Source organism: Cucurbita moschata, unplaced genomic scaffold, assembly GCF_002738365.1.
Source record: "Cucurbita moschata cultivar Rifu unplaced genomic scaffold, Cmos_1.0 Cmo_Scf00044, whole genome shotgun sequence".
Classification (NCBI taxonomy): Eukaryota; Viridiplantae; Streptophyta; class Magnoliopsida; order Cucurbitales; family Cucurbitaceae; genus Cucurbita; species Cucurbita moschata.
The window spans coordinates 2,594,315-2,729,059 of NW_019268560.1; the positions used below are offsets into that span (position 1 = coordinate 2,594,315).

The 134,745-nt window shown below is 37.4% G+C and overlaps 24 protein-coding genes, 1 long non-coding RNA gene and 1 other non-coding gene across 44 annotated transcripts; 12 read left to right on the top strand and 14 right to left on the bottom strand.

The window, feature by feature from the left end:
* The first annotated feature begins 1,135 nt into the window (after positions 1-1,135).
* LOC111434285 lies at positions 1,136-2,345 on the top strand. Its single transcript, XM_023071700.1, has 2 exons — positions 1,136-1,717; positions 1,836-2,345. Exons 1-2 carry the CDS (start codon positions 1,247-1,249, stop codon positions 2,004-2,006), a joined length of 642 nt encoding a protein of 213 aa, XP_022927468.1. The 5' UTR covers positions 1,136-1,246; the 3' UTR covers positions 2,007-2,345.
* A 1,650-nt stretch (positions 2,346-3,995) lies between these two features.
* LOC111434280 (GDSL esterase/lipase At1g29670-like) lies at positions 3,996-6,402 on the top strand. The gene is made up of 5 exons (XM_023071693.1): positions 3,996-4,304; positions 4,908-5,032; positions 5,299-5,544; positions 5,656-5,911; positions 6,000-6,402. Exons 1-5 carry the CDS (start codon positions 4,073-4,075, stop codon positions 6,221-6,223), a joined length of 1,083 nt encoding a protein of 360 aa, XP_022927461.1. The 5' UTR covers positions 3,996-4,072; the 3' UTR covers positions 6,224-6,402.
* LOC111434276 (probable LRR receptor-like serine/threonine-protein kinase RFK1) lies at positions 5,567-28,019 on the bottom strand. 5 transcript variants are annotated; one of them, XM_023071686.1, is made up of 25 exons: positions 27,749-28,019; positions 26,137-26,311; positions 25,193-25,264; positions 25,038-25,106; positions 24,892-24,963; positions 24,713-24,784; positions 23,984-24,055; positions 23,826-23,897; positions 23,642-23,713; positions 23,482-23,553; positions 23,312-23,383; positions 22,662-22,730; positions 22,456-22,521; positions 20,940-21,002; positions 20,809-20,856; positions 20,624-20,667; positions 19,796-20,184; positions 19,521-19,719; positions 19,243-19,404; positions 18,295-18,413; positions 18,006-18,216; positions 17,673-17,910; positions 17,428-17,578; positions 17,088-17,356; positions 5,567-5,653 (listed from the first exon to the last, which is right to left on the bottom strand). In XM_023071686.1, exons 1-25 carry the CDS (start codon positions 27,843-27,845, stop codon positions 5,593-5,595), a joined length of 3,006 nt encoding a protein of 1,001 aa, XP_022927454.1. In that variant the 5' UTR covers positions 27,846-28,019; the 3' UTR covers positions 5,567-5,592. The 5 variants fall into 5 exon arrangements, with proteins under 5 accessions (XP_022927454.1, XP_022927453.1, XP_022927452.1 ...); XM_023071685.1 differs by lacking the exon at positions 5,567-5,653 and having other exon boundaries at positions 16,583-17,356; positions 19,249-19,404; positions 27,749-28,018; XM_023071684.1 differs by lacking the exon at positions 5,567-5,653 and having other exon boundaries at positions 16,583-17,356; positions 27,749-28,018.
* LOC111434283 (floral homeotic protein AGAMOUS-like) lies at positions 6,787-10,313 on the bottom strand. 2 transcript variants are annotated; one of them, XM_023071696.1, is made up of 9 exons: positions 10,218-10,313; positions 9,877-10,148; positions 8,927-9,008; positions 8,770-8,831; positions 8,579-8,678; positions 7,946-7,987; positions 7,806-7,847; positions 7,106-7,166; positions 6,787-7,069 (listed from the first exon to the last, which is right to left on the bottom strand). In XM_023071696.1, exons 2-9 carry the CDS (start codon positions 10,134-10,136, stop codon positions 6,963-6,965), a joined length of 756 nt encoding a protein of 251 aa, XP_022927464.1. In that variant the 5' UTR covers positions 10,137-10,148; positions 10,218-10,313; the 3' UTR covers positions 6,787-6,962. The 2 variants fall into 2 exon arrangements, with proteins under 2 accessions (XP_022927464.1, XP_022927465.1); XM_023071697.1 differs by having other exon boundaries at positions 6,787-7,063; positions 10,218-10,312.
* Positions 11,458-15,900, bottom strand: LOC111434277. Of its 2 annotated transcripts, XM_023071689.1 has the most exons (7): positions 13,939-15,896; positions 13,807-13,862; positions 13,445-13,717; positions 13,117-13,353; positions 12,467-12,586; positions 12,232-12,360; positions 11,458-11,609 (listed from the first exon to the last, which is right to left on the bottom strand). In XM_023071689.1, the coding sequence occupies exons 1-7, from the start codon at positions 15,584-15,586 to the stop codon at positions 11,589-11,591; spliced, it is 2,484 nt and encodes an 827-aa protein (XP_022927457.1). In that variant the 5' UTR covers positions 15,587-15,896; the 3' UTR covers positions 11,458-11,588. The 2 variants fall into 2 exon arrangements, 1 of the variants encoding a protein (XP_022927457.1); XR_002708922.1 differs by lacking the exons at positions 11,458-11,609; positions 12,232-12,360 and having other exon boundaries at positions 12,476-12,586; positions 13,117-13,273; positions 13,939-15,900.
* A 6,232-nt stretch (positions 28,020-34,251) lies between the features above and the next one.
* On the top strand, positions 34,252-37,539 carry LOC111434279. 2 transcript variants are annotated; one of them, XM_023071692.1, is made up of 5 exons: positions 34,252-34,563; positions 34,761-35,603; positions 36,393-36,593; positions 36,715-36,910; positions 37,066-37,539. In XM_023071692.1, the coding sequence occupies exons 1-5, from the start codon at positions 34,462-34,464 to the stop codon at positions 37,248-37,250; spliced, it is 1,527 nt and encodes a 508-aa protein (XP_022927460.1). In that variant the 5' UTR covers positions 34,252-34,461; the 3' UTR covers positions 37,251-37,539. The 2 variants fall into 2 exon arrangements, with proteins under 2 accessions (XP_022927460.1, XP_022927459.1); XM_023071691.1 differs by having other exon boundaries at positions 34,253-34,563; positions 34,707-35,603.
* An 85-nt stretch (positions 37,540-37,624) lies between these two features.
* On the bottom strand, positions 37,625-40,699 carry LOC111434281 (BES1/BZR1 homolog protein 4-like). 2 transcript variants are annotated; one of them, XM_023071694.1, is made up of 3 exons: positions 40,316-40,694; positions 37,942-38,750; positions 37,625-37,868 (listed from the first exon to the last, which is right to left on the bottom strand). In XM_023071694.1, the coding sequence occupies exons 1-3, from the start codon at positions 40,529-40,531 to the stop codon at positions 37,865-37,867; spliced, it is 1,029 nt and encodes a 342-aa protein (XP_022927462.1). In that variant the 5' UTR covers positions 40,532-40,694; the 3' UTR covers positions 37,625-37,864. The 2 variants fall into 2 exon arrangements, with proteins under 2 accessions (XP_022927462.1, XP_022927463.1); XM_023071695.1 differs by lacking the exon at positions 37,625-37,868 and having other exon boundaries at positions 37,938-38,750; positions 40,316-40,699.
* A 3,632-nt stretch (positions 40,700-44,331) lies between these two features.
* On the top strand, positions 44,332-46,498 carry LOC111434310 (heat stress transcription factor A-4c-like). Of its 2 annotated transcripts, none has more exons than XM_023071736.1 (3): positions 44,332-44,502; positions 44,685-45,307; positions 45,395-46,498. In XM_023071736.1, exons 2-3 carry the CDS (start codon positions 45,089-45,091, stop codon positions 46,409-46,411), a joined length of 1,236 nt encoding a protein of 411 aa, XP_022927504.1. In that variant the 5' UTR covers positions 44,332-44,502; positions 44,685-45,088; the 3' UTR covers positions 46,412-46,498. The 2 variants fall into 2 exon arrangements, with proteins under 2 accessions (XP_022927504.1, XP_022927503.1); XM_023071735.1 differs by having other exon boundaries at positions 44,332-44,469.
* Positions 46,499-49,317: 2,819 nt separating this feature from the next.
* On the bottom strand, positions 49,318-52,097 carry LOC111434297 (U-box domain-containing protein 17-like). Its single transcript, XM_023071711.1, has one exon. It carries the CDS (start codon positions 51,668-51,670, stop codon positions 49,535-49,537), a length of 2,136 nt encoding a protein of 711 aa, XP_022927479.1. The 5' UTR covers positions 51,671-52,097; the 3' UTR covers positions 49,318-49,534.
* A 1,742-nt stretch (positions 52,098-53,839) lies between these two features.
* Positions 53,840-56,054, bottom strand: LOC111434263. Of its 4 annotated transcripts, none has more exons than XR_002708915.1 (3): positions 55,085-55,435; positions 54,911-54,994; positions 53,840-54,186 (listed from the first exon to the last, which is right to left on the bottom strand). It is a non-coding gene; the product is annotated as an uncharacterized LOC111434263 (long non-coding RNA). The 4 variants fall into 4 exon arrangements; XR_002708913.1 differs by lacking the exon at positions 53,840-54,186 and adding an exon at positions 54,202-54,424; XR_002708914.1 differs by lacking the exon at positions 53,840-54,186 and adding an exon at positions 55,982-56,054 and having other exon boundaries at positions 54,829-54,994; positions 55,085-55,124.
* Positions 56,055-60,019: 3,965 nt separating this feature from the next.
* On the top strand, positions 60,020-60,091 carry TRNAG-UCC. The gene has a single exon. It is a non-coding gene; the product is annotated as a tRNA-Gly (tRNA).
* A 517-nt stretch (positions 60,092-60,608) lies between these two features.
* Positions 60,609-64,252, top strand: LOC111434098 (ras-related protein RABA1c-like). 2 transcript variants are annotated; one of them, XM_023071397.1, is made up of 3 exons: positions 60,609-60,762; positions 60,796-61,042; positions 63,622-64,252. In XM_023071397.1, the coding sequence occupies exons 2-3, from the start codon at positions 60,822-60,824 to the stop codon at positions 64,058-64,060; spliced, it is 660 nt and encodes a 219-aa protein (XP_022927165.1). In that variant the 5' UTR covers positions 60,609-60,762; positions 60,796-60,821; the 3' UTR covers positions 64,061-64,252. The 2 variants fall into 2 exon arrangements, with proteins under 2 accessions (XP_022927165.1, XP_022927164.1); XM_023071396.1 differs by having other exon boundaries at positions 60,609-61,042.
* Positions 64,253-64,891: 639 nt separating this feature from the next.
* On the bottom strand, positions 64,892-66,037 carry LOC111434096 (probable WRKY transcription factor 65). 3 transcript variants are annotated; one of them, XM_023071395.1, is made up of 3 exons: positions 65,786-66,037; positions 65,611-65,715; positions 64,892-65,498 (listed from the first exon to the last, which is right to left on the bottom strand). In XM_023071395.1, exons 1-3 carry the CDS (start codon positions 65,929-65,931, stop codon positions 64,973-64,975), a joined length of 777 nt encoding a protein of 258 aa, XP_022927163.1. In that variant the 5' UTR covers positions 65,932-66,037; the 3' UTR covers positions 64,892-64,972. The 3 variants fall into 3 exon arrangements, with proteins under 3 accessions (XP_022927163.1, XP_022927162.1, XP_022927161.1); XM_023071394.1 differs by having other exon boundaries at positions 64,892-65,486; positions 65,572-65,715; XM_023071393.1 differs by having other exon boundaries at positions 65,572-65,715.
* A 6,119-nt stretch (positions 66,038-72,156) lies between these two features.
* Positions 72,157-72,861, top strand: LOC111434058. The gene has a single exon (XM_023071351.1). The coding sequence runs from the start codon at positions 72,157-72,159 to the stop codon at positions 72,859-72,861; it is 705 nt and encodes a 234-aa protein (XP_022927119.1).
* Positions 72,862-74,932: 2,071 nt separating this feature from the next.
* LOC111434099 lies at positions 74,933-75,575 on the top strand. The gene has a single exon (XM_023071398.1). It carries the CDS (start codon positions 74,942-74,944, stop codon positions 75,437-75,439), a length of 498 nt encoding a protein of 165 aa, XP_022927166.1. The 5' UTR covers positions 74,933-74,941; the 3' UTR covers positions 75,440-75,575.
* Positions 75,576-75,871: 296 nt separating this feature from the next.
* Positions 75,872-88,161, top strand: LOC111434060 (cellulose synthase A catalytic subunit 8 [UDP-forming]-like). Its single transcript, XM_023071352.1, has 24 exons — positions 75,872-76,067; positions 76,192-76,288; positions 76,470-76,531; positions 76,752-76,808; positions 76,995-77,054; positions 77,634-77,690; positions 77,828-77,870; positions 78,796-78,873; positions 79,486-79,804; positions 79,870-80,029; positions 80,130-80,201; positions 81,870-82,086; positions 82,414-82,490; positions 82,614-82,665; positions 82,750-82,891; positions 83,157-83,432; positions 84,097-84,442; positions 84,954-85,091; positions 85,298-85,423; positions 85,499-85,711; positions 85,833-86,094; positions 86,187-86,386; positions 86,766-87,119; positions 87,345-88,161. Exons 1-24 carry the CDS (start codon positions 75,966-75,968, stop codon positions 87,930-87,932), a joined length of 4,098 nt encoding a protein of 1,365 aa, XP_022927120.1. The 5' UTR covers positions 75,872-75,965; the 3' UTR covers positions 87,933-88,161.
* Positions 88,162-88,958: 797 nt separating this feature from the next.
* On the top strand, positions 88,959-90,646 carry LOC111434305 (receptor-like protein 51). Its single transcript, XM_023071729.1, has one exon. The coding sequence runs from the start codon at positions 88,986-88,988 to the stop codon at positions 90,339-90,341; it is 1,356 nt and encodes a 451-aa protein (XP_022927497.1). The 5' UTR covers positions 88,959-88,985; the 3' UTR covers positions 90,342-90,646.
* A 22-nt stretch (positions 90,647-90,668) lies between these two features.
* On the bottom strand, positions 90,669-93,480 carry LOC111434304 (pentatricopeptide repeat-containing protein DOT4, chloroplastic). Its single transcript, XM_023071728.1, has one exon. It carries the CDS (start codon positions 93,330-93,332, stop codon positions 90,693-90,695), a length of 2,640 nt encoding a protein of 879 aa, XP_022927496.1. The 5' UTR covers positions 93,333-93,480; the 3' UTR covers positions 90,669-90,692.
* Positions 93,481-94,625: 1,145 nt separating this feature from the next.
* Positions 94,626-99,266, top strand: LOC111434264 (O-fucosyltransferase 8). 2 transcript variants are annotated; one of them, XM_023071670.1, is made up of 10 exons: positions 94,626-95,002; positions 96,002-96,091; positions 96,176-96,275; positions 96,434-96,504; positions 96,675-96,763; positions 97,124-97,244; positions 97,327-97,470; positions 97,894-98,228; positions 98,320-98,560; positions 98,754-99,266. In XM_023071670.1, exons 2-10 carry the CDS (start codon positions 96,047-96,049, stop codon positions 99,060-99,062), a joined length of 1,455 nt encoding a protein of 484 aa, XP_022927438.1. In that variant the 5' UTR covers positions 94,626-95,002; positions 96,002-96,046; the 3' UTR covers positions 99,063-99,266. The 2 variants fall into 2 exon arrangements, with proteins under 2 accessions (XP_022927438.1, XP_022927437.1); XM_023071669.1 differs by lacking the exon at positions 94,626-95,002 and adding an exon at positions 95,036-95,751.
* On the bottom strand, positions 99,262-102,658 carry LOC111434265 (nucleobase-ascorbate transporter 2-like). Its single transcript, XM_023071671.1, has 13 exons — positions 102,256-102,658; positions 102,052-102,149; positions 101,691-101,867; positions 101,371-101,471; positions 101,212-101,287; positions 101,071-101,130; positions 100,799-100,983; positions 100,596-100,692; positions 100,355-100,500; positions 100,173-100,264; positions 100,009-100,086; positions 99,772-99,932; positions 99,262-99,698 (listed from the first exon to the last, which is right to left on the bottom strand). Exons 1-13 carry the CDS (start codon positions 102,344-102,346, stop codon positions 99,486-99,488), a joined length of 1,575 nt encoding a protein of 524 aa, XP_022927439.1. The 5' UTR covers positions 102,347-102,658; the 3' UTR covers positions 99,262-99,485.
* A 3,224-nt stretch (positions 102,659-105,882) lies between these two features.
* On the bottom strand, positions 105,883-112,663 carry LOC111434175 (SAP30-binding protein-like). Of its 2 annotated transcripts, none has more exons than XM_023071529.1 (8): positions 112,013-112,663; positions 111,615-111,675; positions 110,321-110,544; positions 109,543-109,744; positions 108,912-109,046; positions 108,731-108,831; positions 108,543-108,652; positions 105,883-106,288 (listed from the first exon to the last, which is right to left on the bottom strand). In XM_023071529.1, the coding sequence occupies exons 1-8, from the start codon at positions 112,445-112,447 to the stop codon at positions 106,213-106,215; spliced, it is 1,344 nt and encodes a 447-aa protein (XP_022927297.1). In that variant the 5' UTR covers positions 112,448-112,663; the 3' UTR covers positions 105,883-106,212. The 2 variants fall into 2 exon arrangements, with proteins under 2 accessions (XP_022927297.1, XP_022927298.1); XM_023071530.1 differs by lacking the exon at positions 105,883-106,288 and adding an exon at positions 107,650-108,107.
* Positions 112,664-115,463: 2,800 nt separating this feature from the next.
* Positions 115,464-118,149, bottom strand: LOC111434173 (calmodulin-binding receptor kinase CaMRLK-like). The gene is made up of 2 exons (XM_023071527.1): positions 116,640-118,149; positions 115,464-116,442 (listed from the first exon to the last, which is right to left on the bottom strand). Exons 1-2 carry the CDS (start codon positions 118,042-118,044, stop codon positions 115,823-115,825), a joined length of 2,025 nt encoding a protein of 674 aa, XP_022927295.1. The 5' UTR covers positions 118,045-118,149; the 3' UTR covers positions 115,464-115,822.
* A 2,290-nt stretch (positions 118,150-120,439) lies between these two features.
* LOC111434174 (CBL-interacting protein kinase 5-like) lies at positions 120,440-122,468 on the bottom strand. The gene is made up of 2 exons (XM_023071528.1): positions 121,665-122,468; positions 120,440-121,568 (listed from the first exon to the last, which is right to left on the bottom strand). Exons 1-2 carry the CDS (start codon positions 122,221-122,223, stop codon positions 120,757-120,759), a joined length of 1,371 nt encoding a protein of 456 aa, XP_022927296.1. The 5' UTR covers positions 122,224-122,468; the 3' UTR covers positions 120,440-120,756.
* A 2,303-nt stretch (positions 122,469-124,771) lies between these two features.
* On the top strand, positions 124,772-125,596 carry LOC111434061 (protein DOG1-like 1). The gene has a single exon (XM_023071353.1). The coding sequence runs from the start codon at positions 124,772-124,774 to the stop codon at positions 125,594-125,596; it is 825 nt and encodes a 274-aa protein (XP_022927121.1).
* A 506-nt stretch (positions 125,597-126,102) lies between these two features.
* Positions 126,103-126,934, bottom strand: LOC111434250 (protein DOG1-like 4). The gene has a single exon (XM_023071652.1). The coding sequence runs from the start codon at positions 126,891-126,893 to the stop codon at positions 126,144-126,146; it is 750 nt and encodes a 249-aa protein (XP_022927420.1). The 5' UTR covers positions 126,894-126,934; the 3' UTR covers positions 126,103-126,143.
* A 1,354-nt stretch (positions 126,935-128,288) lies between these two features.
* Positions 128,289-131,679, bottom strand: LOC111434336. Of its 2 annotated transcripts, XM_023071769.1 has the most exons (4): positions 131,372-131,679; positions 129,787-130,851; positions 128,819-129,709; positions 128,294-128,728 (listed from the first exon to the last, which is right to left on the bottom strand). In XM_023071769.1, exons 2-4 carry the CDS (start codon positions 130,795-130,797, stop codon positions 128,678-128,680), a joined length of 1,953 nt encoding a protein of 650 aa, XP_022927537.1. In that variant the 5' UTR covers positions 130,798-130,851; positions 131,372-131,679; the 3' UTR covers positions 128,294-128,677. The 2 variants fall into 2 exon arrangements, with proteins under 2 accessions (XP_022927538.1, XP_022927537.1); XM_023071770.1 differs by lacking the exon at positions 131,372-131,679 and having other exon boundaries at positions 128,289-128,728; positions 129,787-131,358.
* Positions 131,680-134,745: the final 3,066 nt, after the last annotated feature.

Here is a 134,745-nt window from a genome sequence, read left to right on the forward strand (position 1 = left end):
GAGTGATGGATGATGGATGAGTGTGTTTTCTCTGTAGCTTTTTCATTTTTGCAACTTTAGTTACATCAACTGCTGCTCGAACCTCGATAAATCAGACTGCGTTGGACAATATCAACTCGCTGCAACAAGTCCCTGAATACTGGAGAAGTTGGTAAAGATATCAGGGCAGAAGATGTAAGAAAGCAGAGGGAAGGTAATGGAAGTTAGTGAATAATGAACGTAGTATCATTCTTCACAGTTCATATGTAAATCACCTTTGTTTGTAGGACATAACAACATCCTACTCATATCAGTTGCATCAACAACAACAACACCAAAACAAAGTGAAGCTTAGAACATAAAGTAAAAAAAATATATATTCAATTTTTGTTCATTTCTATCCCTTTACCTTCAAAAGGTTCGTTTTAGTCCCTTCAATTTTATTTTTATTTCTTCTTTTTTTCGATCGAAATTTTAACATGAGACTCGAGGGATGAAAATTGTCACATTTTGAAAGTACAAAGATTAAAATGAATATTTCAAGATTTTTCGCTAGCAGATATTGTCCTTTTGGTGCTTCCCCTTAAGGCTTTAAAACGCATCTGCTGTTTCCACGCTATATCAGAGTGTTTTATTTTCCTCCCCAACCAATATGGGATATCAGAACGGAACTTAAAATGAATATTTTAAAAATAACGCAGTAATATAAACAAAAATAAAAATAAAATATAATGACCACACGTTGGTATTTAAACTTTAAAGATAAGGTAAATATATTAGTATTTGAATGAGATTCGAATGAATTTGATATACATCTCAAGAAAAGAAGAATTCTCTATAATATTCCTGTCTCTTAATCCTTTACGTATTTTTTTTTTCTCGAAAGGGTTACTACACATCTCGGTCAAAGAGAATCTTCTATAAACTTCTTATCTCTCAATCGAAGATGTTCCCGAGATTCGATCTTTTTTTGTAATTTCTTAATTTGAAGTTTAAAACTAATAATTCAAACCCGAGCTAACTTGATTTAGAATATAGGAATTAAGGTCTACCCGAAAACTAAAAGAAACTATTTTTAAAAAAATTAAGAGAATCAATACTCTCTAAAGCTAAACAACCAAATTAAAAAAAAAAAAAAAAGTAAAAACAAAGTAAAGAATCTTGAAAAATAACACATTGAAAGGATTAAATTGAAACGGCATCGTAAGAGCGTAATTTTATCAATAAATTGTGTCAAACGTTTCTTGTCACCGTCGAAGGAAAGAAAATGGCAACAACGGCGGCGTCTCTTCCGGTCGTTTTGTTCTTCCTCCTCCTCCTCACTTCTCCGCCGCCGTCCCTTTCCTTCTCCTTCTCCCAATTCAAAACCCTATTTTCACTCGCACATTCCCTCATGTCTCGTGTCGCCAATCTACGCGCCTCTCGCGGAGACTTCGCCGGCTCGCAACGGGCCAGGCACATTGCCCATCAGCTAGAGCAAGGTCTCGGACTAAACTTCTGGGGCTCCATGTGGTCGCTCGCCTGGGACTACGCGAAGAACTACGCATGGAGAGACATCTCCTATTCAGATCTCTACGACGCCGTTCCCGACATGAACGAGTTGCTTAGGGCTTTCGCCGAGTTGACTGGGTTGGAATCAGACATGGCAAGAGCGAGTTGGGTTACGCGGAATTACCAATCGGTCCTGAGGGTAGCCAATTCGTTGTTGAAGAGGCTTCTTAAAGTGTTTAGAAAATCGGTACGTTGTTGGGTCGCTTTCGGTTGCTTGCAAGGTGTTCGATAAAATGTCTGAATGAAAAGTAGGGTGTAAAATGATGCAATTAATCTGTATTTGTTGTTTTTTTGGGGATTGACAGGGGGCTTGGAGGGATGTGGTGGAGACGGTTCAAGTGGAGGTGGTGAACGGTGGATTGCTGAAGGACTGTTTGGAGCTGGGAAGTGGCGATTTGAAAGGCATGGTTCAGATTCTCAAGGATTTGGCTTTGAATTTCTATTCCTCCACTTCTCAACGCCGTAATGAACTGTAAGAATTATTTACAGTAATTTAGTTTTTGACTTTCTGATCTCTTAATTAATTAAGATGGGAAGCCATTTAATTAGTGTTAATGGAGTTCAGAAGAAAGATTACATACTTTTAATCCAAAAACAAAAGGGGGTAGGGGTTGGGGTTGGGGTTGGGGTTGGGGTTGAAATAATAAATGAGGAGAGCCTGGTGGATGGATGCATAGTGTATAAATGAGATGTCTTAAATGGTCAATAGGTTGGTGTGTTTGCATGTTACTCCCATTGGGACTTACCTCTCAACGCATTCAATTTCATTACCTACCTTACCTTCATTTATTATAAGTGCCTTAAAGTTTATGTTTTCATATCACTTTCTTTTTTAAGCTCTGTTTGACTTGGATCGTATATATTGTTTTGGGAGGAAACTATTACTACCTTGTTTCAAAAATATTCTTCAACTTACAAATATTAGTAGTATTAACACCATTTATATTTATGAAAAAAAATGTTTACAAAATTTTCGTGGTATTTTTGAAGTTTTAATTTCTTTTTTAAGGGTATTAATAAAAAGTTAATGTTTTCACTTATTATTATTATTTTTTTTTAATTTTATAAGTTTTAAGATAATTTTGATATATTTTTTTAAAATTTAAATATTTTTAGAGAACCCAAAATTAAAGAGTATTTTTATTAATTTAGCCGTCTTTCCAGAGGCGGGAAAGTGTACGGATTGGAGCTTTTTTGTTTGCCCTAAACTCTAATTGACGTAGTGAAACCCTAAAAATCCAACCTTTTAAACCCAAAATTAACCCAAACACCTTTAATTTAAGCTGTCCAACAAACCCAATAAATAAAATCCGCCATATTTAATTGAAATGAGTATTATAAGATACAAATCAAAATCAAAATAAAATCTGAGGTATTAAAAGGAAAATAATGAATTAATCTTACCTAAAACTCCATACTATTATATCATAATCCAAACCCAAAGTTGGTTCATTATATTAATCAAGGTAGCTGTCTAAAATTTATATTTCTCCGCTGCTGAGTAATGCACATTTATTCATATTTATGAGCGTTGGAAATTGCATAGTGAATATGGTCACAAACAAATGGAACTTAATGGACTTATTATTACTATACATCTTATGCAAACAAAACCTACATCAAAATTTAACACCAAACTTTAATACAAACCAAGCTCATTCTCCAAAGGATTTAGATGAATAATTCATGTCGGCAATCACGTAACTTTATTGTTGTAACAGCACAAGTTTACTCGTTATGTATCGCCGTCAATCTCATAGTTTAAAAATCCCTCAATCCACCCGATTCTTTAACTAATATAAAATCCCTCAATCCACCCTCTCGGGACCTAATGTCCTGGTTGGTACACTACCTAGTGAGTAATTCTGATTGTAAAACCCCACAAGAGGAGAACGAAACATTTTAAAATTGTGTGGCTAACAACATTGTTAGACGAACACGACTCTCCACAATGGTATAATATTGTCCACTTTGAACATAAGCTCTCATGGCTTTGTTTTGGGTTTCCCCAAAATGTCTCATACCAATGGAGAATGTATTCTTAGATTATAAACCCACGACCATTCCCTAAATTAACCAACGTGGGACACTTTCATCCAACAAACATTAGATAACGGACTAAAGCAGACTAAATCTACTGGTGTATATAAAAATTTCATAAATCGACACAAAATTAAGAAATTTATTAGGGAGTAATTAAAAAGTGATAATTAAAAAGAAAAAACACATAATTTGGTAAATAATTGAAGCTTTTGTTAAATAAATAAATAAATAAAAAGAAAGAAAGAAAGAGACATTTTGTTTATGCACACGAAGCCGCATAGTTGAGTGTGTTATGTCTCAGTCCCAACACATTATATCCGCGTGAAATAAATGCTTCCAACCTTCCTCCTTCAACTGCCATTAATTTCTTTTTGTTTTTAAATTATAAATTAATTTCCCTCTCCATTATATAAACCCAAACTCACATACATTTTCCCCTTGCCCATTATACACACACATATATTTAAACCTTTTCTCTTTTCTACATATAATCAGTTGAATGGCGGAGCATTACAGCGCGGCGGTGTGGGCGGTGGTTGTGACCCTGCTGTGTAGTGCCGCGGCGGCGCAGCAAGTTCCCTGCTACTTCATTTTTGGTGATTCATTGGTGGACAACGGGAACAACAACCAGCTTCAATCTTTGGCTAGAGCTGATTATTTGCCTTATGGGATTGATTTTGGTGGACCCACTGGAAGGTTCTCCAATGGCAAAACCACTGTCGATGTTATCGGTAATCTTTTCATCTCTAATTTTCGATCTTTCATAAACATTTCAAAATTAATAAAGTTGAAGTTTGCATTGAATAGGCTGTAATTGAGTTATGTTGGAGTGTGTGCCTGTCTCACTTTAAATTGCATGCACATGCAAATTAATTTCAAAATATTTATGACCTTTTTATTCACTCACGCGGTAGATTTTTCTGAGAATTAATAAATTAAGGTTTTTTTTTTTAACGTATAAAAATTAGCTTTAAACTCTAATTATACCCTCTAAATTTAGATAAATGTGGTAATTTTTATCTTAAACTTTTTTTTTAAAAGATTGATGATAAAAAAATTTATTAAAAAATTATTTTCGTGTGTTTAATAAATTGTAAAATATTTCTAAAAAACATGTGTTAGATTTGTCTTCTTATTATTTAATTCACATGTTTCGACAAAATTATTTAATAGTCAATTCTAGGCTTAGATCGGACTTAAATATGAGTAAAGTTAGTAAAAAAGATAATTTAATAATTAAAAAAAGAGAGTACAAATTTAGGGATAAAAATTAAAATTTTTAAAAATAGATTAAATTAGAGGTTTTGTTAATATTTTGAATTAAATGAATGCAGCCGAGCTATTAGGATTTGACGATTATATCCCTCCCTACGCCACCGCAAGAGGTCGAGACATCCTCAGAGGCATTAATTATGCATCCGCCGCCGCCGGAATCAGAGAGGAAACTGGTCGCCAATTGGTATATAAATTTCATTCCATCTTTTTCATATCACAATTGCTAATCCCTTTTCAAAATTGTGTCCCCTGTGTCCGTATTTTTCATAATCTATTTTATTAATAAATCGGTAGAATAGATAATTCATGATGTGCCTAGAATTAGATTTGAACTAGTGACACAAGGATTTTCAGTCATTTTCTCTACTCAAACTATACCGACCATTGCATAATTTTGAACTGTTGAAAAACATCGAAACATTTAATGGTAACGCGTTATATGTTTAATAGGGAGGACGCATAAGCTTTAGTGGGCAAGTGGAGAATTACCAAAACACAGTGTCTCAAGTGGTGGATCTGCTTGGAGATGAGGACTCAGCTGCAGCTTATCTCAGTAAATGCATATACTCAATAGGGTTGGGAAGTAATGACTATCTCAACAACTATTTCATGCCTCAATTTTACTCAACAGGCAACCAGTTTACACCTCAACAATACTCTGAAAACCTTCTCCAACAGTATTCCGATCAGCTTAGGGTACACCGGCTGAAACCCGGCTTGAAAAATTTAAACTTTACGTGAATTTCAGCTCGAATATCGACTGACTGACCGTTTGTTTACGTGCCGTTGTTGGTTCTGTTTTTGTAGCTTTTGTACAACTATGGAGCTAGGAAGTTTGTGCTGTTTGGACTTGGTCAGATTGGTTGCAGTCCAAATGAGTTGGCTCAGAACAGCCCAGATGGAAGGACTTGTGTTCAAAAGATCAACTCAGCCAATCAAATATTCAATGCTGGTCTTAGATCTTTGGTTGATCAATTTAACAACAATCAAGCTGATGCTAAGTTTATCTACATTGATTCTTTTGGCATTTTTCAAGATGTCATTGACAATCCACCTGCCTTCGGTAAGATTTCGTGTTATTAAATTGATCGACCGTAATTTAACATGATATCAGAATAGAACGTGACTTAGTCGATGAATGTTTATATCAGGTTTTAGGGTTGTGAACACTGGGTGCTGTGGAGTTGGAAGGAACAATGGGCAAATCACATGTCTACCCTTTCAAACTCCATGCTCAAACAGGGATGAGTATCTATTTTGGGATGCATTTCATCCAACAGAAGCTGGGAATGCTGTGATCGGGCGGAGAGCTTACAGCGCTCAACGTCCAACCGATGCATACCCGATCGATATTCGTCGACTTGCACAACTCTAAGATGGATTTGAAGATATATGTTATGGGTTTTATAATTATGTTGTATGGTTCATAAATTATATACATACTTGTTTTCATTAGTTACTATTTTTGTTTGGTGTCTGTATTATTGTAGCTGTAATTGTTGTCTACAAATGCTACTAAATTGTTGTTTTCATTAGTCAGCTATGTCTATTTTTACCAATATTGGCATGTTTCATATTGTTATTAGCCTTACAATTTTAAAACGTATCTATTATTAGCGAGAGGTTTCGTGAGAGGTTTCTAGACTCTCTTAAGGATGTTTTGTTCTCCTCTCCAACTAATATGAGATCTCACAATTCAATCTCATTGGCGGCCCAATATCCTCATTGACACATGACTCTGTGTTTGGCTTTGATACCATCTGTAATAGTCCAAACTCGCCACTAAAAGATATTGTCCGCTTTGACTAGCTACGTATTGCCGTCTACTTCACGATTTTAAAACGAGTTTTCTAAGGAGAGATTCCACACCCTTATAAAGAATTTTAAAACCATGAGGCTGACGGTGATACGTAACAAGCCGGTAAAGTGGACTGTTATATAAACACTTTTCGTACGTACCTCAAAAAGAAATGTGTCGCTATCGTGTAGGTGTCCTAAATCTATATGTATTGGTGGTTCTTAGATTAGGAGGTATGAAAGTAGAAAGGATGATTGTTTGTTGTCATAGAAAAAGACAGAAAAGTAGAAGAGTTTGTAGATGGGGGAGGATGAGGTTAGATGAGTTGCAGGGAGATATGGTGATTTTGATGGGGAAAGTAGTATTGCTCATTACCCTCTAAATTTGGACCCACACATCCTTCTCCTTCTCCTTCTCCTTCTCCTTCTCCTTCTCCTTCTCCTTCTCCTTCTCCTTCTCCTCTTGCACCTATGCTGTTATTTCCACTTCTGTTTTGTTCTCTTCTCTCCATCTCCGCTATCTGCAAATTCATACCATTTACGTATTCGTTTTAAACTATGTTCATGTCGACTCCAAAACATCTATCTATTTCATAATTTCTGCCTTTCCTAACTCTAATTTTAAAATATTATTCTTGCTTACAAATATTAAAATTTAGAAACGGTATATCATAAGGTATATAAGAGATCACTTTATATTAAATACGATACATTATGGATTTGAATGAATGGTATAAAAATAATATACTTAATTTTTAAATACTCTTTTAAATTTTAAAATATCAATTCATAGACAAAATTATTGATAAAATTTTCAAAAATATCCACAAACATTCTAAAATAGCATTAATATCCTAAAAATTAAAATTCTTATCTTTGATATATGTACCCTGTATCGTTTCCATCTTTGATTCATGAATATTTTTTGAATTTTGAAAAATTAAAGACGTATTATCCTCGTCATGTAATTATTGAACTGAAATTATTTTATAAAAAATATCCCAAAAATATTTATTAAACTAGACTAGAAAGGCATGATGTATTAATAGAAGTGCAGAAATAAAAATCTTAATATAAATCGGTGTAGAACCAAAAAATAAAAAATAAAAAATAAAAAAAAAATTGAAAAATTGAACACAGATTTTTAGAACAGACCGTACCTTTGCTCGTATCAGCTGGTTGGTGTTGTGCAGTTCAATTTCCTGTATTTATTTGCAAATGGTTGAATATTTAAAATACTTTGTAAGTTAAAATAAAAGAAATGTAAAATGAATAAAAGTAAAGCAAGAAAAGTGCATACCCTTTTGTGCATGTACTCAATCTCCGCAAACAGAACCTCATTCTGTGCACAAAAAATGAGAAAAATGACACGACTCTCCACAATGGTATAATGTTGTCTAGTTATAGTATGATATTGTCATAAGTTCTCTCTCATTCCCATAAAGAGATTATTTTTTTTTATTATAAACTCGTGATCATTCTCTAAATTAAGGGATATGGGACTTTCATCATCCAACACCTCCACTTCGAGAAAGTATTTTTTATTATAAACTCATGATCATTTTCTAAATTAGTTGATGTGAAACTTTCATCATTCAACACCTCCCCTCGAACAAAGTACGCCTCCCCTTAATCGAGGCTCGACTCCTTTTTTTTTTTTTTTTTGGAATCCGTCCTTTATTCGACATTTGAGAATTTACCAATCTATTGGCACGGCTATGTTTAGGGCATGACTTTGATATCATGTTAGACGAACACGACTCTCCACAATGGCATGATATTGTCCACTTTAAGTATAAGCTCTCGTGACTTTATTTGGACTTCTCTCTTATTCCAATAGAAATAGTATTCTTTGATTATAAACCCCTCGTCATCATTGAAATCCAAATTAGATTAGGGTTTTTAATTAATTGGGTGGAATTTAGAGAGTTACCTTTCTGGATCGAATTCGGCTAATTCCCTTCTCCAGTTTCACCTGCAGGCTTTTGAGATCTTTCACCGACAACGAACTGATGGATTCCCCCAACAAATGCCTTCAATTCCAACGCTCAGAAACACAAATATGACTCATTCAATCAATCAAAATCAAAATCAAAATCAAAATCAAAATCAAAATCAAATTACCTGTTTAGGTTTTGCATATTCCCGATTTGCGCTCGCAATTTCGCGGATTCTTGCTCGTAGAACTGAAACAGAGCCACCGTTACGATTAAACAATCGGAGGAGGAAGAAGAAGAAGAAGAAGAAGAAGAAGAAGAAGAACCCTAAATGGATACGATACCTGTGTATTGGCTTCCGAAACGGACCCGGCGCTTAAGGGATCCGAGCATGCCTTTTTGTACCTCGAAATCGTAGCCCTAACACTGCAACAGTTATTTCAAATTTCTTCATTGCTTCAATAACATTCTTCTTAGGGTTTCAATATCATCAATCTAATCATCTAGACTCGACTATAATGACGGTGTAGCGTCGAGGTTAACAATGTTGTTCCCATTCGTTTTTCTTAACCTCGTCCCTACTCTGTCCTGTTAGTAAAATTATTGTTTTACTCGAACGTAAGATATTCATCAGGTCACAGTTAGTAGGTACTATTAGTTTTAGTCCGTTACTTATATTCATGAGCCTCTACCAGGGAGAGGTTTTCATGCCCTAATAAAGTATGTTTCTGCGCCTTTCGGGCTTTCAATTTGATTGCATCGAAAAGTCCAATGAATTGGGATTTTCTATTGAGCTAGGTCATTTCAGGGCAAGCGGGTCATTTCTGATGAAGAGAATGATTCGGAGTTCTTGTAGAGTAAAACTGTGCAGTACCAAACACGAGATAGATCTTCCAACGAACAAGACTTTTTTTCGAATAAGCCAATTCATTTAGGATCCTACAGATCCTCTCTTTTTCCTATTCAAAGATCGGTCTTTTGTCTCTATGTTTTGGCATCGAAAATTCTTTGCAAACGAAGAGATGTCAAAGGGGCTGCGTACTTCCCAAACAGATCTTCCTATAGGTATATATAAACGCCTGTTTATCAAGAATATGCAAGAAAAGCACTTCAGATTGTTGATTCATCATCAAAGATGGCTTAGAACCAATAGTTTATTATCTAGTGGATTTTTCCGTTAGTTCCATGTAGAATCTCATAAATTTTAAAGCCATAGACTAATAGCTATACGTAAATAGCCAGCGGTGGACTTGAGCGGTTACAATTAAGGAAAAGGGAGAAGGAGTTAGTGGACCTGTTGTTGGCATACTCATAGAGGCGACCACGGGTGGAGAAGACAATAAGAGCGACCTCAGCATCACAGAGAACAGAAAGCTCATAAGCCTTCTTAAGCAAACCATTTCTGCGTTTACAGAAAGTGACTTGGCGATTTGTTGTGTTTTCAATTCTCTTGATTTCAATCTTCCCTCGACCACTTCTTCGTGGTTGCGACTGTTCTTCACCTGCTTGCTTCTGCTTCTGCTTCTGCTTCTGCATCTCATCTGGGTAACCCATGGGGCCGCTTGCCTGTAAATCACATCAACACCAAAACAAATTTCTTACCCAAAAATAAAGCTCAAAACTTGGATTAATTACCTGAACACAACTCCAAGAGAGAGAGAGAGAAAGAAGCAGTTCTTGGGGTTTGCTCGTCTCAAACTCAATGAGTGGGGTATTTATATTCCATTATTCACTTTTATAATTTCATCCAATTAAGAGTTCTACAAAAATCCACAATCTATTTCATCTTTATTTGGGTATTACATTTTACAAATCTCATTTTCATTATAGTTTTTTTTTAAGAAAAAAATGAGTAATTCAACCGTTAAAACATGTATTCTCTTTCTTATAGGTCGAGATTTAAATCGACCCGGTTCCAAAGGGTAATTGAGATCATTTTGTTTTTTTTTTGAAGTACTCCATCGCTGGGGTTTTATGTTCTTGATCGAGTTTACCAAATAATAAATTCATCTCGACATTGAAGAATAAATTTTAGTTTGATTAAGGACTCTATTTCATCGATTTTGTTTGGACCCTCCTAGGTAAAAAAAGGCATCATATCTCGTTCATTAAAAACTCTTCCTATATTTTTTTTAACATGATAATCACGAACTCTACACGATTTAAAGTATTAAATTCCAATCTAATATATTCAAACTTGATTGATATATTAATTTATTAACAAGATTAAGTAAATTTTTTTATAAAAAAATTTCATAATTATATGAGCTGTGAGTCACTGGAGTAGAATAAAATAAAATAGGCGTAGTATAATTTACTATTTATCTTTTTAAACTTTAATACTTTAATAAAGGTAAATGAGACGAAGAAGAATAATTGGGATTTAAATCGAAGTGGTCCAAAAATAATTTTCACAAAAACAGATGAAACTAAATGGAATAATATGAATGAACACAAAAATTGAGGAACAAGATGCTATGCTTATAAAGGAAATTGAAAAATAAATAAATAAATAAATAAATAAATAAAACCTTACTTTATTCTTCTTCTACTTTGGTTTTTGTTTTTATTTATTTATTTTTATTGACTTTGGACCTTATATAACAAAACAGAATAATTTTGCGACCAAATTCAAAATTTCCCAACTTGGGAAAATCATACCTTTTTCATCTTTTCATTAAATTTCATTTTTCAATTTTAAGATTATTCTATTTTCCATTCAATTATATAAAAATCATACCTATATTCATTGTATTCTATCTAGGATTATGTAGCTCCATATTAATTTCCATAGTTTATATTAAAAAATATAAGTTCAGCAATGGTTATTTAAATTTTGTAATATTTATTTTTTTTTTTATTTAAAAAAAAAGCATTATAAAATAAATTTAACCAAATTGTTATTAAAAATAATTACAACATGAAGCTAATGGAAGCTCCCTTTGAAGTGCTATTCTAATCTTTTCTGCCATGGAAATTTGCTCAGCAGATCCATTGAAATAGGTATCATTTTCCATAGTAATACACCTAAGACACCAGAAAAATTCGCACAATGCTTCAGTAAGATTACACAAACACCTTAAATCAAAACAAAAAGACGTTTTTTTTTTCTTCCTCAAAGAACATAGTGTTGGTATAACGGTTCAAGCCCTCTTGTGAGATCCCATGTGGGTTGGAGAAGAGATCGAAACATTCTTTAAGGGCGTGGAAACTTCACCTTAATAGATGCATTTTTAAAATTTTAAGGGGAAACCCGAAAGGGAAAGCCCAAAGGGAACAATATCTACTAACAGTGGATTTTAACTGTTACAAATGGTATGGCTAAGCCCCAAAGTGGTACACACGAGGCAGTGTGCCAACAAGGACGTTGGGCTCCAAAGGGGAGTGGATTGGGGGGTCCCACATTGATTGGAGAAGGCAGTGAGTGCCCGCGAGGACACTGGGCCTCGAATGAGGGTGGATTGTGAGATTGCACATCGGTTGGGGAGGAGAATGCATTTTATTTCTAAAGAGGTGGAAACCTGTCCCTAGCAAGTGTTTTAAAAACCTTGAGAAGAAACTTGAAAGAGAAAATCCAAAGAGGACAATATCTGTTAGTGAGGACTCTGTTGTCCGATTTGTAAAACGTATAGATAGCTAATGCACATACCTTAATGCACCTATCTGCATATCCAACATAAAGTTTGTCTTGCCAACACAATAATGCTGTTACTGTAGAATTTGAAGGGATGGATCCAAGATGTCTACAATCAATCTCGAGCTCGTCGTCGAATAACTCCTACGAATCGTTGTCTTGATATGTTAGAGAAAGAAAAAAAACGGGATTGTATTTCGAACTTGGATCGATTCAAGGGTATTTTCCAGATCAACTTCTGGATATGTACCTGTACATTTATGGCCTTGTCCCGACCCCCGGTGACGAGTTGTTTCCCCAGCATGCTGATGGCGAATATGGCGCCATCGTGTAGTTTCATGGTTTTCATAAATACATCGTTCCTCCAAAGCTGAAGCAAACAAAATCATAGGTTTAGTCCTCTATCATCAAAAGAGCAAAGTAATGAAAGAGGTCATGTGTTCGAACTCTTGTAAGGGATTTTCAACCTAATGAATATTGATGTATGAGATCCCATATCGGTTGGAGAGGAGAACAAAATACTCTTTATAAGGGTGTGGCAACCTCTTCCTAGCAGATGCGTTTTAAAACCTTGAGAGGAAATTCGGAAGGGAAAGCCCAAAGGGGGCAACTCTACAAAGGGTATTAGAGCCACACACCGGGCGGTGTGCCAGCAAGGACACTAGGCCCCCAAGGGAGTGGATTGTGAGATCTCACATCGGTTAGAGAGGAGAACGAAGCATTATTTATAAGGATATAGAAACCTCTCTCTAGCAGACGCGTTTTAAAATCGTGAGGCTAACAGCGATATGTAACGGACCAAAGAAAACAATATTTATTAACGGTGGGCTTGGACGGTTACATGCATGAGCTGAGAGGGAAATTTTATATAGCAGAAGCAAAGTTGGAAGAAACTGAAACCTTTATAGATCCATTTTCATGAGTTGCAACAAGTATGTCCGTGTTAGCAGCAAGACACAGAACAGAACCCAAACTTCCAGTTGATTCTTCCCCGAGCACGGCCAACTGACTACGATCGGAAAGACTCCATAACCGAACAGTTCCATCCCAACTGCCACTGTAAAGAATGCCATTACTAGCCAGAAGAGCAGAAACTACTGACCTATGACCATGCATGGAGCCAGATAAGGTGCCATCCTAAGAGGCAAGACTTCCAAAGTTCAGTAAAAAGTATTCAATCCAGACAACTTATATAATCACTCATCACTGTACTTAAGAACGTAGTTACCTTCAATGACCATGCTTTAATAGATCTATCGCCTCCACCGGTATGAAGGCACCCATTTTCGGAGTAGGCCAACGCATGAATACCATCGTAGCGCCAATCCTTCTCCTCGTACCATTTCTTCAATGGATCGTGCTTGAGAGGAAGAGCAATGCTCCAGACATATATACCACCACCAATATCAGCACTTACACACAACGGCTGTTCTTCATCGATATATGCCAAATCCGTTATACGATGCTCGTGCCCGATAAATGTATGTACATGAGAGAAGTCCTAACAATATCCAGAAACAGGGGCACAAATAATGATCTCATATTCGAAAATAAGAAGAATAGATCGGATTCATTCAGTAAAACACCTACTTGTAAAGACCATGCTTGGACCGTCTTATCATATGACGAGCTAAACAGATAACCCCCTACAAAACAAGAGAAAGGAAGCATTTTAAAAAGGAATGAACGCCAGGGCACAACATAATGAAATTTTGTACATACCACCAACTACTAAACCAGTAATGCTATCACGATGGCCGAGCATGTCGCTGGACTTCACCATTCCAGCTGATAGCCCATCAACAAAAGCTTTAGTTGTTCTTTCCGCCCCAATTCGATCCATATCGTCGCTCTGAGTTTCAGTCAATTCGTGGGGAAGTTGAATGAGATCCCCCAGAACCAAGCAATGATCAGCACCATATTCATCAACTACAAGTTTCAAACTGCCCAAAGCATCCAACTCAGAACCAACAATCAGTTCCCTAAAGCATCTCAACAGTTCAACAACACATGGACGGTTTTCGGGATTAAAACTTAAAGAACGGCAGAGTGTCTGATTCAATGATGAATACTCCGAACCGAACTTCGTGTTCAAACAAGAATTAACTTTCTCCACCCAACTCCCATAAAAGACAGAGCAATCAGAATGAATTTCTTCAAAACTCACCACAATGCATTCCTTTCCGAGAAGAAGACTCAGCAAAACAAACGCCAAACACCAAATATCGCACTTGTTCCCGACCGAGCATAGAGTCGTGCCACATTCCGGCACAACGTCTTCTTTATGCAGTAATTTGAGTAATACCTCCGGGCTGACAAAAACCTCCTTCTTCATCAGATTACTAATAATAATTCCCAGTTCCTTGGTATCGAGTTTTGATCCGGTAGAAACAGCTTCCACCGCTGTTCGAACAGTTCTTCCCGTCGTCAAAACCCCATTTAAATCAACACAAACACTACCAAATTCACCAACACCAAAACATGAAAGACTAAGAAAGCCAATACTTAACCTCAGAGAATGCATAGCGATGATTGCTTCACATAACTCGGTGGCAATCAAGGCAAAACTGCATAAGTCATCTTTGTTCAAGCCAACCTTGTTTCTGATATCAAGTTTCTTAATCCAATTGTTAATCCTATCCACTAAGTTATCATTGCGTCTCTCACATACTAAGTACAGAAATCCATCCTCCAAATTACCCCATAACCCATATGTTCTACACATTCTTCCACCATTCATGATACCAGCTCCCAAAATCAAACCCAGTTCATTTCTCTCCCCATCCTTCAACTCACTCAAGCATTTCAGAACCATTGATGTATAACTAAGCTTAAACACATAATCACTATTAGAACAAGGCAACGAAACGACTCGAACAAGACTTACAGTTCGGTCTTCTCCAACCCTAATCGGGAAAGAAGAATCTGAATCTGAACTGGGAGCAATTCTTCCCAGCAACAGTTGCTCAACTCCGTCGTCGGCATCTCTCCGCTCGATCGAAACGGCGGCGTGCGGCAGGACCCAGTGCTTCCAAGCTTTGTAGAATTCATCAGACCAGAGCCGAGGAAACATCTCGTGGTTTTGATTGATGGGTTTTTTGGAAATTTGCTGATCGGCGTTGTGTTGGGGGCAGAGTCTGAGGAGGTCGATGTTTTTGGGGAGAGCCGAAGCGCCATGAGAGGGGAATTTCACGAGAACGTTGCAGGCGGGACATCGAATGGTTTCGGGGTATCGCTGAGGGAGATTGTCGAGGCAGGTTCCGCAGGCTGAGTGGCCACAAGAGAGAACACGAGGAACTGTGGACTCGCCGTCGTACGTTTGCAGGCAAACAGGGCACTCGGGGAACTCCATTTCTGTACCTTCGATCATTCCTCGGCCAAGTGTACGCGTGGAATTTTAAGGGAAATTTAATCGTTTTGCCCAATTCCCAAAATGGCCCTTCAAGTGAAATCGTGCAAATTCAAAGAAAAAGGATGACTTTTTCTTCGTACATGTTTCATCGAGAAAGAACAGAGAGATTCACAAATGGCAAAAGAAACAGAAAGCTTCCGAATCCAAGTTTCTTGGAACATCTTCCGAACCCAGAAACTTAAGAGGGAAAGAGAGTGGTTGAGAATTTGCAGTAGAATTGAATGAGTAGAAGGGATTTCTAGAATGAAACATCAAAACAAACAAGTTGAGGAATTTCCAAGAAATTGTTGAGGATTATTGGGATTGGGAGTGTCCACATTGGTTAATTTAGTGGAAGATCATGGGTTTATAAGTGAGGAATACTATCTCCATTGGTATGAGGCTTTTTGGGGAAGCCCAAAGCAAAGCCATGAGACTTTATGCTCAAAGTGGACAATATCATACCATTGTGGAGAGTCGTGATTCCTAACATGGTATCAGAGCCATGCCCTAAACCTAACCATGCCAATAGAGCCTCGAAGATGTGGTCAAAAGTGACCTCCAGAGAAAGGAGTCGAGCCTCAATTAAGGGGAGGCTTATAGTGTGCTTTGTTCGAGGGGAGGATTGTTGAGGATTATTGGGATTGGGGGTATGAGGCCTTTTGGGGAAGCTCAAAGCAAAGCCATGAGAGCTTATGCTCAAAGTGGACAATATCATACCATTGTGGAGAGTCCTGATTCCTAACAGAAACTAGAGGAGTCGATGCAATGAAGCCATCTGAATTTTCCAGAATTGTGAACAAAATAGAACATAATGAAGCCATGATTAGTGAACATAATCAACACTTGAGCAATCCAAGAACATTGGAGGTACCAGATGTTTTGCGCCGCCTTTTTCCAGCAATTTGATAACTTCATGATTTCTGTAGAATATAGCGTCTGCTATTGTTCAAAACTTAACATTATTCTGCCATTAGTAAAAATAAAAGAACTTAATTACAAATTTTAATCCATAAACATAATTCGCTTAGTGTTCAAGGTTTCTAACTATTAACAAAATCTTCATCGTCACATGCTTCTTTCTTTTCTTCACCACCATTGTCCTTCAAATTATTACTAAAGAATCAGTTTCGATAGATTAAACATATCATAATAACTGTACAAAATCAAGGACGAGAAAGAATTAAGAATCGTCCTTTTTCACTACTCGTCTGAAAATTGCCGGGGAATCAATCGTTTCATCTCAACTCTCAGGCACTGCCATGAACAATAATATGCTTGCCCAGAAACTCACAATGCATCGAAACATATGTGCTTACTGATAGATTGGAAGACTATGAACAATGTGGCTCAGGTTGATGATGATGATCTTGGCTCTGGGTTGATATCATAGAACTCATTTCCAGAAGTAGAGGAAGACCCAAATGTTCTCATTGTGGAATTTTGTGTGGAATTTTGGGTCTGGCTTCCACTCAAGCTTTGGTTCTGCTGCTGTTTACGCATATCCCTCATTGCCTTGAACCTCAGATCTTCATTATAACTACTGGGTTCTGGGATTAGCTCTGGAATTCCCATTCTTCCTTCCAGCATGTTCACCACTTCCGACATTGCTGGCCTTACTGACGGCGAAGCATTCGTGCAGAGAAGGGCTATTTTCACCATGTTTTCCGCTTGTTTTCCGTCGATTTCTGACCTCAACTTCTCATCTACCAACTCCATGAGGTTCCCAGATTGTTGCAAGTGACAGGCCTGCAATGAGAATTATTAACAAGTTTAAGGCCAGGCCAGAAAAGTAAGGAACAGGAAGAGCAGTAAAGTACCCAGTCAAGAAGACAAACACAAGTTTCGCTTGGTACGTAATCATTGTTGCTTCTGCCACTGATAATTTCCAACGCCACGACTCCGAAACTATAGACATCTGCTTTGTAGGTGAGATAACCCCAAAGCGCATACTCGGGAGCCATATATCCTCTGCCACAGAAAGCGTGATTATTAATAAGGTTTAATTCGATATAAAGAGTGATTACAACATACGATCTTGATTACGTGAGAGGATTGCGCATACATGGTCCCAGCCACTCTGGTGGTGATATGAGTCTTCTCCTCATCATCAAGCTTAGCCAAACCAAAATCAGATATTTTAGGATTCAATTCGCCATCGAGTAACACATTAGTAGCTTTGATGTCTCTATGAACGATTTTGAGGCTCGATTCTTCGTGGAGATATGCTAAACCTTTCGCTATACCGATACAGATTCTAAGCCTGGTTGGCCAATCTAGATTAAGCCGACTGTAAGACGGACCTATAAAGAAACCAAAAACAAAAGGCTAGAACTAGAACGATCTATCGATATCTCGTTGTAACTGCGTGTATAAGCATATATGAAACGAAACTAACCGAAAAGTGCTCGGGCAAGACTATTGTTTTCCAGATATTCATATACCAACAACAGTTGATCTCCTTCAATGCAGCATCCATGGAGCTTGACTAGATTTGGGTGTTGCAAGCAAGAGATCATTCCTATCTCATTCAGAAATTCACGGTTTCCCTGCCTTGATTTGGAGGATAGCTGCTTAATTGCTACAATGGTACCATCAACCAATTCACCCTGCAAATTTACCTTTTATAATCACTTCCCTTCACCAAAACTAGACGAGAATTTATCTGAGAGGTTAAGTAAGAATACCTTATAAACAGGGCCAAAACCACCTTCTCCAATTTTATTACAGGAATCAAAATGATTGGTTGCAGCTTTTATTTGTTTCAAGGTAAAAATTCCAGTTTGCACTTCTATTCCTGCAAGATCTGTTCATGGTGGTACAGATGAAATAGGGTAACATTTTTAGATGTTCTATAGATTTTCCACGAGCGCTTCCTAAAACATTTGCAGTAAATGTGTAACAATCCAAGCCAACCGCTAGCAGATATTGTTCGCTTTGGTCCGTTACGCATCACCGTCAGCCTCACGGTTTTAAAACGCGTCTGCTAGGGAGAAGTTTCCACACCCTTATAAGCAATGTTTCGTTACTCTTTCTAACCGATGTGGGATCTCATAATCCACTCCCCTTGGGGGCTAGCATCCTTACTAGCACATGGCCCGGTATCTGTCTCTGATACCATTTGTAACAGTCTAAGCCCACTGCTAACAGATATTGTCTACTTTGACTCATTACGTATCGCCATCAGCCTCACAGTTTTAAAACGCGTCTGCTGGGAGAAATTTCCACACCCTTATAAGAAATGTTTCGTTCCTCTCTCTAAACAATGTGGGATCTCATAATTCACTCTCTTGGGGGCCAGCGTCCTCGCTGACACACCACCCAATGTCTGGCTCTGATACCATTTGTAACAGCCCAAGTCCATCAATAGCAAATATTGTCTGTTTTGGCTCATTACGTATCACCGTCAGCCTCACAGTTTTAAAACGCATCTTCTAGGGAGAAGTTTCCACACCCTTATAAAGAATGCTTCGTTCCTCTCTCCAACTGATGTGGGATCTCACAAAATGAGAATCGAGTCTCGGTTACGATGATTAACATAATCAAGGCAGCACATAACTTATTTGTTTTCTTATTGAAAAGATAAATTATAGCAGATAAAGTTCTACAGTGTGACAACTGCACTCCGAACGCACCTGTACCGCCTTTATTGCGCCTGATTGCTCTAAGGGTGCTTTTCCACCGAAGAAGTCCTAATATGACGATTGAAGCAACACATAATACTCCAACCGTAACTCCAATGACGATGGCTACAGTTTTCGTTTTACCACTTTCATGGATTGAACAATATTTAACATCTGTTCAAAGGATAGAAAACACCATCACTCATGGAAACGATTCGAGTCCAACCGAAAACAACGATATCGGCTGTAAATGAGCTAAACTGAAGAGTAGAAATTTATAAATGACTGACCAGAATAAACAGAAATAGCTGATATAAGTGGACCATAGCTTCCTCTTTGAGGAATCCTAGTCGTCCCTTTTCCAGCCCAATACAATCGGATCTCCAGGACATGATTAATTACACTAACGTTAGCAAACACCCTTTCTGTTGGTTTTTGTGCTCCTCCAGCCTCCTCTTCAATATCAAAATTCTTCAATACCAACCTATCCTGTATAAGCCACAGTTCTGAGACCATCTGCAAATTTGAATATTGCTTACCCTTTTTTAAGTATCGCGACAAATACCTGAATGTAGATATCGAATTTCCGCCTTCCAAGACTTGTATATGTCTCATCATTTGTAAATTGTAGCTCTGCAAAATGAAGGGTCACTAAGTAGTTTCCATTATCCAAGCAATGATGGAAATAAGTGAGCGTAATTGGACTCCGACGCGCTGTTGAGTATAGCTCAGACAAATTTGATGAAAGCAGCGATAAAGTGTAGCGCGTATTTTGGAAATCGTCATCGTCCATGAAATCTCCAGTACTACTCAACCCCCAGTAGCTATCATGATCCGTATAGAGTTTTGCTGTCCCACCATCAACATTTGCATCCCCGTTGTAGAGAACGCTTTTGTTCTTTACCTCCATAGTTAAGTCATTTCCACCGGCATTTACGAACCAACATTTCGAATCTGTCATTATGAAAAAAAAAAAAAAAAAAAAAGCAGGTGAGATAAACACAAGATCAAGAGCCAACATTTCTGTTCGCTTCCCCTTAAAGTTTTAAAACGCATCTACTAGGGAGAGGTTTCCACCCCCTTATAAGGTATGCTTCGTCCCTCTTTCCAACCAATGTGGGATCTCACAATCCACTCCCCTTGGGGGCTTAGCGTCCTCGTTGACACACCACCAGGTGTCTGGCTTTGATACCATTTGTAACAGCTCAAGCACACCGCTAGCGGATATTGTCCTCTTTGGGCTTTCCCTTCTAGGCTTCCTCTCAAGGTTCGTCTACTAGGGAGAGGTTTGCACACACTTATAAGGAATTCTTCGTTCCCCTATCCAACTAGGAATCAGCATGTATAACAGTCCCCTTTCTCTATTCCTGATAATAAAAAGGAGATCGCTTACATTTTGAACAGATGGAATCCTTCAAGCAGGGGAGACTTTCTTGTCTGCAAGGACATGACCAAGTCAACAGTGACTATACATCAGATATCAGCAAAAAACAACATAGTCAACAGTGAATTTTACTCTAATGATCATATAGTCTGCAAGAGAACTTCATTTAAAAGGATAAAATTAGAGCAACGTACAAGGGGTTGCCGGTGGAAGAACTTCGAAACAAGTTCAGATTCATATTCCTGTCACAATATGGGAAAGATCAAACATTTTTCAGTATCACACTGGAAAATATCTCAAAGAATATTTTTCAGAAGAATCTTACAAAGTCTTTCTACAAGCATGCTGCTCAGGGCCTTGCCATGTCAAGTTATTGTATGAAAGATCGCTGCATCAGAGCAGGTTATCATACTGGTTAGAATGAGATAGGCAATGACAGAGACCCACATATCCAGAGAAGGTAAAATTAAATAAAGAACCAAGAACATGTCAATCAAAGATTGAAAATGAAACAAAAAGGATACTCATAAACTATCTTATCTACAAACATTGAAGGCTCTAAAATAATTCAATAGGAAAAGTTATGACAGTTTTATGAAGACAAAAATAAGCAAACCAACACCAGTTGAAGTTGTAACGCTCCCAAGCCCACCACTAGCAAATATTGTCCTCTTTGGGCTTTCCCTTTTGGACTTCCCCTCAAGGATTTTAAAACGAGTCTGCTAGGGAGAGGTTTTCACACCCTCATAAAGAATGTTTCGTTCCCCTATCCAACCTATGTGGGATCTCACAATCCACCCCCCTTGGGGGCCAGCATCCTCATTGGCACATTACCCTGTGTCTAGCTTTGATACCATTTGTAACGCCCCCAAGCCCACCGCTAGCAGATATTGTCTTCTTTGGACTTTCACTTTCAGGCTTCTTCTCAAGATTTTAAAAACGTGTCTGTTAAAGAGAGATTTTCACACACTTAATAAAGAATGTTTCATTCCTCTCTCCAACCGATGTGGGATCTCACAAAAGTGTTTCTTGACATTGGTTGTGATGTCCCACATTGGTTGGGGAGGAGAACAAACCACCATTTATAAGGGTGTGGAAACCTTCCCCTAGCAAACGCATTTTAAAGCCTTGAGGGGAAGCCCAAAGAGGACAATATCTGCTAGTGATGAATTTGGGCCGTTACAAATGGTATCAGAGCCAGACACCGGACGATGTGCCAGCTTTCGCGCTCTTCCCCGAAGAGGGGTAGACACGAGGCGGTGTACCAGTAAGAACACTGGGCCCCGAAGGGGGTGGATTTGGGGGCGGTCCCACATCGATTGGAGGAAGGAAAGAGTACCAGCGAGGATGTTGGGCCCCGAAGGGGGTGGATTTGGGGGCGGTCCCACATCGATTGGAGGAAGGAAAGAGTACCAGCAAGGATGCTGGGTCCCGAAGGGGGGTGGATTGTGATGTCCTACATTGGTTGGGGAGGACAAAAAACCACCATTTATAAGGGTGTGGAAACCTTCCCCTAGCAAACGCGTTTTAAAGCTTTGAGGGGAAGCCTGAAAGGGAAAGCCCAAAGAGGACAATATCTGCTAGCGGTGGTTTGGGCCGTTACATTGGTGGTTGAATAAACAAAAAAGTAGCCTTAGTAATGCAAAGTTACTAATCAAAAGAAGGTTTTGCCTAATCGAGTAACACTATCGTTTGCCTACTTGGCCTCCAAATATCTAACGAGTGACAATAAACGAAAGGTCACAAAGAAAATAGACTCGATAGATCAATAACTTGTTAGAAGAACTTGTTAGAAGAAAGGGAAAAGTAGAGGATTAAAACAAGATTAGTAAGCAACTTACACATTAGATCCATCCTTCAAGATTGACTCTGGTAGTTTCCCACTCAGCATATTGCCACTTAAGAAGCTAATAAAAGAGAAAATAAAATCAATAATCATTGATCTGGAGAGCTATACATATTAGAAGAACCAATTTTACAAGCATTTCAAAATTAATAGTTATTTGTGAAATGCCTGCCTATACTATTATCAAAACAGAGTACTTACAGAAATCTCATGCGCTCCATGTTTGTATCATCTGGAATTTCCCCAGTCAACTTGTTAAAGCTGAGGTCCCTATCAGTCATGAGGAAAAAAAACAACGAAATTGAATCTTTAAGTTACATAAAAACCACAGAAAAACAAAATAAAACCTTTGAATTTGTAGCAAGATCATAAAATCAGGAAACTAAGTATAAAAAACGTTCATAGTTATTCATTTTTTTTCTCAACAATGTCTTTATCATTTGAATATAGGTCTGCAAGAAACATTTTTTGGTCCCGAAACTTTTATGAAATTATGAACGTAACAGCTAAGTCCAAGAACTTTAGTTTGTAACAATTTGGTCCCAATGGACTCAATTTTGTAAATAACTTGATCTCCGTACTTTGAAATTTGTACCAATTTGATCCTACGGTGTTTATAGGTAGAAGCAGTGTTTATAAGCTTAATTTTTAAAAACCAAAATCCAACTAGTATCAACAAGGCCTTAGTCTTTGTAATTTATGAACACACTTGGTCCCTAACCAGTTTATCGATCGACATGTGTAAGAAATTTCATTGATTTTAGCCTTATTTCTCATGATTGGAACTAAATCGTGACTAAGTTGTTAAAAGACTAAATTGTTAAATCCTTGAAAGTACATGTCTTACTTACAGCATTTGCAAGTCTGGTGCCATCCACACATATGAAGGAATCTCTCCAGCAATGTTACAATTTCTCAGGACCCTAAGAGAGATGAGCGAGTGAATTATTTTTTAATATTCTAATGGATGAAGCAGAGATGTTGCTGTAAAGATTTAAGATAGCAAAGATATTCGACATACAATCTAACCAAGCCCGTCATGTTTGTCAAGTCAGGAAAATTCTGCATTGGCCCATTGATATCACTGATCCTCCTGCATTAACAAAATCCAGAAAATTATGAGTTTTATCATTGATCTGATGATGAAAAAGTAGGTAGAAACAAATTTGAGTAATACTCACAATTCTTTTAAGTTGCTTAAAAGGGATATTTTTGCAGGAATTGGTCCCTGGAGTCCACTTCCATGTAGTTCTCTTCAATAATTCAATTGTTAAATGGTATTAATAATTGATTAAGTAACTTAACATGGTTTTGTTACTCAAAAAATGAAAGAAATTTTGACATTGTCTAAAACAAATGGCTTACAATCTTTCGAGTAGCGGCCAATTTTGTATGAAGTCAGGTATGGTTCCATTGAGGTTGTTATCATTTATCCGGCTGCAGCATGCAAAGAATGTAATTAGGATGGAAGTGGATGAATGAATCAAAGTACTTCAAGAAAGGTGAATGTAATAAAATCTTACAAATTTGTTAGGTTTTTCAATCCCGCAAACGTTGTTGGCAACGTGCCAGCCAATTGATTAGATGATAGCATCCTGCATATACAATGTTAAATCAATAAACTATCAAGTTCATATGTAACCGTCCAAGCCCACCGTAGCTGATATTGTTCTCTTTGGGCTTTCCCTTCCGAACTTCTCCTCAAGGTTTTAAAACGTGTCTACTAGAGAGAGGTTTCCACACCCTTATAAGGAATGCTTCATTACCATCTCCAACTGACATGGGATCTCACCATCCACCCCCTTGGTGGCCAGCGTCCTCGCTGGCACACTGCCTGGTGTCTGGCTCTGATACTATTTATAACAGCCTAAGCCCACCGCTAGCAGATCTTGTCCTCTTTGGGCTTTCCCTTTCGGGCTTCCCTTCAAGATTTTAAAACGCATCTACTAGGAAGAGGTTTCCACACCCTTATAAGAAATGTTTCGCTCCTATGAGATCTCACATCGGTTGGAGAGGAGAACGAAGCATTCCTTATAAGAGTGTGAAAACCTCTCCCTAATAGACACGTTTTAAAACCACGAGGCTGACGGTAATACGTAACAGGCCAAAGCAGACAATATGAGCTAGCGGTGGGTTTGGACTGTTACAGTTCCCCTCTTCAACCAATGTGGGATCTCACATCATACCACAAAATAAAAATATTAACCGTGGGACGAAAATCAGTATGTTAAAGGAAGTTAATAACTTCTTACAAGCTTTGCAGGTTGCTCAACATCCCAAGCTGTGATGGAATTGCACCACTAAATTGGTTTGCTTCAAGGTGCCTGATTTTAGCATTCATATAAATGAGACATGGGCACATACCTTCATACTATTCATAACCAAAGCACACACCCTGAGAATAAAATAAATAAACTATGTCATAACTTACAGTTCTGTTAGAGTAGTAATATTCCCCAATTCTGCTGGTATTTCCCCTGATAACCGGTTTACAAGAAGAGAGCTGCAAGATATCCACTAAATAGTTTATTAGAGGAATAAATAAGGACATCAACAACAACAATGACAAGATCTTACATCGACGTCAACCGCGTTGAAGCCCACTCCCGAGGTATATTACCATGAAGGTAGTTGTAAGCTAAATCACTACATCAGGTCAAAAAAATGCTTAAGTTTTTTCTAAGGAAAGAATGTGCACATACAACTTAAAGATACAACACAACTGCACTTACACTTCTTTCAGGAAAGGAAGTTTGACTATTTCACGTGGGAGAACACCGGGCAGATTGTGTTGCTTGAATTCTCTGATATGAAAAAAAAAACTACAATTTTAGGACGAAGAACAAGACAAGTGTTGGTAGGACAAGAATTTGATGAACAATATAATGCTAGCCAGCAGCATTACTGTGAGATCCGGTTGGAGAGGGGAATGAAATATTCTTTATTTATAAGGGTGTGGAAACCTCTCCCTAGCATACGCGTTTTAAAAACCTTGAGAAGAAGCCCGAAAGGGAAAGCCCAAAGAGGACAATATCTACTAGCGGTGGGTTTGGATTGTTACAAATAGTATCGGAGCCGAACACCAGGCAATGTACTAGCGAGGAGGCTGAACCTTGAAGGGAGGTGGACTGAGGACATTGGACCCCGAAAGGGGGTGGACTGTGAGATCCCACATCGGTGGCTGAACCCCGAAGGGGGGTGGACACCAGGCGGTGTGTCTCTCCCTACCAGACGCGTTCTAAAAACCTTGAGGGAAAGCTAAAAAAGAACAATATCTGCTAACGGTGGGCTTAGACCATTACAATTAATGATTTACTTCACGCTTCATGAGCAAGTCACAATTTCTTTCAAAGATAATAATAATAATGTTTAGGGTGTTTCATTCACGAAATGTGCAAAAGAAGTGAACCTAAGTACAAATGTAACGGGTGTCCCCTTACACGGTGAACTATCATCCTTCCGGTATAGATTCACTCGGCTAGACCCTTGCCTTCATGATTAAAATCTCAATGATAAACTTCAATTATGTTGCAATTTATTTCAATGAGATATAAATAAGTATAAGAAACTCCATTTTGGATATGCAGAGCTATCAATGATTGTAGAAGTTTAAGTGGGACAAAGCAGCATATCAAGCCAGCAATCAATATCAAGAAATAAGATAAGGGGATTATACATCCTTACGACATGACAAATTGTGCTGTTCTCGACGTTGCAATCACAACCAATTTTACCCTCAGATCCCCTGGGAGGCTTTTCTGTGATCCCGAACATTTCAACGACACAGGAATCACTATTGAATTTCCAATAAACTGCACCTAGCGTTCTCGTAATTTGTTGTAGTGCATCAACTACACAAAATCAAAAGCCATAAGGTTAGAGATTAGCCATAAACAATCATAATTATCAGGCAACATTCAGAACATATAATGGTTTGGTTCAGAACATATCATGTAAGGTTCTCCCTTCATTATGTCTTTTCTTGAGTTAGATTCCTTCTCGTCTACCTATCCACATGTGTGCATTCCAATCAGAATTCTTCAGTTTCATCACTATGTGTTTCTAAGATAGAATAATAAATTATCCGACCTTTTCACGCATATACTACCTACCGGATATACCACCACTAGTAGCTATTGTCCTCTTTGGGTTTTCCCTTCCGGGTTTCCTCTCAAGGTTTTTAAAACATGTTTGCTGGGGAGAGGTTTCCACACCCTTATAAAGAATGTTTCATTCTCCTCCCCAACCGATGTGGGATCTCACAATCCACCTCCCTTCGGGGACCAGCGTCCTCGCTAGCACTCGTTCCCTTCTCCAATCGATGTGGGATCCCCAATCCACTCCCCTTTGGGGCCAACATCCTTGCTAACACACCGCCTCGTGTTCACTCCCCTTTGGAGCCCAACGTCTTTGGTGACACACCGCCCAGTGTCTAGCTCTGATATCATTTATAAAAGTCCAAGCCCACCTCTAACAGATATTGTGCTCTTTGGGCTTTCCCTTCCAGGCTTCCCCTCAAGGTTTTTAAAATGTGTCTACTAGGGAGAGGTTTCCACACCCTTATAAAGAATGTTTCGTTCTTCTCCCCAACCGATGTGGGATCTCACAATAAGGATCTCAGAAATGGCACCCCCAGATGAACGAGTGCTCGTCCTTCCCTTATTAAGAAACCAGCCAAGCCTGTCACTGAACTCTTTAACAATTCAGAATTTGCAGCATGGCTAATACTTCCAACGGAACAATTCTTAGGAGCTAACATCAACGCAAAAGAGGTGAAAATGCTCCTGGAAATAAACAACCAAAATCTAAACTACTGGCATACAAACGTTTTTCCTCAATGCTCATACGCATTATCATTACTGCATAGCCTCAAACTACCATTCCCTCAAGTAAAACCTCCTGGCAGCCCAATTGTAAGAAACACTTGTGGTGGTTGAATAATGCATCAAACAAAAGAACAAATAAAATCATGGGAATCTCTCTTTTCCTCTAAAGAAATATTATGGCAATCTTTCTATTAGAAAGACGAATCTAATTACTCAAATCTTAGTTTTATGCAGTCTAAACTGTTCAGACAACAAAAGATTACACAGATAATGCAATCTTTCATACTGTTGAGCTGCAAAAATTTTATACTCAAGAAAGTCGTGTAGCAAATCTTCAAACAATCCATGGATTAAATATAATAAGAAGTAGAAAAATGATATCAAATAGATTCTCACACAGCAGAAGCTCAAAACACCAGATGCCTAAGCCATTTAGCGAAAGGGGGAAAAAAAAAGACATACCCTCTTCTTGTGGGAGCTTGGAATCTGCAAATCTGAAGAAAATGAAGCAATCCACCGCAAGAACAACGAAAACGAAGAAGCTTTTGGGCACCATCATCAACGAACTGTTCCCCCACCCAAGAGATTAAGCTAAAACCATCATGAACTGATAGCTCAAAGTAAACACAGCCCCAACACCAGACCCCATATGAAGATTAAACAAAAGAAAAAGTAAAGAGGGATTTAATTAGAATATTGGAGGCAAGCCAATCCAAATAAGAAACCTCAAAACCCCTCGTTTTAAGTTGATTTAATATTCCTTACATGGGCTTTTTGCTTTATCTCTAAGACCAACCTTCTTCAAAAGTTCATGGTGGCAGTATAAACTACACACTATTATTATCTCTTTCCCCCACTGCCTGACTCATCTTGCCTCGTCTGTATTTCAAATCAATTTTTCATTTTTTAACACATGGAAAATGTTTATGCAATTTTATACATCTTTTTATTTGGACATTTCAATTCCCCTAAGTTCAATGAATTCAATGATTTTACTTTTCATAGCTGGATTCATTCTACAATATTTGTCGACTAAGTAAAATTAAAAATGACTTCAGCGATAATCTAAATTAACTTTTTTTTTATGAGTATAAAATTTAAAATTTGTGAATTTTCATTTAAATTAATTAAAAAATAAATTTTATTCTTTCGATGTTTTATAAAATTTATCGTGTCACTGGTAGTTTTTATTTATGTATGTAAATAAAAAAAAGACAATTAAATATTTATATTTTAAATGTTTAGATAGAAGCGAAATACTTTTCAATATATATAGGTAAGGAAAATGATATTTAACAAATTAATAATTTTATACCCATTTATTTATTTATTTATATTAAATAAATTATTAATATTATAATTGTTGGAATATTTAGGTAGATTCGAATTTTCAAAATAAGAGACGACTGTCGGGCCCAACCTCATAAATGCTTATCTATTTTTTTAAATTATTGAAATTTAAGGATGGCCCACACTCTAAAGTCGCCCTCCTGTGTTGACTATTGCCCTCCAAAATAATGTTTTGTTTTTTATTTTTTATTTTCCCTTGGATTTTTTTTTTAATATATTTTGTAGATAATATATAAAAATATAGGATTTGTTGTTAATGATGTGATTTTACCTTTTGTGTTTTTATTGATAAATTGATTTTTTTTTTTTAATATTTTTGAATACGTAAGTCAATTTTCTTATAGATTTTAAATAGATTAAAGCTTTTGACATATAAACAAAAGAGATGTTGACATGACTGTGATAACTTAGCATTTTTTTATAATATAAAAAAATAGAACGGTGATGTGTTTGTATTTTGTTTTTTAAAAAAATATTCTATTTTTTTCTCTTTCAACAACTTTAATATCTTTTTTTTATATCTCATTATCATCAAAAGCATTTTTTAGATCTATCATTTGCGATGACTCGATACAAAAATGTAGGTTTAAATTAGTAGACAAGACGTAGGTTATCATCACAAAAGTCAATCGGTCAATTCTACGTCTAGAAATTCTATAATAGTTCTAACATTTTTTTTATTTCTTAAAATTTTTAGTTCGAAAATATTTTAATAGTAAAATCTAACATTTTTCATATTTTCATATCATTATTTTTTAAATGTTTAATGATTACATAATTTAACTTAATGATTTTAAATTGATTTAAAAGTTTATGTCAAATAAGATCGAGAAATTTTAAATTTATATCCAAAGGTTCGTAAATTATAAAAAAATATATATGTATTTGATAAGTCTCCTATCCCTTTTCTAGTTTATATTTAATAAGCCATTTGTCTATTTATTTACAAATAAAATAAAATTACAAATCTGTTCAATAAAACAAATTAAATATACAAAATTCAATTATATGAAAAGCAAATCTGTTAATTTTAAAAGGCTAATAATGAGGTTAAATATAAAGTTGAGAATTTAGAGCCTTATTAAAAACAAATTGTATTTGTATAAACAAATTTTTTTTTAGAAAAAAAAAAAGAAACAAATACAAACTCAAATTACCATAAATAAATATTTTCATTTAAATCCAATATAAAAATATAGGAGTAAATCCAACCCAAATTTTTATATGAAATTAAAGTTTAAAAATATATATAATATTATAAAAAAACTTGGAGGTAAAAATTGACGTATTAGATTTTTTTTTTTTTCCTTTCATTTAAGTCCTAACAACTTTTTTTTTTTTGTTTGTTCATCGTACAAAATATCATCAAACTTTTTTTTTTTGAAAGTAATTAAAATAATGACCAAATTTTGTTCTAGTTGAACATTTTGACTAAATGAAGAAGAAATGTGCACGCTTTAGAAAAGTTGTAAAACTAATAAATATAAACTCAAATATCAAACACTCACAAATCATCGAGTTTTAACTTTTATAATTCTTTTAAAAGTAAGGTAGGGTTGTAACTTTTTAATCTGGGTATTTTTTGTTTTAAAAAAATTCAATCCAACTGACATCGAAAGAAATTCAACAATTGCGGTTTGAGTTGGATAGTCTAGTTGATTCAATTATCGGATCATATGAATACTCTTGACCCACACGGCTTTCTCCTCAACTTTAATATATATATATATATATACAGAAAATATTATTTGCTAAGTGCACTTGAAAGTACAAGAAAAATTATACAAAGTACATGTTTGACTTTTTTTGAGTGTTCTGACTTTTAAGAGATAAATATTTGACTTTTTTGGATTTGAACCATTAATCTAATCTACCGACTACATTCCGTTGCCGGCCCGTGGAATTTTGACACCACACGGTCTTGAACATGCAACGTCCCCATATTTGTTTCTAAATTTTAAATATATGGTTGTGTCTATATTAATTAATAGTCAATGGTTTTTATATATACCAAGATGTGTATCTAAAATATATACCATTGGTTGGGTGGAGAAAAATTTCCCGCATGGAACTTAAGTCCTGCAAAAATATATATATATATATATATATATATATATATATATATATATATATATATATATAAGTTTTACGGGATGAGGATTAAAATAGGAGATAGGACAACCCCGTAGACATCTTTAGAGACAAGAGATCGAACTGTTGATTTTTGAGATTGAAATAGGAGACAAGACAACCCCATAGATATCTCTAAAAATAAGAGATCAAATGGTTGATCTTTGAGATTGAAATAGGAGACAGAACAACCTCATAGGCCTAAAAATAAGAGATCAAACGGTTGATCTTTGAGATTAAAATAGGAGACAGTACAACCTCATAGGCATCTCTAGAGACAGGAGATCAAACTATTGATCTCCATTAATCTTTGAGATAGTTTAGCTCATGGTTTAGACTTAATAATATAAATTTGGGGTTAATAAAAATAAAAAAGCATAATAAGTAAATTATATAATACAAGTTTACAAATTTAACCTTATAAGAACTTAAAATTAATGAGCTTTTCTATTTATCAATATGTCAAATACATCAAAATGAGCACAATTCAACGGACAACAAGTATATAAATTTGATAAAAACGTATCAAATATTGAAAGAAATGGGTATGAACTCGAACTACAATTCTTTGGTTGACAATTCCACATATCACAAGTCAAAGTTGTATTAATTATAAGGCAATGAAAGTCAAGAACCTGAGTCAAAAGAACAAAGGGTGGCTATGCTTTAAATGGAGTGAGTCAAGGCTTTCTAGAGGATTATAAACCTGATGTTCTTCCATTAATTGCTATTTTTTTTAGGCTGAGGAGGCCCAAATTATTGGCCCATTACTTGTCCCTGAATCTAAGGCGATTATTGTCGATGTCTCTAAGCATGTTCAACTACAAGAATCTAAATCGAAGGCAATAAAGCAGTAGATCCTGAAATATTGGCATGGGAGTTCAGCAATTTCAATTCCATTTTTCGGTCTTTTTCAAATGAAATTGACCATGCATACGCAAGTTGAAGTAAACATTAGTGCAGGCCTATCAGAAGATAGCCTCAACTTTCATAATGTTCACTTCAGCACCATATCGACCTTCTCCCGGTCTAACTTTCCCTCGACCCGTGAGAGAGAAATTTGCCAACCTTCTCCCGGTCTCACGCAAGTGCTGTATAAAGAATTATTTCTTTGTCTTCTACTTCAAAAAACAGAAAATGTAGAACACCTGCCCAAGCCCAAGCCCAAATCCACCGCTCGGATATTGTTCTCTTTGGGCTTTCCTTTTCGGACTTCTCCTCAAGGTTTTTAAAACACGTATGCTAAGGAGAGGTTTCCACATCCTTATAAAAAATGTTTCGTTCCCCTCTCCAACTATGCAACTAATGTGGGATCTTACAATCCACCCCCTTCGACCCAACGTCCTCGTTAGCACTCGTTCTCCTTTCTAATCGATATGGGATCTCACATTAACCTTCTCCAAAATCAACTCAAGATTTTTGGAAGCAACAGACAATGTTTTTAAGTTATATGCTGTATTTTGAGATCTATTACCTTTCTGCTTTCCAAAGAGGCTTTCAAACTTGTTAATCGGAAACAAAACCAAACAAATGTTGGAATCACTGACAAAGATTTTAGACTGAAGTCTAAAAATCCTTCAGTTAGTATAAGAATTTCATAGAATTCAAAACTTTCAGCTCCACTACATACTTGGAGATAATCCAATGAAAATTAGCTATATAGTTGGCTACGGAAACAATTTTCCCACCCATGTCTACACCGGGGTGCCTCAATTCCTTGAGATAAGCTTAGCAAGCAATGTAGGTTTAGTTGCAGGGCTCATTGCTAGCACCACAGGGACTTTCCAAGTGACACTACAAGTTTTAATGGAAAAAATTTGGGCATAGATGAGATGCCAATCTTTGATAGAATTCTTAGGGCTTCTATATAGCTCCTTGATCGTAAGGACTCAACCCTTTGGACTTCTCCTCAAGGTTTTGAAACGCGTCTAGCAGGGAGAGGTTTACCCTTATAAGTAATGCTTTGGTCCCCTCTCCAACAAATGTGAGATCTCACAATCTACCCTCTTGGGGGCCTAGCATCCTTGCTAGCACAACATCTGGTGTCTGGCTCTGATACCATTTGTAAAAGCTCAAGTGCACTACTGGCAGATATCGTCCTCTTTTGACTTTTCCTTTTGGACTTCCCTTCAGAATTTGGTATAAGGTCTATTGGGGAAACCAAAAGCAATACCATGAGAGCTTATACTTAAAGTGGACAATATCATACAATTGTGGAGTCATAGTTCATAACATGGTATCAGAGTCATGCCTTTAATTTAGCCATGCTAATCGAATCCTCAAGTGTCAAGCAAAGAAGCTGCTAGCCTCAAAGGTGTAGCCAAAGGTGACTGAAGTGTCAAAAAGGGTGTACTTGGTTCGAGGACTCCATAGGCTTTAGGGGAGGCTCTATGGTATACTTTGTTAGAGGAGAGGATGGTTGAGGATTGTTGGGAGGGAGTCCCACATTAGCTAATTAACGAGATGATCATGGGTTTATAAGTAAGGAATACATCTCCATTGGTATGAGTTCTTTTGGGAAAACCAAAAGCAAAGTTATGAGAGCTTACACTCAAAGTAGACGATATTATACTACTACGTAGGTTCGTGGTTCCTAAATGTATCTTTACTTCTACAGTAAATGAGAGAAGTATTGTTTCCCTTGGCAGGATTTAGTTATTCGTTGAAATTCAGTAACTAAGGCATCTTTAGAAGTGAGACTAACATGAACACATGAACAAAGATTCATAGCATTTGAAGTAATCGCTGTACTTACAACACGTTACAAACCCAACCAATCCGCAAATTCGATTAAAATACACTCATAAGTTTAAAGACAATCAGCACTATATTGATCTTTCAAAATTTGGGAGTCCTAAGGTTTGAAGAAAAGACCTAACCCTAGCAGCCATGAAGATCAAAAGATATGAAGTAAACCCATGACCCACAGCCGAAAAGCAACAGAACACAATAAAAATTAGAGACAGAGAGGAATTTCAATCACAGGAAAAAACCTGTTGGGGCAATCTCAAAGCCTCAGTTCTGGTGAAGCAGGTATCGTCAATAACCTCGCTCCGGCACCACCGGCAGTTGGGGCTCTGGGAACACTGTAACGCCGAAACCTTCTCGCCGCAATTAAAGATCCGTTGGTCTCTCCTTCTCTGTAAGCTCATTAAACTACGATCCGAACTGGCCGAGTTCGGTTTCCGATCTCCGGATAAACCATTACATGAAACGCAGAAGAAGAAGAAGAAGAAGAAGAGGAAGGAGACTAGATCAATGGAGAGCCGCTTTGGAAGATCGGAGCTCCTTCCCATGGAAACGGAGGAAGAGCTGTGGGAATCTAAACCCCACAGCTACAATAAACTTTCAGTTTTTAGTTTAGCTGTTTAATCTTGTTGTCTCATTATAAATAAATAAAAATAAAAATTTTATTTTTTATAGAACTAATTTAATTTTATATTTCTTTTGAAATATAATCCAAAAGGGAATCAGAAATTTTCAAATGAGAATAAATTAGGGATTTATGTACAGAGCATAGAAACGTAAGCGCGAGGGAGACGTAAAACAAACAACGGAGACCCATCCGTGTGTCTCTTCCACAAATTTCTTCAATTTCAGAATTTCATTGTGCTTTCGAATTCTTCAGGGGTTTTATTCATCTGGGTGTGATCGATCGCTCTTGGCTATCGGATCGAGGTTCATAATTTTCTTCGATGGAGGAGAATCATCCGTGTTCTCCGACCGATTCCCAAGCCTTTGAAACTTTGGCTTCAAGAGCTTCCGATCATCCCAATTCCTTTCCGGGTTCTCCTCTGGTAAGTCTATGCATATCTTTCGGATCAATTACGTGGTAGTTCTGTTGTTCTTCAAATATTTTTGTTCTGGTTTTGTTCCTGGTCGATTATCTGATATTAAAGTTCGTTTTCTGGCCAATTCATATGATTATAATATCGTGTAGGGCTATCCAAAACTTGATTCATTTCGAGAGCTTGACATTCCGTCGGGCGCCCAGTTTTCTCCAAGTGAAAAAACTGTTGAATTTAGGGAAAATGATTCTGAGTCACTCCATAGCAATGGGGAAATGCAAAACTGTTCTAATAAGAATAGGGGAAATTATTTCTATTATGATTTGCCTATGTTGGAAGATACTGGAGTCTGGATACCAATTTCTGTTCCACCCATGTCTGAAACTGATCATGAAGAGTGGGCTAAGGGTTTTCACTTGAATGGCGGTTGCTTTCCTGAAGGTGAATCAGGGTGGAGCCAATGCTTTGAGGTAGAAAAAGAGTTAACAATGTGGGATGTGATAGTAGAAATGTTGCTTGCAGCACGAGGAAAGGTCGGTTCGATGACTTCCATGAGTAACAATGGGTATAGGTTGTCATGGATATCTAGCCATATGGTGGAGCAGGCTTTGAATGAACTGGCTCATTCGCTCACTGAAGCAAATTTTGGAAATGTAAGAGAAATTCTTGAATCTGAGCCACCCAGATGGTTGTCTGATAGCGCTGCTTCTTCTTGTATGTTATGTGGTGTGAAGTTTCATCCAATCATGTGCTCCAGGCATCACTGCCGCTTTTGTGGTGGGATATTTTGTGGGGATTGCTCTAAAGGGAGGAGCTTGCTGCCTGTAAAATTTCGTGTTGCGGATCCACAGCGAGTATGCGATGTATGTAACGTTCGGCTTGAATCTGTGCAACCATATTTAATGGATAAAGTGAGTAATGCTGCGCAGTTACCGACCCGTGACCTTACGGACCTCAGTACATTGAGGTCATGGGTAAACTTCCCTTGGGGACAGTCGATGGAACATGAGATCTATAAAGCTACAAACACCATTCGAGCTTATAATAAGGTAAGTTTTGAAGTCTCGAGTGTTGGTTCAATTAGTCGTTGATGCATATGGTTTGAATTGACTCTTCCTCAGAAGTATGATTATCTCATTTTTGTAATTCAAAACTATCCAGAATATTAGGTTTGATAGTCAAAAATGGATTTTTATTATTTGTTAATGAGCGAAATACACTTTATGTGATAGCACAAGGCCACTGATAGCACAATCCCACTGCTAGCAAGGTTTAGAAAATGCGTCTGCTAGGGAGAGGTTTCCATCCCTTATTAAGAGTGTTCCATTCTCCTTCCCAACCGGTGTGGGATCTCACAATCCACCATCTTCGGGGTCTAGCGCCCTTGCTGACATTAATTCCCTTCTCCAATCGATGTGGGACTCCCCAATCCAGTCCCTTCGGGGCCTAGCGTTCTTGCTAGCACATCACCTCGTAGTGTCCTTGCTGGTACATCGCCTTGTGTCCATCCCCTTTGGGGGCTTAGCCTCCTCGCTGGCACATCGCCCGATGTCCAGCTCTGGTACCATTTGTAACAGTCTAAGCCCTCCGCTAGCAGATATTGTTCTCTTTGGTCTTTTCCCTTTCGGGCTTCCCCTCAAGGTTTTTAAACGCGTCAGTTAGGGATAGGTTTCCACACCTTCATAAAGAATGTTTCGTTCTCCCCCCAACCGATGTGGGATCTTACATACTCTCTCAGTCCATTTCTCTAACAATTTTACAGGAAGTTTGTTGAATAAGGATTCTATATTTTTTCAAGTTTTCCTTAACGTTCGTTATGTTATCTTGCTGTTGCTCAGGTGGGTTGTTTAAAGCCTGAGAAGCTAATTCCAGATGCCATTCTAGGACGAGCAAAAGGTCTAGCAATTATTACCGCTGTCAAAATGGGAGCAGTGGTTACTTACAATGTAGGAACTGGTCTCGTCGTTGCACGCAGAGAAGATGGCTCGTGGTCTCCTCCATCTGCAATTTCATCAATTGGTATGGGGTGGGGAGCTCAGGTCTGTTTTTCTACTCTAACAACTCACGAGTAGTTTCAAGTCTTTCTCAGTTTGTGATATCCTGGTCTCTTCTCCAGTGAACATCTAAACTATAATTTGGCCATTGCCTCTCTTTACACAGATTGGAGGAGAACTGACCGACTTTATAATCGTCTTGAGGACAAGTGAGGCTGTCAATGCATTCAGCGGAAATATGCACCTAGCCGTTGGGGCTGGCGTGAGCGCTGCAGTTGGAGTAATTGGGAGGACAGCCGAAGCCGATATACGAGCTGGTGATGGTGGTTTTGGCTCCTGTTATACATATAGTTCTAGTAAAGGTCTGCTGTTTCAACTTAAACATGTTTTTTAAGCCATTTTTCTGGTATTATATGATTGGAAAGCAATATTTTGGTTTGCATATTGCTGGAATTTATGAGATCTCATTTTTACTTTTGGTTGTGTGTTTGAATAACATTTCTGTATCACTTTCCAGGTGCATTTGTTGGATGTTCACTTAAAGGAAGTATTGTTACCACTCGAACACAAGAAAATGCTCGATTCTATGGTAATCAGTCGATAAGTGCCACCGACATTCTCCTTGGTTCACTCCCAAGACCACCTGCCGCTGCTACTCTATATCGTGCTCTCGCCGATCTTTACCAGAAGATCGAGAATTGATCAAGCTCAGTGTAAATTAATCATCTCAATTCACCTGATGAGAAAAATTCTACAGTTTCATTCAGGTGAGGCAATTGCCTTGTTTGGTACACAAACTGTATAGCTCCTTCTTCACCATCATTCTTTGTTTCTGTCCATAAACCGTTACCTGTAGTCTCTTATGCACAGTATGTACGTACAGAAAAAGGGGCAAGGTAAAACAAAATTGAAATGTGATCCGATTCTTGGAAGTATTGTATATGCATTGATGTCTGTTATGGAGCGATTGCCACCAATATTTTCATTAGTTTCTCCGAAGTATTTCAGTAATGTTATGTAATGTTTCACTGCATTGTAATTGGAGGGGAAGGAATGGAGCAGTAGGTGAGGGCTTTGACATCCAATTGAATTGAATATTATATGGCAATGAAATATCCCTTTCAACAACGAGGGCAGGGAATCCATTAGTGGAATATAATTTTCTTTTTGGAAGGAACGAAAACAACAAATCGATTGTCAAGGAAAGAATTAACCGTCAACCGAGGGGCAAATCTTTGCCAACCAATACACACGGACATCAGTTGAATTTTTCCCTTTGAAGAAAGAACCAAATTTAAGTAAATCCTGACTTTCTTTCACCTGCGTTTGGACAACATATAATCACTTAGCAAGTCGCCAAAATTGCATTTAGGAGGAGATAAAGTGAGTTTACCTCGTCCTTGAATTCCCAAGTGTAAGTTCGAGATCATCAGAGATGCATTCCTCATGAATTCTCTCTCCTTCCCAAGGCTTCACCAACCCAATCGAACAACTTCCGAAGGCAAACTCCACTGCAGTCCCATCCGTCATAGGAACATCTGAAGTATGATCGGTGCCCGCAGCAACCGTGGGCGAGCACGTCCCGCTCTGTGTAGGAGTCCAATTACGAGACCCTCCAGCAGACATTGGATTTGACATTGCCTCCTTAAATCCGAATGAAGGACCTCCAGCAGACATTGCCTCCTTAAATCCAAAAGGATTCCTAGCCACAAGGCTGAAGGTTGGTGACGATGGTCCACTTTGAGGAATCCGCATACTATCAAGCCATGCTGAATCAGCCAACATCTGACGCCCAGGGCTCGGAGGGGTCGATGCAGGCAAACATGAGAAGCGCTGTGCAGCCCAAGCAGGAGCAACTGCTGGATGATTGTCCCAATCATTTGGTTTTCTGGGTGTTCGAGCAGTTGGGGAGCTCGACGGAGGGGTAACAGGTGCACTTATGGAGCCACCAGTAATATAAAGATGGTGAGGCAGCCTGGAGGAGGCTGGTGATGAAGCTGAGGAGAGGTTCTTCAGCCATGGGATGAGGGAATTGGGATCAGCAGCATTGTCATTGCCTTTAATGGCGTAACGGGAAGGGCTTGGGAAGGAAGAAGACGCAGGACTTGGGTTATAAGATGCACATGGGCTCGGCTGATAAGATGAACATGGACTTGCAGAAGCTGATCCGCCCATGATATCGCGTTCCACAGGCTTGCATCCCTGCGAAGTGTCAATTAATTATCAGTGAAAGAATGACAGTCGGCAACAATTGCAGAAAAAGAAGGCATCCAAAGTTTGAGTAGAACGGTAGAAGGAAGAATCGGTAATATACTCCGGGCAAAACAATTGCAACGATTAGAAGATTGATCAATGACTAAGAAAGTTGATTCAAATCATACAAGATCGACCTATGCTGGAGAAGTATCATTGACGAATATGATGATGACCGAATACAAGTGACGCCAAAAGAAAACAAAATACCCCACTACATGTTGTCCCCCAGCGTGTTCCTGTAGCCTCGTGTTATAATGCTAAAAAGGAAACGTTGTTTGCCGAAAAGGACCAAAAGATCTGATTTTTTTTTAATTAAAAAACGCATGTAGTCAAGGAAGAATCGTGAATGCTTGGTCTGAAATTATTCATTGAGCTGAATGGGATGTAGATTTTCACACAGCTTGCTGGCCCAGCTCCATTATCAAGTTGTGCTCACAATTAACTGAAAAAAAAAAAAAAAATGTATAGCATTGAAACCCGGGAATCTCGGTAAGAGTGGCCATTAGTTGATTTTGTAAAAGACGAAAGCAAGCAAGCCAAAAGGAAAAGGGACCGTCATTGCTCCATGATACTGCTAAGAAATTGCAGACACTGAAATCCATCCACTGTACACCAGCATGCTGAACTAAAGGAGATAAAAAGATTAGTGGGTGGGTTGGTGGGTGCAGAGGAAAACTGGACACTGAAGCTTTTCTTTCTCCTTTTGACATCATTTGCTGAGGAGAGAAATCCAGGGTAATCATTTGATGCCATTTAACATAGTTGGGCAAAACCCAGCGCCTAAAAAGTGTGTGTTTCTGCAGAAGCTTGGCAATGGGTTTGGATAATTAACGAAACCAACGAAAGTATAAGCTCGAATCAAGGAGATAAAATTGGCTTCAAAAAGAACAAACTCATCCCTAAAAAGTAGCTAAACTTTCGGAGACAAGTGGAGGTTAATTTTGATGGTTTCGTAGAAGCAGTTCCTTGTGTTGGAAACATCTCGGTGTTAGCGTCTGAAAAGCTCAGAGAAATCCTCGTCGTCTTCCACCAAGGACTGAACCCGAACGAATCTTATAGTGGGCTCCAATAAAAAAAGTAAAGCAGTCAACAGAATTAAGGTTGAGAGCTGACCGTCGGACTCTCTTAACAGGTCCGTGATTCTAAAATTCCCCAAATCGAAACAACTTACTATGCCCAACCCCACTTCCATAATGAAGACAACATTTCTATTGTTACCAAATTTGTCTGTACAAAATTATGCGTGCTTAGGTCTAAAACAGACAATGTCATAAAATTACAGAGAGAGGTACAACGTTCCAGCAACGGCAGATCATATTAGCATCATTTTCGCAAATTTCGATCCATACTCAAAGCAATTACAGAAACAAGAACATAACATCAATCAATCAATCCAACCAACCTAATTTCAACTAGCAATTGAAAAGAGGAGAGAAACAGTGCAAGAAATAAAGTCACATTCGGAATAAAAGAGAGCGATCGCGAGAAAGTTGGGAGAGTGAGTAAGATACCTTCCGATAGGTAGTGCCGTCTTCCTCTACAGTCCACCCAGCTTCAACACAGAGGGCTTTGAGGACCTCATTATTATCGCAGTGCTTGGGAAGCTTATAGTTTCCGTACATTCGCAGGCCGAGAAAGATCTTAGCGGCGATGGCACGTCGGCGCCTCTCACGGCGCTTGTTGTTCTCCCTCTCCTTCCAAGTGGGCATTCTCGTCCCTGATGTCATACTAAAGAAGCTCTGAATCGGAGATTTCGTATTCAGAGCAGAAATTGTGAAGATCGGTGGCCGGAGAAGAAGAACAAAATCACTGTAAAACGGTGCGAAGTGGATGAAAGTTTCTCTCTCGAGAAAATTTGTGAGAAAATGTGTTGTTATTATAAGAGCCAGTCAGCCGGTGATTTGGGGGATTTTTTTTTTTTTTTTAAAATATATAATTATGAATAAAACAAATAAATAAAAATAGAGAGAGACGTTGGGTGTATGCGTATTTTAGTACCGCGAAATTACGAATGTGTCCTTTTGTTCTTTTGTTTCCTCCCATCCCATAATCACGGAGTAGACACGTGTTTACGATTTTTTATTTATTTATGGAATTAGTCTCATGCCCTCCAGGCAGCCACTCCACGTGAGAATCACGCCCTAACCAACGTCTTTTTCTCGACGAATCACAAATGAGCCTGAAGGATCACAGTCCAGCCACGTGTCCCGGTCTCCCAGAGCTTACTGTGGTCCCGGGTGTAGGCACCATTTCCTTGCTGGCTACACTCCTAATTGAAATTTGGCGTATTTAAGATTTTACCCTCAAGCCCACGTGGCATCCATCCAGTCATTGATGTCCTTTGGAAGAACTGATAATAGAAATCCAGAGCGTGGGAGAGACCCCACATGGTGGAGCTCATTTTCCTCGATTTGGAAAGTGTTCGCGTCTTTTCATCCTCCTGGTTTTGTAGGGAAGATACTTCACCACTTTCTAATGCTTCGAATAGACGTTTTTTCGTGTAGATATTTTTGTTTTGATACATAAATGATGAGATCCATATGTTGTAAAGGTCCAGATAATGTAAACACTTAGATTCAAAATCAAAATATCTTCCAAGGGTTCAATTCCCGTTGGAAATAATTTTATATACGTAAAATCTAATTATACCGAAAAAATTGTATAAGTAACAAACAATTATGAATAACGTGGGAATCGATCAAGTTTCAGTTAAAAATATCCAAAGGACGGGATGGGGAGGGCATCTCCATCCCCGCCAACTACTTCATTTCACATCCCACCAAATTTTCCATTTTATTTTTGTGGGAATCAAGTTTCCACCAGTCATTTTTACCCGTTTATTATTCTTTCCAAAAAAAAATATAGTTGTTAACTTTTCATTTTTTTCACGTGATTTTTATTAACAAAATTGTTTAATTTCTAAAATTTTAAATTATAATATTACACCATAATCTTTAATTTAAATATTATAATTAATTCACAAATAACTAATTTAATTTTTTAATAATATAGATATATATTTAATATGTGTTGAAAATAAACCGGTAAAGAGAAGGAATATAATCCTATCTCTCCCCAAACCCTATTTAAATGGTCTCCTCCCCGATCAGAGGTGGGTACACCTAAGGTCCCAACCCTACAGATAAAAGGAACATCTCTGGTTCCGGCCTCAAGAGTTTATCACATGGCTCTTCTCTATTAGACGTGTGATTTTCACCAAAGATAGTCCCTCCAATTTTTTTTATAAGAAATATAGATTTCAACTCTTAAATTGACTCACGTAGAGTTAGTAGAAGCCGAAAATCATGCTCCTATCTCAATTTTGGTCTTTTAGAGTAGAAAATAGGTACGAAATCAACTCGACTTATTTTGAACTACGAAAATCCAATTTACCCACTATTAACACAAAAATTTAATTCACAAAATTAGCGTCGTGAAAAATAACCAAAAAAAAATTAACCGAGCCAAATTCTCACTCGAGTTTGAGGGTCTTTTGGTAATCTTATACCAAATACACTTTCAATCTATAGGATTGTCGTATTGTCTTTTATTTATTTATTGCTTTTTAATAATTCTGTAGCTGCTAGCTTATTGGCTCTAGATGGATATAAGAGTGAAATATTGTTTATTTTATTTTTTGTATTTTTTGTCTTTCTTTGTTAGTGTACCTTTGTGATTAAGTTTTAGACACTATTTTGATACGATTTTAAATGATTGAATTTTATGTAATTTATTGAAGGGGAAGATATTAATTGCAATAATTATTTAAATTTAGAGTTAAAAAGCGATGGAATTGAAAAGGGTAAGAGAATTGAATTTTTCCTTTTAAAAAAATTGTTTTTTAAAACATAACAAGAGAATGGTTTAATTTAATTCCGCAGTTAACGGTAGTGGTGGTGAACAGCCCACACGTGCGCCGCGGACGTGTAGACGATATTAAATTATCATGAAAATTGAGGAATGGAGTCCGGCCTATGATGAGACGGCGAGTGCGGGGGGACATTTTTAGTTGTCATGCACTTTATTTCTTCTATTTCTCTCTGTGTTTTTGTTTTTTGTTTTTTTTTTATATAAAAAAACAATTATAAATTTTCAGGTTGGATATAAGTTTTAGTAAAGTGGGATCCACCGCCGAATTATAAAAAATAATAATATAAGTTTTTACTCTTATTAATTAGTTAGAAAAAAATGGTTAAAATTTTGTATATAAAATATTTTTAACCCTTCACACATATCATTAATACTATTTAATGTTTTAAAGTTTTTTTTTTTTGTTATTATATGAGAGTATCCATTAATTACACGTTAAAAATATATTTAAATTCTCAAAAATAATATTAACATCCTTAACCGCCAAAGTTTCATCACCCAAAGAGTCGAAGTTTAGTTGAGTTGACAAATAACTCATATTGATTCCCTCCAAAATTTTTGTAATAAAATGTTAAAGATTTTAATATTATTTTAAAATATCTCATAAGATTATTTTAAAATATTTCATCCCAAATTAATCGGGTTAAAATTCAAGATAATTCAACGTGATTTTGTGGAATAATTAAAAAAAGAATCTATTAGTCCCAAAATGATTATAAATGTTAATAGAAAAATATTTTGCTTAATTTGTAATTCAAAAATAAAAACCCATAAATAATTTAGTGAGCACATATGAAAATGAAGCGGTGTCGTTTTGAGTCAGTGGTCTGTTCTTTTCTTTCATGTTTTAGAAAAATCATCAACATAACCATATATTTAGCTATAGCATAATGTGGCAAACCAAAAATATATTCTCCTACTTAGCCGTATTCATACATAAAATAATGCACCATATATAAAATAGTATGTAAAAGATGCGATTGCGATTGCCGGTAAACGTATCTCAGCCATCAAAACATATTGTTTTGTTTTTTTATCTAGATCACATCCATACAGAAAAAGATACACAACTTCATCGCATAACTGCTTTAAATTAAATAGTTGTAACGAGCTAAAAGACGTGATTGTGTTCAAACATGTTTTTATGTTGGATGATGATGTTTTATATTTATAGTCTAGATTACACCTATACATAAATGATACACCACTTCAATTTGAATAACTTCAATTAAGTTTTTAAAGGAGAAATGACAGTTCAAATTTTCGTCAAAAAAATATATATATAATGAATTTATTCTAATTCTTTTTTTTTTAAATGTATATGATTTTTTTTTTCAAACTACAAGATATAAGTTGATATATATATATATATTGGTAAACTATTTGATAAATAAAAAATTTTAATATTAAATTCAACTCAATTGGGTAGAAGATTAAAAAAAAAACAATTTGAAATTTAACAAATAAACATTTACCACACAAGGATCGAATATATATTTTGCCCAAAATAAATTGGGAGAATTAATTTTTTCCAGAAATGGAAAATAAGAGGGAGTAGTTCGTATTTTTGAGATGTGGCGAATCATTATCTTCCACGTGCGCCTCCTTCAATTTGGCACATTTTAATAATTGGATGCTTAATAATGGTTGCCTTATCCTTCAAGTTCCAGCGCTTTACCTTTTTCCGCCATTTTAGTGACTGATAATTTTCTTCAAGCCCGTGTTAGGCAGTGCATCAATCAAAGATTTCTGTGTTTCCATGTAGGTTTCTCCCAATCAAAGCGAAGGAAAAGAGGTACAGGTGCCCTCAGAGATTGGATTATTAATCGTTCGTCTCTTTTCCCCCCTCCTCTTTTTGTTTGTTGAATCTAAGGGCATTTTTTAATCGTCTTTCGTTTCCACTTTTTTGTTATTTCAATTGAATTGATTGGATTTCATTAAGTATTTTATTACTTCAGTTCAAACCGTTAAACTCCGTTCCGCAACTCTCTGTTCTTTTGTCTTCTTTAGGCTATGTTGAGCAAGTTCTACTCGAGTTGACTGGAGAAGGGTCGATGCAAAATTCGTATTTTCTTTCAAAATCCCATATGGGAAATCGATAATTCTGAATTGGGTTTGCCTGGAAATCAAGTTTTGATGGAAATTTCTGGGATTCACCGGTGTTTTTGTGATTTAAATGAAGACCCAACTCGGGGTTTTTGCTTTTGAGGTTTTAAATTCTTTGGTGGATTATCGTTGTTGTTCTTGAAGTTTGATGTGGTGAATCTGTTAAGAGTTGTATTGATATTTTTGTAAGGATTTTGATACGCGATCTTCTGTTTGCAATTTGGTGGATTGGGAGTTGTTAATGTACAGCTTTTGGTTTCTTAATTTGGGGGTTCTTATTTTGGGGACTGGAGAGGTTAGGATATAGAATGGATGAAGCTCAGGGAAGCGGCTTGACTTCGTTGCCTCCATTTTTAGTCAAAACATATGATATGGTCGATGATCCTTCAACCAATTCGATTGTTTCATGGAGTTCAAGTGATAAAAGCTTTGTTGTTTGGAAACCACTGGAGTTTTCATCAGTTTTGTTGCCTAAATTCTTTAAGCATAGCAACTTCTCGAGCTTCATCAGGCAGCTCAATACATATGTAAGATGATAAGTTTTTCATTTACTTGCTTATTGTTGTGATTGTGTCCTTGTTTTTGTTTTCTGAACATTTTGTTCATTACTTTAGGGGTTCAAGAAGGTGGATCCTGATCAATGGGAATTTGCCAATGATGATTTTGTTAGAGGTGAGCAACACCTGATGAAGAACATCCACAGGAGAAAACCAGTTCATAGTCATTCTTTACAGAACCCCCATGGGCAAGGAGTATCTCCTCCGCTAACTGAAGTCGAGAGAAAGAGTTTCGAGGATAACATCGAGACGCTGAAACGGGATAAAGAGCAGCTTCTTCTCGAGTTGCGGAAACACGAACAAGAGTATCAAGGAGTTGTGTTGCAAATGCAGAATTTGAAAGATCGCTTTCAATGTGTTCAACAAGGCATGCAATTATTTATCAGTCTGATAGCTCGTTTTTTGCATAAACCAGGACTTCGCTTGGATCTTCTGCCACAATTGGAAACTTCTGATAGAAAGAGGAGATTGCCTAGAGTTTCTTACAACAATAGTGAAGATAACCTTGAGGATAATCAGATGGGGACAACTCAAACCATTAGTAGAGAAAATAGGGATTGTAGTTTTGATCCAATTTTGAAAGAAGAACAGTTTGAACTTGTTGAGACATCCCTAACCTTTTGGGAAGGCATTATCCATAGTTATGGTCAAACAATTAGTCCACTTGATTCCAGCTCAAACCTGGAGTTGGGTGGATCTGTAAGTCATGCCAGTAGCCCTGCTGTAACTTGCAGGCAAGTTAGTGAGGAGCTTCGGTGTAAATCACCAGGAATTGACATGAATTTGGAGCCCATGGCAACCGTTGCTCCTGAATCTGTAGCCTCGAAAGATCAGGCAGCTGGAGTCAAAGCTCCAGTACCAACTGGTGTCAATGATGTTTTCTGGCAGCAATTCTTGACGGAGAATCCTGGTTCATCTGACCCACAAGAAGTTCAATCAGCCAGAAAAGATTCTGATGTCATAATCGAAGAAAACAGACCGAGCGATCAAGGAAATTTTTGGTGGAACACGAGGAGTGTAAATAATGTTGTAGAACAGATAGGGAACCTTGCTCCAGCAGAGAAATTTTCATAGTAGGTTGATTGTTTTTCTGAACTACTGATTTTCCTTAGCTCACATGTAACATAATTTATTATAAAATGGAACATTTGGGCTCTCATCTATGTCTTTCTTCACATGTTCTCATTGGTTTTGATTCCCTCATAATGCTTGACTTGTTTAGAGAATTAGTGGCTGTACCTATGAATGAACAATAATTTTGACTACTTTGGTTGTGTAATAGGGAATAGGCATTAGTGTTGGATCATTGTATAGTATGCAAGTGATCATTATTAGGAATTTGAGTCCCGCGGAACTATATTTATATGTTAGTTTATTATTCGTTATTATAGTATTCTACGTCGGCTAATTAAGGTGTTGATCATGGGTTTATAAGTGAGTAACATTATCTCCATTAGTACGAGGCCTTTTGGAGAAACCAAAAGCAATTGTGGAGAGTTAGAGGTTCCTAACATTCCATCTTGGATTAGTTTGTTTCAATCTTCTGACTTTCATGCATTTGTTTTCTGTTTCCTATTGTCTTTGAATATTGATGGTTTATCATTTGTTATGGAGATATCAGTGAAGTATCATGAAACCCTGTAACATGAGAAGAAAGAGTTTGTATTCTTGTTTAATATTTCATTAATTTAGTTTTGTTGTTAATAGTGTTTAGATTGTAGTAGTATCTCCTTCCTTCTGAGTAGGGTTCATTTACGCGCAAGCGCCCAACTTTAGAGAAGTTTCTATTTGTTCGAGGACTTGAATGATGATTTGTTGAGGACTTCCAACAGGCTGCAAAACGGGGGAAGGAGATTGCTTTGGCCCTTGAGGATTTACACAGGCTTTCATGCGTGCTTGTTTCATGTAAAGTATCTCTTATCTGAACTTAGTGATATGACATCTGAATAAAAGGTATCCATTTTGCAACGTGAAGTGTTCAAGTATCTCATATCTGATGTTCATCTTGTATCATCTGGAGGGGCATACGTTCATGATTTTTAGTATCACTTCCTGATTCATTTGTCTATTGTAGGTAACTGTGCACGTTGAGAGGGCGATTTTGAACTACAACAAGTTAATGAAGGTGAAGGATAGCCGTACTGCTGCTTCCACTCTGTGAAATTGGCTTGGAATCTGCTAAAAGAAACATCCAGATCTCACCTGATTGCTACTTGTCTTTGGATACTGGGGTACACGACCAAATTGAATCCAAACACTCTGCCTTTTGCCATGGTTACTATGGTGATTACTATCAGAAAGAACACAGTTTAGGACCTTGATTATATCCTCTAGAGTTGTGATTTTCCTCGGGCTGTTTGGTGTTGGTTTCTTTAAGATGTTTGGCTAATAGCTTTGCCCGCTCTCAAAGATGCATGAAGTAGATTGAGGAGCTTCTCCACCATCGACCTTTGCGTTTGTGTGAGAAAAGACTGTTTCTAGGAGATCCCACAAAGGTTGGAGAGGGAAACGAAACATTCCTTATAAAGATGTGAAAACTTCTCCCTAGTAGAAGCTTTTTAAAACCTTGAAGGGAAGCCCTTTAAGAGAAAGCCAAAAGAGGATAATATTTACTAGCGGTGAGCTTAGGCGGTTACAATTTCCATCTCCACCATCCACCTTTGTGTGAGAAAAGACTGTTTTTGTGACAGGCTGGGGTTTATGCTATTTTGTAGGATCCGTGGAGTGAGAAATAATTGAATCTTCATAGGGAGAGAGAAGTGATACAATAATGTTTGGTCTTTTATTATATTCTCTATTTCTCTTTGGACATCAGTGTGTAGGCCCTTTTTGTAACTATTCACTAGATCTTATATTACTTGATTGGAGCTCCTCCTTGTAGTTGGCTCCCTGTGGGCTTCTCTTTTTTGTATGCTTGTGGATTCTTTCGGAATTTTCTATTTTTTTCAAAAAAAAAAAAAAAGTAAAAATCAGACAGAACACAATTGTTAGGGACCCAAGCCATGAGGACCCCTGATGCTGGGAAGCTGTTGAAGTTCAATCTACTTTCACCAGGTTTGAATTCTCTGATTGGCATTATTAGAATGATAGCTTAATTAAATCTTAGAACAAACATTATTCCTTCAAATTTCAGAAGCTGGAGAAGTTGGGACAGCTGAAGTTGTCTGTAAGTCTTAAATGTGGTAAGGCTGTGTTGAATGGCTTAGTGGGTGCAAAGTTTCTTTTAGAGTAAGGAAAACTACAGTGGGTTGCATTTGAGTTGAAAACAACGTGTGACCCATCATAATAAAGAGTCCACCATGTTGATTTCTGCTATCATACAGGTGTCTTGATCTGATCTCCAATGGTTGCTGGGGAAAATGGCCGACTCTGCTTCCACTTTGAGTGCCTTTTCCTTCATCTCATTGCATTTGTAAGTACACGGGCGGTGGAAAGCCCCGATGCCCCACCATTCTTGATCATTTCTTTAACCACTTGCTATTTATGCAAACACAAGACTGCTCTGAGTGAGACTTCCCCGATCCAATGCTCGTTACTTTGCCACCTAACTATGCTTAAAAAACTCTTAGAACGAGAACTTGAGATATCCTAAAGACCTCCTGATGAACAGTGTAACATAGTTCTATGACACAGACTACGTCACAAGGAACACATGAAGTCTTGGGTGTAGGTACTCAAAAGGAACCCATAAAGCCTTAGACATAGATACGCAAATTGTATCGCAGAGAACACATGAAGTCGTTCACTAAACACGCCTCTCCCAAAAACATTATTGAGATCATGATATGTGTCGATGGATTTTCAAAGTGATGTGGAAATGAGTCTTTGTCTATTCAACAGGGTAATGATGACTGATTTGATAGGAAACATATCTTCACAAAGGGCTTTTGGACAAATTGATGGCATTGGAAGATACCCATATTGAACCAATTTTAAGGCATTGGAAATGGAAAGAGCTCATCCTAGTTCCAGGATCGAAGTGATGAATGTTGTAACTGAGCCTCTATTTTTGCCAATAAATATTTTCTATTACAGCAAGGATACAAGTATGTAAAACGAAGAGTAGATACATCATTACTAGCAACCATTGTTTCATAAAATATGGACATGGTTGTGGCTATAATCCTTCCGTTCTAATATTTCAATCAAAGAATCGGTTAACGTTTGAACAAAATTGGGGAACAGTGAATAGCGTGACTACACGACCGGTACTGAGATGGATATCGGCACAGATACCTCGCTAGCAAAGCTGGAGTCCCTGTTAGAAGCCGAGTTACTTGGATAGGCATAACCAACCCCATGCATTACGACATGCTCACATCTTTGGAACACTCGAGCTAGCGAAGCAGCCTTTCTTCTTGCTCGCTTGGTACCGGTAAATAGGAGCATTTGGAGCAACCCAGCCAAAGCGGGAGCCTTGAACACTTGCTCGGTCGTGGCAGCGCCTCCACTCCGGCATAACTCGAGCAAAGCTGCTACTGCATTCTCTTTTCCTCTTGGTGTACCACATCGCATCATTGCTATTAATCCTGCCACAGCTCTCTCCTCTTTAGCGACTGCTTCGGCTCCAACGGGCTGTCTAACAATCAAGGCCAATGCACCAGCTGCTTCCTCAGCAACACCTTCGTTCCCCAATGCTACTACAAGCGCTGTTACTGCTCCGGCCTCTATCATCCGAACGCAGTTATCGGTATGCGTCGAGAGATTAAACAAAGCTGTTACAGCGTCCTTCTTTCCTCTTGGGGTACCATCTCTCAACAACCCTGCCAAGGCTTCAACTGCACCACTCTCCTCTGCTATTCTCTTCTTGTAGTCATGAACTGCAGAGAGGCTGAACAACGTAGCTGCGGCGTTTTCCCGTGCTTCTGTACTATGTCCAGATCTCAACACTTCGGTTATCGATCCTAAACACCCTACCTCACTCATAATCAAACTTTTGTTCTTGTCATATATTGAGAGATTAAGCATAGCAGTCACTGAATTCTCCTGTGCAACTGGGTTTGGGGAAGCCAGCAACTTTTGAAGATGGGGGATCGCACCGGCTTCTGCGATGAACGCACGATTCTCTTTCCCTGTTTTGGCCAACAAACGAATCTCACGAGCAGCAATCGACTTTGCATCTTGCGATCCGATTGATAACTGTTGAATAAGGATTATAGCTGTTGCTCTGTTGGCTTCGAGCGCAGCACGTGTTGGAGAAGCCATTGCATAACTTTCAGCAGATGCATCCATTCCTTCTGGTGGATCATAAGGAACTCCATGGGCAATGCACCATTGGATGATCAAATTCCTTAACGCGCGGTTGGGAGCGAGGCGGGTATGAACGAGCAATTGCCCCGTCTTTGGGCAAGTGCTGTGCCCTTCTTCCATCCATCTAGTAATCGAACTGCGGTCATATGTCTGACCTGTAGAAATGATCACCGGATCATTCATCAAATCCAGTGATATCGGGCAGCAGAAGTCCCTCGGAATCGTTAAAAGCGTCTCAGCAATCTCCTGGCTAATCAAGTTCTTCTTCAGCTTCTTCTGGTTCCCTGCACCTGAATCAACTTCATCTTCCTCAAATCCGAAGAGGAGAAATCTACTGTATCTAGTAAAAGCAACAAAACCATTTAACACTGCTAAGGTTGGCTCAACGTCGCCCTCATGATTGACAATCTGCTCCTCCAAGAACTCAATTTCAGCTCTACAACACTTAGCATTCCGAATCTTCAACTTATCCACAAAAAATTCCCTCAATTCCCTCGGATTCGGAAGCCTCCCGTTCTCAAATTCGTCGAGAAACGAAAGGAAGTGCGCCCTCAACACCTCGTCGCATTCATCAACAAACATCCTAGTCCTTCTCAATTGCTTTTGCAAGAGCTCAACCTGTTCTCTAACATCCACAGCTAATTCAACTTCCTCAAAAGGGAAAACATCAAAAAATGTCAACAACTCCAAATTCAAATCATTGAAATGCCCCGAAATCGAGTGGTTCTGAAGCAACATCCATAACTTACTCGATTCGGAGCAATAATCAAGGAGTATCTTCGACCGATACAACAACAAATAAAGCTCCTTCAAACAGAGCAACGCTGTGTGAGGCAAAGTAGCACCGGAATCCTTCAAACAGTCCAAAAAGACTAAACACACCTCCAGTTTCCTTATCAGAGATCGCGAATTCCTCCGCTGAAAGAAGAAGGATTTCTGAGAAAATCGGGAAACGAGCTCCGTCGCAACAACCGCCAGGGTTCGAACTAAGGCCACATCGGAGAGGTCAACAGGGGCCAAAAATACCTCCAAGGACGGCGATCTCCTTCTCCGTAAAGACGAGAAAATCGCAGCGGCAGCCATAAAACCCCCACCAACCCCCAAATTCTAGGGTTACCGAAATTCAACAAAGCACCGAGAAATTGACGATGCAAAATCGGAAGAAAAAGAACAGAAAACTCGAAAATCTTGGAAGAAAAAGAAAACCACAGATCAAAACCAGAGTTAAACGAGACGAAGAACCGTAATTTGTACAAAGAGTGTTGCGCCAATTGGTGGGTCGTGAAGCAAAGCAAGTTGCTGATTAATGGAGAATTGAAAAACACAAGAAGATAGAAACGGAAAAGAATCGCTTTATAAAAAAAAAAAAGAAGAAACAAACAAAGGGAAATGGGGATTCCGCGTTCGATCAAGGGAAGCGAGAAATTGTAAGATCGTCCATGAATTAGCAATGGCGGCCAGTACCGGGGAAAGTGACGTTCCAAAGGTTTGACGATAAATTTATCACAGATTCCTATCATGCTCTCAATTAAGAATTAAACGCACTATGATTTTTCCACCTTAAAAAAATTCACAAATTTTTAATTTTGTTTCACATATTCTTGACTCCTTTGATATTTTTTAAAATTTTTAAAATAAAATATTTATAATTCTATTAAAAATAAAATAATCCAACATTTTAACTAATTTTTTTAATCTTATATATTATCAAATTTGAACAAAATTTATTATTATTTTTCTTAAAATATATAGAAATGTAATCTAATGGTGGAGTATTTTGTATGTAGTGGAATTTGAGGAAGGGTTGACTAGAAAAAAGTCAGTGGGGCCCAGTAGTTATTGTGGTTGACAGCTGGCAGTTGAATATTTTTGGTTTCACTTCAAACATTTTAATCATTTAATTTAAACTTATTAACCCATTTTCAAAAGTATTGTTTTTTTTTCCTATGAAAACAAAAAAACAATGCTTTTTAGGATTACTTCCTAGACGGTAATTAATTATTAGTATTCTTTTCAATAATTACTTTCAAAATATTCATTTTTTTAATTTTAGTTAATCAAACATTATGTTCGAACATAATTTTTAAATACTATAATTTTAATAATACAGCATAACTTTTAACATTTAAATTTTTTTTAATTTCTTTGCAAGAGATATTAATATATAAAAAGTGGGACAGAGAATTTTAGTTTAATTTAGCAAAAGAAGAGAAAAATCAAATTAAATGGATATTTGTAGCGGAATATTCAAAATGGTGGAATATTTAAGAGATTTATTTTTTCCATTCCACCAGCCAATTAAAAATATCCACGTTTCAGATTCTAAATCTGCCACGTAGCCTGGTGGCAAAATTAATAGGCCGACAAGTTGCGTACCGATTCGATAATTTCCAGCCATTAAAAGACCGCCACGTGGTAACAAATGTCAGCGTGTAAGGTCTAAAGTCAAAGACTTTGCTAGCTGACGTCAGATAGCGATTTTTCCAATTAAGAAAAAAAGAAAACCCATCGGGACGGGTGCTTTTGACCCGACTCAATTAAATAATGCTGTCGCCGTGGACTTTTTTATTGCGTTATTTGGTTTAATTAATGACGTGTCATGATTATATTGGACTGTCGTTTACGTAAAGCATCACCGCATCTGTGCCCGTTTGGTGGATAGCCAACCAGTTGAGTCCATCTTCCAAACCTACCCTTCCTTAATTTCGGAAATTAGCTGTCATAAAGAAAAATATGAATAATATAATTAAAACTTTTAAATTAATGATTATATTGATTTATGAAACTTTATGATTTAATTAATTTTAATTGTAATATATAGTTTCTTGGAAATTCATTCATCGTGAGGCTAAGAAAATAAAATGGAAGTGGTATAAAAATGTCTCTAAAAATTAGGTAGGGACAATAAAAAATAAATTTGTGTGCTTTGGAATCCGAGAATTATAATTAAAAAATATTTTAAATCTTTGACTAACTAAAAATGAAAATTAATAAAAATTTTATTTTTATGTTTTTAAATATATTTTTAATAGCAGATTCAGAAATTCAATGCAAATTTTAAAAATAGTCTGAGTGTGGTTAACCATATATAATAGGAGATTAGTTACGGTGGTTGAAAAAATTTATCAATCTAACTCGAATCAAAAAAGGTTGGGTTGAGTTAGACAAACGAGTTTTAAAAATAAAAACATTTGGTTCAACTTGAATTGAATCAATTCGACTATATTCAACTGTATCTCATTCTTTCTCGCCAACCAAAGCTCTAAATTTTCATGATACAAGGGGTGGGCTAGGTTGTCATCTTTAATCGGATGGGTCGGACCAAAGAACCAACCAACCCAAAGATATTGACTCTAAAGTACCTTTAACCCGACCCAATCTAACATGTACATATTTCTAATTGTCAAGGCAAACACAGATCAACTGATTAAGATATATGTGTACGTTTAAATTTCTACCCAAGAACATAAAAAAAAATATATATATATATATATATACTTTTTTGAAAGGTATGGATTTCCCAGAATTCAAAGGGAGAGATTCAGCTTGATTTTCATCGCTTTTAAGTCTTCACCATTCCAAACTGACCGACCACGGACCTGTAAAGATGTGGCTGCAATCTTACTACCCTTGTGTTCATATTCTAAGACGACAGCAAAAGGAGGTTGGGACCCTACTTTCAACATTTTTCTATTAACTCCACTTCACGTCAGGGACTGTGATATGAAGAATTTAAAATGTTCCACTCTTCATATGTTCATATTGGTCGATTTTGATGACTCTGGTAAAGTTCATCTTGGATTGCCTCAGTTTGATTGATATTCATCTAGATTACGTCTGATATGGGAGGAAGATTTGTAAGAACTTAGTTAGGAACTTTTAAAACGCGTCTAGTAGGGAGAGGTTTTCACAAGAAATGTTTCGTTACCCTTGGGGGCTCAACATCCTCGTTGGCACACCCACGGTACCTAACTCTGATGCCATTTGTAATAGCCCAAGCCCACCGCTAGCAGATATTGTCCGCTTTAGTCCATTACGTATCAAAACGCGTTTGGTAAGGAGAGGTTTCCACATCTTTATAAAGAATGTTTTGTTCCCCTCTCCAACCGACGTGGGATCCTACGTTAAGAATTCGTTACTTCAACGAAACTGAATCATTTGTAGATCATATCAGATCCTGTTTTGTAGATGAGATAAGTTGTGTTTGACATTTTCAGAACGCAAAGCTTGTACAAAAGATGACTTAAAGGATAAGAGTTGTGTATGGAAAAGCATAAAGGAATATGGAGTACGAACCAAAACTCTAATCTTTGTGTTCATTACCTTGGGGACTTAGCTGGAAGACACTTTCCTTAGCAGACAAGCCTTATCAATGAACCTCATCTTTGTGTTCTCACTTTTGAAGAGCTGCAAAAAGAGACAAAATACATTCATTCATGTGGCTGTCCCGAAAAAACATAGGAACTCAATAAATTTGAGCTAAGTTTTATCAAATACGTGATGTGTTACATCGTGTCGAGTCGCTACGACGAGTTTCCTGCCCAGAAAGATCTTCAATCCAGACTTATAGACAACATTCAAAGTAAATTGTTGATAAGATGAAAATCAACTACACAGTTAGTCCCCTACAGTAGATTGTTGATATGATGAGAGCATTGTCTCCACGGTTGGGTTGCATAAAGAATTTCATAAAGTTATTCAATACTTTCATAGCAGTAAAACAAGGAATATGAGAATTTCGATAAATTGGCTCTGCCAATGAAAGTAACAAGCACCGCAAAATAGTAGCAAGAAAGCAAACAGTTCATAAAGTAAACCATGATTAGACATGACAATAATCTAACAAATGGTAAAGGTTCAATCCTATAAGATTCCGCGTCTCCTCCCAACCAACGTGGGATCTCACAATTTATCTCCCTCGAGGTCCAGCATCCTCGCTGACACTCGTTTCCTTCTCCAATCGATGTAGGACCCCCAAATCCAAGGGGCCTAGCGACCTTGTTGGCACACCGCCTCGTGTCCACCCCTTCAGAGCTCAACCTCTTTACTGTCACATTGCCCACATCTAACAGATATTGTCCTCTTCGGGCTTCCCCTCAAGGTATCCTCAAGGTTTCTAAAATGCATATGCTATAGGTTTCCACGCCCTTATAAAGAATGTTTCGTTCTACTCCCAACCGATATTGGATCTCACTTGAATAAAAGAATTGTAACCTCAAAATACATACAAACAATGGCAGCTCCCCATTGAAATTCCAAAGGGATGGAATAAAAGAGAACCCATCATTTAAAATACACAATGCTTAGAAAGAACTTCATCCTGGATCAAACAGTAAGAAAAAACAGTGACAAAGATGAGAATGAAAGGACATGAGAGAGTAGATGATTGAATACCCATTTGGGGCACTGAAGTATAACATCCATCGGCCTCCATCGCATGCACCCACAAACCCTTATTACCAAAAAAGGGACATTTCTGAGGACAATGCCACAATCTGTATGTTTTTGGTGTGGGCTTATGAGGATCACAAAATTCCATTCCAAATTGCCCAAGCCCATATGGTTCATGTTGGACTTTCTCACTAATCAAGCCAGCAGGTCAGCAAAATACACTCAAGTTGGACCCATGAATCTTAAATTACAAATGTTTTTCCTTTTTGCTTTGTTTTGTTGGGTGGTTTGATGATATTGTTTTGTCCATTTAAAAAAGGTGGACAGGTGGAGGCATGAAGTGACAAGTAAGCCACCTCTTTACATTAATCTTTAGTGTTCTAAATGCTTTGTAGGGCTCATGGGATGGTTTTAATGGAGCCTTTTTTCTTTTTTATTCCCACACAAAAAAGAGCTAAATCAATTCAATTTTGATTTTATGCCAAAGCTTTGACATTTTTTTAAAATAATATTAATTAATTAGGATAGATAAAGACGCTACCTTTTTAAACTTTATCATATTTAATGAGTATGTTCTTATATCACTTACCTACTTCGGGTAAACTCTATAAGATTACGAAGATTATAGATAGTGACTTCTAATTCTTTTAAGTCTTTCTTAATCATCTTATTCTGAAGATCACTCTCATTCGGATGTGTTCTCGATTCATTCATGTATCTCTCATTTATTCGAGTGTCATAATTTATTCCTAATTTAATACATTGTGTTACGAGTATAAATAAAAATAAAAATGGTGCACTAATTTTCTTTATTTAACGATAATAATAATTATATCCACTCAAAGCGCTTTTAGTGTTTCTTTCGTTTTATTTTTGCACTTTTCCATAGAAAACACTTGAAATTAATGGATTTTTCTTTTTTCCTTTTTTTTTTTTAATTAATGGATATATCTTCATAATTGGAATGGAGTTAATACAATCATATGATGTGACAAGTTTTTTTGTTTGATTAAATAAATTATTTTGTGAATTTTCCATTATTTGTTCAATAATATGGATCCAAAAAAAAAAAAATTAATCTATAATTTTATTACCTAAATATTGAATTTGAATAAATATATTTAATAACTTCTTCCTTACATATATATGGTAATATTCTTTTAAAAAATTATTACATTTTGTGATTGATTTGGCATTTTGTTTGTTTTGGATGGGTTGAGTGTTTTTTTATTTGGATTTATGGAATTTTTTTATTTTATCAAATAAAATTAGGGTGATTTATAACTAATTTGAAATATTCTAAAAAAACCAAGGAAAAATGTTTAATATAAATATTAAGTTAAAATAAAAGTTTAATCCTTCCCTTTTAAAGTGTCTAGAATCTTCCATATTAAATTTTAAAAATTTATTTATTTATTAGCATTTAAAATTTTAAGTACAATTCAATCCAACCTAAACCTAACTCTCTGCTTTTTGAATTGGACGGAGTTGTCAAGTTATTCTTTTTAAAATTATTAAAAAAAAAATTATAATTATTCACGCCACATATTACATCAATAACTAAAATCTCTCATTTAAATATCGAACATTTAGAAGTTATAATGCATCACTAGCATCAATTACAAATGTTAAATATTTTAATCTTTTTAAGATTTGGGATAGAGTTGAGCTCGATTGCAGCCCTATTTTCTGAGTTGTTTTGATTGATCTAACTAAAAATTTGATATTTAAAAAAATCAACCCAACCCTAGGATTAATCGAGGTAGGATTGGATATTTCGAGTTGATAATATTATTGGGTCGTACAAATACCCCTACATAAAATTGAAAATTTAAAGACTTATTAAATACCAAACAAGTTCAAAAACCAAATAGATCTCAAAGTTATTAAATGAAACGAACACTCTATCTCAACGTTATTACACAGATATGATCAAAGAGTACAAAATATTGGTAGAGAAGTGAATATGGTGTGTTATTGACGCAATTTTAATTGCTTTATGCCTACAATTTATGCCTACTACTACGTTGAAATTAAAGGATGAGAATTTTTTAGCTTTATTTTTTTATTCTCATTTTTATTATTTTATGAAATTATTTTTTTAAAGAGAAATTAAATTATTCCCTTAAAGTTAACCCTATTTCTAATTCATTGATATTTCCAATATTAGTAATTAATAATTAATAGTAATAATCTTTATTCCAAATTATCTTTAGCAACATATTGTTATTATTATTTTTTATTCTGATTCTCTAATTTTCATTATACAATGGGGCCTTAAAAAGGAGGTTATTTTAAATAATAAATTTATTTTCTTTTTGAAGAATGAGTTTACACCGTAAAAATATTGAAATAATGAACTCGTAATTAAACAAACCAAGAGATTAAGAGTTTAATAATAATTAATAATGATAGGGACAAAATTAAATTAGGAAGAGCTGAAAAGGAATTACACTTAACAATTTCTCCTAATTTATGTACACCGATAAACCTGAGAATCAAATTTGAAAAGAAAGAGAGAGAAAGAGATGATTACTGGGAAGCTGTTAATGGCCGACACCGGGGCTGGGGACGGAGCGGAGGATTCGATTGCTGTAATAATAATGCGGGGGATGGGCGGGGATGAGGCGGCGACCACGGAGGAAGTCCTGCGCGGGGAGACCCGCGTGGGTTTTATCGCTGGGAGCAGACGGCGGCGTGCAGCCTTTTGGGAGAGCGGCGAAGAAGAGCCGGTTGATGTTGAGGCCTCTGGATTGGGAAGATGGTGAAATGGAGGATAGAAGAAGAAGAAGAAGAAGAAGGGGGAGTAAAGATTTGTTGGTGGAGACAGCCATGAGAGAGAGAGAGAGAGAGTAGAAAATGGAATAAGAAAATGTGGATTTGAGGAATGGGGGCGTGTACATATAAACAAGTTAAAGGTTCAATTAAATAGTTGATCATAATGTTAGACATGATATAATGACGATCATAAGATGGGAATTAAATCGGGATTGGGGGGACATTGATTTAATTAAGGGAGGTAGAAGATGGATTTGGGATCCAACGAGGCAAAAGAGGCGATGTATGGAGGATGTGGAAAAAGAAGGAAGGTTCCAAAAGCGAATAGTATGGGGATTGGGGAAGTCAAAAGACAGCGGATATTTGATTTTCTGTGCCATTAAATGCTCATCCTTAGACGGTGCAACAATGCCGCGTGTTCGCCATGGCTTCCGCCTTTGCCCCTTAGCCGCCCACTGCCAACTTTAAAGTCCAATGGACGGGCTTTAAGTCTAAGATCAAACGTATGAAATTGTTGTACGTATCTTTGATTTTATTTATTCATATTTTCTTCATCTGTCACAATCCCATGCATATAACGTTTCTAAATGTTTAACATAAAAGACAAAAAAAATATATTGAAGTTAGCAAAATACTTTATAATTAACATTCTTTTTAAAATATTCTATTTTATCTCTAAATTGTTCTCTTTTTATTTATTTGTTTATTTAATTCAATTAAGCTGGTGACTAGTTTTAATGGTAAAATACACCAAAATGTATAAACATCTATTGTTGTCCTTACCTTTTGTATTCTGTATTCTATGTACGGAAGATATTCGATATTTTCTGTCTCATATGGTTAATTATAAGGGAACCTAATGAATTTATTAATAAATAACACATCTTCATTGGTACGAGACATTTTCGATAAATTAAAAGTAAAACTATGAAAACTTATATTCAAATTAAAGATTATCATACTATTATAAAAGGTTATGGTTCCAACATTTTATACATTCCTGTATTAGTGAGACAAAATTATAAAGTTCGATTAATTTAGAATTTTTCTTATGAAATCAAAATAATCATTATTCTTGAATTTTAATAGATTATTTCATTTTACTACAAAAATATAAAATTTAGATTAAATTATTTACGGTTTAAACATTATACTCTGTATTTATAAATATTTTATAAATAGGAAATGGATATATCCGACATTTTTCCCAAAATAAAAACATTATTATTTATTTTGATATCTTGTAGAAAACCGACAGTTGTAGCGTTTGTAGTCCAACGGTTAGGATAATTGCCTTCCAAGCAATAGACCCGGGTTCGACTCCCGGCAAACGCAATCTCATTTTCCATTTTTGCTGAATTTGGTTTTCTTATCCTAATTCTGAATTCTTTTAACCGAAAACTTACCTAAAATGAAAAAAGTATGGAATTGTTATAACTTAATATTTTATTTAGTGATAGAAATGTGTTTTTGCATTGCTGTGTTCCGACCTATTATATTTTTTAAAATTAAAAAAAAGTATAAAATTGTTATAACTTAATATTTTATTTATTTTTGCAGCTGATATTTAGATTATTTAAAGTTAAATTTCATTTAACAATTTACTAAAAAAAAGAAAAAAAGAAAAAAAAACCATAATTTAAACCAAACTTGAAATAAGATTCGGAAGTGTCACACTTTTTCCCTCCCATAAATAAATAAGCTTCCATGATTTAAAATGACGAAAATGTCCTTCTTTAACCAGTTCGAATAGCGAGTAGAGTTTGGGCATTGGCGTCAATTCAACAGCCTTCTAGAACCAAAAAAAAGAAGACCAATTTCAATTCCAAAATTTGAAAAAGAGACGTGTTCTCCTCCTCCTCTTTGGAGTCCAGCCCAGCACAGGCCAACCCGCGGTCTCTCCCATTTCCAATTCACAATCTCAAGAGTATCGAGAAAGGACCCCCAAAAAGCGAGCACGCAGAGATCTAGCCATTCCCCGTTCCTCTTCCCTTACTCCAACCAAACTTCTTCTTCTTCTTCTTCTTCTTCTTCTTCTTCTTCTTCTTCAGAAGGGGGCACTGTGATGGCCGGCTACAGAGCTGAAGATGACTACGACTACCTCTTTAAGGTGGTTCTGATTGGAGATTCCGGCGTGGGCAAGTCCAATTTGCTCTCCAGGTTCACCAAAAACGAGTTCAGCCTCGAGTCCAAGTCCACCATTGGGGTTGAGTTTGCTACTCGCAGCTTGAATGTCGATAGCAAGGTCATCAAGGCCCAGATTTGGGATACTGCTGGCCAGGAAAGGTTCCAAATAGTTTCTCTTCCTTACCTCTCCCCTTTTCAAGATCTGGGTATTTCTTATTTTTGCTTAGGTTTTATGGTGCTTGGTATTTTGAGCTATATGGTTGTTGACGAATGGCCAATGGAATTTTTGGGTGATGCTTCTTTTAGATGATTTTACTGATGGAATTCTCTGTATTAGCTTCACTTGAATGTGAGGTTTATGATGGGTTATATCATAAATCTCTTTACCATCCACTAAATTAGAGTTTTGGATATTAGAACCGCGGAGGGTAGTTTACAAATTAAGTGGATCTGAACAGGGCTGCTTAGAGTTGTTTGTGTGGTTACACCTTAAATACATCGACGTACAAGAATGATTAGAATTCCTTAATGCTGTAGGAAATTTTTTTTTAGAGAACTTAGGCATTGCATCCCACAGACTCCAAGAACTGTTGCAATGTCTGAATGTTGTCTCTTACTTCAATTTTCTTCAAAAAATAAGGAATTAGGCTGTTAATTCTGTTTGGTGGGTAATCATTATTAGAAATGACTTCAAGGAATGCGACATGTTCAACAACAATTGTTATTAGATTAGGTAGTTTCCCGAGTCTGGGCCTTGAGAAAGAAGGATTACGTAGTTCCATTAAAAATTCCAGAGCATTTGTTCTTTTGTTTCTACATTGGAAATAATGAGACCCCATAGTACTAGACTTAAAATCTTTGATATCTCGACCCAAACATAAACTTGTGTGCTTTCTCAGTCATTACTGCTGCTGAGTTTAGTACTCTGCCATGGTTTCTCCGAATCATGGGCATAGGAATGGACATTCACGTGTTATAGACTTTTAGTACATCTCAACCATAGATGCTTTTGAGGTATGGGATCAAACCATGATAGCCCCCATTCACGATCCCTTTTATATGCATATTTGTCTTTGGCTTTTCATTTCAGTACTACAGAATGCAAGTTCAAGCAGTCCAGACCCCTTATGTTGAGACATATACATTCTTGGTTCTTAGTTTTTTGATTGCATAACCCTATACGGATCTACTACTCCTCTGCCTTTCTCTTCATATATTAGCTCAGAATGATGGTGTCTATATGTTTGCGTCCGTGAACTGACACCTTATCCCCCACCCTTCGTATTCTTCCTCTTTCTCTCAACTTTATGAATCCTGGAGTCTTGGGTAACAATGCCATTAGCGTTTTATCAGGATTAGTATTTGATTTCTCAAAATTGAATATATTTGCAATCTCCCTTTTCATTTTCACAAGTTTCATTAACATTGTGTCCACGTCCTGTGCATGCTTTTCATTATCAAGTATTGATTCTACCTCTAGAGAGAGCTACAAATCATCCCTCTGAATAGTATAAATGAAATTGCAAATGGGGACACTCTTTTCTTTTGAATAATGGACACAGGAATTAAACTTGGTAAACAAAAAGAACGTTTAATTCCCTGGGTAGACTAGGATTTTCACAGTTCGGTAGATACGAGTATGAGTCTATCTTTGTGTAACGGCCTAAGTTGTTCTCTTTCAGCTTTTTCTTCTTGGCTTTCCCTCAAGGTTTTAAAACGCGTCTACTAAGGAGAGGTTCTCACACCCTTGTAAAGAATGCTTTGTTCCTCTCTCTCCAACCGATGTGGGATCTCACAATCCACCCCTTTGGGACCCAACATTCTCACTAGCACTCGTTCCCCTCTCCAATTGACGTGGGATCTCACAATCCACCCTCCTTCAAGCCCAGCGTCCTTGGTGGCACACTGCTCGGTGTCCACCCCTCTTTGGGGCTCAACATTCTCGCTGGCACACCACCTGGTGTCTAGCTGATACCACTAGTAATGTCTCAAGCTCACCGCTAGCAAATATTGTCCTCTTTAGACTTTTCTTTTTAGGCTTCCCCTCAAGATTTTAAAATATGTCTGCTAGATAGAGGTTTTGAGACCATATAGTAAACCCTAAACCCTAAACCCTATCCTTATAAAGAATGCCTTGTTCCTCTTTCCAACCGATGTGGGATCTCACAATCCACCCCTTTGGGACCCACCATTCTCGCTAGCACTCGTTCCCCTCTCCAATTGACGTGGGATCTCACAATCCACCCTCCTTCAAGCCCAGCGTCCTTGGTGGCACACTGCTTGGTGTCCACCCCTCTTTGGGGCTCAACATCCTCGCTGGCACACCACCTAGTGTCTAGCTGATACCATTAGTAATGTCTCAAGCTCACCGCTAGCAAATATTGTCCTCTTTAGACTTTTCTTTTTAGGCTTCCCCTCAAGATTTTAAAATATGTATGCTAGATAGAGGTTTTGAGACCCTTATATAGTATCTCTTTCATTTTCTGTGGTAGCAATGGAGAGAGAGTTATATTCTAAACATGATTTATTTGGTGATTCAATGCTTTAGCTGATCATCGGTGAGGTTTGGTTTGATGTTGCATTAATTAGGCGGTCAACGTGCTATTTCATCCTCGATGAATCATAAAGTTTTTTAATGTGCTCAGGTTTAAGTCTTGTTTACGATAGTCTTCAAGTCAATCACACACACTCCTGCCTAACTCTTTCTACGGACTGACCATCTCTTTTCGGGTTCGTAGGTATCGTGCAATAACCAGTGCTTACTATCGAGGCGCAGTAGGTGCACTGCTTGTCTACGATGTCACACGACATTCCACTTTTGAAAACGTCGAGAGGTGGTTAAGGGAGTTGCGAGACCATACAGATCCTAACATTGTCGTCATGCTTGTTGGTAACAAGTCAGACCTCCGACACCTAGTGGCAGTATCAACAGAGGACGGAAAATCTTTTGCTGAGAAGGAGTCTCTCTATTTCATGGAAACTTCAGCACTGGAAGCAACCAATGTCGAAAACTCATTCGCCGAAGTCCTTACACAAATCTATCACATTGTAAGCAAGAAGTCCATGGAGGCTGGCGATGGCGCTGCTGCTGCTGCCACAGTTCCTTCAAAAGGAGATAAAATCGACGTCGGTAAGGACGTATCCGCTGTAAAGAAGGCTGGCTGCTGTTCGAGTTAGGCTCTTGATTTGCATTCTTTTCGATGCGGCTGATTCGATATTGCTGCATCCTTATGCGCACCATAGTTGAGTAGCAATTCTTCAGAGATGTCTTGAATAGGATATTGATATTGCCTGGATTTTATTTACTTTCCAATATATTATGGTCTTCAAATTTTAAGTTTGATCTCACCGAGAGAGCTATTGATTTCATTTAGGTGTTTGTTGATTCTTATTCGATTTAAAAATGAAAAATTAATAATTGTATTAATTTAAACTATAACATAAAATTTAAGGGTAGAAAGGCATTTTTATCAACCTAATAAAATAATAATAATATGGAAGAATTTACATTATTATAATATAAGGAATGACGTTATTATAATATTAATTTCTGACGTGTAATTTATTAAGTATATTACGTATTGGGGAAAAAAAAACCCTTTGTTTATAGGTTACGTAGAGACGAAAACAAAAGGTCAAAAAAGAAAATAAAAAATTAATGGAGAGATTTGAATAAATAAAATATATTATCTTTTCAAATCTCTTTTGTTTATTACATAATTGAATAAAATTTTATTTATTTGTGTAATCCCTAAGCATGTAGAGGTATTTATTTATGGAGCTCTAATCAGGTGGGGCTGATCTTATTTTAATGTAACGATTTAAGATTAAAATTGTTAATGCATTATTTTGAAAAACTTTAATCAGTGATTAATTAAAATGTTCCACACGAATTATAATCGCGATTAAAATGGTAATTTTAAGTTGGGATGAAATGAAACAAGAATTTAATTTTGTTAATATAAAAGTTTTAGAAAAAAAAAATAATAATTTAAAAAGAAAAGAAGAGAAGGAAGAAACTTTCCCGGCATTAATGGCGGACGATGCTCCTAGAAGTATACAAACAAAGAGAAGGCCGCGCCGGACATCTCAAGTGGTGGCTCCGCACCAAGGAGTGATCCGCCGCTGGCTTGTAGCCGGTTGTTCATCGACTGGTAATTCTGGGCCTCCGCCGTGTCGGAACACGACAGAGCACTCCGGCAACTCCCCGAGATCCGCAAAGAGAGAGTCGTCCACGTCATCATCCCCCATCGGAAAAGGCATTGCCACGTCACTGGAAATCGAATCTCCCACTCCGCTGGATGATCTCCCCGAGAAAATGGAGCTTTCGAGCACTGTGGACGACGTGGTTTCCATTTCCCCAAACCAGCTGAACTGGTCCTCTAACGACTCCACAAATTTCTCTTCCGCCTCCGGTTCTGGATGAACCGGAACCGTCTCTGGCGAAGTGGGTTTCACGGCGGCGGCTTGGTGGTGATTGTTGTTTCTGGAAACCGGACCGGAATGGTTATGCTCGCAGGAATAAGTAATGAGCAACATGGTCGGATCAAGCCGGTTCCTCTCTACTTGCTTCCTCGCCGGACATCCCTTGGAGCTACTACACCTATAATACGCCCTACAAAATTAAACCCAAATCCAATCAAAACCCATTAATTTCATTCCAATCAAGCTTTAATAAAATAGATAACCTGGGATAAGGGGAGCCCTTGATGGGCTTTTGGCCGTACTTTCTCCAGGCCCAAGAATCAGAGGGTGGAGTCGTAGAACCAGAGGAATTCCTTGGGCCGTCGCCATTAATCCGCACCGACACCACTTTCTTCTTCATCCCTCTTCTACACACCATCAAATTTTTAAAAAAATAAATACACAAAAAACAAAATCAATCTGAATTCACCAACTGACCTGCCCTTCTTGGCGGCGGTGGAATTAGGAGGCAGAGGAGGAGGAGGAGGAGGAGGAGAATCAGGGGCTGCCTTGAATTCGTCGCTATCTTCTAAGAGATCAACAGAATAGAATTGGTGGTTATTGTTGAAGGTAACATCATCCATATTACTATATATGGCCGGCCGCCGTAGATGGGTGGTTGTTTTTTAAGGCTGTCGGAAAAGTTTGTATCAGAGGGCTTTGAAACAGAGGAAGAAGAAGAATAAAGGGGCAATTTAATGTGGGATTTGTTTAAAAAATTAATTTTTGGGAGGTTTAAATTAAAATATTAAAAAAATGGGGTAAAGAGTTGACAAAAATATTAATTGGGGGACGTGCGGCTACTACTCTCTTTAATAACTATCTAATCTCTCACAATTTGGTGATATTAAATCCATAATTTGTCGCTGTTGATTGTGACATGGTGAACAAATTTGTGTATTTTTTACTTCCAATTTTAATAAATGAAATATAACCAAATTAACAAATGGGATGTAACAATGTTTTGAATAATAATAAAGCTTGGAAGAAAGTTAATATTAGAAGTAAACTATAATTTAAGCCACATTCAATTTAATTAACTATCCTAGAGAAGACCCAGCCCAAGTTAGGTATTTAAATAAACACTTAAATGTATATGGATTATAGTTCATAATTAATTACAATTATCTTAATTAATCAGTTGGATGGATCACATGCTCTTGGCTACAATCAAGAATCTTTTCCCATTGCTATAAATCTCACTTCTAATCTTATTTATGCCTAATTAATAAGCTTTAAATAGGCTACAATTAGCATAAAAAATTATATAAAATTAATATATACTTTTGAGATATTTTAAAACCATCACGAAAAATGACGGTCGCATTCAATAATTTCTTTACGATCATCCGGTTTAAATCAAAATGGTATATTTCATTTTTGGTTTAATCGAGTGAAAGTTGTTAATGAATTTATTAAAAATTGTAAAAAAAATGTATATCATTAAATTATTTTTATTAACATCAAATTGATCATTTTACAAAATAAATGATGAAATTGAGATTGGTGTAGAAAATTAGGTTATCTTAATTACTGATGCATGTATAATTTTTAAAATATATATATAATTTATATTATTGGTGAAAGTGAGAGAAAACCAGAAAAATTAATTTAGATATTAGAAATTGATGGCTTCACGAAGGAAGCAATAAACACTAATCGTATTAATTAATTACGTGATTAAACTAAGTCTGTTTTCGATTCCCTTATTTTAATTTTTAAAAAATATAAAACTTATTTGGTTTCTTTTTCCCACTTTCTCATGTATCCATCCTTCTTCATTTCTTTATTTTTTTCTTTATTTTTTTTTTCAGAATTAACTAATAAAATTATATTATGTTAATTGATTTATAAACTTCAAAAAATAACAAATAATTCATGAATTCATTAACATAAAATTAAAAATTTTAAAATTTAAGGTTTACATTTATTATGATGTTTTTTAACTTACCGGTTTTTTAAAATTTTATGATGTTTTATATCTAAAATTTGATAAAGGTTAAATATAACTTATAGTGTAAGGTTGCATGGGACATTTAAGATGATGTATAAAGTAAAAGAAAAAAAAGTCAAACTATTATGTCTTTTTGTCCATGTTTAACAGATAAAAGTCAAATATTTAAATCTCAAAATGTATATTAATATTATATTTATGTTTTTCTATAATGTATGTAATTCAAAATGTATCTTACATTTGTATTGAGATCGATAAATAGGCATTATTCATTGAATAAGTCGATACAAAGAGAAAAAATATTAGAAAAAAATCGAAATGCTGCAGCATGTCATTTTTTGGAAAGTGGAGTCCAAATAAATAAATCATTTCTATTGGTAAGAGCCATTTTAGGGAATTAAAAAAAAAATCAAAAGAATTTATATTCAAAATGGACAATATCATATCACTCATCCACCATAGCCACTAACCCATCTTAGGGTAAAAAAATACACTAAAATTTACCAGCCCATTCTATATATATATATATATAGATAGATCTCCTTTTGAAATGGCATTTAATGAAGGTACCATGGGCAAAGGCGTCGCCGCCGCAGCCGGCGGAGGGGGAGAAGGTGGGGTGTGATCTGTTTGGATGGTCAAAGGAGATTTTTCCTGCAATTCTGCTGCGACAGTTTGGCTTCCTAAGCAACAAGGTATGTGGGTTTTTCTTTTTTTGCTTTGGTCAAAATTGACTTTTCAAAAAAGGATAAAAAAAATAAAAAAAATAATCATATTTGATGGAACTGATTGCTGAGATAACCCCATGGAATTGACAAAGGTTAAACAAAATAGAGTGAAATTAAAGTATAGAAGATTAGTTGTGTTTTTTAAGGATGAGTTTGATATGATGGTCCACAGCATATGATCTGTGTTTCCAATTGTTATGTTTTGTACAACAATACAACACTCTTGAGTTCTATTACAATGGCGGTGAACTGCATCTAAAAGGGATTCTGCACGCATATAATTTTAATACAATGCTTAAGGGCTGTCACGGTCATGTTTGTCCTATGCGTGTCGTTTGTGGTCGCATGTTAGATGTCATGGTCATGCTTGTCTAAGCGTGTTGTCCATGACCACATGTTTGTTCCAAATCCTTTTTGCTTACTTTCATGTTAGATAGGTCTTTACTATTATTGTTCTGTCAATATCAACTTCTGTCACCAAAATCATGAATATACTTGTCAGGACTAAAATGTCTTGCTCATATTTTCTAAAGTATTTCTCTTAAATGTGACCTTAGGCTCGAGCATACATCGATATTATCTGTGAGATCCAAATTTCATACGACTGACTTGTTTGTTGGGTTAGAATATGTCGCACGATCATTGTCTTACTTTACTGCAATAATGTAGTGTGATTGTGATTGTGACAAGAGGCCTACTTTTAATTGAGGTTTGCCACAAACAACTTTTTCCCACTTTTATACATATTTTAAAAAATAATAATAGTTTGAAAGATATTTTAAATAGATTTTTCATTTTAATTTCTATTAAAAGTTTAAAACATTTTAATAAATCCAATAATATTTAGTAAATACAATATTAACTTAATTTTTCAATATTATAATTTAGTCTTTAAAAAATTTATTTATTTACCAAGTAAGAAAATATATATATATATATAAAATGAGGTGAGACGGAAATTTGTGTGAGATCACGTGTGGAGACAATGAAGGAAAATATAATACTCCTCCCTCATTCTATTTAGCTAACAGAAAAAAAATCTCTCTCCATTCCCTCACTCACCTCTCATTCAAACTAGAATTTCTCGCGGGTTAAAGAGATAACTTTAGCTTCAAAAGAATACCACTTTTTTACTTCAAGTCTCCATCTTAACAGAAGAAGAAGAAAAAAAAATATATATATGTCCAGTTTGGGAATAAGATCCATGGGAATCTCATCCCCCAAGCAGCAGCATTATACTTGTATATTTCCCTTGAGAGGGGGAGTATTGTACTGGGAATATGCTGGTCTCTCTGCTATAAAACATCGGCAATGCCCAGCTTCTTCACTCAACAAAGTGCATGCAGATGAAGATGAATATGCCGGCTCTGCATTGGATGGATTGCCGGGCAACTACTCCATTGGCAGTCGCCCATTCAGCCTCTCTTTTCATCACCTTACTGCCAAAGGAGATTTGCCCGGCGATGCTCCCATGCAACCAAACTAAACCCTACAGCCCTCTTGCTTGCCTGTAAACATTAATAGAAAGGGTTAGTGTTCTTTCTATTCATTTTTTTTTTTGTTTTTTTGTGAGTCGCACCTTAGTTAATTTAATGGAAGATCATGGATATCTTTATGGGTATGATGCCTTTTGGGAAGCTAAAAAACCATGAAAGCTTATGCTCAAAGTGGACAATATCAAACTATTGTGGAGAGTCGCGATTCCTAACATGGTATCAGAACCATGACCCTAAACTTAGCCATGAAATAAAACCCTCAAATATCGAACAAAGAATTGTGAGTCTCGAAGGTTTAGTCAAAAGTGACTAAAGTGTCAGAACAAATGGTGTACTTTGTTCAAGGACTCTAAGAAAAGAGTCAAGCCTCGATTAAGAGGAGGCTATTCGAGAGCTCCATAAGCCTCATGGGAGGCTTATAATGTACTTTGTTCGAGGGGATGATTGTTGAAGATTATTGGGTGAGTCCCACAATGGTTAATTTAGTGGAAGATCGTGGGTATCTTTATTGGTACGAGGCTTCTGGGAAAGCCCAAAGTAAAGCCACGAGAGCTTATGCTCAAAATAGACAATATCATACCATTGTAGAGAGTCGTGATTCCTAACAAGCATTACATAATTCACTGTTCTTGGAAGGGTCGGTGTTGTTTGTGATATATTTAATCAAATTTCTGAATGAAAAACGTGGGAAACATTAAGGGTTCAAATTAAATTAACCCTTGCTTTTTCCTTATTAAGCACGTAATCAATGACGTAATTTTAATAAAACATTACCTTAATTACCTTTTTTCATTATCATTTTTTAAAATACCGACAAACTTAAAACAGGAATTTGTTTGTTTAATAAATACACACCAAATTAACCAAAGTCATGCCTTTGGATTTATTTGACGCACGTGCTTATTTCTGTTTTTTTTTTTTTACCATTTCTGTTAGAAACATAGTTTTATTACTCATTAAATGCTATTAGTTTTTTTTTTATATAAATTAAGTTACCAAGCTTTAAAATTCTATAATTCACTACTTTATATTTTATAATTTCATACATGATTAAAAATTAAAAATCTTAATTAAATTAATAGATATAATATTAAATATTATATCTAATCTAATTTTATATTTATTAGGAGAGGAATAAATTAAAGATTTATTAGAGATAATTAAAATAATGAAACTCGCTGCCCATATGATTCAACTGTCGGACACGTCAAGTTGACTCCTCGGAATCTCCGAGTTTATTCTGAAACGCGTGTCCGAATATTCCTTTTTAAAAGGACGGAATTACTGTAATGCCCCTTCCGTTTGGATATGGTAAATTGGTTGCCTTCATGGATTGACCTTATCTGGTCAAACAGCCGAGTTGACCTCTATTATTTAATTTTCAATTATTATTTAACCTCAACAATCAGCCATTGGTTTGTTTTAAAAATTACAGGTTCATGCAATTCCAACACGCTTTTTGTCTTTGTTTTCAAATTCTCCTCCCCGGTTCACATCCAAATAAATCCCACGTTATTGTTATTGTTACAAAAATTTTAATTTTAATTTTATTTTATTTAACAGTGACAATAATTTGACTATTGACTTATAAGAACAGGGTGAGAAATTTAAGGAAATTATATAAAAATACATGCGGTAAAATTTTGAGTAACTAATTAGCTTAGTTTGATGGCTTAAAAAGAATTATTATTATTATTATTAATTGTTGTTGTTGGGTTATGTTAGAGTAAAAAGAAAGGATTTTTATAGGAGAAATTTAGTTACTGCATCCAATCAGTGATTCAATCATTCATTATGATTGCCATGATATGCATGGTTTAATTTTATACCCACCACACACACACAATCATTCTTTTTTATGGTGGGTGTTGGTCTTTGCTTTTTAAGTCATTTTTAAGCAATATTCCATCTCTTTCGTAATTTATATACACATATTATTAATCCATTTTCTTATAGAGAATAATTTATATCTTCGTTGGCACACCTCCCGATGTTTGGCTCTAATATTATTTGTATCAGTCCAAGCTCACCGCTAGTAGATATTACTGTCAGCCTCACGGTTTTAAAATGCGTCTACTTGGTAGAGGTTTTCACACAATTATAAGGAGTGTTTCATTCCCCTCCCCAACCGATGTGGGATCTCACAAATTATATATTAACAATATAACATCGTGTTTTAAAATCGTTTTCTCAAATCTCTTAGCTCTCCGTTTCCTTTTTTTTTTTTTTTTTTTTTTTTTTTTTTTTTTTTTTTTTTTTTTTTTTTTTTTTTTTTTTTTTTTTTTTTTTTTTGGTTGAGACTTGTGTATACGTCAACACAATCGCTTTGTAAAATCTCAAAAAATGCGATTATGACGCCTGCATGTAAAATTTATTTATCTTAATCTTTAGTAAGAAAAGATTTAAATTCTACCCAAAAAAAATGAAACACTTTTTATATAAAAGACAAAACTACACCTCAAACAAGCAAATATCATTTTTAATTCGTAAATTATTGAACAATTCAAGGGCAATTTTGTAATAATTCAATGTTTTGGACTCATTACACGCATATATAAAATGAACATTAGTTTGTGAAAACCAACCACAAAACACAAACAGAACAGAGATATCTGTTTTGCGCCGCCATTGATGGACGTTGAGCAAGTTCTCGATCTCTTCGATTCATTGTGGTTCGAGCGTGAAATCTTCAACAAACACCCCTTTCCAACAAACCCCCAAAACCCACGACCCGAAAATCAAGATCGCGACCCATTAAAAAACTCGCCGCCAGAGGAACCTTTCGTCCCTCGGATTTGCCCGAGGTCCATAAGCGAAGATTTAAGCTCTAAATTAACCTTTATGTCAGATTCCAGTTCACCCGATTCAGTTCTCTTCTCTCCAAAGCTTCAAACGATTCTTTCGAGCAAAGAAATCGCCGGGGAAGAGCCGCCGGAGAAGAGCCGGAGAGTAGTAATTAGGCAGAAAAGAAAACAGAGGAGGAGAATTGGAGGGAGAAGCATAAGGGGGTCGGAAAGTAGAAGCCTCTCGGAGCTGGAATTTGAGGAGGTAAAAGGGTTTATGGATTTGGGATTCGTGTTCTCGGAAGGGGATAAAAGCTCTAGCTTGGCGTGGATAGTTCCGGGATTGAACAGGCTGGGGAAAAGGGATGAAGAAGAAGAAGAGTTGGGAGGGGGAATTTCGAGGCCTTATCTTTCGGAAGCTTGGGCGGCGATGGAGGAAGAGGAGGAATTGAAGAAGGCATTGGTGATGAAATGGAGGCTTCCTGCAAATGAGATTGATATGAAAGATAATCTCAAATGGTGGGCTCATGCTGTTGCTTCTACTGTTAGATGACACTGCTCTCATTCATAGTTCTTCTCCTCTTTCTATTTTTTTTTTTTGGGTGTTCTTAAAGTTTTGTTCTAATCTCTTAAGTTTTGGATTCCAAGCCAATTTGTATATATTTGTTGGAAATTATTACTCATTTTTCTTATTTTTTGAAGGGTTTTTTTTTCTACCTTACCGACTCAAAATCTAAAAATTTATAAACTCTAATAGAACGGATCCCACGTCATAGGGAGGAACAACACTGTGTGAAAATGTACCCAGAACAAGCTCAAAAAATACATTTGAAGTTGAAGCCAAACAAAAATTCAAAAAATACAATTTAATAACATGGATTTCAAATTTTCATTATAATTTTTGTGGTTAATTTTAACATTTTGGGATAATGTGGATTATATTAAAATATATTATAAAGAAGTGTACTTTGTTAAAGATTAGAGAAGGAAAAAAAAAAAAAAAAACTAAAAACATATATTTAATATAAAATAAATTATATGGACACATAATTTGACATGCACATAAAATATTATATAAAATATCTATTTAATCTCTAAAATTTTTTAAAATTAGAAGCTTTCAAAAATTTTAAAATTTATAAATTTAGTGTTGCATGAAAATTAAACATAAAATTCAAATTTATTATAAATAGATGGTAATTTTACAAATTGAATTTATTATGAATAAATTAAATAATTTTATAAATTTAAATATGTAAAGAAATAATTAAATAAACAAATTAAAAGTTAATTAATTTATTAAACATTTAAAAAAAATAGAAAATTAAAATCTTATTTGTAATTTTAATACAGATTTTTTAATTTTATTTCATTTTTTTAATTCAACCATTTATAAAGATAAAGATTGAATATGGACATTTATTTAAGAATAGTAATAGGCATCTTTGTACTAAATTATGCTAACTAATATATGAATTTTGGACCAAATCAAGCTTTGAAAAAATTAAGGAACAATTTGAGAAAGTCAAAGAAATGGGGATAAGTTTGCCACATCAGGTAGCTAGTTGAATAATTTGATCTAAGCTAAGACTTACTCTAATGGAGGATAATTTTTAAACAAATGAAATTTCCTTCTAAAAATAATAGAAATAATGTAAGGGTGTGACATGATCAACTTAGGTTATTTTATTTTCTTATTTTTCTATAATATTACGTAAATATTTGGAAGGTTGGATTGCCTTTCTACGTAAATATTGTTTTATTAGTAAATAAAATATGTGTTAGTAGCTTTAAATAATCTCCATAAAAATAATCCAACTTGTATATCTTAGAAAAAAAAATGATGAATAATTGTTTCAAGTGATGGTTATTATATGTTTAATATTCTTTTGCTATCGACTCTAATATATGTATTTAAAATTGAGGTCATAAGTTTTTTTTTTTTTTAACAATAATAATAAAATAAAAAAGACCTCATTTTTCTACTTTATTTTTTAATTTAGTGAACTACGAACGAGGATATATGTCTTAATCAATTATCGAAATTATAATTTAATTAAATAAAAAATAAAAAAAGAAATAAAAACAAAAACATATATACTGATTTTGAACATCTCACTTCCCAGCTGAAAAGTTGAGAAATTTCAAATTAAATATGGATTCTTGAGCATAAAGTTGAGGCCTTTTCATTTTTATTTTTATTTGTTAATTTTAATTTAGAAAAAAAAGGTTGGTGATGGTTTATTACTTTTATTTTTATAATAATTAATAATTAGTTTGTGATAGATTAACTTCAACTCCCACAAAAGCACGCTCTGCTTCGCGTTCTGAGGAAAGTGGGGCCCACGTTCCAAAGAAACATGTAATTATTGTCGTTTTGCATGTTTTATTTCGACCGTTTGAACGACTTTCCGTTTAGTTTGACGGTGTTACGAACGGTCGGTCAAAAAGTCCATGGTTTCTCACGGCACAGAATAACATATACTCACGAATTTACTATATTACCCTCAAAAGAATTAAGTTATTATCTCAGTAAACAGAATGGCAGTTTAGTCATTTAACTTCATCCATCTGGAACTTGGTTGTTAATAATCGTTTTGAAGCTTCATTGGAATTTTGGGCGTCTGAATACAATGGAAGACCAGCAGGTTCTACAGAATTTGGATTCTCTCTGGTTCTTCGCCACTGTATTCTCAAACAGAACGCCGCCGCCGGTCGTCCAAAAACCTACTCAACACGACTTCGTTGAGCCTCCGGGAGGAGAAATTGCGACACCCATTTTTCAAAATCAGCAAAATGTTGGGGAGGAGAGGAATATTGTAGACGAGAAGACGAATGAAACCGGCGGCGGGTTGGGGTTAATAATAACAGAGGAGAGGAGAAAAAGCAGAGGAAGAAGATGGGGGTGTTTGGGGCAGAGGAGAAAGATTGTCGGAGAGATGGATCTGAGTGATGCTGTGAAGGAGATTTGTGAATGTTGGTTGCTTGAACAGAGAATTGGCGGCGGGAATCAGTACCAGAGAGGGGGGAGGAAGATGAAGAAGAAGAAGATGCCTCCGTTTGAAGATAGTATGGCCATGAAAGAGCACATCAGATCCTGGGCTTATGCAGTGGCCTGTACCGTTAGATGATCCCATTTCGTCGTCCCATGTTTCTACCCAAATTTTGTAATGAAATTTCAATTTTGTTTAATAAGTATCTGGGAATTATTAGATGGACACAATGGTATGATATTGTCCACCTCGTACTTAATAAAGTATTATTGTTTTTGTCCACCTCGTACTTAATAAAGTATTATTGTTTATAAACCGAGGAACGTTAGCCATATCATCCATAAATATAATAAATCTTAAAATTAATTTCTACTTAATTTTCAATTTCAAAGCACAATTTGCAATTGCTTTTAACGTTGGGAGACAACAAGGATTTATTTGAAAAAATAATTATATATTTTATCAGTAAAATATTATTTTAAAAAAAGTTTTGAAAAATAATAATTTTTATATACTTAAAAATCTTGAAACATAAAGTTGAGTAAGTTTGGGCCGAAACTGAAGCAGCCCAGAGTCGGCCCAGAAGACCCAAGTTCACGATCATCGGCGACTTGTTGGCAATCGGTTGCAGCGGACCAATTCGTGAAGGTGAAGAGAGGCAACGATGACGGAGGCGCCGCCGAGACGACTGAGAGGCCACAAAGGCACTGCCACGTGCTGCATCGCCTCGAATGACCGTCCTGGCCTCGTCGCTACTTCAGGCGAGGTAGAGTAAGACTTACTTATGGCCTTCGCGTCATCTTTCCTTGTTTCTACTGTATTGAATTTCAGTAGGTTGCATAAGCTTCCTTGGTTCTGTTGGTGACATCTTATTTTTCTGGAGTGTGTAGGATGGTTGTGTTTGCTGGTTTGACATGAGATGCAAAGATGTGGTATCCATTATGGAAGTAGGAAAAGAACCTATTACATCCATATGTTTCAAGCAAGGTCCATTATTCTACCATTTATTCCTTTGTTTAAGTCTCAATGATCTGTAAGTCATAGCCACCGGCTTAAAATGTTTAGTGGTTTCTCAAGATTGAAATGATGTCATCCTATCCAACATAACTTCGAAATATTTTGTTTTTTTATATAGTTTTTTGCTGATCCATTCTACCCTTCTTATCAGGGAATGAAGATGTTATCTACATCTCCTCTGGGAAGGAAATTAAGTCATTTGATGTCCATCAGGTAAGCAAGTTTCATAATGTTAAAAACTTATTAAAAATATATTTGTATTTTAAAGGAAAGAACAACTCCTCCCAAGTTGCATATTACTTGCTGTCTATTTTGGACACGTTTTTGTGTCTTTCATATATGAAATTATATATCACTTCGATGCTGTCCCTTACACTTTTAATTTATCAATGGTTACTATACTGTCGACTAATTTTTTCCTTTACTTTTGGAGGCCACATCATCGAAACCATTGGAGAGTTATAGTTACAACAAAGAGGAGATAAATCAGGTAGAGGCGATCAGTAAGTTGTTTATATTTGCATGTTTAATGATGGAAATAAGTTCTTCCTTTGTCAAGTTCTTTACTTTAAGGTGTGGAGACTTGTTTCACAATCCAATATTTTTTCTGAATTAAAATAAATAAATAAATAAATAAAGGATCCGAAGCCAAGAGTCAAAATTTCTTCCCATGCAGGTTTCTTGTAGCCCAAAATCTTCTTTTCTGGCTGCTGCCGATGATGGCGGTGATGTTAAGGTCAGCATCTTTAGTTTACTGTGATTTCTTTTCTTGGGATTTGAATTCAAATGAGCACGCTGGTATATTTTTGTTCCTGATTTTAGTTCAGTTCAAGTAAATGATGGAACAGGTCTATGAGCTCTGGTAGTGGTAATATGTAATGAAATTTCTTTTATCGGAGTATAGCTTGTCATAAGAACCCGAAATTTCTGGCATCAGTTATCTACAGCATTTTTAAGCAGATGTTGCTTTCTTATGTCTGTTTGAGTGACAGTGAGCTTGGAAGTTTTGATCATATAATTTTTTTTTCTACAAAATCTGATCAACTCATTTGCAGGCAGTTCATTGAAGCTTTTATTTGGCCATTTTATCTTCCCTCGCATGATAATGAATGTTGATATATCATACATAGTAATAATTTTTCCATTTCTGACATAACGGATGTAGTAAGTTACAAATTGTTTTGTCCCATCTCATTCTTGTGTTCAAGCATGCACGAATTAACTCCTTTTAGTAATAAAAATGCAGAAGTAATGGTTTTACAATGTTGCTATTCCAAATTGTTAGATTAGATACTGATCATACTCTTTATGGCAGATCATTGATATTCACCAGAATTGCCTATACAAAACATTAAGATCTGGCCATACAAGTGTATCCTTTCTTGTATCTTGAAGCTTTTTTTTCTTTAATAAATCAGGGTTCTGTAATCCATTCTAGTCCCATGTGCTTTACAGTTTTTTAATTTTGTTATATGGATCTCATCCTTGCATCCTAAACCATATATTTAGATCTGTAGCAGTGTTCAGTTCCTTCCTTGGAGACCTTGGGAAGGTAAACTCAACGTTCTAACCTTCAGTGATCCAATCTGTGATCCAATCTGCATTGTTTAGAAGTAGCTAAACATATTGAATTATGAGTTATTAATACCCTTAATCTTTGTTCTGGATTTGGAGAGGTCCAAAGTAGAGAGCTTATTTATCAAGAGGCTTCATCTCATTGCAATTGAAAAAAAAAAAAAAAACTGAAAATATCCCAGTTTCAAGATTTCTGTCTAATACTTATGCTCGAGTCTAAATCTTCACTGAGATATACTATTCTTGTTGCATATTTCGTTGCTTATTGTGAAGAAAAAAACATCTTAAAATAGTTAATCTGGATTTGGAGTGATTGTTTGAGGTCAAGAGAAGACTTCTTATTCTTTCACATGAAAGATGTATTTCAATTTCCATGTATTACAATTTGTCCATCAACTTGAAGTTGGCTGTAGGATCTTAGATCCGGAGGTTTCAGAGTTTTCTAGGAATATGATAGACAAATGCTTAACAGAGTAAACCAAGTCTACAATTACCAGTTACCATTGGCCAGAAAGTTAGTATTTATTGTCTATGTTGTTTCCCATGCAAATGTATTTACAGTCCCTGGATGACCTCTAGACATTATTGAAGAGGGTACCAATTTGAGAGAATCAAACTCAAGTTCTATATATTGAGGATTTATGGACGTTGTTCTTGCGTTGACTATCGCTCTTAGAATTTTCTGAACAATAAGAAGTTATAAATGTTGGGGGATAACGTGTCACAAGTTTGAATTGATTTTTCCTGCGACTTCGGAGTCACCTACAACATTGGTTTCTTTGCTGCTTGTTATTCTCATACTGTATCGTCATTGTTTATGTTTCAAGTTGTACCATGTTTAAATAATTGAAAGCCTCACCATTCGTATCTGACTGCTTTTTTACAATTCCGGCATTATACAGTTATTACGGGAGGTCTTGATTCAAAGCTCATTATGTGGGACTTTTCAAGAGGACGTCCCATCAAAGTTCTTGATTTTGGTTCGTACTTATGCAGCCCATCTGTTTATGTGATTATTATTCCATGCTTTTCATTTTGTTTGCACTTGTGTGCCCGTTTTTCTTTTCGAGCATAGTTCATCTAATTTGTTCAACCCCACATCTTAAACAGTGACTTATCCAAAATAACGACTCCAAGACAGTTGTACGAACATTCCTTGCTAATTTTCTTTCATAAGTGTAGAGAGTCGGGGGCCTCATTTGCCTATTATTATATTCCTCAGAACTTGATTTTCATTTTCCTGTAAAGTGAATCATGCAAGTGTTTAGAATTCTAGCCTGAAAGCTTATTTCGCATGTGGAAGTGGAATTGGTTTATGGATAAATACAATATACTAGTCGTAGTTTTAATCCTGGAAGGTATTTGTATCTTGCCTGTACAAGTTTTCTTTGATCCTGCCGTGAAGTTAGGAGCAGAAGTTGGGCATAGGGCCCCTTGGGTTTTATGTAAATTCATAACAATGTCTACAAGAACTCAAACTTGGGTCGTAAGGAGTACGCCAATTTCTGTTCAGATAATGTAAAATACACACTCATATAAGACTTCACTGTTGCTAATATTTGCATTGTTTTTTCGTTTTCATCCTTCAACAGACATCCCTGACAACAACCCTTCCAGTAACACAGGGCAATGTTTTAATCCTGCATTTATTCATGCAATAGTAGTTCCTGAAGTTAATATGGTGGACAGATTGGGCCAGATATGTGTGGTTGCAAGGGGTGATGGTGTTGTTCATGTGATTGATATTGAATCCGAGAAATCAAAGATTTCCACAAAAACTAGTAAAAGAACACAAACTAGATCTAAGGGAGTTACAGCAGCTTGCGATGGGGATAACCAAGAGCAAAGTGGAAGAAAGAGGTTATATTTGGATTATACTGTTGGTGGACATTCTGCAGCTGTGTCCTGTGTGTAAGTAATTTCTTTCTCCTCCTCTGCAGCATGACGGATCTCCCTTACCAAGTGGAAAATTTCAGGGCATTTTCTCGATTTGGGGAGAAAGGGAAGTTCATAGTTTCTGGTGGGAATGATAAATGCGTAAAGCTATGGAATTGGTCTGGAGTTCCTGATGCTGGGGAAGCTGGCAGCAGCAACAACAACAAAATTCTTCATTTGAACATCGACCTGAACAAAAAGGTTGTTATTTATTGATAGTTGCATGTCACCATCGATATCGTTATTCATTACTTGTGCTTTTATGAATTAGTTTCTAAGTTTGGAATTTAACCTTCTGCAGGTGAATTGGCTATGTACTACTCCATCTGACACAGAAAACCTTGTGGTCTGTGATACCAGCAAGGTAGTGAAGGTATATAATGTTGCATAAGCCATCGGTGGTGCCTTCCCACAGAATCAGAGGTTAGAAAGAAATCCGAGGAATTATGAACCTGCTGCTGTTCTTATATTTAAAGCATCTGATTTTAGATCCTTTACAGACAATTTTGAGACCAAGAGTAAGCATTTGCTGAGAATTACTATGCTTCTATTCACCACAAAATTACACAACTTTGACACTAGATTTACTTGAAAAGGCTATTTGAAATATTCTTATTTTTATTTAAATATTTTTTGATTAAAAATCATGATAAAGCACCCGCAAAGCAACCTGGAACCTGCTCTGATCACTGTGCCATGGCTAAGCCAGCCAGAGTGGTCCGCGGCCGACCACTCATTCCAGTCACACAAAACGAAGAAACATTAGAGTGGAAGAAATGCCGCCATAAATCCATGAACACCATGCATTTCCATATCAAATGTGCAATTGTCTCAGCAGCTTTGTGACAGAAAAGACACCAGAAACTCGTAATAGCCCCCTTGTCATAGGTTTGTCCGACTGTTTAGAATTTATAGCTGCAAAACTTCATCTTACGAGGCAGACGGGCCTTCCAAAGACTATTGCATAACAAGAACACTAGGAGGACCTGATCATCTCCCCGCCCATCTCCATATTATCAGCACTCTTCTCGGAAAAGTTGCCCTTTGGATTCAACCCCCAACAGCTCTCATCTTTTCCATGGCTCATTCAACGGTATGGAGACAATCCTTGTCACCTTTTCGTCCAGGAAACCTCACGCACCTTTCAGCTTCAACTAGCCGAGAATATTCATTTTCGTGAATATTTATTCTGAATAGATGTGTGAACAAAGCAAGAACCCTTGTAAGGAATGTTTTGTTTTCTATCTCCAACCGACGTGGGATTTTACAATCCAACCCATTGGAGGCCAGCTTCCGATCTCACGTTCTATTTCTATTGGAAATCCATTGATGTATTTTGAAATAAAATAAATGGTTTAAATGGAAAGAATAATGTTTTTAATTTTTTATATAGTTAGAAAATAATATCTTTTAATTTTTACACTATTGCCAACAAATTTTCATTATTTATTATTGAAATCTACCAAAAGGGTAATTTGTTAAATCAGGATATTTCAGCTCGACTAAACAGACTTCATTGATCATTCGTATGAATTCAACGGTTAACCAATCCATCGACCAACAGTAGCCAAGTTTTGATTTTTCCCGCCAACAGTTTTCATTACAATGATCATTTCATGGGTCTTGTTCGAAAGAAGAAGATTCAAATTCCAGTAAGGAGTACACTTCAATTAGAAGATTCACAGACTCCCGGTTGTCTGTGTTTGTGGGGTTGCTTTCTGGTTTCTCATGTTGGGGTTTGGCGCACAATCGTCTGTTAGTAGTTCAAATCAAGGACATACTCTGCCCGACAAAATTGTTGCTTACACTTCCCGCAAAATTCAAATCTGTTTCTGCACACACTTTGCTTCTCATCTCTTCTTCCTCTCCGTGCAGATGGGTGAAACCAACTTTCCAACGACTACCCTCAATTCCTCCCCATTTCTAAAATGCTCTCACCCCTCCTCTCGCACAGATCGATACGACCCATCTGGGTTTTGCGTTTTCCATTTAAAATCCACCCACAAGCGCTGGGTTGAGAGACTTCGGGGCTAATCTTTGATTTAGGGTTGCAGAATCACGGGTGTCCGAAGAAAGGGCAATGATGGTTTCTGATGTTCCCATTTGCCACACTTGTGGTGAGCCAGTCGGTGTTGATGCCAATGGAGAGGCATTCGTCGCCTGCCATGAGTGCCATTTTCCTATTTGCAGAGTCTGCGTTCAGTATGATATTAAGGAAGGCAGAAATGTTTGCTTGCGTTGTGGGTCTCCATTTGACGGTATCTTCTGATTGCTAAACTATTCCTGTTGCTTTCATTACGAGGTCTTACGCTTTTACTGCTCAGGAACTTGAATTTCATTCAGTGGAGTTTCTATTCCAGTTTGTGTTAATTTGTGATTGACCATATATTGTTTGAGAGTTGTAATAGTCTTAGATACTCTCATGCAGGGAGTTATAACTATTATTAGTATGATCCCAGTTTGATTTGCTAATACTTTATGAATTGTTTAAACAAGCCTATGATTCGCACTGTTTGATATCAATAAATAAGCGGTTCTTGTCTTTCCAGTGGTTCTGAATTTGCTTGCATGTTTTGAATTTTCAGAGAACTTGCTGATGGATGCTGATACGAAGAGATCAGGAGATGAAAACACAACGGCATCTCATCTCAGTCATTCACAGGTGAAATTTATTACGTCAGTTTTGTATGCTTGTGACCCAGTTACAGGTGGTTAGTATTTAATCTCCTATATGTTCAACTCCTCACGAAGTTATTTCTCAACTTTTTCAATTTTTTTTGCTTAGGACGTTGGAGTTCACGCTAGACATATCAGCAGTGTGTCAACAGTGGATAGTGGTAATGAATATTGATTTCTTCAATCACGTTGGGAGCCTTTAATATAGTTCCTATTCTTAATAATATCTTCCTGTTTTTGTGAAGAATTGAATGATGAATCTGGGAACCCAATTTGGAAGAACAGAGTAGAGAGTTGGAAGGATAAGAAGAATAAAAAGAAAAGGCCTACCGTGAAGACTGAACAGGAAGCTCAAATTCCTCCCCAACAACAAATGGAAGAGAAACAGTAAGTACAACCAGGTTTTGGTTTTTTTAATCTGATTTTTGAATGCGTGATTGGAGCTAAAAGCTGGTTTCTGTGTGCTGATGTGCTTTTCTATTAAACTGCCTTCATATCTGCAAGTGGCTTGGATTTTTTGACATCGTATTTCTGAGGAGAATGTAAGCTGATGTTATAAATTTGTCAGAGAAAGGGCCAGAATAACGCTCTTCTGATGATATGATATTAAGTCATATCAACTTAACGAAAAATGTGATTTTTATTCTTCCAGGATTTCAGAGACGGCTGCGGTTACACACACATTTTCTTCAGTTTATCCAATTCCATCCAGTAGATTAACACCATACAGAATTGTGATAATCATGAGATTGATCATTCTAGCTCTTTTCTTCCAGTATCGAATAACAAATCCTGTTGATAGTGCTTTTGGTCTATGGCTTACTTCTATCATATGCGAAATCTGGTTTGCCTTCTCATGGGTGTTGGATCAGTTCCCTAAATGGTCTCCCGTGTGCAGAGACACATTCATTGACAGATTATCGGCCAGGTAGGAGCAAGACAGCAAAACTTATTAACGTATTTGTGAAGTAAATTGGGAGTGTTATTCTTATAATTACTATTTTGGGTTTTATAATTCGATACTGTCTTCTTTGAGCTTTCTCTCTTGGGCTTCCTCTCAAGGTCTTTAAAAGATGCCTGTTAGAGAGAGGTTTCCACACTCTTCTAAAGTAGAATGTTCCGTTCTCCTTCCCAACTGATGTGAGATCTCACAATCCACCCCCTTCAGGGCCCAACGTCCTTGCTTGCACACCGCCTCTTGTCCACCCCTCCGGGGCTTGGCCTCTTCATTGGCACATCGCCCGATGTCTAGCTCTGATACCATTTTTAATAGCCCAAGCCCACTGCCAGTAGATATTGTCCTCTTTGGGCTTTCCCTTTCTGGCTTCCACTCAAGATTTTTAAAACGGTCTTTATAAAGAATGTTTTGTTTTCCTCCCAAACGGACGTGGGATCTCATAGTGCCCCTTTCGTCACTCTAAAAAAACATGGTAATTGGGCTGTAGTAAAAGATTATTTGGGTACCATGTAGGCCAGGAAGAATGATAAAATGTCGGATAAAATATGGAATAACGAAAAAGGTGGTGGGTATGGGTGCTTCAATTTAATGCTCCTGATGTGGTATCGTTTGTGTTTATCTGTTTCGAGGTCAGGTTTGAAAGAGAGGGAGAACCTTCCCAGCTTGCTGCTGTGGATTTTTTTGTGAGTACCGTTGATCCATTGAAAGAACCTCCACTAATCACTGCCAATACCGTGCTTTCAATCCTTGCTGTGGACTATCCTGTCGATAAAGTTTCCTGCTATGTGTCTGACGATGGTGCAGCTATGCTCACATTTGAATCTCTTGTTGAGACAGCCGACTTTGCAAGAAAGTGGGTTCCATTCTGCAAGAAATTTTCCATTGAACCCCGAGCTCCTGAGTTTTACTTCTCACAGAAAATAGACTATTTGAAAGATAAAGTGCAACCTTCTTTTGTCAAGGAACGTAGAGCAATGAAAGTAAGAACCTCAAGCTTCCTCTTCACGTTGTGCTTCTTGTTCGATAGTCATTCTCATGAATTGTGAGATCTCACGTCGGTTGGAGAGGGGAACGAAGCATTCTTTATATGGGTGTGGAAACCTCTCTCTAGTAGACGTGTTTTAAAACCGTGAGGAAAAGCCCTTGTAGGAAAAATCTAAGAGGACAATATTTGCTAGCGGTGGGTTTGAGCTGTTACAAATGGTATCAGAGCCAAACACGAACTGGGGTGCCAGGGGGACCCTGGCCCCCACGGGAAGTGGATTGTGAGATCCCACATCAGTTGGAGTGGGGAACGAAACATTTCTTATATGAGTGTGAAAACCTCTCCCTAGTAAACGCATTTTAAAATCTTGAGGGGAAGTCCTTGAAGGGAATGCCTAAAAGAGACAACACCGGCTAGCGGTGGGTGGCTTGTATTTAAAATATATCATGTATTAAATGAATGGTCGGAAACAGTTATTTAACAATTAGTCTGCTGATTCGTGGCAGAGAGCTTATGAAGAGTTTAAAGTACGAGTCAATGCTTTGGTAGCAAAGGCTCAGAAAACGCCAGATGAAGGCTGGTTCATGCAAGATGGAACAGCTTGGCCTGGAAATAATCCACGTGACCACCCTGGAATGATTCAGGTTAAACACGACTCATTTGGTTGCGTTATTCTACTAACACAGAAGAATGTTCCACTTCTGTTTGACTGATTAATTTTCTAAGCCAAATTAATGCCAAATTATCTTGTGCATGAAATGTCCGACTCCCTGAATGCCCCTACCTCAATAGAAAGGGTTCATTTTGGATTGTATCAAAATGTTCAATCACTGAGGATGAATTGTTTCAGGTTTTTCTTGGCAATACTGGCGCCCATGACATAGAGGGTAATGAACTTCCTCGACTAGTCTATGTCTCCAGAGAGAAAAGGCCTGGTTACCAACATCACAAAAAAGCCGGCGCTGAAAATGCTCTGGTATTCAATTATCTATCATACTTGTATTTTTTTTGCAGGCACATCAAAGTTGTAAAAATATTTTTCCTTAAACAGGTAAGAGTATCTGCAGTCCTCACAAACGCCCCCTTCATTCTCAATCTTGACTGTGATCACTATGTTAACAATAGCCAAGCTATACGTGAGGCAATGTGTTTCTTAATGGACCCACAAGTAGGCCGAGATGTATGCTACGTTCAATTTCCTCAGAGGTTTGATGGCATTGATCGAAGTGATCGATATGCTAATCGCAACACAGTTTTCTTTGATGTGAGTTTAAATTAGTTTTATTTTCTAAGAGCATATATGATCACTCTCTTCTGAGTTCTTGATCCCTGCTTTAGTCAGTCTTGAGGCTCGCCTGTTCTGAGGATCTTCATTTTTGTTTCAGGTCAACATGAAAGGATTGGATGGCATCCAGGGACCAGTTTACGTGGGTACAGGTTGTGTTTTTAATAGACAGGCTCTTTATGGCTACGGACCTCCTACTATGCCTAGCTTATCTAAGACATCCTCATCATCCTGCTCTTGGTGTGGCTGCTGTGCGTGCTGTTGTCCTTCCAAGAAGATATCAAAAGACCCGACTGAGATTCAGAGAGATGTAAAAAGAGAAGAGCTTGATGCTGCAATCTTTAACCTCAGGGAAATAGATAGTAAGTCTAATCTTGGAGGAATACTGTTCTAGAAACTGAAGGCAGTAGTTCTCCGGCTTGTCATTAAATCTAGTTTTGGTTTTGTTCTACAGATTATGATGAGTACGAGAGGTCCATGCTAATTTCTCAATTGAGTTTTGAGAAAACTTTTGGCTTATCTTCTGTATTTATTGAGTCGACACTAATGGAAAATGGAGGAGTTGCAGAATCTGCAAATTCATCGATTTTGATCAAAGAAGCAATTCATGTCATTAGCTGTGGTTATGAAGAGAAGACTGCCTGGGGAAAAGAGGTATGTCTGAGATCCCACCTCGGTTATAAGGGTGTGGAAACCGTTCCCTAACAAATATTGTCCGCTTTGGACCGTTAAAAATGGTATTAGAGCCAGACACCGAGAAGTGTGCCAGCGAGGACGCTGGGCCTTCAAGGAGGGTGGATTGTGAGATCCCACGTCGGTTGGAGAAGAGAATGAAACATTCCTTATAAGGGTGTGGAAACCTCTTCCTAACAGATGTGTTTTAAAATTATGAGGCTGACGTTAATACGTAATGGGCCAAAGCAGACAATATCGGCTAGCGGTGGACTTGAGCTCTACCACTGTCTCTCTCTTTTACATGAATATGATCCGTAGTCAATACAACCATCATTGGGCTTATGGTTTTGCTTTTCAGATTGGTTGGATATATGGTTCAGTCACTGAGGATATCTTAACGGGTTTCAAGATGCATTGCCGAGGATGGAGGTCCATCTACTGCATGCCCTTGAGGCCAGCATTCAAAGGATCAGCACCCATTAACCTTTCTGATCGTCTGCACCAAGTTCTTCGATGGGCACTTGGATCTGTTGAGATTTTTCTCAGTAGACATTGTCCATTATGGTATGGATTTGCAGGCGGTCGGCTCAAATGGCTCCAAAGAATGGCATACATAAACACCATTGTCTATCCCTTCACCTCCCTCCCTCTCGTTGCGTACTGCTCATTGCCTGCAATCTGCCTGCTGACAGGAAAATTTATCATACCAACGGTAAGTATATCTACCCTCGCATTGTTGTTCTAACATATGCATGAAAATATTCAAATGTAATCCACCAAATGTATACTTTAAGAAGCATCTCCTTGCCATGTCTGTTCATAGTCTTTGGTAATGCCCAAATTGAATTGTGTTGCTCCTGCTGCACTTTTGGGACTGTATTATAGTGAAAATCCTTCTGTATGTCTTCTCCTCATTTTTTTGCTAAACATCATGCAGCTCTCAAACCTAGCAAGTACTCTTTTTCTGGGTCTCTTCTTGTCCATCATTCTCACAAGTGTTCTTGAGCTGCGTTGGAGTGGTGTTAGCATCGAAGATCTATGGCGTAATGAGCAATTCTGGGTCATCGGAGGCGTCTCGGCCCATCTCTTTGCTGTTTTCCAAGGATTCCTAAAGATGTTAGCTGGTGTGGACACCAACTTCACAGTTACTGCAAAGGCAGCTGACGACGCCGAGTTTGGAGAGCTATACATGGTGAAATGGACAACACTTTTGATCCCTCCTACAACTCTTATTGTTGTTAACATGGTCGGTGTCATTGCTGGATTTTCCGATGCACTAAATGGTGGATATGAAGCCTGGGGACCTCTTTTTGGCAAGGTATTCTTTGCCTTCTGGGTGATTTTTCATCTCTATCCATTCCTCAAAGGTCTCATGGGTCGCCAAAACCGGACTCCAACCATTGTTGTTCTGTGGTCTGTACTGTTGGCATCAGTTTTCTCACTTGTCTGGGTGAAGATAAACCCATTTGTGAACCAAATTGACAGCACAACCGTTGCACAAAGCTGCATTGCCATAGATTGTTGAGTAATATTGAAGAAATTTATCGAAACCCTTCAATTTCTTGTCAAAGACTCTGCTGTGATTGTCTATAGGATTCACAACCAGTTCCTTTATAGCATAGTTTGAGATGAAAACATCAGATTCATCTGGATATGTATGAATGTTTTGGTTCAACATTTGAGCTTCAGTTTGTACAATGTAATCATTAGTGTGAGAAACACCAATTTGAATACAATAGCCATCCATCTTCCACCCAATTTTGTTCTTGCTCGCTCAATTGTATTGTATTTACCGAGTCCACACGGGTAGTAGATATTGTCATTTTTAGGTTTTTCTTTTCGAACTTTCCCTCAAAGTTTTGAAATGCGTATGTTAGATAGAGATTTCCACACCCTTATAAAGAATGCTTTGTTACCATCTCCAATTGATGTGAGATCTCGTTGGCACTTGTTCCTCTCTCCAATCGATGTGGAATCTCACAATCTATCTTTCTTCGAGGCCCAGCATCCGGCATCTGACTTTGATACCATTTGTAACATCTCAAGCACCTTGAAAGAGGGTACATTGTGAGATCCCACATTGATTAGAGAGGAGAACGAATGTCAACGAGGACGATAGGCCCTGAAGGGGGTGGACTATGAAATCCCACGTTGGTTGGAGAGGAGAACGAAATATTTATATAAGGATGTGGAAACCTCTCCTAATAGACGTGTTTTACGACCTTTAGGAAAAACCCATAAAGAAAAGCGAGGAGCTTAAGCAGTTAGAATTATAATCTCAAGTTTGATTTGCTTGGTAACTATGATTGGGATGACTGGTATATTTTAATCATCAAACCAATCAAGATCTGATATGAACACGAAAGCTTCGATATGAAATTGGAAAACTTCTCATCATTTTTCCTTAGTCAGCAGCCAAAATTGTCAGCTGGGCATTATGTTAAAATAATGAAGAGCCAGGGTATTTTGGTAATCATGCCAACTGTCCCATTCCAACTCCCCAGCTTTGCTCATTAAATTACTCTCAGCTTCAGCTGGCGTCCTACAGCAAACACTCCCAACGTCTCTCTGACCAACGATGAAACAGCCACTGCAAAAGGCCGTGATTTTCTCGCTTCTCCTCTTAATCTCCACCGCCACCGCCACCGCCACCGCCGCTACTCCGGCACCTCCCATTGAAGATCCTCCTACTCCATCTCCGACCTCCGCCCCATCGGACGCACGGCCATTACTGCCACCGACATCGCCGTCGCCATCTTCTTCACCATCATCATCTTCATCTTCCAACTCTCTTGACCCGAAGCAACTTAGAGCTTTGCAATCGCTCAACATCCCCACCTTCAAGGACCCCTGCAAGCAACCCTCACTTCACAACGCCACCGTTTGCGATTCCTCCGCGCCGTTTCGGCACCTCGTGTTCCTCCGCCTGGCCAATTGCTCCGATGACGTCGCTTTGTCATTCACAGCTCTCAAATCCCTTTCAACTCTCAGATCTCTTGAATTTGTTGACTGCCCCATTTCCCCTATTCGCTTCCCTGCCGATCTGGTTGCCTCTCTCCGATCCTTCACTTGCACAAACAGCCTCCGTAAGCTCACCGGCGTCTGGCTTAGCCGTCTCGAGAACCTCACCGATCTCTCTGTTACCAATGTCCCTGTTAATGCCTCGGGTCCTTTCGTTATACTTGGCAACATGAATATCCTCAAGTCTGTGACTGTCTCCAATGCGAATCTTACGGGTTACTTTCCGAAGCATTTGAATCGCAACCTTACCCACATTGATTTTTCGGGTAATATGCTCAAGGGAAAGCTACCCACTTCGATTACTCTGCTGGAGAATCTAGAATCTTTGAATCTAGCTTCTAATGCGTTCAATGGCGAGATACCCACTTCAGTTGGGGACCTGATATCGCTTCGGAACTTGTCGTTGGCATCAAATTCACTTTCGGGATCGATCCCGGAATCAATTTCGGCAATTCCTGGATTGGTTCACCTCGATCTGAGCTCAAATCAGTTGAATGGAACAATTCCGGACTTCCTCTCGGAGATGAAGAGCTTAAAGTATCTGAATCTCGAGAACAACCAGTTTCATGGGGTAATGCCTTTCAATGGATCTTTCTTGAAAAGGCTGGAAATTTTTAGGATAAAGGGGAATAGCAACCTTTGCTACAACCATTCGATTCTATCATCCAAACTGAAGCTGGGGATAGCTCCTTGCGATAGACATGGGCTTCCATTGTCGCCACCGCCAGCTAAGGACGATTCGTCGGCTGATGAAAACAGCGACTACGATGACAGTGATGGAGATGATTCTAGCACCCACCACAAGGAGTCTCATAATGGCCCCAATAAAGTCGTGCTTGGAGTCGCAATTGGGCTGTCTTCCATAATTTTTCTCATCATTTTCCTGGTTTGTATGTCCAAGTGTTGTCGTTGAGAGTGAAGATCGATCGGCTTTACTTCTAGAGTAGAATTATTTGGTTCTTTCTTCTTCTTCTTCTGTTCTTGGTAGAATAATAGTAAAGAAACCATGATAGGCATAGGCATTGTAAATGTAGTGGCAGGACAATTTGGTTGGCGTTTGTTCTTTTTGGTGGATAGTTCCAATTATTATTTGAGTACGGCATGTTTTGATGTGTTCATTTTGAGTGTTATCAACATCGTTTCAAGCTTTTGCTTTTGTTTTTTCTATTATGACACGATTTGCTATTGTCTCAATAAAATCTCATTATGTTCAGTGTCTCAACTTTGTTACTCTCTCTGTCTCAAACTGGCTTCTTCCTTTTATTCACCAGTAACCTCTACAAGAACAATATCCATCCTTGAAATGATGAAAACGACTAGAATCTCTCAAAACGATCTCCCTCTTGGTGTCTTTTGACATGAACCTGGCCATCTCGTGACAGTCGCCGCAAACCCGGAGATTTTTCGTCACCCGAATAGTCTTGCCGGGCGGGAGATTCAGCATACCAAAAGCCATTGCTAACTTCTCACTATGTCCACAGAGGGCAACTTCCTTCTCCCTTTCATCTGCATTTAACAAAGCATACCTTGTTTTTGGAGAGTAACCTTCTTCCTTCATCTTGCTTCTTAGTCTTGTCAGAAGTAGCTCTATCTTCTTGGCTTGGGGTTTGGAGCAATCTCCAGCAACAAAGATGTTCACCTTGCCCTTGATCTCTATCCAACTGCAGCCTGGATTCTTCTTCAAACCGCGTTGTCCGATCCTCGTCCTTAACTTTTGAACTTCTTCCCACTTCTCTGCCTCTGCATAGATGTTAGCCAGAAGTACATAATAGCCTGTGTTTTCTGGTTCCAGTTCAAAGATTCGTTCTGCAACTTTTTCTGCTAGCTTGACATCATGGTGTATCCTGCATCCGCACAACAATGCACCCCAAATTGTGGCGTCTGGTTTGATCGGCATCGTTTTGATGAATTTATGTGCTCTCGCCAGATTCCCCGTTCGAGCAAGAAGATCCACCATACATGCATAGTGCTCCAGGTTGGGTTCAATCTGACATTCTTTCTTCATAATATTGAAAAAGTTCCATCCTTCATCAAGCAGTCCAGAATGGCTGCAGGCATAAAGGATTGAAATGAAGGATACTTCATCGGGCTCAATCCCAGCTATTCTCATCTGGTTGAAGGCACTGACAGCTTCACTACCATAGCCATGCATCCCATATCCAGCTATCATCACTGTCCATGAGACAAGGTCCTTGTTGAGAATCATATCGAAGAGCGACCGGGCAAGAACTAATAGCCCGCACTTGACATACATATCGACAAGTGCATTAGCAACAAATTTGTCCTTTGAGTATCCATTTCTTAATGCATATCCATGGATTTCTCTACCCTTATCCAACGCTGCAAGGCTTGCACAGGCTGGAAGGATGCATGCCACTGTCGTGCCATCGGGCTTCGATTCTCTTTGCATCTCTGCAAACAAGCTCAGAGCTTCATTCGGAAGACGATTCTTTGAGTAACCTCCGATCATAGTATTCCATGAAATAACATCCTTCCTTTTCATGTGAGAAAATACATCAGCTGCGTCCCTCATGCTGCCGCACTTGGCATACATGTCCATAAGAGCATTACTGACAAATGAGTTGGTTTCCAAGTTGTTTTCTCTGATGTAGTTGTGTAAACTCTTCCCACTGTTCAAGTTACCATTAGTAGCACAAGCATGAAGAATGCTTGCAACAGCATACACATCCGGGAGCACGCCTCTGCTTTTCATTTCGTTAAACAACTCGATCGCACCATCAGACAGACCTTCACGAACATAGCCTGCAATAATCGAAGTCCAAGATACAACAGTTTTCTCATCCATTCTCTCAAAAACTCGAATGGCACTGTTCAAATCACCACATTTTGAGTACATGTCCAGTAAAGTGTTATTGAACATAACATCTCTGTCAAGAGCAGCAGCAGCCTTTATTGAATAAGAATGGAGTGTCTTGCCCAACGAAAGAGTACCCATATTTGCACAAGCTACAAGAACATTGACCATTGTAGCCAAATCAACATCAACACTGAAAACTAACATCCTTAAGAAAATCTCAATTCCTCTGTCTTCTAAACCATTCTTAACATAGCCACTGATCATAGAGTTCCATGAAATGACATCTCGGTCACTCATTTCATCGAACAGCTTCCGTGCACTTCTAACCTTTCTACCCACGAAGTAGAAAGAAATTAGTGAATTAACGACTGCATTATAAGAAGTAAAACCCAACTTGCAGATCAACCCATGAACCTGCATACCCTCTTCCACACGTGCAACTGCTGCAAAACATTTCAGAACACTGGAAAATGTGTAAGAATTAGGGTTTATCCCCAATTCCAGCATTCGCTTGAACAAATTTATACTCTCTCCATAGTTACCACTTCCCGAATACTCACTGATCATAAGGTTCCAGAGGAAAACCTTCTTTTCAGAGAGTTTATCAAAAATCATCCTACCTTCTCTAAGATCCCCGCATTTCACATACATAAAAACTAGTTTCGCCCCTAAGATTCCATCTATTACAACTTCATTAGATTCAATTATTGAATGAACCCTTCTTCCATCTCGTATAGATTTTTGTTCAGCACATAGCTGCAAGATGACGCAATAAGTATCCAAATCAAGGTTGGAATTTTGGGAGCTGCAAAGAAGCTCTATCGCATTTTTTAGATCACCCACTTCACAAAACTTGACAATTTTGCGGGAATTATTCAGTTCAACATCGATGTAGTTTTTCGCTTCCAATGCTGTGGGGGTGTAGCTCTCTGTAGAAGCATGGGCCGAATTCGAGAAGGAAGATTGTGAATTGGGTTTGACAAAGGCTGAAGATTGCCGGAATTTCAAGTTCACTAAACCACGATGGTCGTACCCTGCCGAAGATAACCAGAAGGTTGGAGGGGCTTTTGCTACCAGTAAGAACATAGCTTTCGCGGAGAAGTCCCAGCAAGAAACAGCGAAAATGGTAACGAATCTCTTCTAATAAAGAAAGAAAATAGAGAGCAACAATAGGGCCAAATGAAAGGGAAGAATGAATGATGAGATGGACAAGTGGGAGCACAAGAGAGGCACGTGAAACAGCTGTAACACGAACATAGTTAGTAGATATTGTCAATTTGACATGTTACTTATAACCGTTAGCCTCACGATTTTAAAACGTATCTTTTAGGGAGATGTTTCTACACTATTGGAAAGAATATTTTGTTCTCTCTTCAACTCATGTGGGATCTCACAATCTATCCTTTGGAGGCCTAACGTCTTCACTAGCTCGTCCGATACGTTGAGGGCCCAGTTCTTCTTCCCCTTGAAGCTCCCGCTTTGATATCAAAAACCCGTCTTGAATTTTGCAAATCCATTTTGAAAACACAGCGAATAGCTCAAACCTATCCATGGCCACTGCTGAAAAATCACCACAGACCAGGTAGCTCTTCTTGCTCTCAAAGCCCACATCACAAGCGACCCCAATGGCATAATTACAAACAATAGGTCTGAAACTACCTCAGCCTGTAACTGGGTTGGCATAATTTGTAGTATAAAGCACAGCCGAGTGACAAGCTTAAAATTTTCTTACATGGGTTGGCATATATGGCTCCAGGTGACGGACACTCTTCATTATACTCAGTCTTGTTTCTTAAATCAAGTTTCCTTTGCAATGCAGTGTTGGGGTTGGATGGGATTGTTTCCAGAAGAGGTAAAGCATTCTGTTAATGGAAACATTGACAAGGTAGAAAGAAGGCTAGAGATGAAATGATTTGTACTACTAGAGAAATGAGGGTACCCAAATCATATCCTCACTAAATGACCGATGTTGCAGATTCAATCACCAATCTTTGAGCTATTCAGAGTGAATGTCTATCATCCATTGTATTGCTGGCCTTGTCGTTGTCGTGGACAGTGTGATCATCAGAGAAGAGGCCGAGTATCAAACATGTTCTTGGCCCTCTCAACAAAATCATGACGAGAATTGGGCAGTCCCAAGTCCATAAATCATGAATGTATGAATAAAAGAGAGTTTGGTTTGAAATGCCCTTTTGAAATAGTGCTTTAAATAAGACTGTTTGCTCATTTGATGGAAAAATCACAAATTTAATACCACATACACTTCAAAATTTAAGGACCACATATGATTAAACTCGTAATTTAACTAAAGTATAATTTTCATTAAATTAAAACTTTAATCCCTGATTCTTGCCATTTCATTTCGTTCTTCAGATTGGGTTTGGATCCTCCTCTTCTTTAATCTATATCCGCCACCAGCGTGGATCTCTGATTCATTTTGGGGTTGGCGTATAAGAATCATTTAGGCCATGCGATTGGAAAATTTCATCATACGATCACATATAGAAGGACAAATCTTCCAAAAAAGTCAAGGTAGTTGTACCAACGGTTCTGTGAAATTTTTGGGCGATAAGATTTACTGGACCCGCCAATTCCAACATTCACCCTCTTCTTCTTCTTCTTCCTCGTCCTCCCAAGTTCAGCTAAGGCTCTATTGTTCAATAATGTGAGAACCCAGAAAGGGAGTAGCTCTGAAGCAGACGTTTAGCCCTGGTTGGTAGCCTGTAACTGTTCGCAAGTATTTCTTGGTGTTCAAGGTTAGTCTGAAAGTGTTATTCGGCCTTTAATATTTTGCTTTTATTGCACTCATCTATTCTCACCGGACTTTTCAGCTTTCCTTTCCTTTTGTTCCTAACGTGTATGCATACCTTCTTGTTTAACAATTTTCTTTGTTTACCAAACTTGCATTTTTGTTAGATCACTTCTGTCTTTGTGTTGGTGGGTTGTTTTCTGAGAAAGACAGACAGAGAGAATCTGTAAGAAAAAGAAAATGTGAATGCAGGCCTTCATAGTTTATGGTTACATGTTTTTTTGTTATATGGTTCCTTAAAACACCAAAGTTTCTGTATAGTGCAAGGAAGGACAGATGTTTGAGGTTGTTTGAGAGATAAAAATGGGGAAGCAAGGGGTCTCCAGAAGCTTGCGCCCTGAGTCTCAGAGTGATGGAATGTCATTAGGAATGAAAGATTATCAGATTAGATGTTGTTCAGAAAACTTTTGTGGGAATAATCCTTCTATTGGGAGGAGGCTTTCAGGAGATGATGTGAACTCAGGTTTGAAAACCGTATCAGTTCATGGATTGAAACATGATGTTTCCAAAATTAGTGCTTCTAAGGGATCCTATGGGAGTAAAAGAAATGTTTGGCTTCAAAAGCATGTGAGGTCAATTTTGTTTATGATTGGGGTGATTGGTTTTGTTTTTTTGGTTGATTCCTTAACAGTATCCCTTGTCAATTTGATTATTCGCCGGAACACTTCACCTGCCAGAAAATCAATTGGTATCAAGGTAAAATGTAGGAATGTTTCTAGATTTAATTGGGTTGGTAGTAGCTTTTTAAATATGGCGTTGATACATATCCTTATATGCTTGGATCCTTCATACTCTCTCCCCATGATTTTAGTAAAAGTTTAGATAAGATCCATCAGTACTGACTTCGTAGAATGCTCAAATTCTATGGATAGAGATGGTCAGTGGATATTACAATGTTCTAACATTAATGCTCTAGTGATGAGATTTTCATTTTTGTTGACTCAAGGATGATAATGGTCCCAATGTTCATAAAGAAAAATCTCCAATCCAGATGTATGACCGCCTTGTACATTTGGCCTCTGTTTCTCTTGCAAAGGTTTGCTACATGACTCTTCACATACTGTAAATGTTGTCATTTTTCTGATGAAATCTTACAAAGTTGAGACTGTTCTGCTTTCAGATTGAGTTTAAACAAGAGAAATCAAGCTTGTGGAAGGAACCATATCTTCAGGCCTCTGGATGGGTACCCTGTGCAGATGGAAACGTTGTATCCGATTTAGGTACCCGATCAGACATTTATCTCTTCGACGTTTATAAAACCCTTTTAATTTTTGCTCAGATAATTGCTAATCGCTGCTGCAGACACAATGAGTATACTAGAGTTTAGTGCATGAATACTTTATCATGTGATTGACACTCAGTTGTAATCTTGGAGCAGGGAAGTTTGATAAGACTAATGGTTACATAGTTGTCAGTGCAAATGGTGGTCTTAATCAGCAACGAGTTGCTGTAAGTGTTTGTATCTTCCATGTCACTATTATCCTTATTAGATTGTTAGAGAGTTCTATGTTCTACCTGCATATCAGCGCATCCAAACGCCTATAGATGATGAAATACTACAGTTTAGTGCCTATAGATGATGTTCTCTTAGTCTTCACGTGGGCTTACAACTCTTGCAGATCTGCAATGCTGTTGCACTGGCATCTCTTCTTAATGCAACTCTCGTAATTCCAAGATTTCTCTACAGCAATGTATGGAAGGATCCAAGGTCTGAGGTCTTTCTGAATCCATACCATTCTACTATTTTTTTTAGTTCAACCATATGCGGGGCGGGAGATTCAAACCTCTACCTCTTGGTCGAGGGTACATATTTTGCTAGTCTAACTTTGTCACTTATAACCATTTCTCGGCTGATGGGGCTCTGTAAGAATGATGTAGTGGCACCTTCCTTTCATTTATGCATTGTTGGTTGACTTGAGAACATTTCATTTACTAAAATAACAATCACCATTCAACTATAGAAGCATTTCCAAAACTGAATCATTGTTCTTGTTTAATTTTTCGCATTAACGTTCGACTTCTTGCCATGGCAAGCATTTGTGATTTTATGCTTGTAACGAGAATGCAGCCAGTTTGGTGACATATACCAAGAAGATTACTTTATGAATACTCTTAAAGATGATGTACATATTGTCAAGGAACTCCCTTCTTACTTAAAGTCTGTAGATCTAGAAGCAATTGGTATTCAGGTATGTTATAAATAAGTGTAAATACTTCATATAACAACTTCTACTCCGGAAACAACTCAGTAACTCCTGGTCTTTTTTGCAGATCACTGATGCAGATATTGCAAAAGAGGCAAAGCCCACTGATTATATTAGAACCGTTCTCCCTCTCCTTTTGCAGAATGGAGTTGTTCACTTCCTTGGCTTCGGAAATCGACTTGGCTTTGATGCCATACCCTTCAACCTTCAGGTTCTAAGCCAATTATAACAGGACAAACATTATTGTTATTATGTTTCATTTTTGTTTATTCATATGATACAGTTTTCTCTTCGGAAATAAATTTGAGATGTTTTTGGTCACTTCCTTGAGAGACCAGACATTTTTTAGTGAATGAAACAGCCTAGATAAAGAAAAATTAGCAGTCAAGATATTGGGTCTTATTTTCTATTTATAAGAGTAGAGCAGACAATGAACATGGACATAAGAAAGCCTTTATTCAAGTGTTACTTTCTATATCAGTTGCATTGTACATATGAACTATATGGTTGGAAGAAAACATTACTTAATTAAACCAAACCGTCTGTCCCTGTGTTTGTTCTTCCCAAATCACTAAAAGATTGTCTGAAGTGTAGGTATTTTTTAATAATTTGCTGCAACTCTTTCACATTGCAGAAATTAAGATGTAAATGCAACTTCCATGCTCTGAAGTTCACACATAAAATCCAACAAGTTGGTTCTTTATTGGTCAAAAGGATCAGAAAGTACGAAGCCGCCAAGAGTATGTTGGATAAACAACTGCTAGGGAACTTCATAGACTATGTGGCATCCAAAGAGGACAAAGTTGTTGGAGGTCCAGTGAAGTATCTTGCTTTACATTTGAGATTTGAAGTGGATATGGTTGCATACTCCCTCTGTGACTTTGGAGGTGGAGAAGATGAGAAGAAGGAGCTTCAAGCTTACAGAGAAATCCATTTTCCTTTACTGATTGAGCGTTTGAAGAAGTCAAGGTACTCCAATGGAGTTTTTGTCTTTTTTTCAGACAGTATGAACTTATGTTAGTAGATGCTGATCACTTTGGGATTACGAATTGGTATGCAGGACAATTTCTTCAACAGAGTTGAGAATGTCAGGGAGATGCCCATTGACACCAGAAGAAGCAGCACTTGTTCTAGCCGGCCTTGGATTCAAACATAGAACTTATATCTATTTGGCTGGATCTCATATATATGGTGGAAACTCCCGGATGCGAACCTTCACCAACCTCTATCCTAACTTAGTCACCAAGGAAACACTTCTTACTCCCAGTGAGCTTGCACCATTTCAAAACTTCTCTTCTCAGGTATAACATTGAAGAGCATGCATGTGACAATTATCTCTCTCTCAGTAATTTCAAATGCATATTCTCTGGGAACCAAGCACTTGGGCAAATGTAGCTATATTTCCTGTTTACTATTTATGCACCACAATGAAAAGTTGCTTGTTTCTTTGATGGTTTGTCAATCCATTAGACTGAATGCATTGCCTGTATATAGCTTGCAGCGTTGGATTTTATTGCCTGTGCGAGTGCTGATGTCTTTGCCATGACCGACTCTGGAAGCCAACTATCATCTCTGGTGTCAGGATTTCGAACTTACCATGGAGGTGGCAATGCTCCTACTTTAAGACCAAACAAGAAAAGGTTAGCAGCAATCTTGTCCGAGAATAAGACCATAGGTTGGAAAACTTTTGGAGATAGAGTTAGTAAGATGATCGAGGAAGGTCAACGATCCCGGACCAGAGGGTTTGGTAGAAGCATCTATCGTCATCCGATGTGCCCAGAATGCATGTGCAAATCACACTAGTGTTCTATAATCTGGCTTGCACATAAATGTATACTTAGCTGCCTTGGATGGAAATTTACATATATCTTCCCCTCCATTCCGGCAGGCAAAATTCAAATTCATTTGTTCATTCTTATTCCGTGTCAGTATATAATCTGCTGCAATTGACTGATTATGTTCGTCCATTATAATAGTTCATTAGTGAGAAAAGATCTGCTTGTAAAAGAACCATGCCCCGCTTTCTGATTCTGCCTTCTTTCAAAGAACCAATTCTTTTAGGTACAAAAAAGATCGTTAATTAAAAAAAACAGACAATACAGCTCTCTTCTCCCAAGACTGATGGAGTCCAGTCTCTGTTCAAAGAATCGTCTCAACCTGGGAGTGATACTTTTTTTCTCTGTACGCAAGCAAACCTTTGTTGCCTCCTCTATTTCTTCCTTCTATTCAAGATGGAGGGAAGAATTGGTTTAGGTTAAAAGGAAGAGTGTAAAACTCTTCATTCCTGCCGTCTCCCTTGAACGTTCTGAACTTAACCCACCATGGCATTCCCCTGTCTCTAGCACTGTCTTTGTAGTCTAGTGTGTTATCCAAGAAAACCGCAACTATGAGTGCTACTGTTGGTGGAGAGAAGAATATGGTGTTTATGAAGTCATTGAACTGCACATTAAAACAAGAACTCGCGTTAGTTCATCATGTTCATAGAGAAAATTAAGCGAAAACAGAAACTCACCCATCCAGCGTTTGTGTGAGCAGGGCCATGGAAGGCCTTTGCGGTGTACTCCCTAAAATAATCTGGCACAGACAAACCCAAGAACAATGCCACACCAGTAATGAAGAGATTCCTCATTGAATTCATGTTGGTAAATTGCAAAAATGACAACCCCACAGAGGCTGAGAAAAGAACTAAATTTGTTAACATTCCATTTCCAAAGAATGCAAAATGTGAATTTATGCAAAATCTACTCACCAACAAGACCAAACAAGACACAATATACAGCTGCAAATATAGTGAAGGGAATTGAAGCAAACAATGCTCCAAATTTCCCTGCAGAAATCAGCAGTCATATGTAAAACTTCAACAAGATAAGATGTTTATCATTTAGTTTACTACCATAACTAATTTCTGCTCACCTAGAATTGAGAAGAATATCATAAATCCAGCTGAAATCTGGATAACCCTGCGGCTACCAACACGCGTGCTTCCAAGCAGACCTACATTTTCTCTGTATTTACATCGTAAGTCGGAAAACTTGCATAGATACATACAATCTCAATGACACAATGCAACGAGAAGTGAAAACAAAAAAACATACATTGAGACAGTTGATCCAGACAATGTTCCAAACAGACCACTCAGAAGAATCCCGATTCCCTGCCAACCGATCCCTCGACTCAGAACATGAGCTGGAGGTGGGGTTGCACTCGCTAAACGTGAAGCTGCCTTAAATGCTCCAGTTGACTGTTAATAAATGATTATAAGTTTTCCATATGACTCTTTCAAGTACAGAGCAAGAATTAGAATATAGTGCTAGAGTAGAAGAATATAGCAAGTACCTCAATCAAAGATACCAGAACTGCAGCCATCATCCCAAAAGCATGGCCAGCATCGAAGGTTGGAGCACCCCATTGAAGAGGGTATGGTATCTTAATCCTGAATGATGAAGGAGGCAATTTGGGGAAGAGGGGTTAAGTTCTTTTTTTCTTTTTTCTTTTTATATCAGCACAAAGTAAAAGCGAGGTCAGGTTTAGATAACAACCATGGAGCAGATGAAATGAGGTTGGCCCTGTCAGTTCGACAATTGATTTGAGTTAATTCTGGTCGATGTTTGTATGCACCACTGGCTGTCAAGAGGTGTGCATATGCCCATATCACAGTAACAGATATAAGAAGAGCAAAGCGTTCAAGTATTGGCAGTTGCCTTATATGAAAACCTTTGAGATACTGCAAAAGAAGTAAATTGTATAGATTTTTAAAAAGGGTGCCTGACTTTTGTTATTGTTTTGCAGTAGCAAGATAATAAGCCATCACCTGTGAGAGAGCTATAAAGAGTATAAGCATGGGAACGCCAATTTCCACACATCTTCCAACCTGGTTAAGTTTCAATGGTCAGATGAATGGAAAAACCAAAAAACAAAAAGTTGAAAACACAGGGACCTCTCGTAAATATACCACTGGGAAGCCTCTGTCAAACATACCAAAGCCTACTAGTGCAATCACAGGCACCATTCCAAGAGGACTGAAGAACCTGAAACGGATGATGAACTTCCTTCCATCAACATTTAGTGTGAAATAGATTTAGTGATGTCTTGATTCTTAAGGAAGTTCTACCTGGAGCAGATAGCCCACAATTGACTGTATCCCAAAATGATCTGTATACTTGATGATACAATAAGAGCTCCCTGAACTGCTCTCATTGTGCTCAGAAATCTCTGTGGAAGTTTAATTCATGTATTAAAAGTGATCTTATGTTTAATTCATTAGATAAAGAAAAAGACAACCATGTTGACTCTTTGGACATTGATTGAGTTGAATGTATGGACAAAATCTTACAGTTCATAATGCATCCATAAAGACAATTGATTTGTCCACACGTTTGGAGACAAATGGAAAAGTAAAAGAAAAAGAAAATACTGAATTGGGTTACTGACCAAATGGGGGTCCTCGATTCTTGATAAAGATGAGTCGTGAATGATGGAAATAATCGGAACCATAAAGGCATAAGAACCTCCGATAACAGTCGGCAATCTTGTTCCAAACAGAGTCTGTAGAAGCGTATTGATCCCTTCAACAAAAAGTAGAGTCTGTACCACCCTCACTTTATCACCCTATATCAGAGTTTCAACCCCCATGTTAAAAAAAAAACAAGCAGAAAAGCATGTTGAGATGAAAAAGTTTGAGATTATTTTCTTTTGTCTGTATTTTGAAGCCAGAGAATCTGTCATGATTGAAACTCAGCAGCCTTCATGTAAAAACTGAAAATAGCAAGACAACGTTGAAAATGTTTCTCACATCATCGCCTCCCATCAAAGGAACAAGGAAAGAAGGGATCATGACAGCAGTACCCAACGCCAGAATGTAGTGCTGAAAGCCCAAAGCTATGGCTTCCCCTGTTTTGAAAACATAAGCAAACAACAACAATTACGAGCTCAGAAGAAGAAAAACATCAATGAGTTGGTATATATAGTTGTGTGCATTTGGAAAATGTAGCATTACCCCAAGATGGGTTAGAATCGATACAGTACTCCAAGCCCTGAAGTTGATCCATTGGTGGATGGCTAATCTCCTCTGGTTTCGGAGCTTCCATGACTCACAAACGCCCAGTGAGTGAAAATCCCAAATGGGGTTGTGGTAAAATAAGCAAAACAGAGAAACAAACAAACAAACAAATGAAGCAAGCCAATCTCTCTGTCTCTCTCTGTCTCTGTTTCACAAGAGAACTTGTAGAAAAACAGAGTGAGAGGAGAAGAGAACACAGAATGAGAAAAGGAGAAATGGAAAAGCAAAAGTGGGAGTGAAATCAAAAAGTTACAGAGGTGAGGATTGAATGCGTAGAGAGAGAGAGAGAAGCAGTGAGTTGCTTGCCGCGCATGACCAAGCGGCTTTTGTGGCTTTAGTGTTCTTGGCCCTCTTCAGTCTTCCACCTCATTTTTGGCACTTCCCAAACTACCCTCACAAGAACTACCAAACCCAAATGTAACCGTTGCCCATTCAGCCTCCTCCTTCACCTTCCTTATAATAATAAAAGGACAGCTAAAAACAAAATTTATGCTTGCTCATGTCTTTTCTCTATGTTTTTTCTCTAAAATTCATGTCTACTAAAATAAAAAGACAAGCTAAAAACAAATATCATGTCTTTTCTCGTTGGATCAATTAGATATAAATTTAAATTTTATATCAAATAAAATCTTAAAATTTTAATTTTATGTCCAATTGATCCACAAAATTTAAAAATTTTGATAAAGTCGTAGTTTTAAAAGTTTATAACCATAATAGATACTAAAAATCATGTGGTCAAAGGTATCTTTGAACCCGCTTTCATCTTTGGCTCTCTTTTTCCCACTTTTGTTGTGTGCATGATTAGGATGATTGGGACAAAGGTAAGTATAAAGTGTAAGATTTTTAAGGATGGAAATTGGGTTATAATATGCACAACATTACCACTCTAATCTTACTTTATTAGAGTGACCTAACATTAAACAAAACATCCTTTGACCAATCATAATTTCCTAAGTTGTAGTGTGTATAATTACCTAATACAAATGAAGGTCTTTGAGTTGTGCGGTCAAAATGGATCTTGAGTTTAGCCTTCTAGTTCTAGAGAGTTCATAGAGCTCACAGACATCTTGTGACACCTTTGTCTATGATCGCTTGATTTGGAGGTTGTAACAGTCTAAGTACACAGCTAGTAAATATTGTCCTATGTGAATTTTCCTTTCGAGCTTCTCCTCCAAGTTTATAAAACGTGTTTGCTAGAGAGAAGTTTCCACTCCTTGAATATTTCGTTCTTCTTCTCAACCGATGTAAGATCTTACAAAGGTAATGTTTTTAGGGATAAGTTGTAGACGCGTGTGATAGTATTGAAGGTGAGAGAAACCCTAAACCCTAAATAAGAAAAAAAATGAGGCAGCTGAGAATGCAATCTGAGTAGACACCAACGTGTGTTGGTATTGAACGGCCTTTCACCCATCGCAAAAACTCCAACGTCTCTTACTGCAGCTTCGAAATGGCTGCGTTTTCACAAATCTCGTGATCTTGGTTTGTTTTTATCACAATAATCTACTTATAAATAAGCTGTTTAAGTTCACTAATGGCCAAGACAAGCTTTATCTTTATTCTTTTGTGTTGTCATTAATTATTACAAATTATTTCACTATTATTATTTAAATGTTAATGGAAAAGCTTTAATTTTTTTTTTTTTTTTTTTTTTTGGTTAAACTATATTATTCTTTACATTTTAGTTCATTAGCTTTGTGAATTCAAAAAAGTTATTATCATTCTTATAATTTTGTCTTCATTGACTGCCAGAATTGTTTTCTTGAGATGCTGCAAGGAAAGGTAGTAACCTAAAGTTTCAGGCTAATTATATTTGAACCCATATTAAGTAAACGGAGGCGGAGGCGAGAATGTCAGCTTGAGTAACGCAAAAATTGGTAAGAATCCAATGTTTCGAAAACAGTTCCTCTACAAGATTCATCCATGGAGGGTAAGTCAGGGTTTAAGATTAAGTCGAAAGACGTAGTCGACGAACAATAAATGAATATTTCTGTACTATCTATTTTGTTTTGATGGACGGAAGAGGGTAAGGTAGCCGAAAGATGGCTATTAGTTGAAGGACACAAAGGGTATCTGTTAAACCACAAGAATTGTAATACCCTTAAACCATATCATAATGGGTACAACCCAAAATTGTAAAAGTAGAGGTAGAAGGGGTAATTTAATGAGCTTTTTATAAGCCCAATATAAAAGGATTATAGATGATGTAAAAAAAGTGATGCATAAAAATAAGGGGAAAAAAATAGTAAGCACTGGAAACCCTGTCATCCTCTCTCTCGCGTTTCAACCAGTCTTTTATACATATGCATCCATGGGACAAGCCTTTAGCTTCACATGCTATCTCTTTGTTTCTCTCAAAAGAAGACAACTAGTGTTCTATTCCAAAAGCAACTGTGCAGAGAAGCAGTCTTAACCAAAAAGCAAAAGCTCCTAAAACATACAAACCAACTTCCACCTGCTTAGCTGCCTACCAAAGGTGGCTATTTTGGTGTTTTATAAAGCTTCAGGAAATGAGATGAGAAAATCCAATTCTCGGCTTACCTTTTCAAGCTGACCCACACGTACTTACAGGGTTTGGACTCCAAAACATTGTAAAGCAACCACCTTTGTTTCGATGTTAAAATATGGAAGAAGAAGAAGAAGAAGAAGATTCCTTTTTGCCAATTCGCATCATAATTTTGTTCGTTCATATGAAGCTGTGGGTTAATTTAGAGGAAAAGGGAAACAAAGTTGTGGGTGTGGGGTCTCTGGTTTACTCTTTAGCGATTATTTAGGGAAAGAGGTAAATTTGGGCCAACATACATCGAGACAAGAATTAAAGGGCGAGGCTGATGGTATTGACTTTAAAGTATTTGGTGATGTTTTGGTTTGGTAGTGTGCGTGTGAGAGAATGGCAGACACAGAGTTGAAGACAGCCGCTTGATTGTGGGGTTCATAATTGCTTGGAATTTTGGCTGTTTGCAGGGTTGAAGAAGATCGAGGGGCGTGGGGGAAAAGGGCAGAAGCTGTAAGCCAAAAACGTCGCTGTCTCGAGGTGGCCAACCTATATAGAGAGGATCATTTGTCAATTTTTTCACTGACTTGATGCTTATCGGACATCAAATTTCTATGAATTTTCTACTCATAGGAGGGAGTCCACTGCAGTAAAAATTAGTGGGCCAAAGCTTGATATGGTAGACGTAATATCCCCTCCAATCTTCAAAGCCTACGGAAGTAGCGAGTAAATCACTTGATTGGTGTTTAAAGTAGAGATGCCCCCACCGGCCAGGCAGGGGAAAAGAACAGGGCAGGATCGGAGCTGGGGTTCTGCTGAGAATTTGAAGGGATCCGGTTCCACTCATAATTTTACCTATTTACTATCCTTTAAAAAAATAGTTAATAACCCTGGCCCCGTTTATACATCGGAAAAAAGTATTTCTCACTCCCTCTCCCATTCCTTGATGAGACGGAGATAACCCCTCCCTGTTTGGGGCGGGTCTTGCAAGAACCCTGACCCCGCAAATAAAATAGATATCAGGTCCTGTACTTTAGCAGTCTTAACCTGATTACACTTAGAAAGTTGAGCAATAACAAAAGATCTCATTAATATTTACTATTCAATAGAGAGAGCAAATCTAAAGATAAGTTCCCATGCACTGGTGTACAGTCAGTTCGTGCTTCTCTGATGAAACTTACAAAAAAAAGGAGCCTCCTTCGTTCTGGTGTAATTTGCTTTCCCCCTGGCTATTTTTTACAGGTCGAGAAATTTAGTGGAATACATGAGTTACAAGCAACATTTTCACGACATTTTCATTCTGAACGTATACATGGTTGGTCACAGATAAAAAGCTAAAAGCCATTTCCCTTGCTTTTCAAAATGGTTCGATACTTACTACCATGGAACTGTATTCATCCCTCTTAGGATCTTCTATCCAACTTCCTCTCACTGGATCTTTGAGATCTTTTTTCTTCAGCCGCTCGCCGTCTTTGTTGTCTATCAACAGGAATGATGTGTTAGGATCGTACAACAACGCACACACTCGATCAAGATGAACACAAAGAACAAGGGAGAAAAAATTCGAAGAGGAATATTGGTTAAAGGTTTTATTGATGACTTCACGTATGTACACAAACAGAGAATATAAAGAATGAAAAAAGTACGTCGTGAAAGCACGGCCTAATGGGGTATATATTTGGTTTCAGTTTAACAAATTTAAACACCTATTAAATATAATCTACCAAATATCTCTACCACATTTTTTCAATATCTACCATTAATATCTCTGCCAGATCTTTACGAAATATCTACTATATATATCTCTACCAAATCTTTTATTATAAATGATCATCAGGTTCCATATCCAACAATTCTCCCATTTGGACACATCTTGTCATCAGGTTCCATATCCAACAATTCTCCCATTTGGACACATCTTGTCATCAGGTTCCATATCCAACAATTCACCAATAATTTCATTCTCAATTTCACCACACCAAACCAATTGAGGCTTTGCACAATCTCAATGTTCCAACATCAACACATCTTGTCAACATGTTTGCTAGATTTTTTGCACCATCTATCTTTGACAAACACATCACCATTTTCCACTAACCTGCGAGTGAAATTGTATTGTCTTTTGTGTTTTGTCTTTGAATGATAGACCGGATTCCTCACCATCCGTATGACATACTAACTATCTGTATAAAGAATCTTTTCATGCGGCTTATTGTCCAATTCTTCTATATAGTATGTCATCCATATCATCTCCTTTCCAACTTCAACTATTACCACATACTCAGTCTCAGTAGATGAAGGAGCAACACATTTTTGAAGCCTAAACATTCCATCATTCATGGTTTGCTCCAACTGTAGGGCCTCATCAAAGAACTTTGGTTCCCCTTCATCTCATCAGTTAACAACAGATAGTGTAATGAAGGTAGATACCTATCTAATACTCTAATAGCTCTTGATGACCTTTTCAACACCTGCTCAAGTGTCACTTGCTCCTCTAGTTCCTCAGCAACAGTCTCGGGAGTTCATTCAGTACTTGCTCTACCTCTGTCCAAAAGTGACCTATTTCTCCACAACTCCAACACTTTACGTTTGGTTTGTTTGGAAATTTTCACAGTTTTTTGACTTTGATCGACCTTTGTTTGGGCCATGTGATTACTTCTTCCCCTCTGGTCAACACTGAGAACACCACCAAATGAATCCCCCAATTTCTCATTCGCGAATACTTTCGCTAAGAACTACATCTTGGATTTCATCGAACTTCAGCTTCTCATATCATCAGGAACTGCTAATCGCGGCAACAACAGTATCCCACAACTCGAGTAAAGATGACAGCAAAATCAATGTTTTAATTTCATCTTCGAAATTAATCTCCACCGAACTCAATTAACTTACAATCACATTGAATTCGTTTATATGATCAGCAACAGATACACTTTCAGACATTTGTAAATTGAACAATCTTCGCATCAAATACACTTTGTTCATAGCCGACAGTTTTTCGTACATATTCGACAACACCTTCAATAGGTCTGATGTTGTCTTCTCCTTGATTATGTTGAGCGCCACATTTCTGGACAGCGTCAACCGGATCAATCCTAGGGCTTAATGATCCTTGAGCTTCCACTTCTCCGTGGTCATGGTATTCGGCTTTAGCCCAACAGGGGGTTCGGGAAGATCTTTCTGGTACAGATAATCTTTAATCTGCATCTTCCAGAAACCAAAATCGGATCCATTGAACTTCTCAATTGCAATCATTGAACTTTCCATCTTCACAAATCGTGGTGAATTTCACCTAGCTCTAATACCAGTTGTTAGGATCGTACACACTCGATCAAGATGAACAAAAAGAATAGGAGATAGAAAATTCAATGAACAATGTTGACTAAAGGTTTTATTGATGACTCCAGGTATGTACACCAAGAGAGAATACAGAGAATGAAGAAACTATGTTCCGAAAGCACTTCCTAATGGGGTATATATAGGTTTAGGTTTAACAGATTTAACCACCGAAATATAATCTAACAAATCTTTACGAAATATCTACCATATATATCTCTATCAGATCTTTTAATATAAATAGTCATCAAGGTCCATGATGCGGATGAATATTTAACTTTCAGATGCCACTAAAAGTTAAAGAGCTCTAATTGTTCCTATTCAAGGCAGTACAATATCTATGCTAATTAAAAAACCAAAATCAATGTAGTCATTGAGAAAGGGTAAACAAACTTACGCAAAAGCCATGTATCCAGAGCCAACATTAGCAGCAGATAGTAAAGTTGAATGAGCACTAGCTGCATCAGACCCACCAGAAATGACTGGATTTTTTCTATCGCCATCTACCTGAAATGTATTCAACAAATACTAAGCAATACAGTATAGATCACTGATACGCACGATTACACATTGGAAAATCGTCACCTTATCCCATTTTGATTTTTTGTTTTGTCTTCCATCTCTAGTAATGGCATCAGATGCATGAGCTCCAGAATGTAATCCATTACCAGCGACAGCTGAAACACCTGCAAAAGGAATCAACAGAAAAACGCTATAAGAAGAAAATACACCATCAGAAAGAGACTAAAGCACGATTGGTACAAACCTGAAAAAGGTATATTTATTTTAGGAGCAGCCACAACTGTACCACCAGGTTGTGTTCCTCCAGAAACAAACTCCATCTTCGGACTTTTCTTCCTTTCCAGCTCCTTCCTCTCCATCTCACGTTTCATGTCAGCCTCTAGAACAAAATATGAAGCTTTGAAAATATTGTTTGAAATTAATAATAAGTGCATGTAAATAATACAATTGTTTGTACTTTGTAACATGTTCTCCAGTCTCCACCACATACTAAATTTGCGTCTTGCAAATGGGTAAAAGTAGAATGTGCAGAGAATATAGATCAACGTAAAAAAAACATTAACACTGAGAGGAGAAAGACAGAAATTCTGCCAATTGTGCAAATTTTAGTTCCTTGATAACCTCTCAATGTCAAAAGATCCTATCAGTCAGTTCATGACAGCAAAATCATCACAATATGACCGCCCGTATTTCTGTAATAACATCTTGAGTAATCTTTTCAAATTGTCAAGACAGCTGATTATGAAATTTATTTAAAAAAACAAAACTGGTAATATTAAAACTAGTGTCATACACGGACCAAGAGCATGTGATGTTTTTTTATAAATGATAAGGAGAAATAACATGAGAGATATACAGAAGGAATTGTCAATGACCTATTTCAGTATAGTAGTCACTTTTATCATATCCATGAGGGTCAAACACATCCTTACTGAAGCAAGACCCAATCTGGTCAATATCTTGATACCTCACAGCGTGTAACAAGAAATCTGGATTCCGGTAGTCTTTCCTAATGCGTACTTCTGCATTGAAGCTTTTTCCAGCTTTCTTATACTCAAGAAACTTATTGATTTTCCTCTGCACATAAAGTTAAGGAAAGAAACAAGAACGTCAGGAGAATAAAAAATAATTAAGCCATGAATATTGAAGAAACTAGATGGATGTGGTTATCAATGACTAAAAGGTACTGTCTTCTTACTTAACAGTCCACAGGGACTCCTTTTAACTGGTCCTTAAGGTAAGTCATACCCAAGTTGCTAGGAATTGAAAAACCAATACATCCTGCAGAACTAAAATAATTTCATCGCACTAAGACCTTACACTTACATAATTCCCCGTGCATCCACATTCTAAAATTTATATCTATCAAGAGGGCCATACAACAAAAAACCAATCCCCATCAAGGTCAGAAACCAAGTCACACACTCGCCGACATAGAATACATTAGGCCCACCAACATGTAAGCATATCCTAACCCCATATCCTGCCAGTCACATTAGTAAACAACCCAAGCTACTCACTTGAGAAACTAAAAAGGAGTAAATATATTTCATACAAATTAACTGCTTTATGTTTCTTTTCAAAATCTAGATCAACAGTCACATACTATTTCCTCAGAACACAAGTAGCCAATATATCAGAAAGGAAACTAACTTGCAGATCCTCAGCGCATCTTTCCTTTGGCGGAGGAAGAAAATTGTCCAAGGGATCAGTATCTTTTTTAGCTTCTTCAACAGTTTCCTCAACATTTTCAGTTTCAGATTCCAGTATCACATTATTCATTGAACCAGAATGTGGTGATTCAGAAATCTGAGGAGTGGCTAGATTGTTTGGTGTTGAGACCGTTACAGTTCCTGGAGATGTTCTATCAAAATCACCTGTACCATAAAAAATAAATAAAATAAAATAGCCGAAGAGGATGAAATAGGAGAAGTGATCATAAGCATCACAAGAAACTGCCACCTGAAGATAGTATTTCAAAGTTAACTCATCAAGTTCGTCAAACGTCTAAAAAGAAATCATCACAACATAAGCAATCTTGAGTCATGAAATATTTAACACAATAAAACACCAGTGCCAATAAATAAGTTTGCCTTGCATATATAATTATGATACTGTATAAAAGGGCAAAAAAGTCCTACAATTTGCTAGACTTTCCAAGATATAGTAATTTTTCAGTATGCATGTTGTTGGGATTTAAGCATTTAACAAAAAAAATGGTGAGATCCCACATCGATCGGGGAGGGAAGCGAGTGCCAGTGAAGACGCTGGACCTCGAAAAGGGGTGGGTTGTGAGATCCCACATCGGTTGGGGAGGAGAGTGAAGTATTCTTTATAAGGGTGTGGAAACCTCCCCTAGCAGACGCATTTTAAAAACCTTGAGGGGAAGGACTCTTTATATGGGGTGGATTGTGAGATCTCACATCGGTTGAGGAGGAGAACGAAGCACTCTTTATAAGGGTGTGGAAACCTTCCGTAGTAGACGCATTTTAAAAACCTTGAGGGGAAGCCCAAAGAGGACAATATATGCTAGCAATGGGCTTGGGCGGTTACAAAATCACTTCTACTCTCTACCTCATGAGTTACATTATTAGATCCTCAATAGCCAACAACCTTAAACCCCACCCCTTGCCACTAATACTTCCAATAAACAATTCAGATGTTATAAAACAAACCATTTTGCATTCCAACACGAGGCAAGGACCTAGAAAACCGATAATTTCATGATACCACTCACCAATCAAAGTTTAAGAACAGAGGAATAAATCCATATTTTCATAAGATAAGCAATTAAATAACATGGATTAATAGCGAAACGAGTAAGGAATCATAGGAGTGAAGAGTTCTCTAGAGCAGATGTGTACTAACTATGAGCTTGCAGCACTGATAGATTTTAAAAACGAGAAGAAGCAAAGTAACATTTCATAGCTAAAAGAACTATACAAACCATTAGTGCCTAAAAGCTCATCGCCAAATGTAACACGACCAGATTCTTCAATTTCTCCATCCTGAATGCAAGCAATAGGAACGAAACATTAGATACAACTTTCCACCAGTCACCATACAAATAAGATGGAAGTTACAACACATATTTCCATAGAAGAATTCTCTCAGATATGCCAGCTTAATTCTCCTAAAGCTGAACTAAACAAACATCTTCTTCAACACGTGGAACCGTCCATCTTTGTTCATTTGATTAATATATTTAATATCCCGTTGTAATTTTAGCCAACGACGGTTACAACCTTCGCGATGTCAACAATAAGAGGAATGTAAATGAAAATTTTCAAAGTTAAAAGTAGAGGCTTCCGTTTCTCAACAACCAAGTAGAGATGTTGAAAGTACCTCAGCCTCAGGAGACATTGCGGCTTCATCATTACCGTAATCAACTATCACAAGTGTCCCCCTTCTCCTACCAGAATTATCGAATTGACCAGCTTGTAATAGCATTGGCGACGATGAAACCACAACCTGCGTCGGTTGCGGTATGGATGACCCGAATTTGAGCTTAGCTGCAGTCGAATTTTCATCAGACACCGGCAGCATCGAGTAATCAGCAGAATCACTGATAATCACTCCATCACTGTTCGCGACCGACTCTTCTTCTGCAACCCTAACTCTACCATAATCTTCTTCTACTCCCTCTTCTTGCCTCTCCTGCTGCTGCATTTCACTGTCTTCTTCTTCTTCTTGGTCTTCAACGTCTTCCATCTCATCATCCTCGTCATTGTACATCGAGAGTAAAGCTATACCTTCGGATTCTTTCTTCTTCGATGCCATGAGAGCTTCGATTCTCGACACCCGGAAGGAATTAATTCAACAACAAAGAAATAGGACTTCAGAAATCGGAAGACGGATCTCAAACGGATGCAGAAATCTTGGTATTTTGAATCAATGTCGATACTAGGGAGAAGGTTTTCAGTTTCCTGGGTGAGCAAATCCAGTGAAAACGAAAATGAAGAAATTTGAAGAAAAAACAGCCGTCTTGTAGATGGTCCATTGTCCATCGATTGGGGGTTTCAGCGGTTAGAAATATTTCGTTTAGGGAATATAGCATAAACGGGCCAAAAGCCTAGATACTAAGTTCTTGGGCTTAAACTGTAAAAGGCCCAATTTAAATTGGACCGGATCACTCATACACCCGAGCACTAAATACGGGTTCTCCAAGAAGAAAACTCATAGACGAAGTAAAATGTATAAAATGGAATTTTTTTTATTTATAAAAAAATAAAAACAAATGGAAATTTATGGTTATATGTTGCCTTTCTAAATATTTTAGGTGATAATGGAAAGAGTTCATGAAATAAAAAAAGGGCGAGGTTCAAACGAAGAAAGGTACGGTGGATACCTAAGCATCCAGAGACGAGGAAGGGCGTAGTAAGCGACGAAATGAACATCGCCACTATCATCAATATATCATTTATAAATTTTTTTAAGCAAGATAGAAAATAAATTTAGTTAAATTTGTTGATGAACGTGTAAAAAATGAAAGTGGAGATTGTTAGACGAACACGACTTTCTACAATTGTATGATATTGTCCACTTCGAGCATAAGCTCTCGTGGTTTTACTTTAGGCTTCCTCAAAAGACCTTATACCAATGGAGAGAGTATTCTTTGTTTATAAATCCATGATCATTTCCTAAATTAGGCAATGTGGGACTTTCATCATCGAACAAAGATTAGGTAAAAATAGAAAAGATACGGTAAACATAGGAAGATCCCTTACTTACTTTTTGACCAATTGATGAACTTCCTTTTTAACTTTTTTGCTTTGTCCTCAAAAAGTGACAGCTTTCAAGAGTTTACACTATTTGATTCATGAAAAATGCCTTCATAACTACGTATAGTAATAATAATTGAACTGTTTTTCTCAGAACTTTTCTAACCAAAGATATTAGTTTTTTTTTTTTTTTTTTTTTTAATTCACACCTTTGATTTAGACTATATAATGTATATTACAGTGTTTGAAATAATCCGTGAAAATAATAGTTTTTAAATAAATTTAGTTTTTCTATAAGCGCTTATGAAAAAAAAAATTAATAATTTAAAATGTGTTTAATACAATTTGAATGATTTAGATGTTCCAAATTATTATTATTCAAATATTAATGAGTAAAAAACACTTAAAAAAAATAGATACTCTCGATAATTTCTTCAAAAAAAAATAATAATTATTATCCAAAATTTTATTAATTTTTTTAAAAATAAAAAACTGTTTGACCACCAAAAATCATTTACTAAGCTATATTAAACACATTTTAAATTATTAATTTTTACATAGGTAATTATTAAAAAATATTTTTTATACAAAAATAGTTCCAAACACGCCCTTATATCCTACCGGATCTTAACATAATTATATAATCAATATTCAGATTTTTTTATAATTTACTAAACTATGTGGTGTGAATCAAATGTGAGTGGGTGTCTACTAAAGATGTCTATTTTACCCTTGGGGTAAGGGCCTTGCAGAAGCGCCTCAAATATGGAGAGATTTCTCAGTTTAAATGAGAAATGAAAGAGAGAGTGGAAAACAATTTTTTTTCTTACATAAATGGGGTCGGTGAGACTATAATTCTAATATTTTGCTAAAGACAATGTTAAAGGTTTTTTTAATTTGAATTTTTAAAATTTATGTTCCTGGAGTTTATATATTGATTTATTATGTTTTTTTTTTATAATTTTTATTAATGAAATTATATTGAAAAATGAAAAGTATAAAATAATTATTTTTAAAAAAGAATAATAAATAGGAAAAAATTACTCATTAGAACCATCTTGAAAAAATAAATAAGAAAACTCGTAGAAATGGAGAATGAAATAGGGGTAGGAATAGAGACAATGAACGTTCCTATCCCCAGACATCTCCAACGCGTACATAAATGCACCACAAGATCCACTAGCATGCACTACTACAGGCCTATCACAATTTCCTAATTCAAATGATTTGACCACGGAATAAAAGCCTATGAACTTATATAGGCTACTAATATTGGCCTTATGAAATTTGGTAAGAAATTAACGACATAAATTCGTACAATAATATTCAAAGAAACCGATGACTTAGGGGCGTAATTAACATCGAATCATTCCTCCAACCGACATTAAAATTAAACAATAACGAAAAGTATAATATAAAGAAGAAAATGGGAATGGACGAGGCATGAAAGTGACACGAAGAAAAACAGAGACGACAGAAGCTAGAAAACAGAAGAAATGGTCAACTTTCCAGAAAGATACGTGAACCCAAAGGAAGCTGCATAAACCGCAGTCCCAGCACGTAACTCTAACCAAGCCCACACATGCACATGCACATGCATATGCATATGCCTATGCCTATGCCTATGGAACCAAAAACAAACATTTTTTTTTTTATAGAACCAAAAACAATCCCATATCAACTGCCTTATCTCCCCCCTATTAACATTTTTTTATAAATATCTTACCACGTTACCTCCACGTCACTATCTATATACACACTATTTAATATATACTTATGCCACGTCAATATAGTGACATTAATAATCAGCAATATAGAATTAAAAAAAAAAAGGTACTAGCACATTAATTTGTTACAAGAAACATTTAACGGAATAGTTTGATAAAGCATACACAAATCCATGATTCATAGTTAATGATCCAATTAAGTGACATTAATTGATTAAGCAATCAATTAGGAAGGATTAAAGTAGAGTATGATTAAGTTAACTTTATACATTAGTATTATTATTAATCATCATTAAGGAAACCCATGCAAGAGAATAAAGCAAATGTGGCTTTGTCTGAGCACAGGAATAAAGCAAAAAGAAAAAGAAAAAGAAAAAGAAAAAAATATATATATGAAGATGAGGGTTAAATAATAAAGTAATTGGATGATGGAAGAGACAAGCCATAAGTGGGATTCTTCTGCCTTCTCCTCGCTCATTTTTTAACGAACCCAAAAAATTTAAAAAAAGAAAAATAAAAAAGTTGTTAAAGCTGGTCAAGAGGCATCTCTGGTAAGGCAAGGCAAGGGACGGGAAGGGGCTAGGCCTCCCCTGTTCCGGAAATGCCTTTTCCTTTTGGGCCACTCCGTTTCGTTTTCGTCGTGTAGTGGTACAGTCGGTAATTTACCGATGAGATGAGGGGTAATTGTGTCAATTTTAAAGTTCACTTCATGGATGTATGTCCTTGAGCAGCCCTAGGACCTGTTGCATTGTAGGCCTTTTTAACGCCGTCTCCGCCGTACACAGATACGCCACACGGAGGCTTTCCACCATCTCCGATTCCCCACTGCCAAGTCGCAATCGTGGATCAATCGCCTCTAAACCTTTTCCCTCTCTTACCATCCTTCTCACTCCCACCACCGTGTTAGCACTGCCGGGCATCCCCGTCAAAAGCTCCATCAATACCACTCCGAAACAGTACACGTCTTTCTCCACGCCCTCGCTGTTTTCCCCGCCGGCATCTCGCAATCCAAACCCTCCAATTCGAGCCTCGAAGTCATCCGCTAGAAAAATATTGGACGTCACCAAATGTCCGTGGACAATCGGTTTCGATCCCGCGTGGTGGAGATACGCCAATCCACGCGCAATCCCCACGGCGATACGGTGGCGCGTCAACCAACCCAACTTCTCCGGTAACGATAAATGGGACCCACTCATTGGATTACTGCTGATCTCCCACGTGTCGGTGCTCCAGTCTTCCACGTTGGGCTGGCCGGTTGGGAGTTCGTGAAGCCACCGGTGGAGGTCACCGTTGGACATGAACTCGTACAACACCAATTTCTCTTGACCTAAAATGGAAGAAAAGGACATAAATTAACTGAGCCATTAATTAGATTTCGACAGTTTTTACGTTGTACGCGGAAGTCAATCAGTCATCTGAAAACGACGGCGCTTAAATTTACAGAAAGAAACAGAGCCGAATTAATTGAATGCTCAGAGAGGTCAAACAATCCAAAACAATAGATAGAGACAACAAAAAATTTACCAGCAATACAGTAACCAAAGAGCGGTAACAAATTTGAATGCTTGAGTGCGGCAAGCTCCTGGAACATGGCTACAGCCTCATCACGAGCAACGGATCTAGCGGATTCAAGAACCTTGATCGCCACGTGGATGTCTCCGGGAAGGACAGCTCGGTACTCAGGCCCACACCTGCCTTCTGCCAGAAGGGACTCTTTACCGAAATGCGACGTGGCAGCAATCAGATCCTTGAAGGTGAGGTTAATCAACGGCTTCTCAAACATCACCACTGGAGCCGAAGATGGTTCCTTGATGTCCGCTATCCAGGAGGATCCTGACTCGGTCTCGAAGGCGAACGGTCCAGATTTGTCCATCTTCAACTGGACTTGGGCGGGCGTGGAGATTGCCCAGTTGATTTTTTGTCTCATCATTCTCTTTCGTCTCCATATCACTAAAACAGCCGTCGCTAAAAACAAACATACTGCACCAGACGACACGGCAAGAATCAGCGGCTTCGTTTTCGATTTGGGTTTGGCCTTTTTCGCCGGTTCTGTTTTGGGTACGTGTGATTGGATGGTATTGTTATGATGAGGATTTGGGGCGCCTCTGGTTTTCATTTGAACTAAAGTAATCCCAGTTTGAACAAACGCTGATTCCCCAAATTTCTCGTAATTCTCTGACCCAATCACTCCCTCAAACTTGTTTATTGAAACATTCAAGAACTTCAATCCATTAAGCGGAGGGAAATCCGACGGAAAATTACCCGTCATGGAGTTACCCGACACGTCTAAATACTCGAGCGAATTAAGAACAGAGATAGGCTTCAAACTCCCAGAAATGTTACACCACGAAACAACCAAGTGTTTCAGATTAGAAAGCTTCTCCAACCCAGATGGGAGATTCCGCAGATTATTCCGCGAGAGGTCCAAAACTTGCAGCCGCGAAAACCCAGAGAGCCGAACAGTATTAGAGAATCTATTATAAGAAAGATTAAGAACCCGAATCGAAGAAGAAGGAAAAACACGTCTGTAATCGACAATTTCAAACCCAACAGCTCCTCCAAATCGATTACGGGAAAGATCGACATGAACCAAAGTGGGTATCCGCCAGAGCCAATTCGGAACAGAGCCTTCCAGCGAGTTTCTGGAAAGATCGATGGAGCGTAAGTGCGTCAAATTTCTTAGAAATCTCCAAGAAACAATTCCGGTAAGATTCTTGGAAGGGAGGCTAATTTCTTGAACGGAGCAGTGAACCATAATCCAGGAGATATTGAAGCCGGAAACGGTGTTGAAAGCCCTGGAAACAAATAGCCTGTCTGTACTGTTGCAGGCAGAGTCCGCAAAAGAAAACAGAAGCGCCATGAGAATCAGAATCCTGCAAAAACAAAAAGCAGCCATTTTTCTTTCTCCGATTAAGCTCTCGCGATTCATAAACTAGACGAAGAAGTGGAAAGCTGCATATTATTTTTTAATGGAAGTGAAGTGGGCGTTAGAAGTGAGGGCGAAGGTGAGCAATTTGGGAATAAATAAAGTATATAGTATAATATAATGTCGGGTGTTGGAAAATGGTGGGGGGGCGTTTTATATTAACCAATCTTTTTGAAAAATAAAAAAGATATATTTTAGAAAATAAAATTGGGTTATGTTCTTCAATGGATAGGGGACCAGTTCGCGTCATTAATAGCCCTTAAGATAAGTCACGTCACATGTGAAAACTAGTTTATTTCTGTTATTTAATAATAATATGAATATAAATGAATAAAATAATATATAGAAGAATTTGAAAAATATATATTTAAATGAAATTGAAATGGATGGTAATGATGTCATAACAGTCAACGAGGGAAGTCTGACTCAATGGTGAGTATCACGGTAACCGCAGCGCAGAACACGGGACAGGTACGCCATGATTTACATCGAAATACCACTCCAATATATATTTATATATTTTTTTAATTTTTTTGAGAATTTGTAATTGTATTGTATTCCACAATTTCAAATAAATAAATCCACTTTTTATTTTCAATTATACATTTCAAAAATGTAATTTAAAATATAATTACATGTTGAAATAATAATTTGATTTGGCATCTTAGGTTGACGAAGTCGTGATAGACGACTTGTCTTGTGGGGTCCAGATGAATGGAAATCAAGAATTTATCATAAAAATTGTAAAAAGAAAAAAAAAAAATATTGTAATTTATAAAAGACCAAAATAAAAAGAAAAGGGGGAAGTCAAGAGCGTAAGCTGTGAAGGCTAAATGAGCTCCGCGTATTCTCCATCAATACCAAACTTCTTCCCACTGTTTTAGATTTAATAATTTAAAAAAAAGAAAGTTTGCTTCCACGTATCAACAATAGATTATGATGGTCGTCCTCAAGATGTGTTAAATAACTTAAATCAAAACATAAGAGAGGTACGATGATTGTATAATAACGACTTAGGGTTATATTGAAGGGGTATGCAAGCATGGAGTAATTCACTAAATTAGGGTTTATGTTGTATTTATGGCAACTAGCGAACATTGATTTTGTTCGTTTTGATTAGGGTGTGTTAGTTATATGTAAGTATAAAATGAATGAAAAGAAGAAGAATATGATTTGATCCATAGGGTCCAAACAGAAACCAAGATTGGTATAATCTAACATTGAAGGGAGTTGATTAGATAGATGGGTCACATGGGGACCCAGACCAACCTAATATCTGAATCCCAATCCACTCTATTTCAAATGGACAAATTCCAATGGGTTTGGAAGTTGGCGAAGCAGCAGCCTATTCTTGTAATAAGGCATTAAAAAGTGGTGGATTTTCACCTGCTCTCTCACGTGACATATTTGGCTTCTTTATTTGCCATCTTCTTCTATCCATTTACGGCCCTTCGGGGATTCCCACATACTTCCAAATCAAAGTTCCAACTCAATTACACCCTTCCCTCCTCCCCTCTCCATAAAAAGTTTACGTTTTTATCATGTTTTAACATCTTTATGTGTGCAATTTTATGACTTTTGCTCTTGTCTCCACACCTACGCAACTCTTCCTTCTTGGTGTCATCCTTATTTTGTAATGTAATAAACCATCTTTTGCTATAATAGGTTTCTCGGATTCAAATTCACCCATCCATTCGTGTATATAGATTGGATTGGTGACATGATATGATTTACTTACCGTTCAGGTTGGATTTGGCTTGGGTTGTTGGATGATGAAAGTCCCACGTCCAGCTAATTTAGGGAATCATGGGTTTATAAACAAATAATATGAGGCCTCTTGAGGAAGCCCACATGAGAGCTTATGCTCAAAGTGGACAATATCAATACTATTGTGGAGGGTCGTGTTGGTCTAACAAATATGATTTATTTACTGTTCAGGTTGGATTCGACTTGGGTTGTTGGGTAATTTATTTTTTTATTATTAAAATTTTGTTTATTTATCTGTAATAACTAAAATATCAAATATTTTTAATACTCATGCGAGCACTATTATTTGAAATTAAAAAAAAAAAAAAAAAATTCCAACCCCACCCATCGAATTGAATTTGAGATTTCCCTCTCGCCAAGCAAGTGGTCAAACCTAAAAACACGTGCAAGAGAAATGGGCCATCAAGCCCAACAAGTTGGTGGACCGAAACACAATGAAGCCCAATAAGATCTGGCTTCAAAATCAGGCCCATTTTCCCCACTTTGTGAAGTGATTCAATTAGTTTTTGTTTTTTAAATTGGTACGCCGGACATGCCTCTGTCCTCCAACCTTAAGTTTGACAACACCAACAAATAATTGAATGATTAAGCATTTTAAACAAATGATATCATTAATGACATTTGGAGATGATTTAGGACATGGGTTATTCGTGTAAACAGACATGGACATGATAGCGCAAGAAGAACAACAAACAACTTCTAAATTCTTTGTGTCTTTCTTTCCTTCCTTGCTTTGCAAACAGCCACTGCCTCGGTCGCTGGATTTATATTCCAAGGCGTAGGAGGAAGTTGAACAAGACAAGGAAGAGCTTAATGAGCTCAGAAGGATTACACATTCAAGAAAACGTAGAGATAGGATAAGATTAAGAAGAGAAGCGGCCTTCTTCTTCTTTTTCTTTCTAATATTAATTTCTAGAAGACAGAACTCAAGCACCTGCCTAAACATTATTATGTGGTTGGTTGTTCATTTCCTTCCCAAGTCCACACAATGTCCTTAAGGCAAGGCCTCATGTCTTTGTCGTAAAATTTCCTGTATTCCAATGTGTCCCCTGCTGTTTTCGTCACCTCCACCACAAAAAATGAAGGCGTCACTTCAAATATCTCTGCGTCTATAGCCAATTGTCCTTTTCTCCCCTGTTTGCTCCCCTGCAGTTTCACTAACCCATCTTTCTTCATCACCTTGAACCTTTCCATTTCTGCTATCTCTTCAAACTTCGACACGATCGCCGACTCTGGCTTCGTTGTCGTGAAACGTGACTGCGGCCTCTCATTCACGTCGCTCTCGAACAGACCCGACAGATCAAAACCTGGCGACAGAGATATGATGTCGAATGCATTGAAGGAATGGTTTCTCCTTGGGGTTCTGCCTGCTGGTGGTGTTCCACTCTCGTTGCTGGTACTAACAGAGCCTTCCTCCGAGCTGCTGTCGTCGAAATCGATGTGGACGTCGCTCACACCCGACATGTTTCCGTTGATTTGAAGCGGCTTTGGAGTTGCTACATTTGCGCTGAAACCCTTTTTGAACCATGAATTTTCCATTAGTTTGGCCATTTTTATTCTGGTTTGTGGATTTGGGTCTAGGATTCTTGAGAGCAGCTTGCGAACTTCTGGGGGAAACCAGTGAGGGCATTTGAATTCTCCTCTCGAGATTTTTCTGTACATTTCCATTAGATTTGGGTCGTGGAAAGGGAGATAACCCGCCAGAAGAACAAACAGGACAACCCCAGATGACCAAATGTCAGCTTTAGCTCCATCGTACCCTTTTTAGCAATAATTAAACGCAACAAGAACACAAATCAATACAGGGCATTATGAGTTGTTGTTATTTAAATTGAATCAAGAAATAAAAATGAAACCTTTCTTGTTGATGACTTCAGGGGCGACATAGGCAGGGGTGCCGCAAGTGGTATGAAGAAGCCCATCTTGCCGCCTAGACTCAGCCAAAGCACTCAACCCAAAATCAGAAATCTTGAGATTCCCAAACTCATCAAGAAGGAGATTTTCAGGCTTGATATCTCTATGGTAGACGCCACGGCTATGGCAATAATCAACAGCGCCAATTAGCTGCTGAAAGTACTTACGAGCAGCGTCTTCCCTGAGCTTGCCTTCAGCCACCTTATCAAAAAGCTCCCCACCTTTGACATACTCCATGGCAAAATAGATCTTGGTCCGGCTAGCCATGACCTCGTAAAGCTGCACTACATTGGGATGGCGAACAAGGCGCATCACAGAGATTTCCCTCTTGATTTGGTCGATCAACCCAACACGCATCACTTTCTCTTTATTAATGACCTTGATGGCCACGCTCTGGCCTGACTTAAGGTTACGAGCATGGTAGACTTTGGCAAAAGTGCCCTGCCCAAGCATCCTCCCAAGCTCGTACCTTTGCATTAAAATGGAACTCTTCTTCTCCATTTCTTTGGATGGGGAGAAGAACAGAGAGACAGAGAGACAGAGAGACAGAGAGACAGAGAGACAGACAGGGATTGAAGAGAGAAACTCAACCTTGCCTAAAGGAGGCAGGGTTGAAGGATCTGTGGTGAGAAAGTGAGAAAAAGGGAAGAATTGTTCGAGAAGTATTTGGAATGCGAAAGAGGAAGGTTTTGGAGTTTGGTTGTGGCTGAGAATTGTGATGGGTAACAGAAATACCGGAAGCTGACCGACTAAATTTAGGATGGCCTAAAATTGGCATTCCAAACGATGGGTATCAAATCTATAACTTTGGAGTATACAAAGAATGGCCTTTGGGGGCCAAATTAGGACAAGTGGCCAACGCATGTGAGGGTTATCATCATATGCTCCCTCTGGGATGTAGTTTATGGTTACCTGTTGGTGTAAGATATGCATATACGAATAGAGTAGATATCCCAAATCATTCTCGTCTCATGATTTGTTTTGAATTAAAATCGTCTAGTTTGAATTTAACCATCATCATCTAAGTCATGCGCTTGTGATTAGTTTTGAAAAATCATAACCATCATGTTTAGTGGTAGAGATATTTATTGACCTGCAAGATTGTTTAACTTAAAAGATTTATGTACCAGTTTTATGTTGTTTACAATTTGTAAACTATATTCTCAAAAATAAAAAAAAAAATTAAATGATTATATTAAAAAATTTAAATTAATAGATTTGCTGCAGTGTTCTAGAATTTTCTTATTTAATATTCTATAAAATAGTTCCTAAAATTAAATTTTAAAGTTTATGCAGAAGTAGTCTAGGTTCAACTTTTTATTGATTTTGGAGAAAATATAAATAAGCAACCTGAAAAGATAAATTTAAATATAAAGTATTGGATGAAAATTTATAATATAATTATTTAGTATAATTTAAAGCATAGAAATTGGAATTAAATTTAGAAGGTACACGAAGGATGATCCCTCTGACACACAGAACATGCGACTTGAGATTTCGAGGACACAACCACAACAAAAGTTTCACCGAATGTATTTACAAAATTTAACAACTTGGAGACTATATGGATAAAAATTAAATTCCACCAAAAAATTTAAATTACAACACAAAAACTATATAAATATTTTGAACGTCATCATACATTAGTGAGATGATGTAAGCATTTGCCACGTGGCATCGGTAGATTGGTCTTTTAAGAGGTGAATTTTATAAATGTACGCTAGGTCAACAACGACTTTAATTACATCATATCTGGTTAAGAACCAGATATGTTATTGTCTATTTGGTGAATAAATTTTTATGAATTTTCTAAAAAGTCTGATACAGTTAAGATATTATTCTTTATATATAAACTCACGATCTTTTCTTTAATTAGCCAATGTGAGATTCACTTCCCTCTTAACCATCATGTCATGTCTCACAGCAATAGAGATATATATTTTTGGCTTGTAAATCCATGATCTTCCTCTTAATTAATAAACGTGTGACTCCTCTCTTACCCATTCTGTCATGTCTCATACCAATGGAGATATACGTCTTATGCATAAATTCATTATCTTTCCCTTGTTAGCCAATGTAAGACTACTCTCATACGCTAAAGACTGTTGGGAGGGAGTTGAACGTTAGCTAATTTAGAAAATGATCGTGAGTTTATAATAAGGAATACATCTCTATTGATATTAGGGTTCTTGAGAAGCTTAAAGGAAAGCCATGAGAGCCTAATATCATATGCGTCTCCCATATGAGATAGGAATTTAAATAAGTTAAAAGGTTTAGGGTCTGGAAATAAAGTGAAACGTCAAATAATTTGGGTGAAAAATATAAATGGTTGCATAGGGAACAAACTCAAAGTCACGTTCATGGAACATGCGGGATGACAAGTTGATAGGAGAAAAAAACAGCGGCGCACGTGCCACATGCGTGTCTTTGTTGCATTATGCAGAACATGATAAGCGTCAAAACTCCTCCGTACAAACTTCCCCTCCCTTCAATTTCACATTATTTCTATTCAACTCAACAAATCACCTTTAAACCATTTGAAACCATTAGTTTTTACTCTTAAAAACAACAGGAACTTCTCTGGAGCCAACAAATGGTACTAACGAGCTCCTTTCAAACCAATAAAGGGTACTAATGAACTCGTCTGGAACGAGTTAAGTGTTGGATATATGAAAGAAAAACAAGGAGAAGATAAAAGAATAAGGGGGTAGAGTCCAAAATCCAAATACCGAAGAAGGGAGGTCTGACTTTTCCTGGGTGTCCTCCCAAACTCAGAGAACCAGAGATCGAGAAATGAACTCTTCTGTCTTTTTCCTCTTCGGTTAATTATTTTATTGGTAATCCATTCAAAACATAGATAGCCACAAAGGGGGGATGCCTTGCCTTGCATCATAATATCCTCCACTTGAGTATGGGGATGGATAGATATTGGGTTATATTCAAATAAACAAATGAATGACACCAATATGGAGACACTATATAAATTAGCAGAGTATTAGGGGAAACAAGAAAAGGCAGAACAGGCAACCAGCTGAGAGGGCTCCAATCCATGGCAATGGATACCAGTAGTGGTACCACACACCAAGAACGTTCCCGGTGCTGTTTCCAGGAATGGATGCAACTTCAGCGCCAAGACCTGACCCTCCTCCAATCGCTTCACAAAAAACCAACCCACAACGACCACGAGGAAATCAAAACCCTCATCTGCAGTTGCATCGCTCATTTCGAGGACTACATCTCCACCCGCAGCCGCTTGGCTCAGGAAGACCCATCCACCTTCTTCGCGCCCACATGGTGCACGTCCTTGGAGAATTCCCTGTTGTGGATCGCAGGGTGTCGCCCCACCATTTTCGTACGCCTGGTGTACGCGCTGAGTGGGTGCGAGGTGGAGGCGCGCCTACGGAAGTGGATGGAAGGCATGAGGAATAGTAATGATGATAACAGTAATAATTTTAATAGCATTAGCAGTGGTAGTGATAGTGTGGGGGAGCTGTCCCCGACCCAGATGAAGCGGGTGGATGAGCTGCACATGAGGACCCTAAGAGCAGAGGAGAAACTGACGAGCGAGATGGCGAGCTTACAGGAGGAGTTAGCGGACCAGCCGATTGCGGTGATCGCGAATGAGATGGAGGGGATTGGGGTGATGAACGAGGAGGCGGAGATGGCTCTGAAGGAGCATGAGACGGCAATGAGAGGGATTATGGAGAAGGCAGATGAGTTGAGGCTCAACACTCTTAAGGAGTTAGCTTTGGAGATTCTGAAGCCACCTCAGGCCCTCCAGTTTCTGGCTGCCAGTAAGAAGCTTCATCTCTGCCTACATCAATGGGGCAAATGGAGAGATGAGAAGCATGGAAGAAGATCATATTGTGACTAAATCCATCCATTAATATATATAATAAAATTATATTAGTATAGAGGAAGCTAACTACTTTTTTCATTTGGGAAAAAAAAAGACAATGTTTGTTCCTGTTTTATTAATATGTTGAGTTTTAGCAGAGTTGATTAATAATAATATTTTAGCAGCTTCAGTTGAGCTATAATGAATGCTTATATAATCAAAAGACATTACAAATCCAGTATTGTTTATGATTGATTATGTAGTCTGTTTGTTGTTGCATCAAATTCATTCACTAAATTATCCTGCTGCTAAAAGCAGAGCAACCATAATCCACCCAGATTATGAACATTGGAGCTTCAATTGAAACTAAGCAAAAGAAAATAACCCATCATATTTGCATAAATGATGGAATTGGTATGAGAATTTAATGAGCAAATCTTTAAATGGAATCGAATCGCACTGTTTCTCGTATTTATAGAACACTACTAGAAAACAGAGTGACAGAGCCAAATTAAGAGGAGCAGAAAACAGAGAGGAAAAAATGAAGGAAATTAAGGAAAGATCATTATTATTATAATTATGGTTATTGTTTTGTTGGTGGTATTTTTGGGAGACGTTTGGGTTGCCCCCATTGCCTGAGGCGAATCTGGATGAGAGAAATGGAGGCCAAGAAACGAACGCATTGCAATGGCGTAAGCACCTCCAAAATGCCCTTCATGGTCTTCAGCCTTACGCAGTCTGCAGCCTTCATGGTCCTTTCGAGGCCAAGCAGCATGCCCTTGATGGCCGCATCGACTAAGCCCTCCACCTTCCCCACCACTGCTGGCATCGGATCCCCATTCCTGCGTCGGGTCTCCAGCCTGGAGAGCTGGACCATGTGGTGATCCGCAAGCGCCATCTGCTGCCTCTCCATGTCCCTGTCCACCCTGTCCTCCTGGGCTTTGATCTTCACGCGGAGCTGCTCCAGCTTAAGGAGCTGATCCGGGGAGAGTGCGGAGGGGAGGATGAGGCGGAAGGCCATCGAGGGCTTCCACCCAGTGACCCAGCTGTAGGCGGCCTCCAAGGGGGTGACCCAAGAAGGGGAAAAGAAAGCGAGGACGTCCTGGTGGGCGTGGGCCCATTTGACGGTGTAGTAAAGCTTGATATGGGCGGTGAGCTTTGAGACCAGGCTGCGGAGGTGCGGCTCTTGTTGTACTTCCATCATGCCACCGCTACCGCTGCCGCCGCCGCCGCCGCCTGTGGAGGCGTAGAGGAGGTGCTTTACCAAGTCCTCCAGTTCCGACACCCAGCTCTCGAAGAAATCAGAGAATTTCTCTTCCACTTGGGTTCCCATTTGGGATCCAAACCAAAACCAAATTCAATTATTATTTCTTCCAAAATGGAACCGGCTGGCCCCCTCTACTATTACATATACGATAAATAGTGCCTCTCGGCCCGCGTGGAAGCCATTCAGCAGCCCACGTAGGTGCTGCGCTGGGAATCCACGCATGGCCTACAAACGCAGAAGTGGAATTCAAGGAGCCAAGTTGACGCTTCGCATTCACCAAGGGAAACATTCTTAATTTCTTTATCCTTAAATTACCATTCCTTTCTTAACTATTTAATACTTTTTAAAAATCAATTTATAATTGATTTAACTTTCATTAAAAATTTAAAGATTTGCTTAGTAACTTATAAAGTTCAGGAATAAAATAAATAAACATGTTTTATGACTAAATTTATAAGTTAAATTTCTTCATTTATTTATTTTTTTATTCAAAAAAATAAAAATAAAAATTAAATGACTGAAAGTGGAGACTAATTAAAACACACGACAAAACCAATGCTTTGACTAATATTATTTCTCAATAATTATATGAATCCAGAATTCCTCTGACCCTGATTTTATTTTTTTTGTAAGGAATAGACAGTTTAATAGTCAAAGTCGTGTCTTGATTTGATAATAAGTCTAAATTATATATTTTTTCATGTTTTAAACTTTTTGTTATTTTGTGTGTTTTAAATGGAAGATATTATTATTAAGAAAACTTTTAAATCCACGTAAATATAACTTAATTAATCAATTACTACTATATATAATAAGCGTAGCATTTGGGGGCAATGTGGAAGAGACGAAGAGTGAAACCGCCCACAGGTAACCCAAAATCTGGGGCTGCTTGCTTGCGACGTGCTCCCACCTCGATCCATTTCCTTTTCTACGTGGACTTCCCTTAGCTTTTTGGTCTTCTTTTTTTACAGCCGCTTGCCTTTTTTTTCCTTAAATTTATTCCCTTTTCTTTAAACAAACAAACAAATGAATGTAGACCATGTTGTAGATTCACCGTTTATTTTTCCAAAGCAAGAAGGCCGCAATTAATGGTGCCAACAACAATTTTCTCCTGACACCCACACCTCTCAATCAAAGAGGCTACCTTTGTTTTTAGATACATATTCTACTTGCAACATTCAGAGACATATCATCAAACACCTTACGGGAATAACATAAATGCCCGCCAATGCGATCCCCCGTTCATCATACTGATGTCCTTCATCTATCTATTTAAGTAGTGTTTCTTTTGTTTGAAGCTTTCCAATGTGGGACATTCATGACTTTGGGCAACCTTGTAATATGGGCCGTTTGTAAATTAGGTTGTTTCTGCAGGAATTAATTGTCCCACTTAAGTTATTTCCCCTCAAATCCTTAATACAAGATGATTGAAATAATTTGATAAAAAGAACAGATGAGAGGTCAAGTTTTTGAAACCCTCAAATTTAAAGAGGGCTCAAGCGACAATTTATTGACAAACTTTCATTCACGTAAATTACTTAATACACCCATTACTTCAAATATACAATGCAATAAGCTCACAGTCACAACAGCTCTATTGATTCCTAGGCTGCATTATACAGAATTCATTCTATGAATATGAATATATATGAGTATTTCATCGGCCACGCCCATACACATGCCTTCACATAAATATCAGAAGACATAAAAGGAAAAGGGCAGAGCTCAGATCCTCCCACCAACTTATTCAAAATTTTTAGAGGAAAAGGTACAAAACCATGCTGATCTATAATAAACTTTCACACAAACCCAATCAATCAATCTATAATCCACCTGAGTGTTGCAGACAACTATTTCAAATTTTCTGTTGTTGAATGCTGAGAAACACGAGATATTAATTCCTGAAAACAAACCATAAAAGAAAAGGGTTAGTTCTCTTCTCCCAAGCCCACCAGGTTGTTCCATGTATGTTTGCAAGTTCATGACATTACCTCAGAGTAGCGAACATGATCGTGACGCAAATTCGAAGATTTTACGATGGTTTCCCACTTGGTACTGGCTGATGTTCTTGGGCTCTGCGGCTTTTGATACAACTTGTTTCCAAGATTTGATCTTTTTGAGGAAACTGAAGGCAGTGTACGCCACAGCCAAGACTCGGAAGGAGACTTTGGTAATGGTGGAGGTTGAGAAGATATCACTTTGACACTTGTTGGATCTTCTACTTTGACTAGCTGATAATTGGCCTTGGAGTAATGTTCTTCATCAGCAGTACCCACATTAGCATATCCCACTTTGGAGCCCTCATCAATAGCATCTTTGCTTTTAGATTCTGCAGCTTCACGCTCCAGCCTCCCTTCTTCAACCAGAGTTAAGCATTTTACTTCTAGGAAAGAAGGCTCCACAGTCGTACTGTCTTCCATTGCTCTGCTCTCAAATGCTATCTCATTCTTCCCACTATGACACTCAAATTTCTTCTCCTTATCCAAATGGGTTGAATTAAATGGAGGATTTGTTTCAGCAACACTTGCAATATCTATATAGAGTGTCTTCTCTATTAGGGGACTTTCCATGTCAACCCCATGTCTAGTTGCTCGAATGGATGGTGTATCATGAAATTCAGTATCAGCTTTAGATTTGGAGATCATCTCAACTTCTTTAGGAACTACAAGTGAATGCTTCCTACAAGGAGACTGTGGCGCTTCATTCCGGAAAGGAGAAGCAGCCCTTGAATACCTGAAGGGAGAAGACCTACCTCTCATTTGCCGGTCGGTGGAGGAAGGAAAATGTTTTGATTCACCAGCCCACTTTTCTTTAACCTCCGGCAGCTTAGGTGATCCACCAGCAGCTTCTGGTTTTTGTTTGTAAGTAGCCTCCCAAGCATGCTGTAAGATGTAAAGTTTACCGGCAAGTATACTTGAATGCATGAATGGGAACAAAAGGAAAGTAAATAAACACTAACCTTGTTGATTTTTTGGCTGTGTGAAAGGTGGTGCATTGTTCTGCTTCTCATTCCGTGCACAGGATTAAGAAGGCCCAAAGAGTTTTTTAAGCATATATTGGGTATTAGACCACAACCTCTAGCTGATATATTAACTGAATTGTCGTATTCATCATCCACAGAGACAGAGTCACTCTCTTCATCTACTTCATCTACTAAATGTACTTCATCTTTTCGATACTGAAGTAACAGGGTAGAGTCGAGTCGTTTAAGCGGAGACATCCTCCTATTCTCAGATGTCACCTTCTTAACTTGTCTAGATTGTTCAACTGCTACAAGTTGCTTCTTTAAGGAATACCTCGCAGGCTCCAAAACCATTGCCTTGGCTGCAGGCAAGAAGCGGTTCATCATGAAATCTCGAGTTTGAGGATCTGTTCGGAATGTTCCTGATGGTCTCACCATGGGAGCATTGTATCCACTTAGACCACTAACACTACAGTTGTTAATAGAGAATGAACCAGTGAGGGACAGTGTCTCACGTGCATCAGAAAAATCATCGTCGTCGTCGTCGTCATCATCATTCTCAGTCTCAGATGCCAAGTTCCTCGCATCACTAGCTTTGCTCGACTCTAATCTCACGACAATGGCATTCGAAGAAGTTGCCTCAAGCCCATCTTGAAGACAAGCTTCCATTTCCGTACTATGATTTTTAACATCCACAGCCCTCCGAAAGGAAAGCCTTGGAGTAGAACAAGTCCTTTCAGGAGGCTGAGGCAGCTGAACCTCAGGTGAGGCGGAGCCACTATCATTCTTAGCTCTTCCTGGAATGTGCTCCCAGTGGAAGGGAACTGCAACTGGTTCTGTAACTTGCTCTAAATTGAATTGTGGTCTAGAAACCGGAAAGGTACTCCGTCTACTAAGTTGGGAATTCTCAGATTTCTTTTCATTCCCTTTAGCTAAAGAACTAGATGCCTTGGCAAATCGCCTCACAGACATGAGCGGTGCATTAAAATTGAGTTTTCTTTCCTCCATTGCGTACCCAACCAACAAAAACTATGGGAAGAAAATTAAACTACCGAAGTAAGTCTGCAAGAAAGATGAGAGCAAAAGTCACCAACACCGCCAATTTTGACTGGAAAAATAAAGCTCATCTGATGCACCCTTTTACTAGCCTACATTCTAAGCTGGTTTTAACTCATGTCCGATCAGACACGCACAAATCAAAGATCAAATTAGCAAGAAAATTCATTCAGAAATTCTGGGGGGATCAGATTTCATAGAGAAGAAGATTCAACAGCAACCCAGTTTCCAGTTTCCCCAAATTCCCATAGTAGGAAGATAACAAACATGTGGGGCTATTTACAAAATGGAAGGATGGAAATTAAACATCTAAATCCGTAAAATTAAGCGAACCCCAGATGAGAATTCTGAGCCCCACCCCCTGAAAGTATGTCCAAATGCGAAAACAAACACAAAAGAGAGAACGAATTGAACCGATTTCAGAGATTATGAGACCCCAATGAAAACAAACAGAAGAGAAGACAGAGCATTAACGCATTTCACAGAGAACAAAACAGACAGAGCAGCAGAGAGAAGATAGTATTACCAGTAACAGGGAGAGATGGGCAAGAGAGAGAATGATCGCCCCTGTTAGAAGGAGTCCATCCATATATGATGGCGTGTAGTTAGGGAAAATGAGAGATGAGAAAGTGAAATCAGTGACTTTTTTAGCGCCAAACTGTGAGTGTGTAGTGTGTTTGGTCCGTTGTTGCTTTAGGGCGATGATGGGGGTTTCAATTCAATTTTTCACGCGCTCTCCGTTTTCGACTTTTCTTCGCTCCGACCTCTCTCTTTGATTGTGGTCACGAGGAATACAGTTGAGTAACGACTGATAAAAGGGCGGAACAAGAATTGATTGTGCACTTCCTTTCTTGCCCCGCTTGGTCCACCTACCTTTCTTCTCTCACTGTCTCCCAATTTATTCCTTCAAACCATACACCAAATAATTCATTTCATTACTGGTTTTTTAAATTACTTTTGGTCAAATTCTTCCCAATACTTCCACAATAAATATTTGATATCCACAAATGTAATTTTTTTTTATAACTTTATGTACGTTTATTTTAAATTTAATCCAAAAAGTTGTCTCGTAAAGATAAAGATTGTATGATTACTTACCCAACATAGATTTAGCTGCTCAACATTCCTATATAAAATATATAATATTTATTTTATTCTATGGGTTGATCATGAAAGATTTAATTACGTACAAAAATACAAAATCCAATAAAATATAGAATAAACATTGATTTTAGAAATTTGTGTTTAAAAATGGTGGGTGGTTGGATTAGTTTAGTGAAGAGCTCCAAAGGTTGTCTTAATATTCCTCCTCTGATTGCGGAAATCTGGTTGGGCCAATCACATGCATCCCATAAGTCCTTGGCATTACCCCCCAAACATTCCATCTCCTCCAAATACTATGTTTTCTAAATTATTGCCACTTTTAAGATTCTTATTAATTTTCTTTTTTTAAATTTTCAAAGTTACAAATTAAATATTAACTTTTTTTTTTCTTAACCCATCGAACTAAATATTTGTGTCTGAATCGTTGATTTTCTTTTTAAAAAATAAGTTTTTTTGTAGCTGGTTATAACACGCTCAACAAAACATTATCTTGGCATACTATAACCTTAAACTAAAAATAAAAAAATAAAAAAAAAATCGATATTTTGGTTTTTAACATGGTTTTGTCTTTAATTAATAGATAAGGGATGTCAAATCATATACTCAATAATTTTTTATTGTCTTAGTTATATTATTATTATGATGTTTTGTTTTTGTTTCATAATGTTTTAAATCAGATACCCAATAAAGTTATTGTCTTTATATTCTAAATAATATTATGTGAAAATTGTTAAGTGGGCATTAAATGATTTAATATAGTAATTTTATTAAAATACCAATATTAATGATATCACCAATAATTAATATATATTCCTATTTATCCTCAACATAAATTGTGTTTCAATTTTTGTCTCTTCCCAAAATTTATATTTAAAACATCTCATTTTCCACGCTCTTTGTAATTAATTACGTTTCATGGATCAGCAGGCCCAATAAATGAGATTGATAATAGATTTAAAACTGGGCCCCCATTTCATGCTAAATTTGGCCCATTTGATGGTAAAGACCAGCACATGGGTCTCGTCATCGAGCCGCTTGACGCAGGACTTGGACGGCACGTCAGCGACGACAACCGCGAGCTCCCTAACGGATGGTGCAGCTCTTAAGGAACTGCTTGTAAGCCTGGACCATGGACCACACAAGAGCCAGCGGCGCGTGAACCACTTGAAAGAGGGTTCGGTTGCAGTACATAATTCGAAGATGACGGTGACGGTGACGGTGACGTTTCAAAAAGTGGGCCGGATCCATACAAATTGGGCCGATAAATGTGCTTAGCCCAGTATATGTATAGATATATATATATATAGGTTATTTATGTAGATTGATGTTTGTTTGGTTGCGGTAGGTGCAAAGGGCGAGAGGGTTGCTTTGTGACAACGAAGTGTGGGAAGGCCCACCCAACATCGCCCCCTCATTTCATGCTTCTATGTGGACTCCAACCATGTTGGACAAATTTCACTCACATCACTCCCAACACTAAATTAAAACCCCCCCTTATATTCCTTTTCACCAAATTTTAATTTAATTAACTTTCTATCTATTTTACCCCCACATAATAATATTTAACATCCTATTTTTTCTTTAAATTATTTTTTTTAAAAAATTCACGTTGAATATGATCAGAGACAGTCACCAACCCATTTATGTTTTTTAGTACCAAAAAACAGAATAAAAAATAATGAATGATCATCATACATACATTCACTTTTTTCCTCACAACAAAACCAAATACAAAAAAACAAACAACATGCACAATGTTTTTTCGTCTGTTTTTTATTTTTAAAAAACAGAATAACTTAATTAAAAAACACTATTCTTAAAAAAAAAAAAAAAAAAAATTAAACAAATTTGTAATGAAAAACTTAGATTATTATTATTATTTTGATAAAGTTGAAAGTTTATTTATTTGTGGGGACATAATTACCCAGCATGGTTCCGTAAATTTAGAATACGGTCGATTTGGGGTGGCCACCGTTTGGAGTTTTCCCAAACAATCTCATTTCCGCTGTCTATATTTCTTTGGACTCAAATCATTAAATCTAATTTCTCTCCACATATATTTCATACCAATTTTCCATTTTTAAAAAATATATATAATTAAATTAAATTGAAAAATAATTCCGAGCAATTAATGATAGCATATGATCATTCAGATCTACATTTATTTTTATATTCATCTTTATATTTGTATGCATTTTATTTTAATTTATAAGTTCTACGCAAAATTTAAGTAAGTTTCGTCTTAATTTTTAATACTGATAAAGTTTAGAGAAGAATTCAAAAATAAATAGAGTCGAAAGGGGAAGGTGTAATGAAGGGATAAGAATGGTAATCCATGTGGGAAGGGCGTTAGATGGACCCTAACATCTCCATCTCCATCTTAACCTATTAAATGAGTTGTGGGGGCTCAATTTGGATGGGACATTACTCAATCGAGCCCCGACTTTATTTATGTATAAATATGGTACGTTATTTGGTTATCTTATATTCTATATAATTCTATATTTAGTTCATGAATAATTACTTTTTTATTTTTTAAAAAAATTTGTGGGAAGGGACACTCGGTGAAAGATGGGGATGGGGCTAATGGAGGCATCTATATGGTCAATATGATGATACAATTGTAAGGTATCAAATCAATCGGTTTGAACTTTATTTGTTTGAAGGTGATCAACATGCTTCCATTTTCTTCCCGTCATGTATCTAACAATACCATTCAAATCAACGTTGTATTGAATTGAACATCGATATGAGATCTTTTGAGAAAGCTAAAAGTAAAGTCACGAGCGCTTATAC

Excerpts from the sequence above, each read along its gene's own strand:
- LOC111434297 (XM_023071711.1), bottom strand. The coding sequence starts at position 51,670 with ATGGCTGCCGCTGCGATTTTCTCGTCTTTACGGAGAAGGAGATCGCCG.
- LOC111434280 (XM_023071693.1), top strand. The coding sequence starts at position 4,073 with ATGGCGGAGCATTACAGCGCGGCGGTGTGGGCGGTGGTTGTGACCCTG. Across the intron at positions 5,545-5,655 it reads AGTATTCCGATCAGCTTAGG|CTTTTGTACAACTATGGAGC; the intron begins GTACACCGGCTG and ends CTGTTTTTGTAG. Across the intron at positions 5,912-5,999 it reads TGACAATCCACCTGCCTTCG|GTTTTAGGGTTGTGAACACT; the intron begins GTAAGATTTCGT and ends TGTTTATATCAG.
- LOC111434175 (XM_023071529.1), bottom strand. The coding sequence starts at position 112,447 with ATGGCATCGAAGAAGAAAGAATCCGAAGGTATAGCTTTACTCTCGATG. Across the intron at positions 110,545-111,614 it reads TGAGCTTTTAGGCACTAATG|GTGATTTTGATAGAACATCT; the intron begins GTTTGTATAGTT and ends TTTATGGTACAG. Across the intron at positions 106,289-108,542 it reads TCTGGATACATGGCTTTTGC|ACAACAAAGACGGCGAGCGG; the intron begins GTAAGTTTGTTT and ends TCCTGTTGATAG.
- LOC111434304 (XM_023071728.1), bottom strand. The coding sequence starts at position 93,332 with ATGTTCTTACTGGTAGCAAAAGCCCCTCCAACCTTCTGGTTATCTTCG.
- LOC111434099 (XM_023071398.1), top strand. The coding sequence starts at position 74,942 with ATGGAAGACCAGCAGGTTCTACAGAATTTGGATTCTCTCTGGTTCTTC.
- LOC111434098 (XM_023071396.1), top strand. The coding sequence starts at position 60,822 with ATGGCCGGCTACAGAGCTGAAGATGACTACGACTACCTCTTTAAGGTG. Across the intron at positions 61,043-63,621 it reads GATACTGCTGGCCAGGAAAG|GTATCGTGCAATAACCAGTG; the intron begins GTTCCAAATAGT and ends TCGGGTTCGTAG.
- LOC111434285 (XM_023071700.1), top strand. The coding sequence starts at position 1,247 with ATGGCAACAACGGCGGCGTCTCTTCCGGTCGTTTTGTTCTTCCTCCTC. Across the intron at positions 1,718-1,835 it reads TTAAAGTGTTTAGAAAATCG|GGGGCTTGGAGGGATGTGGT; the intron begins GTACGTTGTTGG and ends GGGGATTGACAG.
- LOC111434061 (XM_023071353.1), top strand. The coding sequence starts at position 124,772 with ATGGCAATGGATACCAGTAGTGGTACCACACACCAAGAACGTTCCCGG.
- LOC111434174 (XM_023071528.1), bottom strand. The coding sequence starts at position 122,223 with ATGGAGAAGAAGAGTTCCATTTTAATGCAAAGGTACGAGCTTGGGAGG. Across the intron at positions 121,569-121,664 it reads TGAAGTCATCAACAAGAAAG|GGTACGATGGAGCTAAAGCT; the intron begins GTTTCATTTTTA and ends ATTGCTAAAAAG.
- LOC111434277 (XM_023071689.1), bottom strand. The coding sequence starts at position 15,586 with ATGATCGAAGGTACAGAAATGGAGTTCCCCGAGTGCCCTGTTTGCCTG. Across the intron at positions 13,718-13,806 it reads TCCAAGCATGGTCTTTACAA|GACTTCTCTCATGTACATAC; the intron begins GTAGGTGTTTTA and ends GGATATTGTTAG. Across the intron at positions 13,354-13,444 it reads TTAAAGCATGGTCATTGAAG|GATGGCACCTTATCTGGCTC; the intron begins GTAACTACGTTC and ends CTTGCCTCTTAG.
- LOC111434279 (XM_023071691.1), top strand. The coding sequence starts at position 34,462 with ATGGAGGAGAATCATCCGTGTTCTCCGACCGATTCCCAAGCCTTTGAA. Across the intron at positions 34,564-34,706 it reads CCTTTCCGGGTTCTCCTCTG|GGCTATCCAAAACTTGATTC; the intron begins GTAAGTCTATGC and ends AATATCGTGTAG. Across the intron at positions 35,604-36,392 it reads CCATTCGAGCTTATAATAAG|GTGGGTTGTTTAAAGCCTGA; the intron begins GTAAGTTTTGAA and ends GCTGTTGCTCAG.
- LOC111434276 (XM_023071684.1), bottom strand. The coding sequence starts at position 27,845 with ATGATGGTGCCCAAAAGCTTCTTCGTTTTCGTTGTTCTTGCGGTGGAT. Across the intron at positions 18,217-18,294 it reads GTTTTGGCCCTGTTTATAAG|GGTGAATTGGTTGATGGTAC; the intron begins GTATTCTTACTT and ends GTAAATTTGCAG. Across the intron at positions 17,357-17,427 it reads GTGTTTGTCTTCTTGACTGG|GCCTGTCACTTGCAACAATC; the intron begins GTACTTTACTGC and ends TTCTCATTGCAG.
- LOC111434283 (XM_023071696.1), bottom strand. The coding sequence starts at position 10,136 with ATGGGTTACCCAGATGAGATGCAGAAGCAGAAGCAGAAGCAGAAGCAA. Across the intron at positions 8,832-8,926 it reads TTTCGGAAGCCAATACACAG|TTCTACGAGCAAGAATCCGC; the intron begins GTATCGTATCCA and ends GCTCTGTTTCAG. Across the intron at positions 8,679-8,769 it reads AATATGCAAAACCTAAACAG|GCATTTGTTGGGGGAATCCA; the intron begins GTAATTTGATTT and ends TTGGAATTGAAG.
- LOC111434305 (XM_023071729.1), top strand. The coding sequence starts at position 88,986 with ATGAAACAGCCACTGCAAAAGGCCGTGATTTTCTCGCTTCTCCTCTTA.
- LOC111434250 (XM_023071652.1), bottom strand. The coding sequence starts at position 126,893 with ATGGGAACCCAAGTGGAAGAGAAATTCTCTGATTTCTTCGAGAGCTGG.
- LOC111434336 (XM_023071770.1), bottom strand. The coding sequence starts at position 130,797 with ATGGAGGAAAGAAAACTCAATTTTAATGCACCGCTCATGTCTGTGAGG. Across the intron at positions 129,710-129,786 it reads ACAGCCAAAAAATCAACAAG|CATGCTTGGGAGGCTACTTA; the intron begins GTTAGTGTTTAT and ends TACATCTTACAG. Across the intron at positions 128,729-128,818 it reads ATCATGTTCGCTACTCTGAG|GAATTAATATCTCGTGTTTC; the intron begins GTAATGTCATGA and ends GTTTGTTTTCAG.
- LOC111434060 (XM_023071352.1), top strand. The coding sequence starts at position 75,966 with ATGACGGAGGCGCCGCCGAGACGACTGAGAGGCCACAAAGGCACTGCC. Across the intron at positions 76,068-76,191 it reads TCGTCGCTACTTCAGGCGAG|GATGGTTGTGTTTGCTGGTT; the intron begins GTAGAGTAAGAC and ends TGGAGTGTGTAG. Across the intron at positions 76,532-76,751 it reads AGTCATTTGATGTCCATCAG|GCCACATCATCGAAACCATT; the intron begins GTAAGCAAGTTT and ends TTACTTTTGGAG.
- LOC111434310 (XM_023071736.1), top strand. The coding sequence starts at position 45,089 with ATGGATGAAGCTCAGGGAAGCGGCTTGACTTCGTTGCCTCCATTTTTA. Across the intron at positions 45,308-45,394 it reads TCAGGCAGCTCAATACATAT|GGGTTCAAGAAGGTGGATCC; the intron begins GTAAGATGATAA and ends TCATTACTTTAG.
- LOC111434173 (XM_023071527.1), bottom strand. The coding sequence starts at position 118,044 with ATGAATCGCGAGAGCTTAATCGGAGAAAGAAAAATGGCTGCTTTTTGT. Across the intron at positions 116,443-116,639 it reads CTTTGGTTACTGTATTGCTG|GTCAAGAGAAATTGGTGTTG; the intron begins GTAAATTTTTTG and ends CTTCCATTTTAG.
- LOC111434096 (XM_023071393.1), bottom strand. The coding sequence starts at position 65,931 with ATGGATGATGTTACCTTCAACAATAACCACCAATTCTATTCTGTTGAT. Across the intron at positions 65,716-65,785 it reads ACCGCCGCCAAGAAGGGCAG|AAGAGGGATGAAGAAGAAAG; the intron begins GTCAGTTGGTGA and ends GATGGTGTGTAG. Across the intron at positions 65,499-65,571 it reads AAGGGCTCCCCTTATCCCAG|GGCGTATTATAGGTGTAGTA; the intron begins GTTATCTATTTT and ends TTAATTTTGTAG.
- LOC111434264 (XM_023071669.1), top strand. The coding sequence starts at position 95,359 with ATGGGGAAGCAAGGGGTCTCCAGAAGCTTGCGCCCTGAGTCTCAGAGT. Across the intron at positions 96,092-96,175 it reads CCTCTGTTTCTCTTGCAAAG|ATTGAGTTTAAACAAGAGAA; the intron begins GTTTGCTACATG and ends TTCTGCTTTCAG. Across the intron at positions 96,764-97,123 it reads AATGTATGGAAGGATCCAAG|CCAGTTTGGTGACATATACC; the intron begins GTCTGAGGTCTT and ends ACGAGAATGCAG.
- LOC111434265 (XM_023071671.1), bottom strand. The coding sequence starts at position 102,346 with ATGGAAGCTCCGAAACCAGAGGAGATTAGCCATCCACCAATGGATCAA. Across the intron at positions 102,150-102,255 it reads CGATTCTAACCCATCTTGGG|GGGAAGCCATAGCTTTGGGC; the intron begins GTAATGCTACAT and ends TTTTCAAAACAG. Across the intron at positions 100,984-101,070 it reads TCTTTATAGCTCTCTCACAG|TATCTCAAAGGTTTTCATAT; the intron begins GTGATGGCTTAT and ends CTTCTTTTGCAG.
- LOC111434281 (XM_023071694.1), bottom strand. The coding sequence starts at position 40,531 with ATGACATCAGGGACGAGAATGCCCACTTGGAAGGAGAGGGAGAACAAC. Across the intron at positions 38,751-40,315 it reads ACGGCACTACCTATCGGAAG|GGATGCAAGCCTGTGGAACG; the intron begins GTATCTTACTCA and ends GACACTTCGCAG.
- LOC111434058 (XM_023071351.1), top strand. The coding sequence starts at position 72,157 with ATGGACGTTGAGCAAGTTCTCGATCTCTTCGATTCATTGTGGTTCGAG.